General features: G+C 37.0%; 10 protein-coding genes across 10 annotated transcripts; all 10 read left to right on the forward strand.

The window, feature by feature from the left end:
• Nucleotides 1-1,641: 1,641 nt before the first annotated feature.
• On the forward strand, nt 1,642-5,793 carry LOC127526552 (extracellular calcium-sensing receptor-like). Its single transcript, XM_051922277.1, has 4 exons — nt 1,642-1,976; nt 2,509-2,736; nt 3,147-3,270; nt 4,871-5,793. Exons 1-4 carry the CDS (start codon nt 1,953-1,955, stop codon nt 5,779-5,781), a joined length of 1,287 nt encoding a protein of 428 aa, XP_051778237.1. The 5' UTR covers nt 1,642-1,952; the 3' UTR covers nt 5,782-5,793.
• A 15,044-nt stretch (nt 5,794-20,837) lies between these two features.
• Nucleotides 20,838-24,727, forward strand: LOC114645361 (extracellular calcium-sensing receptor-like). The gene is made up of 4 exons (XM_028793222.2): nt 20,838-20,924; nt 21,454-21,681; nt 22,091-22,214; nt 23,805-24,727. The coding sequence occupies exons 1-4, from the start codon at nt 20,901-20,903 to the stop codon at nt 24,713-24,715; spliced, it is 1,287 nt and encodes a 428-aa protein (XP_028649055.2). The 5' UTR covers nt 20,838-20,900; the 3' UTR covers nt 24,716-24,727.
• A 4,802-nt stretch (nt 24,728-29,529) lies between these two features.
• On the forward strand, nt 29,530-35,956 carry LOC114645362 (extracellular calcium-sensing receptor-like). Its single transcript, XM_051922520.1, has 6 exons — nt 29,530-29,747; nt 30,123-30,414; nt 31,219-32,043; nt 32,578-32,805; nt 33,207-33,330; nt 34,916-35,956. The coding sequence occupies exons 1-6, from the start codon at nt 29,533-29,535 to the stop codon at nt 35,824-35,826; spliced, it is 2,595 nt and encodes an 864-aa protein (XP_051778480.1). The 5' UTR covers nt 29,530-29,532; the 3' UTR covers nt 35,827-35,956.
• Nucleotides 35,957-45,195: 9,239 nt separating this feature from the next.
• LOC114645363 (extracellular calcium-sensing receptor-like) lies at nt 45,196-57,939 on the forward strand. The gene is given in 6 exon segments (XM_028793224.2): nt 45,196-45,410; nt 48,436-48,724; nt 48,906-49,736; nt 50,187-50,414; nt 54,612-54,735; nt 56,838-57,939. Coding segments are annotated over 6 exon segments (2,586 nt in total). The 3' UTR covers nt 57,737-57,939.
• A 5,721-nt stretch (nt 57,940-63,660) lies between these two features.
• On the forward strand, nt 63,661-77,876 carry LOC114645364 (extracellular calcium-sensing receptor-like). Its single transcript, XM_051922521.1, has 7 exons — nt 63,661-63,764; nt 67,162-67,450; nt 68,372-68,383; nt 70,555-71,382; nt 74,319-74,546; nt 75,415-75,538; nt 76,246-77,876. The coding sequence occupies exons 1-7, from the start codon at nt 63,661-63,663 to the stop codon at nt 77,157-77,159; spliced, it is 2,499 nt and encodes an 832-aa protein (XP_051778481.1). The 3' UTR covers nt 77,160-77,876.
• A 4,259-nt stretch (nt 77,877-82,135) lies between these two features.
• LOC114645365 (extracellular calcium-sensing receptor-like) lies at nt 82,136-85,502 on the forward strand. The gene is made up of 3 exons (XM_028793226.2): nt 82,136-82,224; nt 83,004-83,292; nt 84,681-85,502. Exons 1-3 carry the CDS (start codon nt 82,136-82,138, stop codon nt 85,500-85,502), a joined length of 1,200 nt encoding a protein of 399 aa, XP_028649059.2.
• A 4,368-nt stretch (nt 85,503-89,870) lies between these two features.
• On the forward strand, nt 89,871-90,807 carry LOC127526554 (vomeronasal type-2 receptor 26-like). The gene has a single exon (XM_051922284.1). It carries the CDS (start codon nt 89,968-89,970, stop codon nt 90,775-90,777), a length of 810 nt encoding a protein of 269 aa, XP_051778244.1. The 5' UTR covers nt 89,871-89,967; the 3' UTR covers nt 90,778-90,807.
• Nucleotides 90,808-91,696: 889 nt separating this feature from the next.
• Nucleotides 91,697-98,986, forward strand: LOC127526619 (extracellular calcium-sensing receptor-like). Its single transcript, XM_051922522.1, has 6 exons — nt 91,697-91,912; nt 92,403-92,694; nt 94,024-94,839; nt 96,737-96,964; nt 97,511-97,634; nt 97,840-98,986. Exons 1-6 carry the CDS (start codon nt 91,698-91,700, stop codon nt 98,775-98,777), a joined length of 2,613 nt encoding a protein of 870 aa, XP_051778482.1. The 5' UTR covers nt 91,697; the 3' UTR covers nt 98,778-98,986.
• Nucleotides 98,987-111,915: 12,929 nt separating this feature from the next.
• Nucleotides 111,916-121,902, forward strand: LOC114645366 (extracellular calcium-sensing receptor-like). Its single transcript, XM_028793227.2, has 6 exons — nt 111,916-112,130; nt 114,154-114,445; nt 114,665-115,477; nt 116,224-116,448; nt 118,894-119,017; nt 120,859-121,902. Exons 1-6 carry the CDS (start codon nt 111,916-111,918, stop codon nt 121,767-121,769), a joined length of 2,580 nt encoding a protein of 859 aa, XP_028649060.2. The 3' UTR covers nt 121,770-121,902.
• Nucleotides 121,903-130,305: 8,403 nt separating this feature from the next.
• Nucleotides 130,306-141,896, forward strand: LOC114645368 (extracellular calcium-sensing receptor-like). Its single transcript, XM_028793228.2, has 6 exons — nt 130,306-130,532; nt 131,685-131,976; nt 132,253-133,086; nt 135,811-136,038; nt 139,209-139,332; nt 140,957-141,896. Exons 1-6 carry the CDS (start codon nt 130,321-130,323, stop codon nt 141,862-141,864), a joined length of 2,598 nt encoding a protein of 865 aa, XP_028649061.2. The 5' UTR covers nt 130,306-130,320; the 3' UTR covers nt 141,865-141,896.
• The last annotated feature ends 2,283 nt before the right edge of the window (nt 141,897-144,179 follow it).

Genomic DNA, 144,179 nt, shown 5'->3' on the forward strand with positions numbered 1-144,179 from the left:
TCCTAGCAAAAGTTAGAGGTGTTGTATAATTCATTTTTAATTTAATCTATTTCATTTAACAGTTTTGACACTGCAGTTTTCCAAAGAGCTCAAGCAATGGTTTTTGCAATCGAAGAAATAAATCAGGATCAGACTCTTCTTCCTGACCTGACATTGGGGTACAAACTGTATGATAACTGTGTGAATCTCCAAGAGGCAATGAGAGGGGCAGCTTCATTAATTGGTGGAGAAGATGACATTTTTAACAATTATCAATGTCAAGGGGTCCCTCCTGTCATTGCTATTATTGGAGAGCCCCTTTCACTACATTCTATTTCTATATCAAGAATACTGGCTCTGTTTCGCATGCCTCTGGTAAAATATTTTAATATGAATTTAATATACTTTAGCCAGTTTCAAAATGTTCATGTTTGAATTCAAGTTACTGAAACAATGCTGTCAGAGTTTATGTTACCAAAAAATACAATCCACTATACTGTCTACTTATACATACTGTATGTACCTGTATTCATTTTATTTTATATGTTTTCAATTTTGTTTTGCAGATTCAGTCTTATTACTTAATACACCTTGCTTGTAATGTTGGGATGTAAGGGTGAAAGATACTGGCTCCATTTCTGTTAGGCAATTTCCAGTTAACTCATTGTATTTAAGGGTTTATATCTTCAAAAAAAAAAAGAAACATGGCTCCAGTAGTTACTAGGAATCTGATTGGATTCACTGGGCTGAGTTAAAAGCCACCACATAGGATAATGCACATGGTGAAATATTGAAGCGTATTGTCATTGGAAGCATTTTGATGAAAAAACGAACATTCAACTTTCCTTCTAGCAAATTAATGAGAATCTAAATTTAGTTTGTTCATTGAGCTAATGGAACTTGTTTTGTATCTTCTGTTATTTATATATGCATTGTATGAGCTTTCTACATTTCATATATTTTATTACAGATGCCTCTGACATATCCATCTTTTTATTGATTCCTTTCATTTTGTTCTACAGTTGCTCCAAAATGTCCAATTGAAATATTTTGATATACTTTTATTTTGAAGTAAACATTTATTTATTTACTTATTAAATGTCTTAATAAATTGTGTATTTTTGTTAGTCTGTGCCACATTGATTATGTTATTTTGGGGATGCCTTTTACAGATCAGCCATTGTGCAACCTGTTCCTGCTTAAGCAACAAGCAGGAATTTCCTACTTTTTTCAGAACTATTCCAAGTAACACTGTTCATGTGAGAGGAATGACAACCCTGATGAAACATTTTGGTTGGACTTGGGTAGGTGCAGTAGGAGCTGATGATGACTATGGGCTTAATGCTCTGTTGATTTTTAAAGAGGAAGTCGAAAAATTTGGATGTGTTGCTTTCTCAGAAACCATCAATATCAATGACAGAACAAAAATATTTCATATAATCAACATTATAAAACAATCAACAGCAAACGTCATTGTTTTGTTTCTAACAAAAATGGTTGTCACTGTGTTAATGAAAGAGATTGTTCACCAGAACATTACTGGCAGGCAGTGGATAGCAAGTGATCCATGGAGTTCTTATCCTGTTTTAGCCAGCAATGAGAACTTTGCCTCATTTGGTGGAACTATAGGCTTCCTCCCAACACGGGTAGAGATGCCAGGATTTGAACAATTCCTTCTCCAAACAAAACCTAGTTTAGACTCCAATAATAATCTTTTGGCCCAGTTCTGGGAAGCACTATTTCGATGCAAATTTCCAACAAATGATTCTAAAACAAATGCTTCTGTTGTAGAAGAACGAGTGTGTACTGGATCAGAGGACATTAAGAGTACAAAGACAGAATATACTGATGTATCACAGATTAGAGGTTCCTTTAATGTCTATGAAGCTGTGTATGCCATTGCACATGCCTTACATAAATTAGCTTCTTGTGAAAATGGAAAAGGGCCCTTCAGGAACAATACCTGTGCATATATGTCAAATGTACAACCATGGCAGGTAAGCAAAATATTCTAGAAATGTTCAGAAGTAAGTGAAAGAGGTCATGTATATTTAATATAAGAACTGTTATTATAAAGATCATTCTGTCCTGACACAAGCTACTGTTCACTTGACCTCCAAGTTTGCAGACTTCATATTACGGCTTTTCCATGGTAAAAAATTCATATTGTTTATAATTTGTATAGAACATCTTTTATTCTTTTAATTTTTGGTATTATTTAAAAATGTTATTAATTTAATGAAGTGGATTCTCAAAAAAAAGTCAAGCACTAACACACACAATGCGTGAAGGTTAGGGTTAGGGTTGCATATTATTGTTTATTATAGTGAATTTAACTTGTATTAGTTATAATTAATTCTTAAATCTTATTGATAAACTTGAATTAAATAATATTACTATTATTATTATTATTACTACAATTGCATAAACTGATGAGAAATTTTAACTGCAGCTCAGAATAGAAGAAAACTTTGATGAAATGAAGCTGCTGATGATTTTAAATATCTGTTTCTTTTTTTCTACCATAAGGTTTTCCATTATCTTAAAAACATGAGTTTTACAACTCGCTCAGGAGACAGAATGGCATTTGATGAAAATGGTGACACACTTCCAGTCCTTGATATAATAAACTGGCAGAAAGACAAAGATGGCACCATGATAATCAAAACTGTGGGTTTTTTTAATGATTCAGCTGTAGCTGGGCAGAAGCTTACGATTAATGAAAGCAGTATATTCTGGAATTTTGATTCAGGAAAGGTATATGAAATCACTAGTTACAGTCCTCGACTTTGAAGGACTATATATGACTATCACATGTATGTTTTTTTTTTTCCTTTGTCTTTAGGATATGCTGTCACTGCCAAAAATTTTGATTTATCTCATGTTTAAAATAACGGTACAGTCTTTGAAACTATATGTAGGTTGATGGTTTAGTTCCACAAAATGATAGAAGTTAAATTATTATCATTTATTATTAAAAAGTTAATCTTTAGCTTTTGATGTATCAATATACATCAATACAATTCCTTATGCATGTATTTTCTTTAAAAGAGAGAGATCAGAGATAAGTATTAAAATGTGACTTGCTACACATTTCTATAGTTAATTTGCTTATGTCATGGTTTCAAACAATTTTCTGTAAATTGTGTCAAATGACTTTATTTTAGACCCCTAAATCAATCTGCACTGAAAGCTGTCTTCCTGGTACAAGAATAGCAACAAGAAAAGGAGAGCCAGTCTGCTGTTTTGACTGTGTGCCATGTGCAGATGGGGAAATTAGCAGTGGAATAGGTAAGCAGGTTAAAATACATTCTTTGAACTTTATACTAAATAAACCATTTTAAATATATTACTGTTATTTTTATGATACTTACAAGACTGTTACACTTATGATACATACTTGCAATTTCAGGGTTATAGGTAGTATTAGACTGATATGATGATGCTCATAACATAATGCTAAACAAATAATTTAAGTTTTATGCATTTAATTCTATTAATTATATTAATATTAATAGTTATCAATTTTTGACTTGTACAATGTTTGAGAAATTGATGGAAGTGTGGATATTTTTCAGTCATTAATAAAGATCAAATGCATCTTATTCTGCATACTGAATGCATATCAGCACCTTAGAGTAAATAAACACCTACCAGGTAAGCTTAGAACTTGACTTACAACTGTCTAATGAGTGTCACAATGTAAACGGCCATTTATAGTCTGCCGCATTTAATCTGTAAGAGAATGTTGACAAATAGCTGCTCAAAACTCAAATCTCAGGAGGATCTACAGTAAGTGTAGTAGAGTATAAGTGGAGTAAGCCTGTGGTGGAAGACACCATAACTGTTAGAAGCTCAGTTATTCACTTCAGCCTAATAGCCAAGAACAGCTCATGACAATTGTCACTCATGTAAATAGTTAATAGTTACTTTGCTTCATCTTCAATCAAATTAAGAGGAATCACACAAAGTTATCTGAGATGTATTGATTGTTAAAATCTTTTCAAAAAACTGTTCAATGCAAACTTCAACTCAGTAATGGAATAGACAGAACTACTACATGAAGCTAGTTTTCTATTAAGTGGGCCATTATGAAAAATCTTTATTTTTGTAGTCAAGTTTCATGTTCGTAAGATGAACAAGTCAAAAGCAATTCAATAAAACCAGTTCACCACAGCAGTATTAAACTAAAGTGAGGATAAGTACAAAACATCTTCACTTTGTGCAGAGGAATGACAAATCCAAACAACATTAGGTTTATAGAATCATCATAAATCATTCAAAACTGTTTTTTGCAAGCAAGGTCTCAATAGGTTTTAAATTATTATTATAACATTTAATTGGATACAAATTTAATTCTTTCAGTACTCTCTCCATTTGTGTATTCATTTCCTCTACTCATCTTCTCCAATTATGGTACTGGAGGGGATTTAGCCTACCCTGGCACAACCAGAAACAAGACATAAACCAGCTCTGGACATTGACATATGTCCACTGCTGAGCACGCTCACATGCATGTTCACACTCAACTTGACAGTTTCAAGGGACCAATTAACCTAACAGACACATTATTAAGATATGAAAGAAGATCCAGAGCACCTGAAGTAAAAACTCAGAAAGATATTTAGATAACATACAAACTCCACACAGACAGTAATCATTCCAAAGGTTCAGATTTGCTCTTCTGAAGCTGTGAAGCAGCAGCAGTAACTATTGTGGTGCCCTGCTAGCCAGAAAAGAAGCATGAGATTGTACAAACAACTTCCCACACACCACTAATGAAACATTGATTCATTTTGTAAGTGGTAAGCAGGACAAAGTTAGTTTGCCATATATCAAATTTTCTTCAACAATGCATTTTTGGATGGATATTTCTCATTTTCTTTTTCAGGTGCCACTGAATGTCTGAAGTGTCCACAGGATTTCTGGTCAAATGATAAAAGAAGCCAATGTGTGTTAAAGGAAGTTGATTTTCTGTCATTTGGTGATGCTATGGGAATCACTTTAACTACAACTGCTTCCATTGGAGTCTTTCTATCACTTGGTGTGCTGGCCATATTTATCAATTACAGAAACACCCCAGTTGTGAAAGCTAACAACTCAGAACTCAGCTTTCTCTTGCTTGGCTCGCTAACACTGTGCTTCCTTTGCTCTTTGTGTTTCATTGGGCAACCATCAGACTTAACTTGCAGGGTGAGGCATGTTGCATTTGGAATTAGTTTTGTTCTCTGTATATCTTGCATTCTAGTGAAAACAATTGTTGTAATAATAGCTTTTAAAGCTACATTACCGGGTAATAACATAATGAAGTGGTTTGGGGTTACTCAGCAGCGAGGCACCATTCTGTTTTTCACCATTATTCAAATTATCATATGTATAATATGGCTGAACACTGCACCACCATTTTCATCCAGAAACACTAAAAATCAAAATGTGAAAATTATATTTGAATGCGATGTCGGGTCAGTAACTGGATTTAGCTGCCTTCTGGGATATATTGGTCTTCTGTCATGTGTCTGCTTCATTTTAGCTTTCCTGGCAAGAAACCTACCTGACACATTCAATGAAGCCAAGTTCATCACTTTCAGCATGCTGATCTTCTGTGCTGTGTGGATCACATTCATACCTGCTTATGTGAGCTCTCCAGGAAAATACACAGTGGCTGTAGAGGTGTTTGCTATATTGGCATCCAGCTTTGGACTTCTTGCTGCAATATTTGCTCCAAAATGTTATATAATTTTGCTCAGACCTGACTTAAACACAAAGAAAGCCTTATTGGGAAGAGAGCAGAAAAACAAATAATTTGCATCACCTGTTCAATTTAATTTAATTTCTGTGCTTTAAAAAAGGTTTCTATAGATATGAATCAATAATTAATATTACTTTTAAAAACAAGCCATGTGGTATTTAACAATTTTTGGAAATGATTATGTTAAGCTGAAGTATAAATGAAAGCAGGCCATTTAGTACAAATAAATATAAATTCAATAAAAACTGTCGATCAGAATTACTGTTTTAGTATGTCTACATCATCATACTGTTCATACCTGCCAAAGCTGTAATTTACACTTCAGGTGTATTTATTTAATCACTGATTTTGATTTCACATGATATAGTGTACCTCCGTTAGTGATAGTGACAATGTGCTCTGTGACAGATCACATCAAGGAATTGCTCCTGTCATGTGCCTTTAAATGCCAGAATAGGCTGTGAAGAAAAAAACATTTAAAGAAAATGGATGGGTGGATATATTGATCATTGAATTGTGAAAATAAATAACATATCCTTAAAATATCAAACATGAATGCACTAATTAGGTGCCACGAATATGTAGTGTCAAAGGACAGGTCTGTTTTTTAGGTCAGTAACTTTTTATGTCAAGGTTGCATTATTTATTTGGGTTTATTTTGGGTGTTCAAGTTTTTTCTAGAGATGTCAATAGGATGCTAAGGATGGAAACGTATGGGCGTGTGTCGGTGTGTCCTGTATGACATGAGAGCATGTACTTTGTGCTTACAAGCTTTCACAGTTAGTGTCAAAGTGAAGCTGAAACCACACGATGTACTGCATTCACTGTCACTATGTATCATCACCTCCTCAGCAGGTAAACATATTCCAACATTACTTAAGAGTGCTGGGCTATCATGAGAGGTTACTCTGTTGTCAGCATTACTTCAGAAGCAACACAGACAACAGCTGTTTGCTTAAGCTGAGTTTTGGCAATCTCTGACTTGGAGTTCTAGAAATTTAAATACTAATTTTTATTTTGTTCCCTGGCTTTTGTTTTTTCAATTGTTATACGGGTTGTTTGGAGTTCTCTGCTTTTCAGGTAAAAACATTCATGGTCATGGAGAGAATTAGGAAATAGATTAATGGAGAGAAATAACTTATGTAGAGCATTCTGGTATGTAGCAGGTTACCTGAATGTCTGTGTAACCCACAGGGGTCTGATTGATTGAAAAACATGGAGATGGAGATGTGGTAGTGAAAAACATGCAGAAGTTTGAATATGTGAACAGACCAAAGTATATGTAACATGTGGAAGTTCTGATGGTGCTGCACTTTGGTGATTTTGTACAATGTATCAAATCGAAACTGGGCTTGAGAAGCTATTACACAACTTTTTTGGAAGAAGAGAAGAAAAACTCTTTTCAAAGACTTGTTTGAACAAACAGGGAGGGGATGACTGTCAATTTAACTTTCTACCTGATCTGTCCCTCATTCAGAGTTCTGAGTTTCCTCACCGACAAAAACATTGATTGTATATTCTTGATTTCCTGGTTGCTCCTTTAATATACTATATATATATATATATATATATATATATATATTATAAAAAAAATCTTTGGGAGGTAGACTAGGGAGACGAGATGTGATCTTCTCGGAAGACAATTTGAAGTCCTGCGAGAGACACTTTAACTTGCTCCCAGCTCTTAAAACAACGACAAGCACCAAGCAAAATATGCAGCTCGCCAGCAGCAGAAATGCAGCAGATGATCCGACAGCTTCTCCTTGCGTGCGTTCAGCCACCCTAACCCCCCCTCCCCCCCTTCACAACGCGAGCGGCAGAGACGCGAAGTGGCAAAAGGACAGCTGCTGTACAGGCTTTAAAATGATCGCAACAGTAAATGCAACAGTAGCAGAAAGACAGCAGATGATCCGACGGCATCTCTTTAGCATATGTTCAACCCTACCCCCCTTGAAAATGTGAGCAACGTTATATGTCCTGCGAGAAAGAGATTTAACCATGCCCGGGGCCGGAAATAAAGGACAAGTATTGTTTTTACAACGTCATGCAAGAGAAGGCAGTGAGACATCATTTAAAACAAGACTACAGACATCTAGCCTAGTAGTTGTTGGATTGCTGTTGGCAGACACGCTTCATGTGCTCCCAGCTCTTAAAACAATGACAAGCGACAAGCAAAACCATGCGTGCGTTCAGCCACAACCCCCCCAACGTGAGCAGCGTTATACGTCCTGCGAGAAAGAGATGTAACCACACCTGGGGCCGGAAATAAAGGAAAAGTATTGTTTTTACAAAAGTTTTAAAGTAAAAGTGAAAATAATGCGCAAAAGTTTTAGGCAGGTATGAAAAAATGCTGTAAACAAAGAATGCTTTCAAAAATGGAAGTGTTAATCATTTATTTTCATCATTCAACAAAATGCAGTGAATGAACAAAAGAGAAATCTAAATCAAATCAATATTTGGTGTGACCACCCTTTGCCTTCAAAACAGCATCAATTCTTCTAGGTACACTTGCACACAGTTTTTGAAGGAACCCGGCTGGTAGGTTGTTCCAAACATCTTGGAGAACTAACCACAGATATTCTGTGGATGTAGGCTTCCTCACATCCTTCTGTCTCTTCATGTAATCCCAGACACACTCGATGATGTTGAAATCAGGGCTCTGTGGGGGCCATACCATCACTTCCAGGACTTATAGTTCTTCTTTACGCTGAAGATAGTTCTTAATGACTTTGGCTGTATGTTTGGGGTCGTTGTCCTGCTGCAGAATAAATTTGGGGCCAATCATACGCCTCCCTGATGGTATTGCATGATGGATAAGTATCTGCCTATATTTCTCAGCATTGAGAACACCATTAATCCTGACCAAATCTCCAACTCCATTTGCAGAAATGCAGCCCCAAACGTTCAAAGAACCTTCACCATGCTTCACTGTTGCCTGCAGACACTCATTATTGTACCGCTCTCCAGCCCTTCAACGAACAAACTGCCTTCTGCTACAGCTAAATATTTCAAATTTTGACTCATCAGTCCAGAGCAGCTGCTGCCATTTTTCTGCACCCCAGTTCCTATGTTTTCGTGCATACTTGAGTCGCTTGGCCTTGTTTCCACGTCGGAGGTATGGCTTTTTGGCTGCAACTCTTCCATGAAGACCACTTCTGGCCAGACTTCTCAGTAGATGGGTGTACCTGGGTCCCACTGGTTTCTGCCACTTTTGAGCTGATGGCACTGCTGGACATCTTCCGATTTCGAAGGGTAATAAGCTTGATGTGTCTTTCATCTGCTGCACTAAGTTTCCTTGGCCGACCACTGCGTCTACGATCCTCAATGTTGCCCGTTTCTTTGTGCTTCTTCAAAAGAGCTTGAACAGCACATCTTGAAACCCCAGTCTGCTTTGAAATCATTGTCTGGGAGAGACCTTGCTGATGCAGTATAACTACCTTGTGTCTTGTTGCTGTACTCAATCTTGCCATGACATGAAACTGTCTTCCACAACCTCACCTTGGTAGCAGAGTTTGGCTGTACCTAACCCAGTTTTAAGCCTCCTACACAGCTGTTTCTGTTTCAGTTAATGACTGTGTTTCAACCTACGTGTGACATTGATGATCATTAGCACCTGTTTGGTATAATTGGTTGATCATACACCTGACTATATATATATACAGTACTGTGCAAAAGTTTTAGGCAGGTGTGAAAAAATGCTGTAAACAAAGAATGTTTTCAGAAATATAAATAATGATTGTTTATTGTTATCAATTTACAAAATACAAAGATGAGTGAACAAAAGAAAAATCTAAATCAAATCAATATTTGGTGTTACTACATTTTGCCTTCAAACCAGCATCAATTCTTATAGGTACACTTGCACAAAGTCAGCGATTTTGTAGGATTATAGTCAGGTGTATGATCAACCAATGCGACATCTAGATTGTAATTCTGCTTCAAAATTTATAGATACTTTGAGCAAGTCAGTTTGTAGCGGGGCCACATAGTGTTTAAATGTCAGTACTGCGTGCGTCTCGTTTTATTGTCCCGTTTACTGTTTATGTGCATCAGTTAATGCCGTCCCCGAAAAAAGGTGACGGATGATGGAAGGACACCACAGCCGCAAACCTGGAAAACACCTGTTTTCAATCAATCAATCTCAGCCGTCTCAGAACTATATAAGCCAGCAGGAGGAGAAGGAGGGAGAGAGGAGAGAAGGAGATTTTGTTTCACCATTCACGACCACGATCCAACTGTTCCAGTCATTGACCACATCGTGCATATCCATCCAGTTTGTTTTTCCATCTGCCGGATTTATTTCAAGGACCTCACCACGAAAGACCCCGGGGTAGGACTTAATCATCCACCACACACACGAGGATTCACGGTGAGGCTGTTCCATTTTTTCCGGGGAGAATCAAACATCGCAATTTCACTAATTCAGTCATCCGCTTTCAGGACAGTTTCATTATTACCGGACTCACGTTTTCATTCATTTTCAGTTTATCATTCATTGTTGTCATTCGTGTTGTGTGTTTATTTGTTGCAGGGATAAGGGAGGGTTTTTGTTGTATATATATATATATATATATATATATTTGGTGGTGTCTTGTTATTGCTGGGGTGGAGGGATATTTATATATATTTGTTTCTGTTTTTTGCATGTCATTTTACCTAATACATATAACCTGTTTGAATTTTACATCCTGTTTTTGTGTGCTTATATTTTTCACCGTCGATTGTGGGGAAAAGTTCAATTGGTAAGAAGTACGGCTTGATAGTTAGATCATTTCTCAGTAAATTATCCAGGCCACTGGTCTTGGAGGTGTAGCTACCGGCTGGGTAAAAGGGGTCGGCCGTTACATAAAGTGGTGCCCTCTCTGAGGAATCTAAATAAATATCTATCGCTGTCTGCCTTTAAACATTTTCCCCAATTAATATGTCTATAGTGCGTGCCGAGCAGGACGACACCATTGTTTCGCCTCAGTGTGATGATGGAGTAGCCGGGGCGCGGCACGTCACAGTCAGAGCGTGTTCAGCGGTGCAGGAGGTGGTGGATTCATTGCAGTCACTGTACCTCGAAGATCACCATGGACCTGAGGAGGAATGCCTGGAGGATGTCTCGCCTCCGTGGGAAGATCTGGCGCAACAACTAACCCGGCTGGATGAGAAAGTCCGCGAGGTTGATGAAAGTGCGCTTGGGCGCGAAGATGCCTTGCGGGCTCGCATCAGCAGCTCCCAGGAGGAAGTAAAAGAATACATCAATGAACAAGTTCAACTCCTGGGGCGGGAAATCGTGTTGTGCCTCCAGAGGCGGGATCAACGCTGGCAAGAAACTCTTCAGGGGGAGGTCCGAAGGAGTCTCCAGACATTACGTCAGTCACCCCGTCATTCAACGCCATACGGGTCTCGTGGGGGGGGTGAATACATCAATCGGTCCTCTGTTCCTTGTGGAAGAAGGAGAGTCGTACCTGGCTGTTAACCCTTTAACCCCAGAAGAGCTTATGGGGGTGATAGGGGCATCCCTCTCGGGGGCCGGTGCGGAGGTGGTGGCTGACGGCCAAGAAGAACATTAAAGACTGGGGATCCTTTCGTCGATCTTTCCTCGCGGCTTTTCTTCCGGAAGACTATGAATCTGAACTGGAGGACAAGCTGCGATCCATGGTGCAACTGCCTTCGCAATCCATCCGGGACTTCGCCTATGAATATCGGGCTTTGTGTTTAAAGTGGCGGCCGGCTATGTCTGAAGAAGAGGTGGTCCGCCGCATCCTTAATGCCTGTAACCCGCGGTTAGCTGGGGGTCTCAGGGGGGTTGTGGGGTCGGTGGAAGACCTGGTGAAGGTGGGCTCACAAGTGGAACGGGACTGGGGAAACTCAAAAACGTACTGGAATAAAGTACAAGCCAGTACACGAGAAACCCAGCCCCTAAAACCCCAGCGAGCCAAACCTTGCCGGTCGAAAGCCGATCTCGCCATCATGCAAGCGAGTACGTCCCTCCTGATCATCCCAGTGAAGCTGCAGGGGTGGCAGGTGGATGCGGTGGTGGATACAGGGAGCCATCACACCTTAATCCGCTCAAGCATGTGGAAGAAGATTAGCCAACCGACAGACAACTTAACATCTGCCCCGTCTGTCCGATTTGTATTGGCAGATGGGAGTGAACACAGAGCCCTGGGCAAAGTCCCCTTGAGGTACAGTGTACTTTCCACCACCTGGGAGATGGATACGTATGTCCTGGATGACCGGCACCTGTCCGTCCCGTTACTCCTTGGGCTGGACTCTTTAACCACCATGAGGATGACCATCCATCTCAGTCCCAGGGGGTATACGGTGCCAGGGGAAGGGGTATGTGACTTCATTCATAAATCGAAAGAAGATCTGGGCTCGGAATTCATTGGCTTCTACGCGGCAGTGAGGAGTGACGTAAGCACCTCGGCGGCAGCCCCTGTGGAGGAACGGCCCGAAGAGGTAAGGCCGGTGCTGAAGAAGTGGGCCGAGGTGTGGACTGAGAAATTAGGAGTCGCCCATGGAGTTACCCACGTGATCCACACCTCGGACGAAGTTCCAATAAGGCACCGAGCCTACCGCGTTTCTCCACTAAAGTAGGGCATAATTAAAGAACACCTTGATCGAATGCTCGCAGAGGGAATAATCAAACCATCTTCCTCCTCCTGGGCGTCCCCTGTGGTCCTCGTGAAGAAGACGGATGACACCTATCGTTTCTGCGTGGACTACAGGGGGGTTAACAGGAAGACGAGCCTGGATGCATATCCCATGCCCCTGGTTCATGAGATTCTGGAGTCACTGCATGGAGCTGCAGTTTTCAGCACACTAGACCTCCGCAGTGGCTATTGGCAGGTGCCGATGGACGAGGGGAGTAAGAAGAAGACGGCAGTCATCACCCCTGAAGGCTTGTTCCAGTTCAGTCATGCCTTTTGGGCTTAAAAATGCTGGGGCTACCTTCCAGCGGCTCATGGAGCAAGTCCTGAGGGGGTTGATAGGCAAGATCTGCTTTGTATACATCGACGACGTCATTATTTACTCCCCTTCTATTAAACAACATCTCCAGGACCTGGACACCATCTTCCAATGATTACATCAAGCGCACCTTACGCTGAACACGAAGATGTGTACCTTCATTCAACCCCACATACGCTTCCTCGGGCACATTCTTTCATCTGAGGGGGTCGCTGTAGACCCCGAGAAGACCTTAGCCATCCGAGACTACGCAACGCCCACGGATTTGAAATCTTTGCAACGTTTCCTTGGGTTAGTGGGGTGGTATCACAAGTTCATTCCCTGGATGGCTGATATAGCGGCTCCCTTGAACAACCTAAGAAAAAAAGATGTCCCGTGGGAGTGGACAACAGAGTGCCAGGACGCGGTCGAGCAACTAAAGAGCCACCTTCAAGAGCCACCCGTTCTGGCCCAGCCAGATCCGCAGCTCACTTTCCAGGTACAAACCGATGCCAGCAACCTGGGGCTTGGCGCCGTGCTCACTCAGAAAATTCATCAGGCTGAACACGTCATCGCTTACGCCTCTCGAGCCTTGCACGGCGCTGAGCTCAATTATTCGACAGCTGAAAAAGAGTGTTTGGCTGTCGTGTGGGCTGTGGAAAAATGGAGACACTATCTGGAGGGGGTTGAATTTGAAGTGTACACCGACCATCACGCTCTGACCTGGGTATTTAATCACCCGAAGACCTCCTCCCGTCTAACCAGGTGGGTGTTACGCCTCCAGAACTTCACTTTCAAGGTGACCTATCAGAAGGGCTGTGGCAATATTGTGCCTGATGCTCTGTCCAGGGTGTCAGAGCCACCGGGGATGGTGTGTTTGGCAGAGGCAAAGAAGATGATCCTCCCTCTGCCAAGAAGCCTGGAAGACCTGGCTCAAGCACAAGCCAACAGTCCATTCTGCCAGAGCATCAGGGAGGGACTGGAACAGCAGCGTACCGACCGGGTACACTTCGTGGACCTCCAGGGGGTTCTGTACAGGACCACTCCATCCTCCCTTGGGGGTCTGCAACACCAACTAGTGGTCCCGGAAGCGCTCATCCCCGACTTCCTAACTTACTATCATGACAGTCCTTTAGGTGGTCACCTTGGAAGGGCAAAAACTTTATTAAAGATCCTGGGGGTTGCGTGGTGGCCGTCTGTCCAGAAAGACGTTTGCCACCACGTGAAGAAGTGCATCACCTGCCAGCAACTCAAAAACCCACCTGGTAAACCGGCAGGATTGCTACAATCGACAATCGCGGATGGACCGGGGGAGACTTTGGGAGTCGACCTGATGGGGCCTTTTCCTGTTACCAGCTCGAGGAAGACCGTCCTGATGGTGGTGATTGATTATTTTTCAAAGTGGGTGGAGCTGTTTGCCTTAACGGATGCCAAAACTAACAAGATCTGCTCCACCCTGAAGTACGAAATCTTCACCCGCTGGGGGGTGCCGAAGAACATCGTCTCAGACTGGGGTCCGCAGTTCACAAGCTCTCTATTAGATGAACTTTATATAGCCTGGGGAGTGAAGAAAAACCTGACAACAGCTTACCATCCCCAGGCTAACATGACAGAGCGAGTGAACCGGACCCTGAAGAACATGATCGCCTCCTATGTGGGTGAACGCCATCAGGATTGGGATAAATGGCTCCCCGAGCTCCGGTTTGCCCTGAACACCGCTGTGCACAAAGCCACAGGTGAGACGCCTGCTTTGGTTGCGCTGGGCAGACAGCTAAAGGGCCCGCTTGACCGACTCCTTCCCAGAGCCCCTAATCCAGAAACCACCACTTACAATAACTTATTTAAAATTGAGGAATTATGACGGAGAATCCAACAGAGGTTGGTGAGTTCGACATCCAGACATGCCAAGTTATATAATGCCCGGCGTAAGGAAGCGCACTTTCAGCCGGGTGATTTGGTCTGGATTAGAGCTCACCATCTCTCGGATGCCAGCAAAAGGTTCTCCGCCAAGCTAGCGCCTAAATGGTTAGGTCCAGCCAAAATCATATCTCAAACAGGTCCAGTCAACTTCCAGTTGCAAAGGGGTATCGGCACTGACTCCAAGATAGACACAATCCATGTGGCCAATCTCAAGCCGTACTTTGGCCCTCCCTTGTCCAAGGTTGGGGGGGTGGGGGGATGTAGCGGGGCCACATAGTGTTTAAATGTCAGTACTGCGTGCGTCTCGTTTTATTGTCCCGTTTACTGTTTATGTGCATCAGTTAATGCCGTCCCCGAAAAAAGGGGACGGATGATGGAAGGAGACCACAGCCGCAAACCTGGAAAACACCTGTTTTCAATCAATCAATCTCAGCCGTCACAGAACTATATAAGCCAGCAGGAGGAGAAGGAGGGAGAGAGGAGAGAAGGAGATTTTGTTTCACCATTCACGACCACGATCCAACTGTTCCAGTCATTGACCACATCGCGCATATCCATCCAGTTTGTTTTTCCATCTGCCGGATTTATTTCAAGGACCTCACCACGAAAGACCCCGGGGTAGGACTTAATCATCCACCACACACACGAGGATTCAGGGTTAGGCTGTTCCATTTTTTCCGGGGAGAATCAAACATCGCAATTTCACTAATTCAGTCATCCGCTTTCAGGACAGTTTCTTTATTACCGGACTCACGTTTTCATTCATTTTCAGTTTATCATTCATTGTTGTCATTCGTGTTGTGTGTTTATTTGTTACAGAGACAAGGGAGGGTTTTTGTTGTATATATATATATATATATATATTTGGTGGTGTCTTGTTATTGCTGGGGTGGAGGGATAATTATATATATTTGTTTCTGTTTTTTGCATGTCATTTTACCTAATACATATAACCCGTTTGAATTTTACATCCTGTTTTTGTGTGCTTATATTTTTCACCGTCGATTGTGGGGAAAAGTTCAATTGGTAAGAAGTACGGCTTGATAGTTAGATCATTTCTCAGTAAATTATCCAGGCCACTGGTCTTGGAGGTGTAGCTACCGGCTGGGTAAAAGGGGTCGGCCGTTACAAGTTAACATCAAATGTAAACGTGGAAAACAATTTAGATCAGCTAACATCACATTATAATGTGACCTTGAGAGATGCTCTGGACGCAGTGGCTCCCCTTAAAATAAAAATGATCAAAGCACATAGAAACTCTCAATGGTTTCATGAAAACACTCGAGCTCTTAAATTAGAGTGTCGAAAACTGGAGATGGAGAACAACAAAGCTACATGTCTTTCAAATTTCATGGACAGAGAGTGTTAAAAAATATAAAAATGCTCTCTATAAAGCTTGCTCAGAATACTATTCTACAATAATAGATAGCAATAATTAAAATCCTCGGGTACTGTTTAAACTGTTTAGGCTAAATTAACAAATGGGAATTCAGATCTACAGGGCAAAATACCAACAGATATTAGCAGTTCAGACTTTATGCAGGGCGGTACGGTGGCGCATTGGGTAGCACTGCTGCCTCGCAGTTAGGAGACCAGGGTTTGCTTCCCGGGTCCTCCCTGCGTGGAGTTTGCATGTTCTCCCCGTGTCTGCGTGGGTTTCCTCCGGGTGCTCTGGTTTCTTCCCACAGTCCAAAGACATGCAGGTTAGGTGGACTGGCAATTTTAAATTGGGCTTGGTGTGTGGGTGTGTTTATGTGTGTCCTGCGGTGGGTTGGCACCCTGCCCAAGATTGGTTCCTGCCTTGTGCCCTGTGTTGGCTGGGATTGGCTCCAGCAGATCCCCGTGACCCTGTGTTCGGATTCAGCGGGTTGGAAAATAGATGGATGGATGGATGGATCCTTTCCAGTGTAAATTGCAAATTTTTTAAATAAAAAAATATATATATTGTACTTGTTGTACTGGGTAATCTTTATTAGATGTTCTGGGTTTTCTAAGGCACTAGTAGTCAGATCTGCAAGTTTGAAAAAATAATCTGTTTTTCATTTTTCCTTCTAATGCCTTTCACAGACGTTCTATTTATTATGTAAGGATGTCACTGTTATTTATTTTCCAATCTATCCATAATATAAAAGAATAGCTGTTGTTAATGATACATGGGAATTATAGTTAAGGATTATATATGGTTGGAATGGTCTATAATCCCATTTTAGTCTGTCAGCCTAAAGTAAATGCAGACACAATAATTTAGACAACAAATCTTTAACAGAAGCCCTCTCCGCCTTCGCCCCATCATAATTCTGATATTGGACCAACATCGAGAAGGAAGTAGAGTTGGCCAAAGTGGTTTTGCATGTAAAGCAGTACTAGGGAACCAAAAACAAAAGCAGCCGACTGTCTTTTTCAACCATCCTTAGTCAGATGGTGAAACAAATCCCAGGTTATTTTTAGATGAAACAGTACTCTTGACAACATTCCAGTTCCAGTTCACCACTGTTTATGATTATGTCAGGAACAGGATTTTAAATTAGTCATAGAGATATTTGGGATATAGCAAAGCAATAGTTAAACATCCATCCATCCATCCATTTTCCAACCCGCTGAATCCGAACACAGGGTCACGGGGGTCTGCTGGAGCCAATCCCAGCCAACACAGGGCACAAGGCAGGAAACAATCCTGGGCAGGGTGCCAACCCACCGCAGATAGTTAAACATACCAGAGGAATTTCAAATGAGCAGTGTACTGTAAGTCTATGTAGAAGACTAAGTGTTGAATGGCAGATATGCATGCCTCTCTGTATAGGATTTTAATGTTGAAGCCTGGAAACAATTAATTGATCATTTAAAATACTTATTACTGTTTTGATTACTTTAAGAACTCATATTGTTCTTAGAATACATATTAGAAAAAAACATCAAGCATGAGAAAATTCTGCAAAAATAAGTCTAAATGCTTAAAGGATTATTAAAGTTTCTGTAAATGAGAAAATAAGCAAATCTGATATTTTATTTGTATGTTTCCTTCTTCGGAAGTATCTCTTATCCAGAGATCTTGACAATACATTGTTCTTTTCTCTCTTGCTAAATTAACCCTAGCCTGAATGAATCTATTAATTTTTTACATTCAAAATCTCTCATTTAAATATTTACCAATGTTGTTTCTTGTCCTAGAGTGTGCATATAAACATAGGAAACTTCAGTTTCTGTATTACATCTTGCCTGAAGAAGGGGCCTGAGTTGCCTCGAAAGCTTGCATATTCTAATCTTTCTAGTTAGCCAATAAAAGGTGTCATTTTGCTTGGCTTTTCTCTTCTTCGGAATAAATACAGCGATGAAAACCACACTTACTTAAAATTTGTGTTTAGAAATTCATTTGATTGCTTTGTTTAAGTTTAATAGAGATTTCAGCGTTGTACTGTGTCTACATTTATAACCTGTTTAATAATCTTTAATCAATGTCTAATTTCAACTATATAATTTGCCAGAATTTTCAAGCATAAGAACTATGATAGTGGATTATTCTTTCAAATTACTATATGAAATGGTATATTACTGTATGGAGCATACTGTATAAGAGAAACTAGAAGGAAAACAACTTTAAGGAGATTTTAAAAAGTAGACAAAGATTCAAGCTGCAACATAATTAAAATATAATGTGTGGCTGTCAAGCTGCTGTTTAACAGTACGTCCTGTCCCCCAGTGGCCCCAGCTTTACTCCAAATTATTTGTGAGACTGGCTTTTCAAACTGTGCTTCTCTGGAGAGGAAGCTATCTACAGTATATAAGACTCAAGACAATAACCAGATCTGTAATGGGCTACATCTTCTAGCAATGAAATGCATAGTGTGTGTATTTATATTTCTGGCTTTAGCATTTCCAGCACCTGCACCTGACAAATTCAAATGCAAGTCACAAGGACATTTTGCTTTTAATAGCTTGTATAAACCTGGCAATATCATGTTAGGTGCAATATTTGCTGTCAATTTTAGGGCAATACCACCGGAACTGTCTTACAGAAGTAAACCTGGACAGTGGAAATGTGACAGGTAGAGTACACTAAGTGCACAGTGTTGCTTGTACTTACTTTTTTATAGAAAGAAAAATATAAATGATGGATAAAATATAACACAGGGCATGCCATTTTATATTTACATGTAATAATAATTTCCCAATTGTTCTTTTAGCTGCATAAATGTATATAATTTAATAAGTATAATATATAGTATATTAAATATATAATTTAATAATAATAATTGCTATATGTCTACTGTATTGAAAATTTGTGTATTTTGTATAATAATGGTTAATTGAATACTATTGAATACTTAATTTAATACTATTATTACAGATGTGCAGCATTCCTAGCAAAAGTTAGAGGTGTTTTATAATTCATTTTTAATTTAATCTATTTCATTTAACAGTTTTGACACTGCAATTTTTCAAAGAGCTCAAGCAATGGTTTTCGCAATCGAAGAAATAAATCAGGATCAGACTCTTCTTCCTGACCTGACATTGGGGTACAAACTGTATGATAACTGTGTGAATCTCCAAGAGGCAATGAGAGGGACAGCTTCGTTAATTGGCGGAGAAGATGACATTTTTGACATTTTTAACAATTATCAATGTGAAGGGGTCCCTCCTGTCATTGCTATTATTGGAGATCCCCTTTCACTACATTCTATTTCTATATCAAGAATACTGGCTCTGTTTCGCATGCCTCTGGTAAAATATTTTAATATGAATTTAATATACTTTAGCCAGTTTCAAAATGTTCATGTTTGAATTCAAGTTACTGAAACAATGCTGTCAGAGTGTATGTTACCAAAAAATACAATCCATTATACTGTCTACTTATACATACTGTATGAACCTGTATTCATTTTATTTTATATGTTTTCAATGTTGTTTTGCAGATTCAGTCTTATTACTTAATACACCTTGCTTGTAATGTTGGGATGTAAGGGTGAAAGATACTGGCTCCATTTCTGTTAGGCAATTTCCAGTTAACTCATCGTATTTAAGGGTTTATATCTTCAAAAAAAAAAAAAGAAACATGGCTCCAGTAGTTACTAGGAATCTGATTGGATTCACTGGGCTGAGTTAAAAGCCACCACATAGGATAATGCACATGGTGAAATATTGAAGCATATTGTCATTGGAAGCATTTTGATGAAAAAACGAACATTCAACTTTCCTTCTAGCAAATTAATGAGAATCTAAATTTAGTTTGTTCATTGAGCTAATGGAACTTGCTTTGTATCTTCTGTTATTTATATATGCATTGTATGAGCTTTCTACATTTCATATATTTTATTACAGATGCCTCTGACATATCTATCTTTTTATTGATTCCTTTCATTTTGTTCTACAGTTGCTCCAAAATGTCCAATTGAAATATTTTGATATACTTTTATTTTGAAGTAAACATTTATTTATTTATTAAATGTCTTAATAAATTGTGTATTTTTGTTAGTCTGTGCCACATTGATTGTTATTTTGGGGATGCCTTTTACAGATCAGCTATTGTGCAACCTGCTCCTGCTTAAGCAACAAGCAGGAATTTCCTACTTTTTTCAGAACTATTCCAAGTAACACTGTTCATGTGAGAGGAATGACAACACTGATGAAACATTTTGGTTGGACTTGGGTAGGTGCAGTAGGAGCTGATGATGACTATGGGCTTAATGCTCTGTTGAGTTTTAAAGAGGAAGTCGAAAAATTTGGATGTGTTGCTTTCTCAGAAACCATCAATATCAATGACAGAACAAAAATATTTCATATAATCAACATTATAAAACAATCAACAGCAAACGTCATTGTTTTGTTTCTAACAAAAATGGTTGTCACTGTGTTAATGAAAGAGATTGTTCACCAGAACATTACTGGCAGGCAGTGGATAGCAAGTGATCCATGGAGTGCTCATCCTGTTTTAGCCAGCAATGAGAACTTTGCCTCATTTGGTGGAACTATAGGCTTCCTCCCAACACGGGTAGAGATGCCAGGATTTGAACAATTCCTTCTCCAAACAAAACCTAGTTTAGACTCCAATAATAATCTTTTGGCCCAGTTCTGGGAAGCACTATTTCGATGCAAATTTCCAACAAATGATTCTAAAACAAATGCTTCTGTTGTAGAAGAACGAGTGTGTACTGGATCAGAGGACATTAAGAGTACAAAAACAGAATACACTGATGTATCACAGATTAGATCTTCCTTTAATGTCTATAAAGCTGTGTATACCATTGCACATGCCTTACATAAATTAGCTTCTTGTGAAAATGGAAAAGGGCCCTTCAGGAACAATACCTGTGCATATATGTCAAATGTACAACCATGGCAGGTAAGCAAAATATTCTAGAAATGTTCAGAAGTAAGTGAAAGAGGTCATGTATATTTAATATAAGAGCTGTCATTATAAAGATCATTCTGTCCTGAAACAAGCTACTGTTCACTTGACCTCCAAATTTGCAGACTTCAAATTAAAAGGGCTTTCCCATGGTAAAAAATTCATATTGTTTATAATTTGTAGAGAACATCTTTTATTCTTTTAATTTTTGGTATTATTTAAAAATGTAATTAATTTAATGAAGTGGATTCTCAAAAAAAAGGCAAGCACTAACACACACAATGCGTGAAGGTTAGGGTTAGGGTTTATTGTTTATTATAGTGAATTTAACTTGTATTAGTTATAATTAATTCTTAAATCTTATTGATAAACTTGAATTAAATAATATTACTATTATTATTATTATTACTACAATTGCATAAACTGATGAGAAATTTTAACTGCAGCTCAGAATAGAAGAAAACTTTGATGAAATGAAGCTGCTGATGATTTTAAATATCTGTTTCTTATTTTCTACCATAAGGTTTTCCATTATCTTAAAAACATGAGTTTTACAACTCGCTCAGGAGACAGAATGGCATTTGATGAAAATGGTGACACACTTCCAGTCCTTGATATAATAAACTGGCAGAAAGACAAAGATGGCACCATGATAATCAAAACTGTGGGTTTTTTTAATGATTCAGCTGTAGCTGGGCAGAAGCTTACGATTAATGAAAGCAGTATATTCTGGAATTTTGATTCAGGAAAGGTATATGAAATCACTAGTTACAGTCCTCGACTTTGAAGGACTATATATGACTATCACATGTATGTTTTTTTTTTCCTTTGTCTTTAGGATATGCTGTCACTGCCAAAAATTTTGATTTATCTCATGTTAAAAATAACGGTACAGTCTTTGAAACTACATGTAGGTTGATGGTTTAGTTCCACAAAATGATAGAAGTTAAATTATTATCATTTATTATTAAAAAGTTCATCTTTAGCTTTTGATGTATCAATATACATCAATACAATTCCTTATGCATGTGTTTTCTATAAAAGAGAGAGATCAGAGATAAGTATTAAAATGTGACTTGCTACACATTTCTATAGTTAATTTGCTTATGTCATGGTTTCAAACAATTTTCTGTAAATTGTGTCGATTGACTTTATTTTAGACCCCTAAATCAATCTGCACTGAAAGCTGTCAGCCTGGTACAAGAATAGCAACAAGAAAAGGAGAGCCAGTCTGCTGTTTTGACTGTGTGCCATGTGCAGATGGGGAAATTAGCAGTGGAATAGGTAAACAGGTTAAAATACATTCTTTGAACTATGTACTAAATAAACCATTTTAAATATATTACTGTTATTTTTATGATACTTACAAGACTGTTAAACTTATGATACATACTTGCAATTTCAGGGTTATAGGTAGTATTAGACTGATATAATGATGCTCATAACATAATGCTAAACAAATAATTTAAGTTTTATGCATTTAATTACTCATTAAAATAGTTATCAATTTTTGAGTTGTACAATGTTTGAGAAATTGATGTAAGTGTGGATATTTTTCAGCCACTAATAAAGATCAAATGCATCTTATTCTGCATACTGAATGCATATCAGCACCTTAGAGTAAATAAACATCTACCAGGTAAGCTTAGAACTTGACTTACAACTGTCTAATGAGTGTCACAATGTAAACGGCCATTTATATTCTGCCACATTCAATCTGTAAGAGAATGTTGACAAATAGCTGCTCAAAACTCAAATCTCAGGAGGATCTAAGTGTAGTAGAGTATAAGTGGAGTAAGCCTGTGGTGGAAGACACCATAACTGTTAGAAGCTCAGTTATTCACTTCAGCCTAATAGCCAAGAACAGCTCATGACAATTGTCACTCATGTAAATAGTTAATAGTTACTTTGCTTCATCTTCAATCAAATTAAGAGGAATCACACAAAGTTATCTGAGATGTATTGATTGTTAAAATCTTTTCAAAAAACTGTTCAATGCAAACTTCAACTTCAACTCAGTAATGGAATAGACAGAACTACTACATGAAGCTAGTTTTCTATTAAGTGGGCCATTATGAAAAATCTTTATTTTTGTAGTCAAGTTTCATGTTCCTAAGATGAATAAGTCAAAAGCAATTCAATAAAACCAGTTCACCACAGCAATATTAAACTGAAGTGAGGATAAGTACAAAACATCTTCACTTTGTGCAGAGGAATGACAAATCCAAACAACATTAGGTTTATAGAATCATCATAAATCATTCAAAACTGTTTTTTGCAAGCAAGGTCTCAATAGGTTTTAAATTATTGTTATAACATTTAATTGGATATAAATTTAATTCTTTCAGTACTCTCTCCATTTGTGTATTCATTTCCTCTACTCATCTTCTCCAGTTATGGTACTGGAGGGGATTTAGCCTACCCTGGCACAACCAGAAACAAGACATAAACCAGCTCTGGACATTGACATATGTCCACTGCTGAGCACGCTCACATGCATGTTCACACTCAACTTGACAGTTTCAAGGGACCAATTAACCTAACAGACACATTATTAAGATATGAAAGAAGATCCAGAGCACCTGAAGTAAAAACTCAGAAAGATATTTAGATAACATACAAACTCCACACAGACAGTAATCATGCCAAAAGTTCAGATTTGCTCTTCTGAAGCTCTGAAGCAGCAGCAGTAACTATTGTGGTGCCCTGCTAGCCAGAAAAGAAGCATGAGATTGTACAAACAACTTCCCATACACCACTAATGAAACATTGATTCATTTTGTAAGTGGTAAGCAGGACAAAGTTAGTTTGCCATATATCAAATTTTCTTCAACAATGCATTTTTGGATGGATATTTCTCATTTTCTTTTTCAGGTGCCACTGAATGTCTGAAGTGTCCACAGGATTTCTGGTCAAATGATAAAAGAAGCCAATGTGTGTTAAAGGAAGTTGATTTTCTGTCATTTGGTGATGCTATGGGAATCACTTTAACTACAACTGCTTCCATTGGAGTCTTTCTATCACTTGGTGTGCTGGCCATATTTATCAATTACAGAAACACCCCAGTTGTGAAAGCTAACAACTCAGAACTCAGCTTTCTCTTGCTTGGCTCGCTAACACTGTGCTTCCTTTGCTCTTTGTGTTTCATTGGGCAACCATCAGACTTAACTTGCAGGGTGAGGCATGTTGCATTTGGAATTAGTTTTGTTCTCTGTATATCTTGCATTCTAGTGAAAACAATTGTTGTAATAATAGCTTTTAAAGCTACATTACCGGGTAATAACATAATGAAGTGGTTTGGGGTTACTCAGCAGCGAGGCACCATTCTGTTTTTCACCATTATTCAAATTATCATATGTATAATATGGCTGAACACTGCACCACCATTTTCATCCAGAAACACTAAAAATCAAAATGTGAAAATTATATTTGAATGCGATGTCGGGTCAGTAACTGGATTTAGCTGCCTTCTGGGATATATTGGTCTTCTGTCATGTGTCTGCTTCATTTTAGCTTTCCTGGCAAGAAACCTACCTGACACATTCAATGAAGCCAAGTTCATCACTTTCAGCATGCTGATCTTCTGTGCTGTGTGGATCACATTCATACCTGCTTATGTCAGCTCTCCAGGAAAATACACAGTGGCTGTAGAGGTGTTTGCTATATTGGCATCCAGCTTTGGACTTCTTGCTGCAATATTTGCTCCAAAATGTTATATAATTTTGCTCAAACCCGACTTAAACACAAAGAAAGCCTTATTGGGAAGAGAGCAGAAAAACAAATAATTTGCATCACCTGTTCAATTTAATTTAACGTCTGTGCTTTAAAAAAGGTTTCTATAGATATGAATCAATAATTAATATTACTTTTAAAAACAAGCCATTTCCAATTTTTGGAAATGATTATGTTAAGCTGAAGTATAAATGAAAGCAGGCCATTTAGTACAAATAAATATAAATTCAATAAAAACTGTCGATCAGAATTACTGTTTTAGTATGTCTACATCATCATACTGTTCATACCTGCCAAAGCTGTAATTTACACTTCAGGTGTATTTATTTAATCACTGATTTTGATTTCACATGATATAGTGTACCTCCGTTAGTGATAGTGACAATGTGCTCTGTGACAGATCACATCAAGGAATTGCTCCTGTCATGTGCCTTTAAATGCCAGAATAGGCTGTGAAGAAAAAAACATTTAAAGAAAATGGATGGGTGGATATATTGATCATTGAATTGTGAGAATAAATAACATATCCTTAAAATATCAAACATGAATGCACTAATTAGGTGCCACGAATATGTAGTGTCAAAGGACAGGTCTGTTTTTTAGGTCAGTAACTTTTTATGTCGAGGTTGCATTATTTATTTGGGTTTATTTTGGATGTTCAAGTTTTTTCTAGAGATGTCCATAGGATGCTAAGGATGGAAATGTTTGGGTGTGTGTCGGTGTGTCCTGTATGACATGAGAGCATGTACTTTGTGCTTACAAGCTTTCACAGTTAGTGCCAAAGTGAAGCTGAAACCACACGATGTACTGCATTCACTGTCACTATGTATCATCACCTCCTCAGCAGGTAAACATATTCCAACATTACTTAAGAGTGCTGGGCTATCATGAGAGGTTACTCTGTTGTCAGCATTACTTGGGAAGCAACACAGACGACAGCTGCTTGCTTAAGCTGAGTTTTGGCAATCTCTGACTTGGAGTTCTAGAAATTTAAATACTAATTTTTATTTTGTTCCCTGGCTTTTGTTTTTTCAATTGTTATAAGGGTTGTTTGGAGTTCTCTGCTTTTCAGGTAAAAACATTTATGGACATGGAGAGAATTAGGAAATAGATTAATGGAGAGAAATAACTTATGTAGAGCATTCTGGTATGTAGCAGGTTACCTGAATGTCTGTGTAACCCACAGGGGTCTGATTGATTGAAAAACATGGAGATGGAGATGTGGTAGTGAAAAACATGCAGAAGTTTGAATATGTGAACAGACCAAAGTATATGTAACATGTGGAAGTTCTGATGGTGCTGCACTTTGGTAATGTTGTACAATGTATCAAATCGAAACTGGGCTTGAGAAGCTATTACACAACTTTTCAAAGACTTGTTTGAACAAACAGGGAGGGGATGACTGTCAATTTAACTTTCTACCTGATCTGTCCCTCATTCAGAGTTTTGAGTTTCCTCACCCACAAAAACATTGATTGTATATTATTGATTTCCTGGTTGCTCCTTTAATATACTGTATATATGTGCAGATGGAGAACAACAAAGCTACATGTCTTTCAAATTGCATGGACAGAGAGTGTTAAAAAATATAAAAATGCTCTCTATAAAGCTTGCTCAGAATACTATTCTACAATAATAGATAGCAATAATTAAAATCCTCGGGTACTGTTTAAACTGTTTAGGCTAAATTAACAAATGGGAATTCAGATCTACAGGGCAAAATACCAACAGATATTAGCAGTACAGACATTATGCAGGGCGGCACGGTGGCGCATTGGGTAGCACTGCTGCCTCGCAGTTAGGAGACCCGGGTTTGCTTCCCGGGTCCTCCCTGGGTGGAGTTTGCATGTTCTCCCTGTGTCTGCGTGGGTTTCCTCCGGGCGCTCTGGTTTCTTCCCACAGTCCAAAGACATGCAGGTTAGGTGGACTGGCAATTTTAAATTGGGCTTGGTGTGTGGGTGTGTTTGTGTGTGTCCTGCGGTGGGTTGGCACCCTGCCTGAGATTGGTTCCTGCCTTGTGCCCTGTGTTGGCTGGGATTGGCTCCAGCAGACCCCCGTGACCATGTGTTCGGATTCAGCGGGTTGGAAAATGGATGGATAGATGGATCCTTTCCATTGTAAATTGCAAATTTTTTAAATAAAAAAATATATATATTGTACTTGTTGTACTGGGTAATCTTTATTAGATGTTCTGGGTTTTCTAATGCACTAGTAGTCAGATCTGCAAGTTTGAAAAAATAATCTGTTTTTCATTTTTCCTTCTAATGCCTTTTACAGACGTTCTATTTATTATGTAAGGATGTCACTGTTATTTATTTTCCAATCTATCCATAATATAAAAGAATAGCTGTTGTTAATGATACATGAGAGTTACAGTTAGGGATTATATGTGGTTGGAATGGTCTATAATCCCATTTTAGTCTGTTAGCCTAAAGTAAATGCAATCACAACAATTTAGACAACAAATCTTTAACAGAAGCCCTCTCCACCTTCACTCCATCATAATTCTGATATTGGACCAACATCGAGAAGGAAGCAGAGTTGGCCAAAGTGGTTTTGCATGTAAAGCAGTACTAGGGAACCAAAAATAAAAGCAGCCGACTGTCTTTTTCAACCATCCTTAGTCAGATGGTGAAACAAATCCCAGGTTATCTTTAGATGAAACAGTACTTTTGACAACATTCCAGTTCCAGTTCACCACTGTTTATGATTATGTCAGGAACAGGATTTTAAATTAGTCATAGAGATATTTGGGATATAGCAAAGCAATAGTTAAACATACCAGAGGAATTTCAAATGAGCAGTGTAAGTCTATGTAGAAGACTAAGGGTTGAATGGCAGATATGCATGCCTCTCTGTATAGGATTTTGATGTTGAAGCCTGGAAACAATTAATTGATCATTTAAAATACCCTAAGTTCTTGTCTATAAGCCGCGGCTTATCTAAGGAAAAAAGTTGTGAAAATGAAAAAATAGAATATCGGCTTATACATAAATCCGGCTTATACAGTAATCCCTCCTCCATCGCGGGGGTTGCGTTCCAGAGCCACCCGCGAAATAAGAAAATCCGCGAAGTAGAAACCATATGTTTATATGGTTATTTTTATATTGTCATGCTTGGGTCACAGATTTGCGCAGAAACACAGGAGGTTGTAGAGAGACAGGAACGTTATTCAAACACTGCAAACAAACATTTGTCTCTTTTTCAAAAGTTTAAACTGTGCTCCATGACAAGACAGAGATGACAGTTCAGTCTCACAATTAAAAGAATGCAAACATATCTTCCTCTTCAAAGGTGTGTGTGTCAGGACCACAGAATGTCACATAGATAGAGAAAACAATCTCTAGCAAACAAATCAATGGTGCTGTTTGGCTTTTAGGTATGCGAAGCACCGCGGCACAAAGCTGTTGAAGGCGGCAGCTCACACCCCCTCCGTCAGGAGCAGGAAGAGAGACAGAGACAGAGTTTGTTTTTCAGTCAAAAATCAATACGTGCCCTTCGAGCTTTTAAGTATGCGAAGCACTGTGCAGCATGTCTTTTCAGGAATCCGCTTTACAAAAGATAGCAACGTGAAGATAATCTTTCAGCATTTTTAGACGAGCGTCCGTATCGTCTAGGTGTGCGAACAGCCCCCCTGCTCAATCCCCATACGTCAGGATCACAGATAGTCAGCGCAAGAGTGAGAGAAAAGTAAGCAATCTAGCTTCTCAGCCATCTGCCAATAGCGTCCCTTGTATGAAATCAACTGGGCAAACCAACTGAGGAAGCATGTACCAGAAATTAAAAGACCCATTGTCCGCAGAAATCCGCGAACCAGCAAAAAATCCGCGATATATATTTAAATATGCTTACATATAAAATCACAATTTAAATGACCGCTACGCGCACGTGTTGACTCGGCGACGCCCAGAGCAGAAAGAACGCGCTCCGGCCACTCCAACCGCGCCATGCGGGGAGTGAGAGAGACGCCAATATCTCACACTCTCTCCCCCCTTAAAGAAATTAAATGGGTGCGAGTGAGACCACTGACTTCCCTCCCTTCTATTAGTTATAGGTTATAGTACGTTTGGCTTATCCATGAGTCCGGCTTATCTATGATACGATTTTATTTTAAAACTTCGTATGATTTTTGGTCTCTGGCTTATACATGAGTCCGGCTTATAGACAAGAACCTAGGGTACTTATTACTGTTTTGATTACTTTAAGAACTCATATTGTTCTTAGAATACAAACTAGAAAAAAACACCAAGCATGAGAAAATTCTGCAAAAATAAGTCTAAATGCTTAAAGGATTATTAAAGTTTCTGTAAATGAGAAAATAAGCAAATCTGATATTTTATTTGTATGTTTCCTTCTGAATAAATAGAGCGATGAAAACCACACTGACTTAAAATTTGTGTCTAGAAATTCATTTGATTGCTTTGTTTAAGTTTAATAGAGATTTCAGTGTTGTACTGTGTCTACATTTATAACCTGTTTAATAATCTTTAATCAATGTGTAATTTCAACTATATAATTTGCCAGAATTTTCAAGCATAAGAACTATGATAGTGGATTATTCTTTCAAATTACTATATGAAACTGTATATTACTGTATGGAGCATATAAGAGAAACTAGAAGGAAAACACCTTTAAGGAGATTTTAAAAAGTAGACAAAGATTCAAGCTACAACATACTGTAAATAAAATATAATGTGTGGCTGCCAAGCTGCTGTTTAACAGTACGTCCTGTCCCCCAGTGGCCCCAGCTGTACTCCAAATTATTTGTGAGACTGGCTTTTCAAACTGTGCTTCTCTGGAGAGGAAGCTATCTACAGTATATAAGACTCAAGACAATAACCAGATCTGTAATGGGCTACATCTTCTAGCAATGAAATGCATAGTGTGTGTATTTATATTTCTGGCTTTAGCATTTCCAGCACCTGCACCTGACAAATTCAAATGCAAGTCACAAGGAAATTTTGCTTTTAATAGCTTGTATAAACCTGGCAATATCATGTTAGGTGCAATATTTGCTGTCAATTTTAGGGCAATACCACCGGAACTGTCTTACAGAAGTAAACCTGGACAATGGAAATGTGACAGGTAGAGTACACTAAGTGCACAGTGTTGCTTGTACTTACTTTTTTATAGAAAGAAAAATATAAATGATGGATAAAATATAACACAGGACATGCCATTTTATATTTACATGTAATAATAATTTCCCAATTGTTCTTTTAGCTGCATAAATGTATATAATTTAATAATTATAATATATAGTATATTAAATATATAATTTAATAATAATAATTGCTATATGTCTACTGTATTGAAAATTTGTGTATTTTGTTTAATAATGGTTAATTGAATACTATTGAATACTTAATTTAATACTATTATTACAGATGTGCAGCATTCCTAGCAAAAGTTAGAGGTGTTTTATAATTCATTTTTAATTTAATCTATTTCATTTAACAGTTTTGACATTGCAATTTTCCAAAGAGCTCAAGCAATGGTTTTTGCAATCGAAGAAATAAATCAGGATCAGACTCTTCTTCCTGACCTGACATTGGGGTACAAACTGTATGATAACTGTGTGAATCTCCAAGAGGCAATGAGAGGGACAGCTTCGTTAATTGGTGGAGAAGATGACATTTTTAACAATTATCAATGTGAAGGGGTCCCTCCTGTCATTGCTATTATTGGAGATCCCCTTTCACTACATTCTATTTCTATATCAAGAATACTGGCTCTGTTTCGCATGCCTCTGGTAAAATATTTTAATATGAATTTAATATACTTTAGCCAGTTTCAAAATGTTCATGTTTGAATTCAAGTTACTGAAACAATGCTGTCAGAGTGTATGTTACCAAAAAATACAATCCACTATACTGTCTACTTATACATACTGTATGTACCTGTATTCATTTTATTTTATATGTTTTCAATTTTGTTTTACAGATTCAGTTTTATTACTTAATACACCTTGCTTGTAATGTTGGGATGTAAGAGTGAAAGATACTGGCTCCATTTCTGTTAGGCAATTTTCAGTTAACTCATTCTATATAAAGGTTTATATTTTCAAAAAAAAAAGAAACATGGCCCCAGTAGTTACTAGGAATCTGATTGGATTCACTGGGCTGAGTTAAAAGCCACCTCATAGGATAATGCACATGGTGAAATATTGAAGCATATTGTCATTGGAAGCATTTTGATGAAAAAACGAACATTCAACTTTCCTTCTAGCAAATTAATGAGAATCTAAATTTAGTTTGTTCATTGAGCTAATGGAACTTGTTTTGTATCTTCTGTTATTTATATATGCATTGTATGAGCTTTCTACATTTCATATATTTTATTACAGATGCCTCTGACATATCCATCATTTTATTGATTCCTTTCATTTTGTTCTACAGTTGCTCCAAAATGTCCAATTGAAATATTTTGATATATTTTTATTTTGAAATAAACATTTATTTATTTATTTATTTATTTATTAAATGTCTTAATAAATTGTGTATTTCTGTTAGTCTGTGCCACATTGATTATGTTATTTTGGGGATGCCTTTTACAGATCAGCTATTGTGCAACCTGCTCCTGCTTAAGCAACAAGCAGGAATTTCCTACTTTTTTCAGAACTATTCCAAGTGACACTGTTCAGGTGAGAGGAATGACAACACTGATGAAACATTTTGGTTGGACTTGGGTAGGTGCAGTAGGAGCTGATGATGACTATGGGCTTAATGCTCTGTTGAGTTTTAAAGAGGAAGTCGAAAAATTTGGCTGTGTTGCTTTCTCAGAAACCATCAATATCAATGACAGAACAAAAATATTTCATATAATCAACATTATAAAACAATCAACAGCAAACATCATTGTTTTGTTTCTAACAAAAATGGTTGTCACTGTGTTAATGAAAGAGATTGTTCACCAGAACATTACTGGCAGGCAGTGGATAGCAAGTGATCCATGGAGTGCTTATCCTGTTTTAGCCAGCAATGAGAACTTTGCCTCATTTGGTGGAACTATAGGCTTCCTCACAAGACGGGCAGAGATGCCAGGATTTGAACAATTCCTTCTCCAAACAAAGCCTAGTTTAGACTCCAATAATAATCTTTTGGCCCAGTTCTGGGAAGCTCTATTTCGATGCAAATTTCCAACAAATGATTCTAAAACAAATGCTTCTGTTGTAGAAGAACGAGTGTGTACTGGATCAGAGGACATTAAGAGTACAAAGACAGAATATACTGATGTATCACAGATTAGAGCTTCCTTTAATGTCTATAAAGCTGTGTATGCCATTGCACATGCCTTACATAAATTAGCTTCTTGTGAAAATGGAAAAGGGCCCTTCAGGAACAATACCTGTGCATATATGTCAAATGTACAACCATGGCAGGTAAGCAAAATATTCTAGAAATGTTCAGAAGTAAGTGAAAGAGGTCATGTATATTTAATATAAGAACTGTCATTATAAAGATCATTCTGTCCTGACACAAGCTACTGTTCACTTGACCTCCAAGTTTGCAGACTTCATATTAAAAGGGCTTTTCCATGGTAAAAAATTCATATTGTTTATAATTTATAGAGAACATCTTTTATTCTTTTAATTTTTGGTACAGATTATTTAAAAATGTAATTAATTTAATGAAGTGGATTCTCAAAAAAAAGTCAAGCGCTAACACACACAATGCGTGAAGGTTAGGGTTAGGGTTGCATTTTATTGTTTATTATAGTGAATTTAACTTGTATTAGTTATAATTCTTAAATCTTATTGATATACTTGAATTAAATAATATTACTATTATTATTATTATTACTACAATTGTATAAACTGATGAGAAATTTTAACTGCAGCTCAGAACAGAAGAAAACTTTGATGAAATGAAGCTGATGATGATTTTAAATATCTGTTTCTTTTTTCCACCATAAGGTTTTCCATTATCTAAAAAACATGAGTTTTACAACTCGCTCCGGAGACAGAATGGCATTTGATGAAAATGGTGACACACTTCCAGTCCTTGATATAATAAACTGGCAGAAAGACAAAGATGGCACCATGATAAGCAAAACTGTGGGTTTTTTTAATGATTCAGCTGTAGCTGGGCAGAAGCTTACGATTAATGAAAGCAGTATATTCTGGAATTTTGATTCAGGAAAGGTATATGAAATCACTAGTTACAGTTCTCGACTTTGAAGGACTATATATGACTATCACATGTATGTTTTTTTTCCTTTGTCTTTAGGATATGCTGTCACTGCCAAAAATTTTGATTTATCTCATGTTAAAAATAACGGTACAGTCTTTGAAACTACATGTAGGTTGATGGTTTAGTTCCACAAAATGATAGAAGTTTAATTATAATCATTTATTATTAAAAAATTAATCTGTAGTTTTTGATGTATCAATATACATCAATACAATTCCTTATGCATGTATTTTAAGAGAGAGATCAGAGATAAGTATTAAAATGTGGCTTGCTACACATTTCTATAGTTAATTTGCTTATGTCATGGTTTCAAACAATTTTCTGTAAATTGTGTCGATTGACTTTATTTTAGACCCCTAAATCAATCTGCACTGAAAGCTGTCAGCCTGGTACAAGAATAGCAACAAGAAAAGGTGAGCCAGTCTGCTGTTTTGACTGTGTGCCATGTGCAGATGGGGAAATTAGCAGTGGAATAGGTAAGCAGGTTAAAATACATTCTTTGAACTCTATACTAAATAAACCATTTTAAATATATTACTGTTATTTTTATGATACTTACAAGACTGTTAAACTTATGATACATACTTGCAATTTCAGGGTTATAGGTAGTATCAGACTGATATGATGATGCTCATAACATAATGCTAAACAAATAATTTATTTTTTATGCATTTAATTACTCATTAAAATAGTTATCAATTTTTGACTTGTACAATGTCTGAGAAATTGATGGAAGTGTGGATATTTTTCAGCCACTAATAAAGATCAAATGCATCTTTTTCTGCATACTGAATGCATATCAGCACCTTAGAGTAAATAAACACCTACCAGGTAAGCTTAGAACTTGACTTACAACTGTCTAATGAGTGTCACAATGTAAACGGCCATTTATATTCTGCCGCATTCAATCTGTAAGAGAATGTTGACAAATAGCTGCTCAAAACTCAAATCTCAGGAGGATCTACAGTAAGTGTAGTAGAGTATAAGTGGAGTAAGCCTGTGGTGGAAGACACCATAACTGTTAGAAGCTCAGTTATTCACTTCAGCCTAATATCCAAGAACAGCTCATGACAATTGTCACTCATGTAAATAGTTAATAGTTACTTTGATTCATCTTCAATCAAATTAAGAGGAATCACACAAAGATATCTGAGATGTATTGATTGTTAAAATCTTTTCAGACAACTGTTCAATGCAAACTTCAACTCAGTAATGGAATAGACAGAACTACTACATGAAGCTAGTTTTCTATTAAGTGGGCCATTATGAAACATCTTTATTTTTGTAGTCAAGTTTCATGTTCCTAAGATGAATAAGTCAAAAGAAATTCAATAAAACCAGTTCACAACAGCAGTATTAAACTGAAGTGAGGATAAGTACAAAATGTTTTCACTTTGTGCAGAGGAATGACAAATCCAAACAACATTAGTTTTATAGAATCATCATAAATCATTCAAAATTGTTTTTTGCAAGCAAAGTCTCAATAGGTTTTAAATTATTATTATAACATTTAATTGGATATAAATGTAATTCTTTCAGTACTCCATTTGTGTACTCATTTCCTCTACTCATTTTCTCCAATTATGGTACTGGAGGGGATTTAGCCTACCCTGGCACAACCAGAAACAAGACATAAACCAGCTCTGGACATTGACATCTGTCCACTGCTGAGCACGCTCACATGCATGTTCACACTCAACTTGACAGTTTCAAGGGACCAATTAACCTAACAGACATATTATTAAGATATGACAGAAGATCCAGAGCAACTGAAGTAAAAACTCAGAAAAATATTTAGATAACATACAAACTCCACACAGACAGTAATCATGCCAAAAGTTCAGATTTGCTCTTCTGAAGCTCTGAAGCAGCAGCAGTAACTATTGTGGTGCCCTGCTAGCCAGAAAAGAAGCATGAGATTGTACAAACAACTTCCCACACACCACTAATGAAACATTGATTCATTTTGTAAGTGGTAAGCAGGACAAAGTTAGTTTGCCATATATCAAATTTTCTTCAACAATGCATTTTTGGATGGATATTTCTCATTTTCTTTTTCAGGTGCCACTGAATGTCTGAAGTGTCCACAGGATTTCTGGTCAAATGATAAAAGAAGCCAATGTGTGTTAAAGGAAGTTGATTTTCTGTCATTTGGTGATGCTATGGGAATCACTTTAACTACAACTGCTTCCATTGGAGTCTTTCTATCACTTGGTGTGCTGGCCATATTTATCAATTACAGAAACACCCCAGTTGTGAAAGCTAACAACTCAGAACTCAGCTTTCTCTTGCTTGGCTCGCTAACACTGTGCTTCCTTTGCTCTTTGTGTTTCATTGGGCAACCATCAGACTTAACTTGCAGGGTGAGGCATGTTGCATTTGGAATTAGTTTTGTTCTCTGTATATCTTGCATTCTAGTGAAAACAATTGTTGTAATAATAGCTTTTAAAGCTACATTACCGGGTAATAACATAATGAAGTGGTTTGGGGTTACTCAGCAGCGAGGCACCATTCTGTTTTTCACCATTATTCAAATTATCATATGTATAATATGGCTGAACACTGCACCACCATTTTCATCCAGAAACACTAAAAATCAAAATGTGAAAATTATATTTGAATGCGATGTCGGGTCAGTAACTGGATTTAGCTGCCTTCTGGGATATATTGGTCTTCTGTCATGTGTCTGCTTCATTTTAGCTTTCCTGGCAAGAAACCTACCCGACACATTCAATGAAGCCAAGTTCATCACTTTCAGCATGCTGATCTTCTGTGCTGTGTGGATCACATTCATACCTGCTTATGTGAGCTCTCCAGGAAAATACACAGTGGCTGTAGAGGTGTTTGCTATATTGGCATCCAGCTTTGGACTTCTTGTTGCAATATTTGCTCCAAAATGTTATATAATTTTGCTCAGACCTGACTTAAACACAAAGAAAGCCTTATTGGGAAGAGAGCAGAAAAACAAATAATTTGCATCACCTGTTCAATTTAATTTAATGTCTGTGCTTTAAAAAAGGTTTCTATAGATATGAATCAATAATTAATATTACTTTTAAAAACAAGCCATGTGGTATTTAACAATTTTTGGAAATGATTATGTTAAGCTGAAGTATAAATGAAAGCAGGCCATTTAGTACAAATAAATATAAATTCAATAAAAACTGTCGATCAGAATTACTGTTTTAGTATGTCTACATCATCATACTGTTCATACCTGCCAAAGCTGTAATTTACACTTCAGGTGTATTTATTTAATCACTGATTTTGATTTCACATATAGTGTACCTCCGTTAGTGATAGTGACAATGTGCTCTGTGACAGATCACATCAAGGAATTGCTCCTGTCATGTGCCTTTAAATGCCAGAATAGGCTGTGAAGAAAAAAACATTTAAAGAAAATGGATGGGTGGATATATTGATCATTGAATTGTGAAAATGAATAACATATCCTTAAAATATCAAACAAGAATGCGCTAATTAGGTGCCACGAATATGTAGTGTCAAAGGACAGGTCTGTTTTTTAGGCCAATAACTTTTTATGTCGAGGTTGCATTATTTATTTGGGCTTATTTTGGGTGTTCAAGTTTTTCTAGAGATGTCCATAGGATGCTAAGGATGGAAACATTTAGGTGTGTGTTGGTGTGTCCTGTATGACATGAGAGCATGTACTTTGTGCTTACAAGCTTTCACAGTTAGTGTCAAAGTGAAGCTGAAAGCACACAATGTACTGCATTCACTGTCACTATGTATTATCACCTCCTCAGCAGGTAAACATATTCCAGCATTACTTAAGAGTGCTGGGCTATCATGAGAGGTTACTCTGTTGTCAGCATTACTTCAGAAGCAACACAGACAACAGCTGTTTGCTTAAGCTGAGTTTTGGCAATCTCTGACTTGGAGTTCTAGAAATTTAAATACTAATTTTTATTTTGTTCCCTGGCTTTTGTTTTCTCAATTGTTATAAGGGTTGTTTGGAGTTCTCTGCTTTTCAGGTAAAAACATTCATGGACAGGGAGAGAATTAGGAAATAGATTAATGGAGAGAAATATCTTATTGTATATTTTTGATTTCCTGGTTGCTCCTTTAATTTACTGTATATTTATATATATATATATATATATATTAATGAGAGACGCTATCTCTTCCACCTTTTCACCTCAAACGGATACTCAAAAACATTCATTAATTGGAGCTTACACAGAAGACGCCACATAACTCAGCAAACAATCGACTTAAATCAGAACCCCCACCCCACCTGGCACTCACTCCCTTATCACCACAAGGTGTCAGAAGGTACAGCACGCATCCTGACCAAGTGGGGCGTCAGAATAGCACACAAACTCACGAACAATCTGCGCACAGTCCTCTTTAATGCCAAAAACAAGAAATCGACAGCAGAAACACGAAACGCAGTTTATAGTATCCCATGCAATTCTTGCTCAGCGGTATACATAGGACAAACTTCAAAAAGAATCTCAACACGTGTGCAGGAACATCGCATTGATCTATGCACATACTAAATCGACAGGACACACATTCAACTGGGACAATGTAAAAGTAAAATTTAAGGCCAGTACTAAAAGTGCCAGAGAGTTGGCCGAGTCTTGGCTATCAAATGAAAACGCCATCAACAGACACTTGGACATAAATCCAGCATATGCTAACTTAAGAAGAACATGTACTTAATAAACTATACAAACCCCTACCCCCACCCCCCCCCCCCCACACCTCTTGATCATACTGACTTAGTCACCTCCTCCAACTTAATGTGTTGCTATATACTGCCTTTGATTCTTGTAAGTCTAAGCATTATCCTCTGATGAAGACCCCTGGTAGGGGTTGAAAGCTCAGGAATAAAAACTACTTTATGATACGTGATTCATTTTTTCTCCCTTTGTGGATCTCCAGCTTCAAATATATATATATATATATATATATATATATATATATATATATATATATATTCACGGCATTCGTAGTCTGTGTCACAATCTGATTGTATGGGTGGTTACCTACCAGGTAACGCTTGTGGTTGGCCAGCAATCTGCTAACATCCGCCACGGTGCCCTCAGTTTGTGAGGAGCAGATCATAGAATGGTTGAAATAGTTTACTGTCAAATAAATGCAAAGAGTACGCGACACGTGTTTCGCCCTCATTCTGGGCTCATCAGGCGTACACACTCCACTGCACTCCCTCTCGGGAATCGAAATAAATAAACGAACCACACGCTGTGGCGCAATGTTAGGGGCATCGCCTCTGGCGCTGACGTCTGAGGTTCGATTCCCGAGAGGGAGTGCAGTGGAGTGTGTACGCCTGATGAGCCCAAAATGAGGGCGAAACACGTGTCGCGTACTCTTGGCATTTATTTGACAGTAAACTATTTCAACCATTCTATGATCTGCTCCTCACAAACTGAGGGCACCGTGGCAGATGTTAGCAGATTGCTGGCCAACCACAAGCGTTACCTGGTAGGTAACCACCCATACAATCAGATTGTGACACAGACTACGAATGCCGTGAATGTAATTACCCCGATCTACATGCTGTCAAATAAACGAACCACACGCCGTGGCGCAACATTAGGGGCATCGCCTCTGGTGCTGACGTCCGAGGTTCAATTCCCGGGAGGGAGTGCAGTGGAGTGTGTACGCCTGATGAGCCCAGAATGAGGGCGAAACACGTGTCGCGTACTCTTTGCATTTATTTGACAGTAAACTATTTCAACCATATATATATATATATATATATATATCTATTATAAAAAAATCTTTGGGAGGGAGACTAGGGAGACGAGACGTGATCTTCTCAGAAGACAATTTGAAATCCCGCGAGAGACACTTTAACTTGCTCCCAGCTCTTAAAACAACGACAAGTGCCAAGCAAAATATGTAGCTCGCCAGCAGCAGAAACCCAGCAGATGATCCGACAGCTTCTCCTTGCATGCGTTCAGCCACCCTAACCCACCCTCCCCCCCTTCACAACGCGAGCGGCAGAGACGCGAAGTGGCAAAAGGACAGCTGCTGTACAGGCTTTAAAATGATCACAACAGTAAATGCAGCAGTAGCAGAAAGACAGCAGATGATCCAACGGCATCTCCTTAGCATATGTTCAACCCTTCCCCCCTTGAAAACGTGAGCAACGTTATATGTCCTGCGAGAAAGAGATTTAACCATGCCCGGGGCCGGAAATAAAGGACAAGTATTGTTTTTACAACGTCATGCAAGAGAAGGCAGTGGGACATCATTTAAAACAAGTCCACAGACATCTAACCTAGTTGTTGTTGGATTGCTGTTGGCAGACACGCTTCATGTGCTCCCAGCTCTTAAAACAATGACAAGCGACAAGCAAAACCATGCGTGCATTCAGCCACACCCCCCAACGTGAGCAGCGTTATACGTCCTGTGATAAAGAGATGTAACCACACCTGGGGCCGGAAATAAAGGAAAAGTTTTGTTTTAAAGTTTTAAAGTAAAAATGAAAATAATGCGCAAAAGTTTTAGGCAGGTGTGAAAAAATGCTATAAACAAAGAATGCTTTCAAAAATGTAAGTTTTAATCATTTATTTTCATCAATCAACAAAATGCAGTGAATGAACAAAAGAGACATCTAAATCAAATCAATATTTGGTGTGACCACCCTTTGCCTTCAAAACAGCATCAATTCTTCTAGGTACACTTGCACACAGTTTTTGAAGGAACTTGGCTGGTAGGTTGCTCCAAACATCTTGGAGAACTAACCACAGATATTCTGTGGATGCAGGCTTCCTCACATCCTTCTGTCTCTTCATGTAATCCCAGACACACTCGATGATGTTGAAATCAGGGCTCTGTGGGGGCCATACCATCACTTCCAGGACTTCTTGTTCCTCTTTACGCTGAAGATAGTTCTTACTGACTTTGGCTGTATGTTTGGGGTCGTTGTTCTGCTGCAGAATAAATTTGGGGCCAATCATACGCCTCCCTGATGGTATTGCATGATGGATAAGTATCTGCCTGTATTTCTCAGCATTGAGAATACCATTAATCCTGACCAAATCTCCAACTCCATTTGCAGAAATGCAGCCCCAAACGTTCAAGGAACCTCCACCATGCTTCACTGTTGCCTGCAGACACTCATTATTGTACCGCTCTCCAGCCCTTCGACAAACAAACTGCCTTCTGCTACAGCCAAATATTTCAAATTTTGACTCATCAGTCAAACCCCAGTTCCTATGTTTTCATTAACACTTGAGTCGCTTTGCCTTTTGGCTGCAACTCTTCCATGAAGACCACTTCTGGCCAGACTTCACCGGACAGTAGATGGGTGTACCTGGGTCCCACTGGTTTCTGCCACTTCTGAGCTGATGGCACTGCTGGACATCTTCCGATTTCGAAGGGTAACAAGCTTGATGTGTCTTTCATCTGCTGCACTAAGTTTCCTTGGCCGACCACTGCGTCTACGATCCTCAGCGTTGCCCGTTTCTTTGTGCTTCTTCAAAAGAGCTTGAACAGCACATCTTGAAACCACAGTCTGCTTTGAAATCTTTGTCTGGGAGAGACCTTGCTGATGCAGTATAACTACCTTGTGTCTTGTTGCTGTGCTCAATCTTGCCATGACATGAAACTGTCTTCCACAACCTCACCTTAGTAGCAGAGTCTGGCTGTTCCTCACCCAGTTTTAAGCCTCCTACACAGCCGTTTCTGTTTCAGTTAATGACTGTGTTTCAACCTACGTGTGACATTGATGATCATTAGCACCTGTTTGGTGTAATTGGTTGATCATACACCTGACTATATATATATACAGTTCTGTGCAAAAGTTTTAGGCAGGTGTGAAAAAATGCTGTAAACAAAGAATGCTTTCAGAAATATAAATAATGATTGTTTATTGTTATCAATTTACAAAATGCAAAGTGAGCGAACAAAAGAAAAATCTAAATCAAATCAATATTTGGTGTTACTACCTTTTGCCTTCAAACCAGCATTAATTCTTATAGGTACACTTGCACAAAGTCAGGGATTTTGTAGGATTATAGTCAGGTGTATGATCAACCAATGCGACATCTAGATTGTAATTCTGCTTCAAAATTTATAGATACTTTGAGCAAGTCAAGGGTAATTGTGGAAAACCATTTAAATCAGTTAACATCAAATGTAAACGTGGAAAACAATTTAGATTAGCTAACATCACATTATAATGTGACCTTGCCGCAGTGGCTCCCCTTAAAACAAAAGTGATCAAAGCACATAGAAACTCTCCCTGGTTTCATGAAAACATTCGAGCTCTTAAATTAGAGTGTCGAAAACTGGAGTGCAGATGGAGAACAACAAAGCTACATGTCTTTCAAATTGCATGGACAGAGAGTGTTAAAAAATATAAAAATGCTCTCTATAAAGCTTGCTCAGAATACTATTCTACAATAATAGATAGCAATAATTAAAATCCTCGGGTACTGTTTAAACTGTTTAGGCTAAATTAACAAATGGGAATTCAGATCTACAAGGCAAAATACCAACAGATATTAGCAGTACAGACTTTATGCAGGGCAGCATGGTGGCGCATTGGGTAGTGCTGCTGCCTCGCAGTTAGGAGACCTGGGTTCACTTCCCAGGTTCTCACCGTGTCTGCGTGGGTTTCCTCCGGGTTCTCCGGTTTCCTCCCACAGTCCAAAGACATGCAGGTTAGGTGCATTGGCGATTCTAAATTGTCCCTAGTGTGTGCTTGGTGTGTGTGTGTGTGCATGCCCTGTGGTGGGCTGGCGCCCTGCCCGGGGTTTGTTTCTTGCCTTGCGCCCTGTGTTGGCTGGGATTGGCTCCAGCAGACCCCCGTGACCCTGTAGTTAGGATATAGCGGGTTGGATAATGGATGGATGGATGGACTTTATGAACTTCTTCAATGAGAAAATTACAAATATAAGATCCCAGATCTCAGCATCACAGTACAAACCAAATACTAGCTTAGCTGACCATGCCTCACAATGCATTTAGCACTTTAGTAATTTTAATCCTGTAACTGAGCAGGAAGTCTTAACTTTAATTTCTAAAATGAAACCCACTACTTGTTCCCTAGATCCAGTGCCAACATAACTAGTAAAAAGTGCAATGGATGTTCTTGTAGAGCCAATTCTAAACATTATCAATAGTTCATTATTGCATGGCACAGTCCCTGGTGCACTAAAAGTGTCAGTCATTAAACCATTACTTAAAAAGTCAGACTTAAACCCACACATACTTAATAATTAGAGACCTATTTCAAATTTACCCTTTCTCTCTAAAATACTAGAAAAAGTAGTTGCCAGTCAGTTTCAGTCACACCTTACGCATTACAATTTATTTGAGAAATTCCAGTCTGGTTTCCACACTGGTCATAGTACAGAAACGGCACTAACGCATGTTGTAAATGACATTCTGATATCCTCTGATGAAGTAAACTCCATTGTAATTATGTTGTTGGACTTAAGTGCAGCATTTGACACCATTGACCATTCTATTTTACTGCACAGGCTAGAAAATGATGTTGGACTTACTATACAGACACTGTGCTCGCTTGGTTTAGTTCTTATTTATCAAATCAATTCCAATATGTACAGAAGTGTCCTGACAGTACTCCATCATTATACACTGAAGTGAGATATGGTATCCCGCAGAGATCAGTACTGGGACCTTTATTATTTTCAGTTTACATGCTTCCACTTAGATCTATCATTAGGAAACATAATGTTAATTTTCACTCATATGCAGATGACACCCAGTTATACCTTTCATTTAGATCAAATGAAGTTTCTCCAATGTTGTCTTTAATTAGTTGGGTCAGTGGATTAAAGGAGTGGATGAATGAGAACTACTTGTCTTTAAACACAGATAAAACAGAGATGTTAATTGTTGGAGGGAATGACGCTGATCATAACAATATTTTGTCATCATTTAACTCAGTTGGAATCACCATTAATTTTACTGAATCAGCCCGCAATCTAGGAGTTATCTTTGACTCTGGCATGTCATTTAAAGCACACATTACAAAGTTGTCCAAATCATGTTTCTTCCATCTTAAAAATGTTGGGAAATTAAGGCCCTTTCTAAATAAACAGGATTCTGAGAAATTAATTCATGCATTTATTTCTAGTAGGATTGATTACTGCAATGTGGTGTTCACAGGATGTTCAAACTATTCTTTATATAGCCTCCAGTTAATCCAAAATGCTACTGTAAGAATTATTACAAGAACAAGAAAATACGAACACATACTGTAACTCCAGTTCTTAAATCCTTACACTGGCTCCCTGTTAAGTTTAGGGCAGATTTCAAAATCCTCCCCAGGTCCAACTTACTTGTCTGAACTTATTATGACTTACAAACCACACATTAAAATTGCAAGATGCCGGTCTGCTTATGATTCCAAGAATTAATAACATAACAGTGGGAGGTCGAGTTTTAGTTACAGGGCCCCTAAACTGTGGAATGGTCTGCCTGCTACTATAAGAGATGCCTCTTCGGTCTCAGCTTTTAAATCCCAGCTGAAGACTCACTACTTCAGTTTAGCATATCCTGACTAGAGCTGCTGATCAACTGTACAGACTGCATCTCTGTTGTTAGTCATTAGCACTAAAACATAAGTAACATGATAGTTATAATTTGTTACTAACCCTCACCTATTCTGTTTCTCTTCTCGGTACTCAAATGTGGCACCTGGTGCCATGGCCAACCTGCCAAGTTGTTTTGCTTGCCTAAGGTAAAGTCATCCCTAATGGAGGATCGCAGGAATCATGGGAAAGAGGGGTCCTTTCATCAGATTGGCTGGCCCAGCGCTGTTTCAGCTGTGGAATGGCCAAATGGGGGAGGCAACTTGATGGCTGAGGTCTCCAGGACTCTAAACAAATCCAAATCATATTATGTGATATCATCTACCGTTAAATTCTGCTCCATACTTGTAATTTTTTTATTTTTATACTGTAATGAGGATTTGTTCTGTTCTGTGTATTGTATTGTATTGACCCCCTTCTTTTTGACACCCACTGCATGCCCAACCTACCTGGAAAAGGGTCTCTTTTTGAACTGCCTTTTCCAAGGTTTCTTCCATTTTTTTCCTTCAAGGGTTTTTTTGGGAGTTTTTCCTTGTCTTCTTAGAGAGTCAAGGCTTGGGGGCTGTCATGAGGCAGGGCCTGTTAAAGCCCATTGCGGCACTTTTTGTGTGATTTTGGGCTATACAAAAATAAATTGCATTGTATTGTATTGTATTTTACCAATTTTAAATATTACATGAAAATTAAGTCCACTCCACACAATTTCTTTCCACATGTAGATTTATACATGCTGCCTAGGCATTTTTCTAAGACCACTGTGACTTACATTTGAACATTAGAACAGTCTTGACAAGAACAGTCCATTCAGCCCAACAAAGCTCATTAATCCTTTCCACTTAATTCCTCTCAAATAACATCATCCTGAGTTTTGAAAGTCCCCTAAAGTCTTACTGTCTGCCACACTACTTGGTAGCTTATTCCATATGTTTATGGTTCTCTTTGTGAACAAAAACTTCCTAACATTCATGCAAAATTTACCTTTAACAAGTTTCCAACTGTGTCCCCATGTTCTTGATGAATTTATTTTAAAGTAACTGTCTCGGTCCACTGTACTCATCATTGTATCCCATCATAATTTAAAACTCCTCAATCATGCCTCCTTTTAATCTTCTTTTCTTTAAACTGAAAAGGCTCAGCTCTTTTAATCTTTCCTCATAACTCATCCCCTGCAGCCCTGGAATCAGCCTAGTTGCTCTTCTCTGGACTAGACTTCCATACCATGATGGCTCAGTGGCTATTTTGTTGCATATTTTATATTTCCATGTTCTTCTGACAGGTTAACCAATGTTCTCAGGGTGACACCAGTCAGTTGTAAGGTTTAGTGTTTACAGCAGGATATCTTAGCCTCTGGACTACACTGCCATCCAGCAAAATTCAGACAACCATCTGTTGTTGTTAAGGGTGCCATATAATAAGTGACCTTTTTATTTCACACAGTAATTAATAAATAAGTGGATACCTTCTTTTGAGGATTCATTAATGCCTCATAGTGCCTAAAACCATGGTAAGGTCCTCAGCAGTGTGCACACACACAGTATAGTATAGTGAAGATAACAATAAACCATATGATGATAAATTTACAGTAAACTCTAAGTAATTGTATCAAAATGGCAAGGAACATGTTTGTATAGACAGTGAGGAGATGTAGCGACTGTCACATGGAGTGTGGGGCGACTTCTATTTTTACTTCTTTGTTTTGCAAACATCTCTCTAGAGAATTAGGTGGATGGAATATAAAAAGTATTGAAAACAGCATTTACACAGTTGGTATTTTGTATGATGCGGTGTTTATTGCATTCCTTAGTTCCATTGTCCTTATTTATTAAAGTAATTTCCTCTACAGATGGAGCATGTAAGCTTCAAAGAAAATTTAGCTTTAATGATTTATATCAGAAAGGAGATATTATGTTAGGAGGGATATTTGCTGTACATTTCAGGTCAGTGGCACCAGATTTGTCTTACAGATTACAGCCTGAACAATGGAAATGTGAGAGGTATGTGTTTGTTTGTGTAGGAGATTTTAATGTGAACATCTTTGAATCTGCAGGAGAAAGCAAACGATCAATGGAGAAAAATAAACGTGTGCTGCTTTATGTCCTTGTAAAAATGTTTAATTTTGTTTCATAACACATTGACATTCTTCTCAGTGTCTGATATGTTTGTTGTAAAAAAAAAGGCTCATTTCAAATAGCTGGAGGTGATTATCAGTTATACTATTGAATGCAGCAGTGTGGCACATTTAAAAAATGTCATAAATAATAGTTTGTAATGGTTTGTTTATAAACATGGTATAACTGATTGCTAATGCTTCACTGTAATTCAACAGTGTTTTAAAATTATTACAATGAAAAAAATCATTTACAGTCTAGGGTCCTGGATTGAAATCTTAGCCTCTCAGTGTCTATGCAAGATTTGAATGTTTTTTCCACAGGTATTCCAGTTTTACTCCCACATCCCAAAGGTGGGCATGCTAGGATAGTTGGCAACTCTAATTAGCTCTGCCTGAGTGAGTGCTGTGGTGTGAATGAGTGTCCCCTTCGGTGGTCTAACACTTGAACCTGATGCTATTGCGAGAGGCTTTAGTCCACACAGGCTAAAACTGCATTCAACAGATAAATAGTAAATGGGTGGAAGATTCATTCAGATAGTTTAGGTGTACTAATTCATGTTAAAGCTTAAAAATAAAGATGGGGTAATAAAATACATTTTTACAGTCTATTAAAATGACTTCTGCTGTACACTGCATGCTATATGTTAACCTGTGATTTTAAAAGCAGTACTTTTTGTGTTTAATGCTATACGCGTTTACAAAAACTAGTGATATATATTCTCAGTAATAACACTAATGAGTTATATTTCCAACAACTGAGTTTTGAATTGATTTTTTGCATGCAATGTTTAAGGTTACATTGTATATTTTCAAAACTGTCTATTTGGATTAGCATATTTCATGTAAACTTCTTCAGTAAAAAACAATGAATGCCAATATATTGTCTTATGCTACCATTAGCTTTTCATCTGCACATCATTTTTTTCCACTGATTGAAAAATAAAGACAGAAATGCTTTTTGTATTGAGTTCAGTTTTAGACACACTCGCACACATGCACACACACACACACACACACACACATATATACTTATTATACATATAATGTAAGTGTATAATGTGTGTAATGCATATTGTGGCAGAATTCTTATCTGCTTCAGGTATCTTATTTCAATTCCTGGTCTGGTCACTACTGTGTTAAATCTGCTTGCTATCTTTATGCTTGTGTGAGTTTTCTTCAGGTAACCTTTTTACTTCCTACACCCAAAAACATGGCACTGTGTGTATGAGAGTTCACTGTAAAAGGCTGTCATTTCATCTAGGGTTAGTAAAATAAAAATAGTTTCTCTGTGATGCAAGAACTGTTCTGCATGGTAGATCAGAGCTAGTCAATCCATTATGCAAAATAGGTGGCACCATTTATGAAAGTTATGCGGCACGTGTGCTGGACACTGGGGGCTAATGATCGTCAAACTCTTATGATACTGGGTGGGCCCAGTTACCTGCTGGGTGTTGTTTATGAGAGTAAAATTGCATTGCCTTGTACACCAAGGGGTATGCACTTATTAAAGTAAGTGGTATACACACCTGTGCTAATGCAGGGGTGCACAAACTGGACACTGAGGGGGACAAACACACAGGTCTTGAAAGTCTAATAATACTGACTACTGTCTATGGACAGCCACGCCAATGACTCCAAATGGGCTTCGACCGGCACTATGGTAGATTCAAAGACTTACTAGTACTGAAGAGTCTTAGTGAAAGTACATTAGAATGAATACAATGGTTTAAGTGAGATTTAAATGGAAAAAAATGTACTAATAAATAATAAGAGGGGGGACAAACACACAGGTCTTGAAAGTCTAATAATACTGACTACTGTCTATGGACAGCCACGCCAATGACTCCAAATGGGCTTCGACTGGCACTATGGTAGATTCAAAGACTTACTAGTACTGAAGAGTCTTAGTGAAAGTACATTAGAATGAATACAATGGTTTAAGTGAGATTTAAATGGAAAAAAATGTACTAATAAATAGTAAGAGTTAATATAAGTGTGTTACTGTAATGAATGATCAAAATGAATGTTATTTTTAAAAAGACAGAAATCTCCTTTACATAATTCCAAAAATAAATATATAAGAAAATGGCCATAGTTCAATAATTAATAAATGAACGGATGTTGTGGTTTTTCATTTATGTTAATCAGTTTCTATTTTTTTTTTCTGTGTGTTTTAAAAAAGGTGCACTAATTCTGTATTTAGTAATATGTAGACTCCATACATGCCTATTATTTCAGGACTTGTCACAACACCCTGCACTTAGTGAAGGGCACTATACAAAAATAAACTAAATTGAATAAAATAATCTAAAAAATATTTAAGGAATGCAAAATCCAAAGTTTGTTTCACATGATAAATGATTGCAGGTAACCTTCTTTTATGTCTAACACTGTTGAACTCAATGAGTAAGTTACTGTTGAATAACCAATAAGGGACCTGCTGCAGTTTCTGTGGTTTCCAGGACTGTTTGCAGTTTAATCTCAGCCAGTGCCATCAAGTTCGTGTCACATCATGGGTATTGTAATAATAACATTTTTAACCAGAACAAGAAACCTGCTAACAAACAGGATAGGACCTATGGCACTTGCACCAGTAGGATTCAGGAACAGTTTTTTTACCCACAAGTCATAAAGTTGTTAAATAAAGTGTTCATAGTATGGAAGGCAGAAACTAATTCACTGTAGCCTAATTTAAAGCTGACCTAATCTGCATGCCTTAGAAAAGGAGAAGGAAAACTGGAATACCTGGTGAAAACTCACAAAAACATGGCGAGAACAAGTAATCTCCACATAGGCATTGACTGGTGCTAGTATTCAATTCCAGTCTATTGGAATATTGAGACTGTAGTACTAATATGAAACATACAAAAAGATAGTAATTATATGTGTTTTTGTTTTTTTGGCTATAGTTTTGACATTGCAGTGTTTCAAAGATCACAAATAATGGTGTTTGCAATAGAGGAAATAAATAATGATGAAACTCTCCTTCCTAACGTAACACTGGGTTACAGATTGTATGACAACTGCATCAATGTACAAGTGGCTATGAGAGCTGCAGTCACTCTGATTGGTGGGTTTGATGAAGTCACCAATTACAGCTGTGAAGGAGCCCCTCATGTTGTTGCCATAGTGGGAGATCCTGTCTCAACACACTCAATTGCCATATCAAGACTGCTGGGTCTCTTTGGAATGCCTTTGGTAATTATGTTTCTAAAATATAAAAGTAAATCTCAAATACTGCTTTTTAGAAGCATATTTTTATGCAGGACTTTGATAAAGTCTACTTTTAAAATAATAATAATAATTATTAATAATTACCTTAATGAATTTAAGTTTGAATTTGGATAAATATTACTTTTCCATTTTCATTCATCTGCAGGTCAGTTTTTGCTCAACTTGTGCCTGTTTGAGCAATAAACTGGAGTTTCCTACATTTTTCAGGACAATTCCAAGTGATGCATTTCTTGTTAAAGTGATGGCAGAAATCATCAAGCATTATGGGTGGACCTGGGTCGGGATAATTGCAAGTGATGATGAATATGGGCTGTTTAGTCTGAAAAGTTTGGGAGAGGAAGTCAAGAAGTTTGGGTGCATCGCTTTCTCTGAAGCTCTCAATGTTAACAATAAGGAAAAAATGTCTCATCTAATTCACATTATCAGGCATTCAACCGCCAAAGTGATTGTGGCGTTTTTGCAAAAAATGGATGCTGCGGTGCTGGTAGATGAGGTTGCCCATCAAAACATTACTGGAAGGCAATGGATTGCAAGTGATTCATGGAGTCCCTTTCCTATATTTGCCAACAATGAAAAGTTTGCCTCGTTTGGTGGGACCATAGGTGTTGCAGCAAGAAGAGGGGTGATCCCCGGTCTTGAAAAGTTTCTTTTACAGATTCAACCTAATAGTGATCCAGAAAATAATTTGAAGAAACTATTCTGGGAGACCATGTTTGAATGCAAATATGTTCAAGTGAATACTTCTGCTATAAATATTTCTACACTGGAGAACAAAAAAGTCTGTAAAGGGACAGAGGACATGAGGAACACAAAAACATCCTACAGCGATGACTCGGATTTAAGAGCCTCCTACAATGTTTATAAAGCAGTCTATTCGTTAGCACATGCCCTTCATAATCTGATGTCCTGTGAAATTGGGAAAGGGCCATTTGAAAATCACACTTGTGCAGATATCCGAAGTGTGCAACCCTGGCAAGTAAGAAAGATTGCATAATTTCTTTTGATTTGTGTAATTTATTAATATTTTTTTTTATTTATTTGCTCTTAACAAAATTGCCCTTACTTAATGTATCATCAATATTTGCTTTTTCTTTACCTGTGTCACTAGAGGCCTAGAGCCATAGCCTGTCCTCAGTGTAAAAGGTGTAATGCATAACAATGATCTGAATGAAATACCAGTCTTTCTAAGGGTCTCCCACTGTACTATTGCTTTGAAATGTAATTCAAAGGATTCTTTATTGATGGAGTAAATGTAAAATTACAGGATTTCCATTTGTACAAAAGCTATACATTGTACAAATAAATGTGTACATTTTAGTAATTTAGATTTTTGACTTTTTCTTTCATTATAACTGAAAGCAATACACCTTATGATCTGCATTAATGCTTCCAGATATTGTATACCAAATTCTAATTTTCATTACAGCTCCTGTATTACTTAAAGAAAGTTAATTTTACAACTCGTCATGGAGAAAGAGTCTCTTTCGATAAAAATGGGGATGCTCTTGCAGTCTTTGACATTGTAAACTGGCAACGAGCAGCAGACGGCACCATGTTCAGTAAAACTGTTGGTGTGTTTGATGAATCAGCACCTGCTACAAAAGAACTTTCACTTAAAGAGGAAGACATATTCTGGAACTTTGAATCTGGAAAGGTAATTTTTACTCTCTCTGCATCCTCTGAATGCATATCTTTTATAATTTGTCCTGATACTGAGTCAGGCGTAGCTCATTGTAATGCAAAGTTGAACCTCCGGCTGTCTTTAGTCTGCTGCAGTGAACAGATCTGCTGCCTCACAGATGAAGAGAGTTGGATTTTAAAATGTACCAGCTACTGCTTGTGTAGACTTTCTAAATTCTGACTGTGTCTTTTCAGGGTACTCAAGATTTTCTCACACATCACTAAGACATGTACAGTATATTAGGTTAAGTGGTGACTGTAAGCAGAGCTTGATGTTAGTGTATGAGATTATGTGTTTGAAAGTGTCCTGCAATTTACTGGTGAACCTTTAACAGCTCGGTTTTGCCTTGCTCTAAATGTTACCATGATAGGCAACAGCTTTGGAGATCCCAAATTGGATTAAGGAGCTGCTATAACATTAGTGTGGATGATTTATAGTACCTTTCCGCTTTACCAATTTGTGAAGAAAGAGAGCATGAGTTTCTGGTTATTTTTATCTGCAAATGTACCTTGTTGCTTTTCATTGACAGGAGAACTCAGAAGATGTTATAGTTTTCATACCATATTATTGCTAATATAGAATAAATTGTATGTTCTGAATTTTTGCTTTTAGGGGAAGGGAAAGTGTGACGTCAGGAGTGGGGAGCCGGGCAGGCCCCCCTCACTTTTTCACTAATATGTGGGCAGAGCTGTGGGGAACGGCTAGTAGTAAATAAAAATGTCTGGAGCCATCGTCAAAAACTAAATCCAAAGACATCTTTTATTTATGCCAACTGGTGGAGGCTCACTACAGCATGTGAGCAGCAAGGATCTCCATAGCAAGTCTGCTTAGGCCGGAGTTATACTTCACACAAGCGTTGAGGTGTTTATATTTGTGCGCGTACTTTGCGTAAATCTGGAGGAATCCACCAGGTGGCAGTGCGAGATATTATCACGGTGAGAACATGTTCGGCTTCTCTGTGTTGTGAATTGCCTAGAAAACCCATTAAATTCCGATGACACCTTATCGCAATATCTCTGAAAAGGATGTTTATTGATTAAATCCAGGGATGCGTCCATTCCAGCAAGCATTGGGCACGAGTGAGAAACAATCCCTGGACGATGCCTCGGCTCATCACAAGGTGAATACAAGCACACACATACACTAGCGTCATTTTAGCGGCACCAAATCCCCAAATCTGCATATCTTTGGAAGGAAACTGGAGCACACTGAGGAAACCCAGCAGGAAAATGTGTAAACTCCGGGCAGGGAATATCAGTGACATGACTTCCTGCAAGACAGTAGCGCTAACGCTCCGCCACTGTGTCACCCCATATGTGTAATAATAATAATTATTTGCATTTATATAGTGCTTTTCTCACTACTCAAAGTGCACAGCAATTGCAGGTTAAGGGCTTTGCTGAAGGGCCCAACAGAGCAGAGTCCCTTTTGGCATTTACAGGATTCAAACCGGCAACCTTCCAATTGCCAGTGCATTTCCCTAGTCTCAGAGCCACCACTCCATCCTATTAATAGTATTCATTATTTAAATGAAATTACCGATTTATCTGTAAAATGTAATATACATACTTTAATGCCTGCGGTGGGTTGGCACCCTGCCCGGGAATGGTTCCTGCCTTGTGCCCTGTGTTGGCTGGGATTGGCTACAGCAGACCCCCATGACCCTGTGTTCGGATTCAGCAGGTTGGAAAATGGATGGATGGATGGATACTTTAATGCTTTTCATCATGAAAGTGATATCAAGTATAAATCTAAGGATTCTAAATGTGCAGGGAGTTGGAATATCATACATTTAATGTGCTCAGTGTGGCGATCTATTGCTGGTGATTCGCTGCTGTCAGGAGCAGAGGAAGCCCTAGAAAAAAAGATGGCACAGTATGTGAGAATTTTAAAACGTATCGTGTCATTACGATCGGGAATATGCGATGCTTGAATATAAAAGCACCATGAATACATCTGTAATGTCGGCATTTTACTTCACCACATCGAACCATTTATCAAATATCGAAGCGCGCACACCGATCTCGTAGGATCCGCAAAGCGGCTTTCTGTCACATGTAGATAGTAAACAGAGACTCTGACGTCACATTCCAACTTTTAGCACACTGCGCCCCCGACTTTTTGCTGGTACTGCATGCGTCGCGTTAATTTCGGAGGACCTGCTCAGAGGACGCATCAAATGAACACTCAGAACGCGTGGCAGCCATGATGCGGCGCGTACGTGTTCTGAGCGTGAAGTATAAATGAGCCCTTAGTCTTAACAGAACAGCTCCTGTTATCACTTCATTTACATATAGCTGCTAGTAAACATTTCAATCCCACCAATGAGCACTCAGATAAAAGGTACATTCTGGTGATAACTCCTCTGGTATTAAATAACATACAAGGGTCCCCAAACAGTTAATCATTAAAAGTCTTAATAGACTTCTTAAATGTTAACTGTTATCACTGAACAAAGCACAAAGTTAAATATTATATATGATCTCATTTCTTAATATAAAGTATGGTGGTAAAAGTTAAGTCATGATGTTCAAGCATAACATGCAAGCAGTTTCAGGAACTTTTTTCTTTTTATTTACACTGTTACACTCTCACCAGTTTGTTTGGCACACACTACTGTATCTTGCTGCATTCAAAATCACTCATATTTTTGCTGAGCTTTCTTCTTACACATTCACATGTCCCAATTGTATTGGCTGCACATTTGACATCATCATACAGTTTGCAGTTACAGGAGAACATTAAATGTAATTAATGATTTTACCTCTCAGGATGCTCGTACCTTGAGCTACTCGTCTTACCCTCCATTCACTCATTTTCTAGCCCTCACTTCATTGGGCAGGAACCCATACCGAATACAACAGTAAAGCTTGCTTGGAAGGCCCTCAAAGATATCGATGCAGTTAAGAAACATAAATGGACTTTAAAAGCTGTGCTAAGAAACTGGGATTTCTAAATGTTATCTGATTGAATGTAAAACAAATATGAAATGTTGTACTGTTGCTCTGCCCTCTATAATCTGTATGTGTTAGTATAGGTACTGTGATTTCAGGAACTCTTTATGGCAGCCCTTCAGATCCAGACTAAAAGTGAAGATGCCAAATATATGCAAAAAATATTTGCTTATTAGAGAAAACTCACAAGGGAGGAATACAAAAGACAAAGATTGCACACTACATATTAAAACAAAGGAAGTCAAAGCTTATAGTTATAGTAGTGAGCAAAACCAGCAAGTAAATTTAACCATTTATCTTCTAGGCCATGCTACTATTTTTTCTGGTTTTCATCTATATAGTCTCTCAAGGTTTTACCAGATGGATGAATGGTGCCGATGTTCCAAGGTAAAAGTAACCAAGAAAATATTGAGTTAAAGGTGAGAATCACTCTGCATGTTAGTGTGGAAAAATAAGGGATTCTAGGGTATGGTAGTCCCTCAAAAATAGTGTATTAAAGTGGATCCACACAGGGGTCTTTGAGTGAGAGAGAGAAACTGGGGCTTCCACGAAGTGGAAACAAGCCTCTAAGTATGCCAAATGATTTGCAAGACAGGACGATCTAAGTCTTCCTAATCCTTAATCCAGGCAGAGAAAGAAACTGACACAGACAGAGAAACATAGAAGATGTTAATGGAAGATGCAAGAGATCCTCCAAGCTTCAAAGTGGCAGCTTGCTGAAAAAAACACCTGTCATCCTAAGGCAAAGGATAGTAACCACGGATATCTGACAGAAGACTTTTAGGCTGCTAGGTTGTAAGAAAGGAGGAGGAGCCAAGCTAACAGAATGTTTGAGAGACACAGAGCTCAGGATTGCTGGGACATTGGAAGCCACTAATGAGGGCTTCAACTTGATGTTCCTATAGTTAATGAGTAACACCTTTAAAATGACTTTAGGACATAGCCGAAAAATGATTCCAGGGAGGGGTTTCAGTCAAACTATAAAAAAGAGTCTTGACATAGACATAATGGTATTGAAGTGTATTTAATTGTTGAACATTGTTGTACATGGATGTTGAATCCATACATACTGACAAACAAAAGCATTGATCTTTTTTAGCCAGGTCCAAGTATACAACTAGGAATTTATTCTTGTTATTGTTTCCTCTGTTATTCTGATATGTTTCAGATTTATCCCTGTGTTGTACTATTTATAACAATGCAATACATTTCTTAGGTTCCTGAGTCTGTATGCAGCAAAAGTTGTCCACCTGGCACACGAAAAGCCACCAGGAAAGGGGAACCAATATGCTGTTTTGATTGTATTCCATGTGCAGATGGCGAAATTAGTCATCAAGTTGGTAAGTAGTATCTATAGTTATAAATTTACAGTGAATTACCAGAACTAAACAAAAAGAGTTTAATTTTCTGTCTCTCTCATTAATATCTGGCTGACACAATAGATGAAATGAATACTTTTAATATTCAATGATTTGTGTACGTACACAGAAGAGGGAAGCCAGGATTATATTATAACACTTTCAGATTCACTTGATCTGTATCAGGAACACAGAGCTAGAGTCTTTCCCAGCAGAACTGGAGACCTCTCAGGGCCCATTCATGCTTACACTCTTAATAGGCCATCAATGACCCCAGTATGCACTTCTCTGGGGATGTGGGAAGAAAATCAGAGTACCCAGAGGAAAACCTTTCCAGACCTGGGGAGAAGGTGTATACTGCAACCAGACAAAGATCAGGCGTGGATAGCTGAACCCAAGACACTGAACTAATGAAGCAGTATCACTAACCAATGCTTCACTATGCTGCCCATGGAGCCAGAATTGTATTAGCAATAAATCCTTTTCTGCCAAAATTAAATCTGACTAAAACTGCTTGTTAAAAATGAACCATATCCATCAAAATTTTATGCCAAAATATCACTCCTTCTGTGTAAAGAAATGTCACTACCATGTATTATTTGATGATGGTGCAATTCCGCAGCAGAGCATCCATGTTAATTTGACCTTGGTTTTAACTAGACCAATGGCAGAGTGCTGCGCTGTATGAGTTCGAACTACCTATAAGCCATTACAAATGTGTTGTTTTGTGTCAGTTTCTATTTATTGTAATTACAATGTAATATTCAAATTACCTTTAGTTTTTTATTTATCTTTGTACAATATAATACAAGATATAGTACACTGGTCTCGTGGCCAAGTGCAGGAATGACAGTCCAGGACTGCGGAAAGAAATTCTGGGACACCAACTGGGTTGTCCCTTTTATTCATTTGAAGACAAACAAACTGTAAAAGAACAGAAATACCTCTCACTGATGCATGTCCCTTCAATGGGAAATAAGTAAAATGATGAGGTTTTTGTCATTATTAGAGGAGCTTATGGGTTGCTTTGGGCAAAAGTGACGCCTTCTTCCGGGATGCCCTGGGTATTATGGCAGTTAGACTGGACGGGGAAGAGCTAAATGCCTTCTTTGGGCGGCTTCTCAGAGCTGTGGGGAAAGAAGGAGATGAGAGCGAGTTATTACATAACTTGACTGAGTCTGTGAGGAGGTCCTCCAACTCGGCATGTGTGACAGGCTACAGAAGTCATTGACAATATACACAGTGCAGCAGAAGACGTGATTCTGATAATTTGTCTAATGTGTATAATCTGTTTAAGAGCCTAATTATGAGAAATACATTTTCTTAAGAGAATAGTGCTCCAATAACATTTGATAAAAGACTGGAGTGTGAAACTGGTATAAGCTGGGTGGCTGCGATCCACCTTCCTTTGGGATACAGGTGGAATAGATGGTTTAGAGCTGTGGAAAGTTAGTGCCAATAATTATTGATGCACTTTTGGCATTTCTTTGCAGAAATCCTGGGCATTCAGATTGTCAAACCACACATCCTGTCAGGATACTCTTGATAGTGCAATGATAAAAATTATTTAGCCATCTCAGAAGGAATTTAAAAATGTGCAAGACAGGGTATATGGGTGACTCCAATTTGGCCCATCTAATTATTTGGTAATTTGTCCAAAGTTGAGTTCTGCTTTGTACAAGAGTATTCCTTGGATAGTCTCCAGCTTACTGTCACCCTGCATTGGACTATGCAAGTTGGTAAAATTCATGAATGATTGAACAAACACCCTTGAGCAAGGCCCTTAACATGAAAATTGCTTCAGGGGTGCTGTATAATGGCTGACCCTGCAAAAAGACTATTTCCTCTCAGGGATTAATAAAGTATATATATATATATATACTAATATATATATATATATATATATAAATATATATATATATATATATATATATACCAAATACTGTCTCATATGATAATTACAATGGGGGTTTTATCCAATAGAAGAAATTAATTAGACATATGTCAAATATAGCATCCCTGCACTGAATTTTGAACAGTCTATGCTTAATCTGTGATTGATTTGGTTTTTTTCTCTCTCATAGACTCAACTGAGTGTGTGAAGTGCTCACCGGAGTTTTGGTCAAATGATAAACGAGACCAATGTGAGCCAAAAGAGGTTGAGTTTCTCTCCTATGAAGATGCAATGGGAATTACTTTAAGCACAACTGCTATATCAGGAGTTTGTTTATCTGTCGGGGTTTTGGCGATTTTCTTCCGCTATAGGCACACTCCAGTTGTGAGGGCCAACAACTCAGAGCTGAGCTTCCTTTTGCTGGTATCGCTCACCCTATGTTTCCTTTGTTCACTTTGCTTCATTGGACAGCCATCCAACTTGACATGCATGCTAAGACATGTGGTATTTGGCATCAGCTTTGTTTTATGTATTTCTTGCATTCTTGTAAAAACTATCGTTGTGATTGCCGCCTTCAAAGCTACGTTACCAGGTAATAACATGATGAAGTGGTTTGGTGTTTCCCAGCAGAGGGGTACTGTCTTTTTCTTTACTTTAATACAATCTCTAATATGTATAATTTGGTTGACCACATCCCCTCCAGTCCCAATTAAAAACACCAAATATCAAACCATAAAAATTATTTTTGAGTGCGATATCGGGTCACAAACAGGGTTCAGCTGCTTGCTGGCGTATGTTGGGCTTTTGGCTTGTGTCTCCTTCTTATTAGCATTCCTGGCAAGAAACCTTGCCAGACACATTTAATGAAGCCAAATTCATTCACTTGTCAGCATGCTGATCTTCTGTGCTGTGTGGATCACTTTCATACCTGCTTATATCAGCTCTCCTGGAAAGTACACAGTAGCTGTGGAAATTTTTGCCATTTTAGCTTCCAGTTTTGGCCTCCTCTTTGCAATATTTGCCCCAAAATGTTATATTATTCTTCTCAAGCCAGATCAAAATACGAAAAAAGCTCTAATGGGAAGATAAGACAGGAAAACATGACTGATAAAAAAGCCTACTATATTGGAAAATAAAGAAAGAAAAGTCCCTTTTACTGCCACATGAGGTCAATTGCTTACACCAGGGGGCTAAAACATTTCATGTGGTAATAAAAAATTAGTGCAGAATTAACTAAACAGATCAGATAATCCTCCTCTTAAGACATCCCCACTGACAGAGGGGCTACTTTTGCTATATAGCAGAGATGGGGACAGAGGATACAGAAAAAAAAGGACCTGACATGGATTTCTTCTCCTTCTTGACAAGAATCCTTTTGAAGATCTAAAAAATTTTTTTTTTTGCAAATAAGTCAACTGAAATAGCAAAATACTTGCATATCACACATATAAGGAATTGCTGAAAAGATTGTTCACTTCCTAATTAGATATTTTTAGATTATAATTAGATGTTTCTTAGGGTGGTAATGTGCCAAAGCTGTCAGGATCACCAATATTTTGGTTTTACTGTTAGTCTTGGCTCATTATGCAGCATTAAACAAGCGACAGAGCCCTCTCATACCAACCTGCAGTTTGTGTTAGAATATTTATATAACGCTTTCTGTGATAGCGATGGCTTAAAAAAAGAGGAATCAACTACAAAAATAAGGCAGACATTTATATAAGCACAAAACAAAAATGTTAGGTGGTGAAACCAGGAATTAAATGCATCCTTATTGGCATTCGTTTTGAAGTTATTTACCAAGTAGACCCCAGATATCATTTGAAACATTTCATAGAAATGAAGAATTTTAAGCTTTTTAGCTGCAAGGACATGGATTTATAAAATAATAAACACACACTGAGGATGTGGGTATTGACTTCTGGGGTTTTCTGGGAATTTTGTTTTGTTTTGTTTTTTTTACATTTTATATGACATGACAAATAAAATACTAAAAGCTATTTTACAGAAGTACTCATTTAAACATGGATTCATCACTCTATGGTTCCATCTGTCATGACACTCTTGACACACTATTGACAAGGCCTGTATAAAGAAAGTAACAAATGCACATTAGTTTTATTCTTCTTTTTTTTTTAATTAAAAAAGCATCATCATATTAGGGTGTGGTCATGATGGGATTGTAAACCAGGAAAGATACCATGCAGTGGATTCAAAAAGTATTCAGACCCCTCAGTGGCCCTTGAACTGAAGCTTTAACTGTTATGTGGCCTCTTTACAACCACCAGTGAGATCTGGGTATCTACTGTTGTTTTCTTCAATGGGGTTATTCCAGGATGGATCACCATAATTTTTTTTTTAAATATAACCACTACATCTCAGATTTTGATTAAAATTTCTGTTCTGCATTATTTCACATGTCAAAGTCACTGGTGTGAATAGAAATTTCCTATGCCTTACAGTTTTCAAGTTATGAGGAGATAAAAATTAGGGAAATCTTATATATATGCATGATGCATCCTAGAATGATGAAATAAAACACGGAAAAGACCACAGTCAGCATATTCTATTTTAGACACTTATGAGAATAAATACTACGCAAAGCACATTTTGCAAAAAAAAAATAAAAAACACGTTTTTTTCTGGCAACATATTCACATACAGTTTTGATATACAAGAGCTTCTTGCAATGTAAGTTTCTAGAAACAATATGTATAAAGAATTTAAGCACTCTTCAGTCATGATATATCAACATTTTTTATAAAGAATAGCTTTGAAAAATTCCTTTCTAGATCAGAGCTCATGATAGACATACACATTTTAATAAAAAATGTACTCTCTGTCATAAATGTTAATAGTGCCTAAAATTATTCATGATTATTTCATATTAAATATGTTTAGAATGCAACATCCTTAATCTGAATGTGTTTTTTCATTTATGGCTAGTCTACACAATACTTTAATAACCTTTACATTTTTATTTTAACTATTATTTGGTACAGAATTACATTATATTATTAGTATTATTTTTTAAACTCTTCTCATACAGTAGACACTAAAAATTTTAAAGCAATGAGGACTAAAGTCATTTCTGGGGCCCATTCGGGATTAGTGATTCTGAAGCTTAAGCTTCATTAGCTTCATAGCAGATCTGCTTTTAAGACCTCTTCACTTTTTCACATTTTGCTATGTTGCAGCCTTTGGCTAAAATCATTTGAATTAATTTTATCCTCACATCAAGGAACACTCAATTCCCCAGAATGAAAAAGCAAAAACATGATTTTAGAAGCTTTTGCTTCTAAATATCTCTCTGCAGCAGACTGTTGTACCTACACTGCCATCATCATTCCTGTGTCCAAGAAAACAACTGTAACCTGCCTCACTGACTACCATCCTGTAGCACCGACCTCTGTTATAATGCTTTGAATGACTAGTCATGAGTCACAATAAAGCTAGCCTCTCACCTTCACTAGACCCCTTACAGTTCGTGTATAGTGCCAGTCAGTCAATGGATGACGTGGTCACACCTGTCCTACACACCATCCTATCCGAGCTATGCTAGAATTTTTTATTGACTTCAGCCTTTAATACAATCAGCCCACACAAGCTAATGGTGAAACTTTCTCTACTTGGATTGGATATCTCACTTTGCAACTAGATATTGGAATTCTTGTCAGAAAGACAACAGACAGTATGTGTTGCACTAAGACATTGTGCACTGTCAAACTGAGCACAGGGGCCCCTCGGGTGTGGTGAGGATGGCTGAGAGGGTTATTGGGGTCTCTCTCCCTTCCAGTGAGGACATTTTTAAGGACAGATGGAAGAAGAAAGCCCTCTACATTGTGAGAGGTTTCTTACACCCCTCTCATTGACATTTCGATCTTTTGCCAAATGGTAGAAGATATCACTCCATAAAATCAAGGACAGCCAGTATGTGCAATAACTTCTTTCCACAGGCAATAAGACTGATAAACTCTCCATAACATGCACATAACAAGCTTGTTTTTGTACACTTATTTATTTAATTTTAACTGTAGTATTTAATTGACTGTTTTACATTTTTAACTCATTTTTTTAACTTAAACAATAAAGCATAAATACTATAATGACACAGACAAGTTGCACCAACCAGGACTGAGTCATACATTTTATGAGCTGAAATTCCATCATGCAAAAGTTCAGAGGCAAAGACGAGAACTCCTTTTAAGGATAGCAGGCCACCTAAAAGAGAAATTTAAAAAGCAAAAGAATCCATTCTGGCACTCACACTGGCATTACATTGGTATCAGAAGCAGGACAAAGAAAAGGTCTACGTTCTGACTCAGCAAAGCGATTAATGCTGCAGTGTCCCAAAATGGATTTGCTGGGCTCTTCAAAATTGTTGATGGAGAGAGTTGAGCCTGAGATCCAAGATCTGGAGTGACATCTGCAGTATCAGACCAGGAAAGAAGACTGAGAGACTGCTTCTCCATTTGTTGATGGTACATTGGCCTTAGTGTGTGGATGCCAGCAGAGCTTCAGGCTCATAGATCTGGCAAAAAGTGAGGCTGATCAAGTTCCCACTGACCCCAGGTAAGCCATGATGTCAAGTAGGGCTGTAAAACTGTTCAGAGGAAGGACGGGGCAAACTACAGAGGTTTTAAAGAGCAGCTGTGGAGGTAGAGACTTATAACTGAGATATGTACCTTGATCACCATTTGCACAGTCAGTTTAGGGGAGAAAGACAAAGCGGAAACTAGTACAACTGCAGCTCTAAATATGGAGGTTCATCTAATCAATTACAATCGACAGATTACTGCACAGAAGTGCAGCATTTAACACCTCTGCTGCACTGCGTGACAGCATAGCACTCAATATCCATGCTGCTGCATCTGATAACACAGTACACAACATCCCTGCTGCGCTACCTGAGAATGAAGCACTGAAGACCTCTGCTGATGAGCTTTTGTCACTGGCAGCACAACCTCAATGAAAATAATGACCACCCTGCTGTTTAGAAGAGTTGTGCACCATTTCAAGGAATTGGAAATGTTCAGCGCGGACAATGACTTCGAAGGGAAGGCTATGTAATGGCACCAACAAGCTGCATCAGCCAGGAATGTATTATCAAAAGTAGCTGGAATTGTATCATGAAAATGAACAGCTTCAGCGAGTGGCATTGAAACTATAAAAATGGCAAACCTACAATATCGCAGAGTTCCAACTAGTGTGGCAAAGGAGAGCAATCCATTTGAGAATAATGAGCCATCTAAAATAGTAATGTGAACAGAACAATAATTCATTCTGCCATTTGACACCAGCACTAAAGTATATTAATCTTCTTCTTCTTTCGGCTGCTCCCGTTAGGGGTTGCCACAGCGGATCATCTACTTCCATATCGTCCTGTCCTCTGCATCATGCTCTGTTACACCCACCACCTGCATGTCTTCTCTCAGCACATCCATAAACCTCCTCTTAGGCCTTCCTCTTTTCCTCTTGCCTGGCAGCTCTATCTCTAACATCCTTTTCCCAATATACCCAGCATTTCTCCTCTGCACATGTCCAAACCAACACAATCTTGGCTCTCTGACTTTGTCTCCCAATCGTCCAACTTGAGCTGACCCTCTAATGTACTCATTTCTAATCCTGTCCATCCTCGTCACACCCAATGCAATTCTTAACAACTTTAACTCTGCCACCTCCAGTTCTGTCTCCTGCTGTCTGGTCAGCGTCACCATCTCCAACCCATATAACATAGCTGGTCTCACTACTGTCCTGTAGACCTTCCCTTTCACTCTTGCTTACACCCATCTGTCACAAATCGCTTTTTTTTTCTTTTCCACCCATTCCACCCTGCCTGCACTCTCTTTTTCACCTCTCTTTGACAATACCTGTTACTCTGAATTGTTGATCCCAGGTATTTAAACTCATCTACCTTCACCAACTCTACTCCCTGCATCCTCACCATTCCTCTGACCTCCCTCTCATTCACACACATGTATTCTGTCTTGTTCCTACTGACCTTCATTCCTCTCCTCTCCAGAGCATATCTCCACCTCCCCAGGGTCTCCTCAACCTGCTCTCTACTCTCGCTACATTTCACAATGTCATCAGCAAACATCATAGTCCACGGGGACTCTTGTCTAATCTCGTCTGTCAACTTGTCCATCACCACTGCAAATAAGAAAGGGCTAAGAGACGATCCCTGATGTAATCCCTCCTCCAAGTTGAATGCATCCGTCACTCCTAATGCAGTTTTCACCACTATCAAACTTCCCTCGTACATATCCTGTACCACACTTACTTCTCTGCCACTCCCGACTTCCTCATACAATACCACAACTTCTCTCGAGGCACCCTGTCATATGCTTTCTCCAGGTCCACAAAGATGCAATTCAACTCCTTCTGGGCTTCTCTATACTTCTCCATCAACACACTCAGAGCAAACATTGCATCTGTGGTGCTCTTTCTTGGCATGAAACCATACTGCTGCTCACTAATCATCACCTCCCTTCTTAACCTAGCTTCCACTGCTCTTTCCCATAACTTCATGCTATGGCTCATCAATTTTATCCTCCTGTAGTTACTACAGCTTTGCACAACCCCTAATTTTTAAAAATCGGTACCAGTACATTTCTTCTCCACTTCTCAGGCATCCTCTCACTTTCCAAGATTCCATTAAATAATCTGGTTAGAAACTCCACTGCCATCTCTCCTAAACACCTTCATGCTTCCAAAGGCATATCATCTGGACCAACAGCTTTTCCATTCTTCATCCTTTTCATAGCTGTCCTTACTTCCTTCCTTGCTAATCCGTTGCACTTCCAGATTCACTATCTCCACATCATCCAACCTTCTCTCTCTCTCATTCTCTTCATTCATCAGCCTCTCAAAGTACTCTTTCGATCTGCTCAACACATCTTCCTCACTTGTGAGTATGTTTCCATCTTTATCCTTTATCATCCTAAGCTGCTTCACATCTTTCTCAGCTTGGTCCCTCTGTCTAGTCTAGTTCCTCGAGACTTCACCCAGGTATGGCTATCATTGAAGCCTTCCTATTAGGAGTGTGCTCTCTCCCTCACCCGAATGACCTAGCTGAGAAAAGAACTTGGTTCCCAGCCTCCTTTGGAACAGTTGAGTAAATATGAAGTCAGGAAGCAGGCATCAATAAATTGTATCCTTTAAGTATTATTTGAATAGATGCCATATACAATAGCAAAATAATATGTGACCACCATACAACCTGGTAGTGCCAAATACTTAATCTTTCCAAAACAGCCTGTTTCATTTCCTCCTCCTGTCTCTTTCTGATCCTCTCTTTTACTGATCTTGGAAAGCTCATGTTTTACTAACATACTGGAATTCAATGAGGAGGCAACAAAAGGATATGGTCAAAGTGGAGCATATGATATTATTTATCTTGACTTTCAGAAAGCATTTGATAAGGTGCCACATGAGAGGTTGGGCATCAAATTAAAAGAAGTGGGAGTTCAGGGTTTTAGATGGGTGCAGAATTGGCTCAGACACAGGATGCAGAGAGTGATGGTGTGAGGAACCTCTTCAGAATTGGCCAGTGTTAAGAGTGGTGTTCCACAGGGGTCAGTGCTAGGGCCGCTGCTATTTTTAATATATACTGTATAAATAATTTAGATAGGAATATAAGTAACAAGCTGGTTAAGTTTGCGGATGATACTAAGATAGGTGGATTAGCAGATAATTTGGAATCCATTACATCATTACAGAAGGACTTGGATAGCATACAGGCTTGGGCATACTTGTGGCAGATGAAATTTAATGTCAGTAAGTGTAAAGTATTACACAAAGGAAGTAAAAATGTACACAATGGACAGTCGGAAAATCGAGAGTACACCATATGAGAAGGATTTAGGAGTCATAGTGGACTCTAAGCTATCAACTTCCTGACAATGGTCAGAAACCATTAAGAAGGCAAACAGAATGTTAGGTTATATAGCACGGTGTGTGGAGTACAAGTCCAAGGAGGCCTCATCTTGAGTACTGTGTGCAGTTTTGGTCTCCAGGATACAAAAAGGACATAGCAGCGCTAGAAAAGGTCCAGAGAAGAGTGACTAGGCTGATTCCAGGGCTACAGGGGTTGAATTATGAGGAAAGATTAAAAGAGCTGAGCCTATACAGTTTAAGCAAAAGAAGATTAAGAGATGACATGATTGAAGTGTTTAAAATTATGAAGAGAATTAGTACAGTGGATCGAGACTGTTATTTTAAAATTAGTTCATCAAGAAGACGAGGACACAGTTGGAAACTTGTTAAGGGTAAATTTCACACAAACATTAGAAAGTTTTTCTTTACACAAAGAACGACAGACACTTGGAATAAGCTACCAAGCAGTGTGGTAGACAGTACTTTCAAAACTCGACTTGATGTTTTTTTGGAAGAAATAAGTGGATGGATTGGCGAGCTTTGTTGGGCTGAATGGCCTGTTCTCATCTAGAGTGTTCTAATGTTCTAATTTAGGTATGATGTAGTCATCCTGTCTCCAAAACAAATATACCTTTTTTTTTAAATTGAATTTCTTGCCTCTTAAAAGTGCTTTTAGAGCTCATATGCTATTGCCATTAGAGTCAGGAGGCTAGAGCATGGCATGCTCGTGTAATTTAGAAAAGGTGGTAATACGAAATGCTCTTGTGCAATCTTTAATGATGCTTTGTGGTAGAAGAATTTGCTTATCTCTTACAACCAAACAAAACCCACAGCAGAATTCCTAAAATTCTAGACAGTGCTTTTACACTTTCCTTAAACTAATTATCAAAACATTCAGGTAATTCTTCACAAAATACAAAAGCATTAACAGACAATGTACATTTTCTGTAGCCAAGTTACATGACCAGCTGTCTTAACGTAACAGGCTATTTTATGAAAAATCTTTGTAAAGGTCAACTTTTTGAACAATACAAAAATAAGGGTCTTCTCCTTCCAGAAACGCTTTGCTCCTTTATCCAACAGCAACATCTGATCAACTTTGAAAAGGATGGTGCATTTAAGGTGAAAATGTGAATTTGTAAAAGAAAAAGAAAAATTACTGACAAATTCTAGCAACTGACACAGACAACATATTATAAAATGTGCAGATGTCAAAAAAAAATTGAAAAAATCTTAAGTCAGCTGTCCATATGCCATATGCTATTCTACTCTGAAAAGTTTTTTGTTAGTATTTGGTTTAAAGTTTTTGTTATTAATATAAATGCATGTGCTTATCACAGGAGTTTGGCTTTTTATCTCCCATAATACTGTACTCGACTTATCCATCCACCTGATCATTTTCTAACCTGCTTATTCAATTCAGGCAGCATTAGGCACAAAATTGGATCCATCCATGGATGGAATGAGGCCCTACCACTGGGACAGGAATACACCTGTAACACAGCAACATGTAAAGTCACAATTATTGCCCCAGCAAAAAAAAAAACACATTGATAGTTATATTTAACAATACAAAACAGGGCATAATAACATTCACATGATGTGCCAGTATTATAGAATGCACAGATTAGCTGGGGGACTGCATGATACCAAGGCATTCAACATTGTTTTCCACCCAGACTGCATCTCTAGGGAAGGGAATAGTAAAAGTATAAAAAGCTTTCCAAATCCCAGCACTTGCTGGGCTTTGTTTTTCTATTACAATGAAACACGTATTTCACGTGTCAGTACTGTTGGCATTCACCTGGGCACCTATAGCTTCTAAAAATGAGTGCAAAATTTTAAGAAAGTTTCGATTCAATGGGTTGTATAAAAAAGGAGATGTCATGCTGGGAGGCATATTTACTGTACATTTCAGGACAATCGCACCAGATCTCTCTTACAGATCTGAGCCTGAACAATGGAAGTGTGAGAGGTGAGTGAAGTGTCTTTGTTAGTCAGTGTGAACACAGACCAGCAGCAGGATATAAAAAAGGAAACTTGCAAACATAAATATGTATGTATAATATAATTATCATGATTTGATACAAAAAATAAACAAATTACGGAGAATGCTCAACCAGACTTCAAAGGACCAGAAGAAATTGCATATTTGAACACTGCTTTGACTGTTTTATTTACTTTTCTGTTCATTTAAGAATGCAACTTGTATCTCTATATTTATTCCAACTTCTCTCTTTTGCAGGTGATAACACACTCATATTTTTGGTATTTTTACATTCATTGCCTTTTTTCTATTCTTTCATGTATTTATGGTGTTTAATTATTTTAACATGGACGATATGTTGTATCTCAAGCATTTAACACATAATTTACTGCATATAATGAAAACATTTACCTTTATGCCTGCTTTCACAACTGGTCCTTTTTCACCATTCTAAGATCATCATTCTAACGATGGATTTAGTTCTGTAGAAGAAAAAAAAAGATTATATTTGTTGCCAAAAAACATTTAGAACCAAAATTAGCATATCTACTAAAAGTAGCAAAAATAGAAATATGTTTTATGACCTATACACTCCATTTTCAATTTGTGGGTTTTTATGTTTTTTGTATGTTTATTTTTTTTCATGCAGCTTTGATACTGTGGTATTTCAAAGATCACAGATAATGTTGTATGCAATTGAAGAAATAAATAAAGACCAAGGCCTTCTTCCTAATGTGACCCTTGGTTACCGGGTGTATGACAACTGCATCAATCTGCAGGTCGCTATGAGGGCTGCAGCAACACTAATAGGAGGAATGGATGAGGTCTCGGATTATGACTGTGAAGGACTCCCTCATGTTGTTGCTGTTGTTGGAGACCCCATTTCAACACATTCAATCGCCATCTCAAGAACCCTTGGTCTCTTTGGAATGCCTCTGGTAATGTGCTCTCTGTACCTCACATTTTTAAAAATCAAAAGTAAAGTGAAATGTCAATTAACAAGTTACCTTTGACAGCCTTTTTTTAATGTTCTACATTGTTGCATACTTAATTTTGAATGTCTAAATATATTCCAAACAGATACACAAGCTTGGAGCAGTACCCCTTCTAAATGACTGCAAAATTCTGCTTTTTTCTTGTATCAGCTGATCATATTACATTTTAATCACCAGTAAATGTATTTTGATACCACTTTCATTTAACATTTTCCTTAAAATTCCTGCAGCCAGCCAACAGTAATATTAACATCCAATATATTTTTCATCCATCCATCCATTTTCTAACCCGCTGAATCCGAACACAGGGTCACGGGGGGTCTGCTGGAGCCAATCCCAGCCAACACAGGGCACAAAGCAGGAAACAATCCTGGGCAGGGTGCCAACCCACCGCAGGACATCCAATATATTTTTTCTATATGTAAATATTAAATTAAATATTCAACATATATGAAGTATTGCATAATGTTAACTTGATATACTGAACTGTCAAAGACTATTACTTTCATATTAATACCCCAACAACTAATTGTGGACTATATTTTTGCACTGCATTTATTGCTTTGATTCAAACAAATTTGAGGAAAATAAACTTTAGGTAAAATTACGATAGACTTATAAAGTTTCCTGTTGCTGTACGTTCTTGTATAATGGTACCACGTGAACTGATGTCTCACTCAGAGCTTGATTATGCCTCAATAACACTGATGTGGATTAAACACGGTCAACAATGAATGGATGGGCAAATTGATATTTTACTTGATTTCAGAGTGATGCATTCATTATAAAAGCAAGTAGTTAATTAAATTTCAGGCTTTTCATTTTTTATGTTTATGAATGTTTTTGTCACTTTTTATACTGTAGCTTATTCAGCAGGTATGTGAAGCACTACAGACATTTAAAGATACATATTTTTGAAAAAATATAATGGACATATAATTTAAGTAATAAAAAAAACTTCAGTTTGAAAAATGCCTGGATTTTCTAGTAATGCATGCTTCTTTGCATAAATTTTGAAGGTGAATACATTACGTCATAATGGTCCATTTGGTTGCTATGTGTCTGTAATAAGCTATTTGGTATGTGATTCATGAAAGCAGTGCTAATGTTCATGATCGTCTGTTACAATGAAAAATGCAAATTCATTTTAATATTACATGCATTACAAAATATATTCTAATAGGGGGTGCACTACCAGTGTTTACATTGAATAAAATGAGGTCTGTGTTGGTTACTTACAGTGCATTCGGAAAGTATTCACAGCGCACCACTTTTTCCACAATTTGTTATTTTACAGCCTTACTCCAAAATGGATTAAATTCATTTTTTTCCTCAGAATTCTACACACAACACCCGATAATGACAACATGAAAAAAGTTTACTTGAGGTTTTTGCAAATTTATTAAAAATAAAAAAACTGATAAATCACATATACATAAGTATTCACAGCCTTTATTCTATACTTTGTCGATGCACCTTTGGCAGCAATTACAGCCTCAAGTCTTTTTGAATATGATGCCACAAGCTTGGCACACCCATCCTTGGCCAGTTTCACCCATTCCTCTTTGCAGCACCTCTCAAGCTACATCAGATTGGATAGGAAGCGTCGGAGCAAAGCCATTTTAAGATCTCTCCAGAGATGTTCAATCGGATTCAAGTCTCGGCTCTGGTTTGGCCACTCAAGGGCATTCACAGAGTTGTACTGAAGCCACTCCTTTGATATCTTGGCTGGGTGCTTAGGGTTGTTGTCCTACTGAAAGATGAACCATCGCCCCAGTCTGAGGTCAAGAGCGCGCTGGAACAGGTTTTCATCCAGGATGTCTCTGTACATTGCTGCAGTCATCTTTCCCTTTATCCTGACTAGTCTCCCATCCCCACAGCATGATGCTGCCACCACCATGCTTCACTGTAGGGATGGTATTGGCCTGGTGATGAGTGGTGCCTGGTTTCCTCCAAACGTGACACCTGGCATTCACACCAAAGAGTTCAATCTTTGTCTCATCAGACCAGAGAATTTTCTTTCTCATGGTCTGAGAGTCTTTCAGGTGCCTTTTGGCAAACTCCAGGTGGGCTGCCATGTGCCTTTTACTAAGGAGTGGCTTCCGTCTGGCCGCTCTACCATACAGGCCTGATTGGTGTATTGCTGCAGAGATGGTTGTCCTTCTGGAAGGTTCTCCTCTCTCCACAGAGGACCTCTGGAGCTCTGACAGAGTGACCATCGGGTTCTTGGTCACCTCCCTGACTAAGGCCCTTCTCCCCCGATCGCTCAGTTTAGATGGCCGGCCAGCTCTAGGAAGAGTCCTGGTGGTTTCGAACTTCTTCCACTTACAGATGATGGAGGCCACTGTGCTCGTTGGGACCTTCAAAGCAGCAGAAATTTTTCTGTAACCTTCCCCAGATTTGTGCCTCGAGACAATCCTGTCTCGGAGGTCTGCAGACAATTCCTTTGACTTCATGCTTGGTTTGTGCTCTAACAGGAACTGTCAACTGTGGGACCTTATATAGACAGGTGTGTGCCTTTCCAAATCATGTCCAATCAACTGAATTTACCACAGGTGGACTCCAATTAAGCTGCAGAAACATCTCAAGGATGATCAGGGGAAACAGGATGCTCAATTTTGAGCTTCATGGCAAAGGCTGTGAATACTTATGTACATGTGCTTTCTCAATTTTTTTATTTTTAATAAATTTGCAAAAATCTCAAGTAAATTTTTTTCACGTTGTCATTATGGGGTGTTGTGTGTAGAATTCTGAGGAAAAAAATGAATTTAATCCATTTTGGAATAAGGCTAACATAACAAAATATGCAAAAAGTGATGCGCTGTGAATACTTTCCAGATGCACTGTAGATTTCAACCTGTCTTAGACGGGTAGTACAGCTATTGAGTAGTACAGGTTTGTGCTAGAATTTTGTTTCAAAATTTAATTAACTATATAATAATTATTATTTTAATATACTTTTACAGAAGCAAGGTTTTTCTTCACTGATTTGTTGATAGAAGCATTAACAAAAAGCAAATGCTGTGTTTGTTTACTGTTTTCTACAGGTTAGTTACTGTTCGACATGTGCTTGTTTAAGCAATAAATTGGAGTTTCCAACATTTTTCAGAACTGTTCCAAGTGATGCTTTCCTTGTTAAAGTAATGGCTGAAATTATTAAACATTATAAGTGGACTTGGGTGGGAATAATATCAAGTGATGATGAGTATGGGCTCTTTACTTTGAGAACCTTAGAAGAAGAAGTCAAGAAATTTGGATGCATTGCTTTTTCAAAAGCTCTCAATGTCAATGATAAAGAAAAGATGTCTTATTTGATCAACATTATTAGACAGTCAACTGCAACTGTCATAGTGGTATTTTTACAAAAAATGGATGCTGCTGTATTTGTGGACGAAGTTTCCCATCATAACATCACTGGAAAGCAATGGATTGCAAGCGACTCATGGAGTCCCTTTCCTGTATTTGCCAGCAATGAAAAGTTCGGTTCATTTGGTGGAACCATAGGTGTCGCTGCAAGAAGAGGAATGATTCCAGGGCTTGAAACATTTCTTTTTCAAATTCACCCACATTTTGACCCAGAAAATAATTTAAAAAGACTGTTTTGGGAAGCAATGTTTGATTGCAAATTTCTGGAGAATGATGTACTATCAAATGTGTCTGCTATGGAAGGCAGACCAATTTGCAGTGGGTCTGAGAATATCAGTAAGACTAAGACTGCCTACAGTGACGTCTCTGATTTAAGGGCTTCCTATAACGTTTATAAAGCGGTGTATGCAGTAGCACATGCCCTTCATAACCTAATGTCCTGTGAGACTGGAAAAGGACCATTTGAGAATCAAACATGTGCAAACATTAAAACTGTTCAACCCTGGCAAGTAAGAAGTTATTATTATTATTGACTATTTTTCCCCTATGCGATTTAGGTAAATGCCATTGACATATCTGATCCAATTTATTCTCCTTTTAATGTTATATTTGTGTTTTTCTATTTTTTACCTATATATTACAAAATGTCAAAGTAACTGTCTGTTAATATACTGTATAATTCATGTACTAAGTATGATAAGGATTCTCTCAAAATGTAAGGCTAGAATAAAGTTAAGACCAACAACTGATTATCTAATCTTTCTTAATAGATACCCGAAATACCATGCTTGACGTAGTACACCTAACGTATAATAAATTGAATACATGTCTGTCTTCCAGTCTAACTATGTAGAAGTATTTACTGTATTTACTGAATAGTGACCTGCTGTAGCCATTGATGTTACTGCTAAAAACAGCTGGGGTATTAGGGTGGTTTACTTTAGCTGCCTTACAGGCCCAGGACATGGGAATTGGATGCAGATCCTGATACTGCGTCTGAGGAAGCTGGTACATTGTCCTCAAATCTCTTTGGATTTACTCTACGTATTCTAGTTTTCCTCATAACCACCTGCTATTGAATTGTTAACCCAAATGGTTCTGGTATAATTGAATATAATAATAATAATACATTTGATTTATATAGCACCTTTCCCATATTTGAAAATGTTCTGCGATCGACTGGCACTGTATTCAAGGTTGGTCTCTGGCTTGTGCTCAATGCTGTCAGAATCAGCTTTGGCTTCCTGTAATCTTGTGAATGGATTATTAATGTTCTGTAAATAGATAGAAGGGAGAAAGGGGTAATTTGCATAATACGACTCTATTATAATTTAGTATGACTGTAAATCTTAGTAGCGCTGCTGTTCACGTCTTGAATGGCCTCCTTGTGTCTACATGGGTTTCCTCTGGCTACTCTGGTCTCCCCCCAAAGTCCAAAGACATGCAGGTGAGGTGGAGTGGCAATGCTAAATTGGCCCTAGTGTGTGTGTGCCTGTGTGTTCACCCCGCAATGGACTGCCATCCTCCTGTCCAGGGTTTGTTCTTGCCTTGCACTTTATGCTTGCTAGAATGGGCTCTGGTTCCCTGTGACCCTGCTCAGGATGAAATTAGATTTAGAAAATAGATGTAAATGTTAGGTACTGCATTTACAGTGCCAAAATAGTGGCTTAGATGTCAACTTTTAGTCACATTTTTCCTGTAGTGCTTGATACTTTATTTAACACCTGTTTAGCATGCCATTACACTATGGACATTACCAAAAACTCAGAGGCTGAGGGAATCTGCCTGAAATAAGTACATAAAAATGCAAAAAAAATTCTTCACAATAGTATCCACGCTGGGCAGCATATTTTCATCAAACAACTTGTCATATCATTTTCTAGCCCGCTTAATCCAGACCAAGGTGAACTGCAGCCGTTTTCCAGCTAACATAGGGCACAAGGCAGGAACAAACTCATGATAAGGTGCCAGTCCATTGCAGGGCGAACACACACACACACCCACACACCAACCACACACTACGCACACTAGGGCCAATTTACCATCACCAATCCACCTAACCTTCATGTCTTTGTAATGTGGGAGGAAACTGGAGCACCCAGAGGGAACCCATGAAGACACAGGGTGAACAAAATCTGGTCTCCTTACAGTGAGGCAGCAGCACTACCACTGTTCCTCTGTGCCTCCCTGTTTTCATAAATATGTGATTTTGAGAAATGAAATGAAGGAACCAAATACATTTTCAAAAATAGCTTTCAAACATGATATTTCAATTATTTAAAGACCTCACCCAGTCTAAGAAAACAAATAAAAAATAGCCACGTATCATATTTAAAATAATGGAAACTTAAATTACTTTGAAATATTAATTATTTTAGACCCTGTGTGTTGCCATCACCCATCTCAGGTACTTATTTATGCAATTTGCTCTTTACATTACAGGATCCCAGGGAGCTGCTGTCTATCCTGGCATCATTGGGTGTTAAGCAGAAACCAACCAACCACACTCAATCACTCATCTATTCATCTGGTTTGTGAAACCAGTGTCACGGGGGGAGAAGAAGTGTATCCAAGCTAGCGCAGTATGCAAAGCAGGAATAAACCCTGGACTGGCCGCCAGTCCATCACAAGCAGAGCACACCCACACACAGCAAACATACACTAGGGCCAAATTAGCACTGCCAATTCACCTAACCTGCATGTCTCAGGGCAATAGCAGGAAACCCACGCAGGGCATCCAAATTCCAAGCAAGGGGGGCCTGGGACACAAACCCCAGTCTCCATACTTCAAGACAGCAGTTCTACCACTGCGCCACTGTGCCAACATCAAACAACTTCAAAAGTATAATTCAAAGAAAACAATTATTTAATATAACTACATTTCTACTCATTTTCTGTATGACAGTCTTCCATTAGAGATAGGCTGGGCACCTGAGCTTATCCTGGAAAAACAGACACCATGGATATAAATAAGCTTGGAAGGGAAACACAAATCCATGACAGAATATACACACACTCAGTCATATTGGAATAATTTAGGGTCATTATTTTCGAGACCTGGAGTACCTGGGGAAAGCTAAATTGGATATAGTGTGAAAGTATTGAATACACTCCAGAGAGTCCAAAACCATTTCTGGAATTGTTAAGGAGTGTAACTACTCACACAGCATGTTGCTCCAATTTAAATATAGTATTGGGATATTCTAATGCCATTATTATTAGTTGTGTCTAGCAATGTATAGGGTGCCTTTTTATTTGCTTTTTGATGGAAACAAACTTCCTTTGCTGCACAGCTGTACATTTGCAAAAATTTCCAGTATGTAGGATATATTCTACAGATGTGTATGTAAGAAGCAGATGTGAAGTCTTTAACAGTAATGTACATGAATAATGCTTGGTTATAGTGTTTACAAGTTTAACAAATCAATCTTTTCTACATGATAAGCTTCTACACTATCTAAAGAAAGTCAATTTCACAAATAAGCAAGGAGAAAGAGTTGCATTTGATGTAAATGGAGATGCTCTTGCCATATTTGATATTGTAAACTGGCAGCAATCAGCTGATGGGATTGTGTTCAGTAAAACCATTGGCATTTTTGATGAATCTGCTTTGCCTGGCCAGGAACTGTCACTTAATGAAGAGAATATATTTTGGAACTTCAAACCTCAAAAAGTAAGATTCTTCTAGTGACTTTATGTTGATACCATTATTTTACTGTGCATTGCATTTTTTTTTTTTTTTTATAAATCTCACTTCCCAGGCATATTATAATTAAAAAATATGAATAATACATTGAACTCAACAATAAATATTGTAAACAAATAACTATTTTATTTAAGTTTTATATATTATTTACCAGTTTAAAGAATAGTGTTTACTGACAATCATTGTAACCAGTAGGGGGCGCCACCTAGCCTCAAACTCAATAATGAATAACAGAGTAATGGGTTAAAATAATGGATTTTTAATCCACCAAACACTTCTTACAAAGGACACAACCAATAACCATACAAACAATGAACCTTTTTCCTTTTCACCCGCTGCCTCCCCACTTTCATTCCTCAAAGTAAGGAAGCAGGCTCCTTTTATACTGGACTTAGAACAGATTTTGGTGACCCAGCATGACTTGTGGTGAGCACTTCCAGGTTCTTTGAGAATCAAGGCAGTCCTCCCCTGAGATTGCCCTCTTGTGGCACCCTGGGATCCTGACAGTGTTGCCCTTCTGGACTCCACTTCCCACGAACCCCTGTTGGTGTCCAGGAAGGCATCCCAGTCCCAATCCCACAACCACCTAAAGCATGTGAGATGGAACTGCACCTGGTCCCTGGCTTCTGCTTGCCCAACCTCTGGCACCTTTCCTTTTGGTAGGAGGTCATTCAGTTGTGTCCAGCCAGAATGCCTGTCTGTCCTCCTTGGCACTCACATGACAGAGTGAATTATGAATACTGCAACTACGTTGCTGACAAATAATGAAAAGCCACAGTAATGCACAAATAATAAACATCAACTTTTGACTTTTATTTTGAATGTGATCTTTTAGGTTCCTACATCTGTCTGCAGTCAGAGCTGCCAACCAGGGACAAGAAAAGCCAGCCGGAAAGGGGAGCCTCTCTGCTGCTTTGATTGTGTACCTTGTGCAGATGGAGAGATTAGCAGTGAAAACGGTGAGTGACATGTGAAGTTCCACATGCAAAAAAAGAAAAACAGATAGATAGATAGATAGATAGATAGATAGATAGATAGATAGATAGATAGATAGATAGATAGATAGATAGATAGATAGATAGATAGATAGATAGATAGATAGATAGATAGATAGATAAACAGTGACACAGAGCTCAAAGTAGAAGATACAAGTACTGGTTAAAGGTTAAGTTCTTTCCTGAAAAGAAAAATAGGTTAATAACTTTATTATGCATGTTACAAAAAATAATAATAAAATTAAATTATAAAAATATAGATCTGAATTTGCATCAATGCTATTTTATTAAAAAATTATGCTTTTTGTGCCAAATTGTTTCTCAATTAACCATTTGTAAAATGGGGTGGCATGGTGGGACAGTGGTCCGTGCTACTCCTTGACTATCCCAGCACCTTATGTTTGGTCGTTGCCTGTGTTCTCTCCTTGTCTGTGTGGGTTTTTCTCATGATACCCCAGTTTTTCTCACACAAAGACATTAACTGCTTTTTCTAAATTGGCCCCCATGTTTAAGTGTGTGGCATCCCGTCCAGACTCCTGCACAACGTGACCTTGAATGAGAATAAACAAGTTTGAGAATATTATGGTATATCACATATAAAATGTGTGTCACAAATAAAATTACTTACAACTGAATGTGCTAATTACAAATTTACACTTTTTGCTTTATAGATTCTCTTGTATGTATCAAATGTCCTCCCGATTTTTGGTCAAACCAAAGGAGAAATCAATGTGTGCCAAAAGAAGTTGAGTTTCTGTCCTATGAAGATGCAATGGGAATCACTTTAGCAGCAACAGCTTTATCTGGAGTTGGTTTATCTTTAGGTGTTTTGGCAATTTTTATCCGTGCCAGGAACACCCCTGTTGTGAAAGCCAACAACTCGGAACTGAGCTTCCTCTTGCTGGTGTCTCTCACCCTGTGTTTCCTATGTGCTCTGTGTTTCATTGGACTGCCTTCACCTTTAACCTGTTCTCTGCGACATGTGATGTTTGGCATCAGCTTTGTTCTGTGCATCTCTTGTATCCTTGTAAAAACGATTGTTGTAATGATGGCATTTAAAACCAAGCTTCCTGGAGATAATATGATGAAGTGGTTTGGCACTTCACAGCAAAGAGGCACTGTATTTTTCTTCACTTTAGTTCAGTCTCTTATCTGTCTGGTTTGGCTGATCACATCTCCTCCAGGTCCAGTAAAAAACTTAAAATACCAAAATATAAAAATTATTTATGAGTGTGATGTTGGAACAGTCATTGGGTTTAGCTGTTTGTTGGGATACATTGGACTGCTGGCTTGCGTCTCTTTTCTTTTGGCATTTCTTGTCCGGAACCTGCCAGACACTTTCAATGAGGCTAAATTTATTACATTTAGCATGTTGATTTTCTGTGCAGTCTGGATCACTTTCATCCCTGCTTATATTAGTTCACCAGGAAAGTACACAGTAGCTGTCGAAATTTTTGCAATTTTAGCTTCAAGCTTTGGACTGCTTTTTGCGATTTTTGCCCCAAAATGTTATATTATTCTTTTTAAACCAGAACAAAACACAAAGAAAGCCTTAATGGGGAGAAACACCAAAAAGAAATTTTAAATATTGCATCCCTGAGCAAAAAAATATACACATTATGTATGTACTGTATAATATATAATAAATGCAACATGATATCTAAGAGGGTTAAAGAAGGGTTGTGCAAGTGTTGCAAAAGGACAAAATTAGTAAAGGTTATTACCCCTGAGAAAAATAAAAGACAACAAAACACAATGTTGGCCTATTACTATAAATGCTGTGCTTCTAAATTCTAAATGATTTTACAGCATAAAATAACCTTTACCTGTTTTTCCTCTACTGCAATGTCTATGCCAGGAAATAAAAGAAAGACCTTTATTTGAGCATTACAGCTCTAAAGCCTTCTTCATGTATGTGTCTGATCTTTTTAGTATCTACTGCACCAGGCACTTTGACAAGGTGTAATCTTTCATATTCTGTACCATCATTTATATGGAAATATCAGAGCAACTAGCCAAGACTAAAATAATATATTAAGGTGTAAGACTAAGACATCAAATCCTTAGATCATAATCAGTGTTAATCACTGAAGACAGTGAAATAGAAGACAGTACCTCACGCTACTTGGGCTTTGATTTCAATAGTGTTTGAATCAGGTCAGTTGCCAATTCTAAGTAACAATGAATCACCCAGGACAGACTCCTGCCTTAGGAGTGTTGACTCCACCCCTGCATCTGTCCTGAATCTGACTTAATAGTTTAAGCATGGATTAACTGACAAATGAACAAACAAGCATATCAGTTACTAAAGATTCTGTTCATGAGATGGTAAACATAAAATAAGAAATAAAACCATTATTTGCATTTTGAAAATATTCATTAGTAAGGTAAATATACATTATGTATAATACACAGTATACTGTGGCTTCAAAAAGTATTTAGTCCCCTTCACTTTCTGCACACTTTACTGTGTCATAGATTTCATTTTAAATGGATAAATTTGCCATTACTATCCATCAATCCACACTCAATAAACCATAATGACAAACTGAAAACATGTTTCCAGAAAGTCTTGCAAATTCATTAAAACTCAAAAACTGAAATCTCTTATTCATAGAAGTATCCAGATGCTTAATGTACTACTTTGTAGAAGCCCCATAGTCAGCAATTACAGTGTCAGATGTTCTTGGGGACAGTTTCTGCAAGCTTTACACACCTGGATTGGAGTAGTAGATTAATCTCTTAAGCTCTGTTAGACTGGATGGGAAGTGTCTATAAATTGCCATTTTCAGGTTTCTTGAACCATATTCAATGGGGTTTAAGTCTGGGTTTTGGCTGGACCACAAAAAGATAGTAAGGGACTTGTCCTGAAGCCATTCCAGCATTGCTTTTGCTGTTAGATTCTAGTCATTGTCATGCTGAAAGGTGAACTGTCATCCCAGTTTCAGGCTTTGTGCACTCTAAAGCAGGTTTTATTTTTATTTGACTCTTTTCATCCTTCCCTCACTTCTGAACAGTATCTATGTCCATGCTATTGATAAGCACCCCCAAAGCATGTTGCTCCATCGCAATGCTTCACCATAAGGATGGAATTAGGTAGGTATTGAGTGGTGCCTGGTGTTTGTCAAACTTATAGTGCCCTCAGAAATTAGGTTAGATTAGATAAACTTTATTAATCCCATTGAGGGGGGTATTCAAATGCATACAGCAGCAGAAACATAAAAAAACAAGTAGACAGATTCACAGGATAAATAACACAGCCAATCAATCATTCAACTGATAAATAAACAAACAAAAAACAAACAAACAAATAAATAAACTTGAGGAGTACATCGGGTGGAAGCACTGAATAACCGGATAGCAGTGGGCAGAAAAGACCCCCAGGGGTGCTTCTTAGCACATACTGTAGTGGTGGAATGAGCCTGTGGCTAAAAGTGTTTCAAGAGAACACCTCCTGGAGGGGATGAAGGAGACTTTTCATGATGGCATCCAATTTTTCCATCATCATCTTTTCCACAACAGTTTCCACTGTTCATCACCCTGTGAAGGTGCAGGATTTCTTGATAGGTTTGTCCAGGCATGGTGCATCTTTTGAGCTCCAATTGCTTCCCCAGGAGACTGCAGTGTAGAACACCATACTGGCTACTATGGATTGATAGAACATTTCCAGCAGCTTACTGTACACATCAAAAGACCTGAGCATCCTTAGGAAGTACAGTCTGCTCTGGCCCTCCTTGTATCATGCCACTTGGTTATGTTACCTTATGCTAATATCATTTGTTACGCTGATGATAAGCAGTGTCTGGTTTACTTCAGACGAGATGCTTAGAATTGAGGCCAAACAGTCGGTTTCATCAAACCAGATAATCTTGTTTGTCAAAATCTGAGAGTCCTTTATATACCTTTTTGCAGGCTTTCATGGGTCATCTGTCACTCCCAGATTAGTGGAGTGTTGCAGTGGAGGTTGTACTTCTGTACCTTTTCTCGTCTGACAGGCTCTCTAGAGCTCAGCCAGTGTGACTATCAGATTTTTGGTCTCTTCTCTTACCAAGGCCCTTCTCCCTCAATTCTTTAGTTTGGCTGGGCAGTCAATACTAGAAAGAGTCATGGTTGTCTAAAATGCCTTCTATTTAATAATTATTGAGGCCACTGTATCCCTGGAAACCATCAAAGCTGCAGAAAGTTTTTGTGGTCTTCTCCAGATCTGTGCCTCAACACAATCCTATGTCGAAGCTCTGCAAGCAGTTTCTTCAACCTCATGGCATTTTTTCTTTTTTGCTGTGATATACATAGTCAACTGTTGGACCTTCTTTAAACACATATGTGTCCTTCCTAATCATGTTCAGTCAGTAGAATTTCCAACAGGTGGACTCCAAACAAGCTATCGAGATACCTCAACAATTATCGATAGAATGGGATGTACCGGACCCAGATATCAAATGTCACAGCAAAAGATCTGAATACTTGTGTCATTGTGATATTTTTATTAAATTTGCAAACTATCCTAAATTCCTGTTTTCATTTTGTCATTCTGGGGTATTGACTATTATTTAATGAGGAAAAAATGAATTGTAGCATAAGGCAGCAGCATAATAAAATGTAAGAAAGTGAAGAGGTCTGAATACTTTCTGAAGGCACTTTAGTGTTTGGAGGTCAATCTTTTGTCTCATCAAACCAGACATTAGTTTTCATCATACTCTCAGAATCCTTACAATGGCATTTGGAAACTCCAAGCAGGTGTAATATTTCTTTTACTCAAGAGTATCTTCCATCTATCTGATTGATAAAGTGCTGCTGAAATTATTGTCCTTCCAGCAGAGGACTTCTGGGGGCCTATTAGAGTGACCGTTGCATTCTTAGTCACTCTAACTCTGACCAAGTCCCTTCTTGCCTGATTACTCAGTTTAGCCAAATGGCCAACTCTAGGAAAAGCCCTGGTGGTTCCAAACGTCTTCCATTTCACAATTATTGAGCCCACAGTGCTCCTGGGAGTACTGAAAGCTTTAAAAATGTTTTTATACCCTTTGCCTGATCTATGTCTCAGCACAATTGTATTGTGGATGTCTACAGAGGGTTCCTTGGACTTGATGGCTTGATTTTTGTCCCAAATTGTCGTACTTTACATACACAGGTGTGTGCCTTTCCAAACAATGTCCAACCAATTTGCCACAAGTGGACTCCTATACACATCTCAAGGATTATTAAAATAAACAGGATGAACCTGACCACAATTTCAAGTGCTATAGCAAAGAATCTGAATACTTCCAGTATATCAAAGAGAGATTTCATTTTTTTTTATTTTTAATACACTTGCAAACCTTTCTGAAAACCCATTTTCTCTTTGTCATTATTGACTGTTGAGCATAAATTGGTGGACAAAAATGCCAAATGTATGTGTTTAAAATTAAACCTACAACAGAATAATATGTACAGAACAGAAAGTACAAGGAACTGAATACTTTCTGAATTCACTGTGTGAACCTTTCGTTCTAGCCAACATTGGCTACATGTGGACCTCATCCAGGCCTATGAGAATTTCCAAGGCACTGATAAATGTTATCCAGTAGAACACCACTGGAAATTAAGAGGCATTGCATTCAAGAGAAAAGTAATAATAATAATTCACTACATTTACTGTATATAGCGCTTTTCTCAGTACTCAAAGCACTATCCACACAGGGAGGAACCGGGAAGCGAACCCACAATCTTAAATAAGAAATTCTTTACAAAATGGCTAATGTAAATCTTAAACAACAAGAAGAAGTATCTAAATGAAAAACAAAGATATAGAAATACATATTGGGGTAACATGTATTAATCAGAAGAGCTTGATGAGATCATTTGTAAATATCATTGAGTTGTTATGTTCTCACATTAGCATGACATGAAATAATTGATCTGACATCTTTTTGGGGTCAGTTTTTGTATAATTGCTATGACCACATAGCTATTCACATGCTAGCACTGCAGTAAGTGTTTTGCTTACCTGCTATGATTTGCTGACTTAATCTGCCACTCAGTAAATACCTATGTGGATGGTTGGAGGAATTGCTCATTTCTAGATATAACTGTAATATTGTCACAGAAGTATAATAATTAATATAAAAAATACATATTTTTCATTATTCATGGCTGAGTGTAATAAAATAATTATTTTTTGGGAAAAATTGAAATGATAATATAATGCACTTTATCAACTAGACATTATAATGGAATGATTCAAATAAATACATTTCTCCACACTACCTCTCTCTAAGTTCCCGAATGAACACAAATGCGATCACCAAGAGAATTGCACAAACAACTAATTAAAAATAAAACAGCTAGACACATACTTGCCTCTAGAGAGCAAGAAAGCTATTCATTATTACACAGTATATAAAAGTTTCTTAATATCTGTATGTGTGTCACATATGTTGTTTCAATAATCTAAGAATGAAATGCATTTTGTATGTTTGCATAATAATAGACTTCTTTATTTCAGCACATGCTCCAACAGACCAGAAATGCTCAGTTCAAGGTGACTTTAATTTGAATGGTTTATATAAAGAGGGAGATATAATGCTTGGTGGAATTTTTGCTGTACATCTTGGAGCTATTCCACCAGATCTGTCATTCACATCAAAACCTGAGCAGTGGAAATGTGAGGGGTAAGCTGACTTGTGCTATACTGTGTGGATCTTACTTTGCAAATATATTTAAATGTCTTTAAAGTTATATGTTTTTTGTTCTTTAATATAATTCTTAAAAATCAACATATATTTTATTTTAGGTTATTATTAAAATTAAACAATTGGGCTTTACATAGACTATAATAAGGTGGTTATACTGTACTACATGTTAAGACGCTGTTCATGACAATAAAAGCACATTTTCTGTCAATGGTATAAGATTAAAGGTCTCTGCATTTCTGTCTTATTCTTATTGTTGTATTATTGTTTTCTACCTGGGTGTTTCTAAGTAGACTGATAAAGAGTTCAGCTCTCATACATTGAGATTAAGTTGCCTGAAGTTTTTATCTTGCTAAGTACAACATTTTTGTACTTTTTTAGCTTTCTTATATTTTTGATTTCTGTGATAAATCTATGAAAAATATTTTAGGTGTCTTGTTGAAAATATTACATTTAGAAAGTTGTAAATGCTAGCAGTATTATTATAAACTGTGTCTTTCAGGGTTCATATGGCTACGGTTCTCTTTTAAAAAGATACTTCTATACTACACAATAAAAATTATAATGAACATCCTTTTCTGGTTTCAGCTACTTTCTCTTACTTACTGTATTTATTTAGTATATTTACTTATACCAAATTGACTAATATAGAATGATCAACATATTTTTAAGTTTGACCTGTTAGATAATTCCTGGGTTTTAGATAACAAAAAATACGTAAAAATTTGTATTTCATCATAATTGTTATTTTTTTCCAGTTTTGATTTGTCTGTGTTTCAAAGGCTACAGACAATGGTCTTTGCAATAGAAGAAATAAATAAAGATGACATTCTCCTGCCAAATATAACACTGGGTTACAGATTATATGACAACTGCATGAATTTGCAAGTGGCTATGAGAGCTGCCTCTACTCTGATCGGTGGAGTTGATGACATTACAGATTATCATTGTGAAGGACTCCCTTCTGTCATTGCCATTGTTGGTGATCCCTTGTCATCACACTCTATTGCAATATCACGGACAGTGAGCGCGTTTGGATTGCCTTTGGTAATGTATTACATCTTACTATAATAATGCAAACAGGTTAGTTGCATTTATATTGAACTGTTTAGTTCACCAGGGAAAATTTGACTGTGTTATGTAACATCATCAGTGTGAGCCTCTCCCAGTGTTTATTGTGTTTGTTAACTGTGGGAGAGGGAATTGTATCTGCAGAGTTTCACTCATATGTTTCTGCTTTAACATTTCAGCTTATTAATAAAAACATTAACAGATAAAGGGGTTCAATGTGATTTCAGTACCCTTTCATGGAGGTTCACACAAAGTGGCACATTGTGGGTTACAATGCAGAAGCTTCAGGTGTTAACTGGATTCAAAGCCAGAGCGCAACAGTACAGCACGTGCCTTGAACACCAGTTACAATGGGATGACTTTAAATCACATGCGGTTGCATTCACTTTCTTTCCTCCCTCATTCTGCTTGATCACATTCATTTCTGTATTGAGATTGATTGCTCTTTTTCCGGTAACTCTAAGACAAACCTAACTGAATGTAGTCGAAACCATTGCAGGTAATAAAGTGAGATTGAGATAAATGAGTCACGCTATATGGAGCTGGCTTGGTGAAAACTGTCATTTGCCCTTGAGACGCGGTACTGGTCGTAAGTCGAATGGTCGTAAGACGCATAGGTCATAAGTTGATGACTACCTGTAGTTCATTTTTCAGGTAGATAAGTACATATAAATACTAATATAATTATGTTACTCTTTTGTTGCAATAATAATGTAACATTTCTCTTTCAATAAAATAACCACAGCATAAGTAATCCAGATCTTCTGTTGCGAAACTGCTGATCTATATAATTAAATTTTAATAAACCTTTTGACATCCAGATATAGCGAATAGCCTATGATCACTGAACATCATAAAACTCTGAAGTCCAATTTACCGTCATGAAAAATTAATTTACATACTGTAGAAAATGTACCATCATTATATCAAAATGTTCAACATACATACATAATTAGGTCCTTTCTTCTGAAAAAAAAAATTCTGAGTTATCATGTCATAGTTTCCTTTAGCTTACAGGTCTGTACATTGCATTGCAATCTGCCTATATAAAGTAATTACATTACATTTCTTTCATGAGTAATAAATCATAAGGCAGAAACTTCACAGGAATTGCATCTGCAATGATATGACAAAAACATTTATTTATAGGAATAAGGTAAGCTGGTCACTGAAATACGTTCCCTCCATCAACATAATCTGAATGTGTCCTTAAACAGAGTGATTACACATTACTGAGAAATCTCCCTATAACCTAATTTACTTATTAAAATGAAGGACTGTATCAAATAAATCACTTGCATGTCACAAGAATCTTCATATTTACTACTTTTATTTATTTATTCATTTTTTGCTTTTTCATTCAGGTCAGCTACTGTGCTACATGTTCCTGTTTGAGCAATAAAATGGAGTTCCCAACATTTTTTAGGACAGTTCCGAGTGATGCTTTTCAGGTTAAAGTAATTGTGGAAATTATTAAACATTACGGATGGACATGGGTGGGTGTTGTAGCCACTGATGATGATTATGGACTCAATGCTGTGTGGAACCTTAATGAGGAAATCAGTAAATTTGGCTGCATTTCATACACAGAAACTCTTGAAATTGATGAGAAGGCACGAATTCCACCAATAGTTAGAACTATTAAACATTCATCTGCTAAAGTGGTTATTGCATTTCTACCTGTCGATGATATGGCAGCTTTGGTAAAAGCTGTGGTTTATGAAAATCTCACTGATTTACAGTGGATTGCAAGTGAATCATGGAGTATTTCTTCATTGGCCAGCAAAGAAAATTTCAATTCTTTCGGTGGAACAATAGGTATAGCTACAAAAAGAGGGCAAATTCCAGGACTGGAAGATTTTCTTTTAGAAATTAAAACAGACTATAATTCAAATAATAACTTGTATAATTTGTTCTGGGAAACAATGTTTGAGTGCAAATTCTATCAAAATTCACCTTATCTACCAAATGTCAAACCATGCACAGGATTGGAGGATATTAAGGGCAAGAGGTCTGAGTATACTGATGTGTCACAATTAAGGATAGCTTATAATGTCTATCAAGCTGTATATGCCTTGGCCCATGCCTTAAATGATTTGCTTTTTTGTCAAAATAAAACCAGATTTGAAGATAAATGCATGAATATAAGAGATATTCAGCCACACCAGGTAAGGAAAATTCACTGAAGTCTTGTCAAGTGGTTAGTATTTGGATCTTATTAAGACAGAAAGCAAATCATAAAACATAGTAATGGTCTTGAAGTATTGTTTTGGAGATTCTTTTTCAAATATACTCAGGGCATATAACATCCTTTCCTATTAGGTATGAGAAACAGAGGAATGTTTATTTTATAAAAATGTAAGAAATACTAAGAAACCCATAGTTTTACTTTTGTTAACTGCAACTTTACTTTATGTTAAACATAAGCCTTCTAATTTGCTGTTAGGTAAATTGACCCATAAATTGCTTAGGATGTGGTTAAAGGTACTCATTAAAATAATGCACATGTATTATATTCAAGTTCACTTGTGAACAGACTGCTGGATCTCTTAAACTTTTACTTAAACTCTCTTTTGCATTACTGAGATGAAGTTGCTGCCATCTGGTGTTAAATCAGTGAAACAGACACAAGCACATTTAAGCATTACTTTATTCTGGGATACTTTCTGATAGAAAACAATACAAAAACACTATATTATATCTTCATTTTCAAGACTGCTTTACACGTAATGTAAATGAACCAATTTTTTTAAGAAACATGGCTGAGCTTGTAATCTACTATAAACCTCTCTATTCATATTAACCATGTCACATCTTTACACAAATTGATGGCAGTATAATTAAAAGAAAATAATACATGTGGCAAGAATATATTATTGGCTTATGACTTACACTTTTGCATTAAGAAAAACTGCTCATGTGAAATTCCACACATTTTATTATGAAATTAACTGTAAAACAGTGTGAACATTTGAATAAATATATATGGCATTTATCATTTTTAGATTTTTGATCTGCTGTAAAGCTACTTTAACATTAATGCATTAAAACAGATACAAGAAAACCAAATAATAAAGTAAAATAAAAAAAGTACATTTTTTGAATTATGTTCTAACTACCAATTATCAACATGCAGTAAAAAAAAGATATTTTCTTTAGGAGTATGGGAAATTTTCGCTGGTAGTATGTTTCTGGATTGCCTGGGTAGGCCCTTGGACCCTGCAGTGTTCCAAGCATGACTCTGCTAATTGTGCACATTTGCAATCGGAATTTTACTGTTCCGTCGTATAGCGTTTTTTTTTTTTTTTCAACAACCCATTAATTGAATTTTTGTGATGCAATTTAAGGTGTGGAGTACTTGCTCATCTCGCCATTTTGGAGTAGTCATCATCAATATCAATAATTATATCAATTACTTATGTACAATAATGGTTTAGTACTTTGCCACATTGAGTAAAAATTGAAAATTTACAAATATTCATTTGTGTCTCTTCTTTAGATGATGAGTGTTTGATGTCGAGATATCTTTTAAAACTGTCCTCTGGTGGTTGTACTGCATGATAGCATGTTGATAGGCCTTCAGTTTGTCTGTTTTAATGGCATTATTTGATTGACATTTTATTATCATTGGTGCTGGCTGCTAATGCATTACATTGTGAAATGCTGCGTCTCTTCCTTGCTCTCAAGGCAGGTTTGCCAGAGGCTGTCTCCTTCTTTGACCTCGCACAGATGTTGCTGCTGCTCTAATCTTCCATGGTTTCTCCCATGCAATTCCAATTATCATTTTTCTGATGTGTCCCCTGCCAGCACAGTCACACTGCAAGCTCATCCTAACACTGCTCTCTTGCGGTCAAATACAACATCATCTGCTCTAACCTTCCCCAGCACTGTCAGCCAATCTAAACCAGAACCCATCCTCAGGTCATTGGCTGCCACATACTAAACCCAATGGATTTAGTAGATGTGTGGGTCTCATGAGTTTTGTTCTTTAAGTGCTCAATCTTCTCTCTCTCTGTGTCACCCAAACACACCCTCTGCACAGCTCCTCAGGTTGGCTCTGCCCCTTCTAACAGCAGCTGTCCCAGGTTCACATCAGGAAATGATGGAACAAAAGTAAAATGCAAGAGATGTAACCACACAGACATAATTAACCAAATTATATATGTTAATTAAAATAAATAAATACAGTATTATTTATTAAGGTAGGCTGACTATTAATAAGAAAAAAGCAAAACTCTACACAGACTATAGGGATAATTAACCAGAGTGTGTCTGGGAAGTATCTGTCTGGCCAGCCCTTCTGTAGGCAGTATAAAATTCAAAGTACTGTGGTGCAGGATAAAGTCCAGTCATTCTGTTCAACAAGATAAAAATCTGATTGTGCGTTTGTCGCTTATGATGCAGTTATATTTAAACTAAGGCTCTGTTTGAAAGTCAAAAAGTGTTTGGTTTGTACAAAGAGGCATTCATGGCAATAGCCACAGCAATAAAGCAACAAATAAAGATAAAAAAGATTCTGCTAAAAAAAAAATGGGGTTTCCCCTTTGCTTTAAATATTGAAAACCAATGACGCATCCTATCAAACCATTATTTTCATGAGCATCTATGAGTGAAATAACATTAAACTTTTACACAATGTGCAACAGCACATCTGAATATGAAGTGCTATTGCTATTATTGATAATCCAGTGATTAAAATGTAATGAGACTGATTTAATAGGCTTACTTTACTGGAAAGCAAATTACATTGATTACAAATTAAATTGATTACATCTTGCCTGAAGAAGGGGCCTGAGTTGCCTCGAAAGCTTGCATATTGTAATCTTTTTAGTTAGCCAATAAAAGGTGTCATTTTGCTTGTCTTTTCTCTGGAAAGCAAAGTAATCCATCCATCCATTTTCCAACCCGCTGAATCCAAACAGGGTCACGGGGGTCTGCTGGAGCCAATCAAGAAAAGTAATTTTCTCCTTAATTAATATAAAGATGAATTAATGAACAGACACTAATATTCTTAGGCACAGCTTGATTTTACAGTATTAAAAGATTTTTATAAGATACACTCAGAGTAAAACTGTAGCTACATGGGATGATTTCAGATTTAATTAAAATATTATGGGAAACTTAAAGTAATTAAATGTTACTTCTAATTAACATCATTTATTTCTTATGTGTCTTGTACCAGAGTGGTACCGTTTTCTGGGTTGGTTCTGTCCTTGTGTCCATTAAACCTTCTCATGACCTTTATTTGTTCTTAATGAGGAAATTTGGCTTTTTACAGAAGCTCAATATATATAGTATATATTATATATATATATATATATATATATATATATATATATATATATATATATATATATATATATATATATATATATATATACACACACATACTGTGGTCTGAATACATTCCAGAATGATGAAAAAGGAAGAAAATTTAAAAAGAAACAAAACCTCTGATTTGCCTGTGACAGCCCCAGTGAGGCATTATGCAGGCATATTGCTGTTAGTATAAAGGAGCCCCAAGTAGCATGTCTTGACACACATCTGCTGAATAAATAAATATGTTGTGTTGCCATATTATATATTTTGCATTTCGTGAATTTTGAAAGATTCAAAAACCATCAAGGGCTGTTCCCTGCAGTTTTCTTATTGTCAACAAAATTCTGAAGTCAAATAAGCAGCATTGATAAATATTGAATATAACTGTTTAAAAATGTGAAAACAGGTTGGGATAAACACAACTTTTCTAAAATGATTTTTTTTTTTCGTTTTCCTTCTTCACAAGCTTCTCTACTACCTCGGTCAAGTTAATTTCACAAATGCTTTAGGAGAGGGGGTTGCTTTTGATGGCAATGGTGATGAACTTGCAGCCTTTGATATTGTAAATTGGCAGCTTGCAGATGATGGGACAGTACAAATTGTACCCATTGGCATGTTTGATGTAACAGCTCCTGCTGGTCAAGAACTTTCTCTTAATGAAGACCAGGCCTTCTGGAACACTCCTTTCGGAACAGTATGTTTAATCTCTCTGTTTTATTGTAGCTATTAAATCTTAGGCAAACTATTGCTGCTATTATTCTCATACTTTACTATAGAATATTTAATTAAAATTCAGTAATGTACATTAGATTGATTATTACTTGTGGTTATCTAATTTACTCCTCTATTCTCAGATCCCCAAATCTGTGTGCAGTAAAAGTTGTCAACCTGGTACTAGGAAATCAGTCAGAATAGGGGAGCCAATTTGCTGTTTTGACTGTGTACAATGTGAAGATGGAGAATTCAACAATAAATCAGGTAGGTGCTACTGTATGTGGCAGATTTATTATCAGGTGCTTAAAAGAAAAAACTTACAACGTATGACATTGGTCCATAAAGCTACTAAATAATATGCAAATAAAGGCAGTTGATACCTTATTTAGAAAAATGCACTTTGTTTACAACATTAATTGCAGACAATCTAGAAAAAAAGTCTAAATAAAGTAGCGTATTTTTCCATATTAATCAAGATGACCAAAGATAATAATCTTAATTTTTCTGTCCTTTTTAGATTCCTTCAGTTGTCTCCAGTGTCCACCCGATTTCTGGTCCAACCCAGACAAAACTGATTGTGTTCCAAAGGAAATTGAGTATTTGTCATATCGAGATGAGATGGGAATTGTTCTAACAATAATCTCGCTCTCTGGGGCATTCTTATCACTGGCTGCGCTAGCTGTATTCTTATATTATCGAAACACTCCAGTTGTTAAAGCCAACAATTCAGGACTGAGCTTCCTCCTGCTTGTGTCATTGACGTTGTGCTTCCTTTGTGCTTTGTGTTTTATTGGGCAGCCCTCTGAGCTCACCTGCATGATGAGGCATGCTGTGTTTGGACTCAGCTTTGTTTTGTCTGTTTCCTGTATTCTCGTAAAAACCATTGTGGTGGTAATGGCTTTTAAAGCCACAATGCCTGGTGGGAATGTAGTGAAATGGTTTGGTGTTACTCAGCAGAAGGGTACAGTGTTCTTTTTCACATCCATTCAGTGTGTGATTTGTGTAGCATGGTTGACCACAGCCCCCCCTTTTCCAAATAAGAACACCAAGTATCAGACTTTGAAAATCATATTTGAATGTGATGTGGGGTCACTGACTGGGTTTAGTTGTCTTCTAGGGTACATAGGCCTACTAGCGGGTGCCTGTTGTCTTTTAGCCTCTCTGGCAAGAAATCTGCCAGATAATTTTAATGAGGCTAAATACATCACCTTCAGTATGTTAATATTTTGTGTTGTCTGGATCACATTCATCCCTGCGTACATCAGCTCTCCAGGAAAGTTCACAGTGGCAGTGGAGGTTTTTGCAATCTTGGCATCCAGTTTTGGTATCCTTTTTGCAATATTTGCTCCAAAATGTTATATCATCTTATTGAAGCCAGAATTAAATAGCAAAAAGGCTCTAATACGAAGACAATTTCCTGACAACTGAACACCTTATTATCTAGCATAAGCACGTCTATTAGACTTTTTGTACAAATTAAAGTTGATTTACAATTTCTTTCACCAGAAATGGCTGATCTATCTGTCAACAGCAAATTTTGATTCCTTGTATCTGAATTGTTCTTGAATATATATTACAAAAATAAAGGACATATTTTATGGTCTGCTGTTTTCTTTATTGAATTGAAATGCCATTAAATATTTGCAAATAGGAACTGTATGTAGTATAAACTATATTAATTAAACACACAACTAAACACACTTTCAAATAATCAATGTCATCCATATGATTCTCATTGTCTTTGCATTTACCATGCAAGACAGATGTAAGCTTATTTATTATGGGCTCTCCATGAGCAACAGTTGTGCTATGAAACAAAAGGTAATTTTAAAAGACATGTCCAAAATTTATCAAAAAAAAAAACAAAAAAACAAACACAAATACATAAACATGTATAGTTTTACACTAACGTGACTCTATGGATTAAAACAGGGTTCACGGGTCAATGGGTTTCTAATTTAAGATAAAAAACAAATTATAACTTTAAGCTTTTCTGATTTTTTCATTCGATTACACTACAGGAACAGAAAAACCCTTTGAGAAAACAAAATTCAAAAGGGAGACATCTGAATACTCCAAAATTAACATGCACATTTAACACCTCAACAGATCTTTTCCTATTGCTTATTCACTGCAATGATGCTGATTTTCTGGACCACTGCATCAACTTATGCAGTGATTCTGGGCCCTGAGCAACTCAAACATTCGCTCAGGGACATCTGCCTAGAAGACGTCAGTCTTCATATGTGGCTTCAGTTTACCCTTCACCGCCTGAGATTGCATTGTTAAAGATATATAAATAAAGCTGTATGCACGAAAAAATAAGCTTCAATTTAAGTGGTGCAAATATGAGAGCCATTCTCTATGCTTTCTTGATGCTAGAGGTTGTTTTTATAGCATTGTCTTCTCAAAAGAATTCTTGTGAAATGCTAGAACGTTTTGCACTAAATGGTCTGTATGAAAAAGGAGACATAATGCTAGGCGGAATTTTTGCCATACATTTTGGATCAGTTGCACCACAATTATCCTTTCAAAGTAAGCCTGAGCAATGGAAGTGTTACAGGTGAGCTCTTGAAAATGTTTTATCGACCTCACATTAATTAACACACTACAACTTACAGGTGAATGTACAGTAACACTTCATGGCATTGACATTAATGCTTTTATACACATAAATGTTTTTGTTATGTCATAATAATATGTTAAGAATGGGCTAGATATATTTAAGAAAATGCCTGAACAAATTGGATTTGAAGCCTAGATAGTTATCTTTTCTTTATAGTACACATATTTTCATTTCATTATAAATCTGCTGAATGCAACAATGCTGTTAATTTAGTTACATGAACTAGTAGAGACATTTCCTTAGCATTAGCAGGTAAGAAATTATTCAGTGTCAATAAAATATTTGAGTCAAAACAGAAATAATATTTATGTTAAGTTAAAAATGCATCTCTTGTATACATCTGCATGTTTTTGAACAGTGCACACTTAGCACTCTGAAGAAGTGTATATAACAAGTTTATGACTTTGCATTTCCTTCTTCTCAACAGTTTAGACAGTGCCGTATTTCGAAGAATGCAGACAATGATCTTTGCCATCAGAGAAATAAACAGAAACCCAAACATTCTTCCAAATATAACACTGGGTTACAGAGTGTATGACAACTGCCTGAATCTGCAATTATCTCTGAGAGCAGCAATTACTCTTACTGGAGGTCAGGATGACATAAACCCTGATGACACCTGTAAGGGACTGCCGCCTGTGGTTGCCATTGTTGGAGATCCACTTTCAACCCATTCGATTGCAATATCAAGAGTCCTGGCCACTTTCAGAATGCCTTTGGTAAAGTAATAGAAAGTAGAAATAGATTTGAATTTTAGAAAAAATTAGCTGTCTTTATTTGAATACAAAAATAAACATTTCTGTAGACATAATAATGACGTAAACCTGTTGCTGTTTAAAATAATAAGCAACATTCTTTTGTGAAAAATTACAAGAATAGAATAACTGAAGAAAATTTAAGATTTAAATTAAATTTGGAAAAGCCGTTTTAGATCCTTAGTTTTATGATTTAGCACACATTCATTCAAAGACAGTTTTTTATTTGTTTAATTACATTAGTGTTTAATTTATCAATATCTGTTATGGGAACCTTGATTAAACAAATTGTTTCCTGCACATTTTAAAGTTGTAGCTTTGAATCCTTGATGTCAGCATTTTGCTTATATAAACTTGTTAAACAGATATTCTGATGTGATTTGCTATCCCAAAACTTGATGCACGATTACATCCAATAGTCTTTATGGCTCCTGTTCTGTGGTTGTTTTTTATGCAGTAAGTCTGTCATTTAAGTTTCATTAGTTGTACCATTTGAATCATGCCTGAAAGTGTACCTTTTCAGATATGAAATTTAGATTTTTGTATTTATTTTTTTTTTAACTAACTTGGTTAAACCTATTGTACTGATATTGACCTTTCTCTGCTAGCAGTCCATACTGTCATTCAACTCTTGCATGGATTCACTTTATTATTTTCTGTTTATACCACATGAGGCTCTTCCCAAAAACTCAATACTGATGTGATTTTGCTTGTCTTATTTTTGTTTACCTTGTTTCTTATCATTTGCACTGTTTTCTAATTCTGTAGTTTGTACAGTACATTAAAACTGTGCTTGTTGTGAAAGATGTTATGCAAAATGTAGTTTGATTCTGTAATTAAATCAGTAGTTACAGAAGAAATTATGTACCAAGGGCATCATTTGGCTTGGTCATCTAAAACAACATTCAAGAGGAAACACCTTCCGCATTGAGACTGATCCTTTGGGTCAGCACAAGTTTAGATCTAAACTAAAATATGAGAAACTCAGAACTCACCAAAAATATTTATTAAGAGTTAAAGTGACAACACATATGAAATCTAGTTTATATGGATTTATGTGTAAATATGCATTAGGGGGTGAATTATTATTTATGTTAGTTTGAAACGCTGAAGCAAAATTGCTCACACTTGTTAAACTTTTCTAAACTAGACCGATATCATCCCCAGTATAATAAAGAATAGTAAATGATGATTTGTTTAGTTATATGTGCTGATTTCAGTCAGATTTATGTACATTAACTCTTTGCTTAATTATATAATTGTTTGCATCTCGTTTTCTTATTTTTCTCCTAGGTTAGCTACTGTGCCACATGTTCCTGCTTGAGCAATAAATTAGAGTTTCCAAGTTTCTTCAGGACAATCCCAAGTGATGCCTTCCTAATAAAAGCAATAATGGAGGTTATTAAATATTTTGGATGGACCTGGATTGGTATTATAATCACAGATGATGATTATGGCGAGAATACCCTTAAGAACTTTAATGAAGAATTACAAGATTTTGGCTGTTTGTCATTTACAGAAATTCTTAAAATCAATGAGTTGTCAAGGATTCCTGAAACAGTAAAAATTGTTAAAAAATCAACAGCAAGAGTAATTGCTGCATTTTTGCCAAAATTCCACATAACTGCTTTGATTGAGGAAGTAGTTAAACAAAATGTAAGAGGAAAGCAGTGGCTTGCAAGTGAAGCATGGAGTGTATTTCCTAATTTAGCCAGTGGCAAAAATTTTGCTTTTTTTGGTGGTACAATTGGCATTGCAACACGTAAAAGAGAGATTCCTGGGCTGCAGGATTTTCTTCTACAGGTGCATCCTGTTGTTGATCCAAATAACAACTTATATAATAAATTATGGGAAACAATATTTAATTGCAGTTTTGCTTATGATTCTTCATCTGATATCACCTCCAATAAAACTTGCACAGGACTTGAGGACATCAGGAGCACAAAAACACCATATCATGATGTTTCAGACTTGCGTATTTCCTATAATGTTTATAAAGCAGTGTATGCCTTAGCACATGCACTTCATAATTTAAAAATTTGCAGAGATGGAAAAGGACCTTTTGAAAATAATTCTTGTGCAGACAGCACTAAAGTGCAACCTTGGCAGGTAAGACTTTCTCTTAACAATCTTCAATATGACGTTTACAAGTGCTGTTGTCTATCATGCTTGCGGACTTTCTTAATACATGGGTGTCTGAATGTCAACATTTCTACTTTATGATCAATTGAGGCTGAAAAAATAATTGTTGGTTTGAAAATGTAAGATATGTTAATTTTTCTCTTAGGTTATTATAGTATTATTTATTAAAAACCAATGGCAGTGGCATTTATATATATATATATATATATATATATATATATATATATATATATATATATATATATATATATATATATATATACGCATGCTATAATTAAAATAACTAGGAAACATCTTATAGGTGACAAGTAATGAAACCTTTTCATTTGCTTATTTATAGGTGTAACTATAAATCTTAAATTTAATAATAATATGAAGTCATAGAGGTAATTGAGTCCTTAACCTATATTACCATATTATCTTTGGTGAATCAACTTAAATAACTGACCATTGTTAAGAAACAATTCTCTTAACGGAACAAGATGCAGAGGACAGAAAGATATGGAAGAGGATGATCCACTGTGGCAGCCCCTAACGGGAGTAGCCGAAAGAAGAAGAAGAAGTTGAGAGACAATTCTCGGGAAAAACGTCTTAGTTAGCATTCTGTGTGTATGTCTGATTTAATGAGACAAATAGAAGAGCAAATAAACAGTATAATACTATAGCGTTCACTAAAGTTTGCGTTGTACGTCGCCATTTTGATTTGAAGTCAGCCAAACTCAGACTTGACAGACAGGCTTTGAGTTTCCTAGTTCGAAATCTGACTTAAGGGGCCGTTCCAGATGAATATTCCAACTAGGAACTTGGAAATTCCAACTTCCCTCTTCAAATGGAACACAGACTAAACTGAATCAGTGGCAGGAGCCCAGCAACAAATTCCCGCCAGCTTCTAAAAAGGTTCTGCATAGTCCCAAGCAAAAAAAGATGTAATTTTCCTTGTTTACTTTTCCATTTACCAAGGGCCACAAACAGAATTTCTGACATCCAGCTCCATGGTGTACAATTTATTTACGAGATCAGTTATATGCTGATACACTGCAATGGACTAGTTCACTTTTCAGGATCAGTTTCTGGCCAGCACCTTATGGGATGGGCTCTGGCTACCTGTGTCCCTACGTTGTAATCAAAATGTTAGGGAATAAATGAAAGGATTAGGCAAAGTTTATTATCACGAAGCTTTACACCAAGTATGTTTTAAAACTACCCTTCAGCTTCTTATTCCTGATTTAATCATTGACACTGGGTGGGTTAGCCAACTTGTTGGAAATGTCAAATTATGAAATTTGGTTTGCTTGGTGATTGGTTCAGTTGCCGACTAAAAATTCAGGAAATGCATCAATATATCTGTCATTCTTTTGTTTATGCCTCACTGGAAGTTTGTAGGCAATTTGATTTCTAGCGCCTCACCTTTGCTAAAGACCTCCTTCTCTTATCTACTTCAATTAGCAGCAAATTATCCATTTATTATATTAACATATGGCTGCTTAAACACTGCCCACACTCCAGCTAAACATTCTTTTTCTATTTGTGTCTAACTGATCACAGTGCATGAATGTTGTACTGAACTGAATATCAAGTTTCCAGCTATTTATGAGACATTGCAGTAACATTTCTCCTAACAGATTACGTCAGCTGACACCGTGGTCTCTGTGGTTAAAATTATCTTCAGTTTTTATTCCTTTGAATAGTCTTTTTACTCTCAGCAAAGCATTATAGCTCAAATATGAGAGTGATACACAGATGAGCTAAAGAACTCTTTGTTCATTTATAATTGCCTACCTTCAGATTTGTCCTAACCTTAATCTCTGATTCAAAATGGTGTCAATAACTTTAATGACAAGGCATTTCTGTTTTGTTGTAAAAGGTATTGCATTACCTGAAGGAAGTCAATTTCACAACAGTTACTGGAGAAAGAGTGTTTTTTGATGAATATGGAGATGACATTGCTGTTTTCGATATTGTTAACTGGCAGCTTGATAGTAATGGAGTTGTCAAGTGTGCAGTGATAGGAGAGTATGATGGAACAGATGCTGCCACACAAGAACTTTCTATTAATGAAAGCACTATCTTTTGGAATTTTCCTTTTCAAACCGTAAGTCTAGCTTTTTTTTCTGTGATCCATTTCTATCTTGAAAAGTGTATCTACATGTAAAGATTCTCTTTCATTTTGTCCCTTGTTGTCTGAGAAGAAAATTAAGAAATAAGGAAAATTCATCTATCCATCCATTTTCCAACCTGCTGAATCCGAACACAGGGTCACGGGAGTCTGCTGGAGCCAATCTCATTCAACACAGGGCACAAGGCAGGAACCAAACCCTGGGCAGGGCACCAACCCACTGCAGGACACACACACCAAGCACACACTAGGGCCAATTTAGAATTGCCAATCCACCTAACCAGTATCTCTTTGGACTGTGGGAGGAAACCGGTGCACCCAGAGGAAACCCACGCAGACATGGGGAGAACATGCAAATGCCACACAGGGAGGATGCAGTAAGGGGACCTGGGTTCACTTCCCGGGAGGCAGCAGCGCTACCACTGCGCCACCCATTAAGGAAAATGGATGGGTAAATACACACACAAATTCATATTTATTACTCTGTGTTACTCCTTCTGGGTTATCTCCTTCTTTTTATAGATTCCTAAGTCAGCCTGCAGTAAAAGTTGCTCCTCTGGGTCAAGAAAATCATTCAGAAGGGGGGAGCCCCTTTGTTGTTTTGAATGTGTACCTTGTGGTGAAGGAGAAATTAGTAATGAAACTGGTAGGTGTCAAAGCAAAGTCATTTCTTCTATATAATACTGAGCAGACTGAAATAAAATTGCCAGCATTATACAAGGGGCAATGGGGAATTACCCTAAAATATAAACATTGAAAAAAATACACTTAATAATTACTAATTTCACCAGGTTAATGGGCTTTTTACCTGACTCATTCTTGGATTAAACTAGTTTTTTGTTTTCTTTTAGATTCCAGTAATTGTATCAAATGTCCATCAGACTTTTGGTCAAACTTCAACAAAACAAAATGTGTGCTGAAGGAGGTGGATTTTCTTTCATTTACTGAAGTCATTGGAATTATCCTGACCGTAAGTTCAGGATGTGGAGTCTGCTTATGTCTAAGCACCATAGCAGTTTTCATTCATTACAGGACATCACCTCTTGTAAAAGCCAACAATCTGGAGCTGAGCTTCATTTTGCTGATTTCATTAACTCTGTGTTTCCTTTGTGCACTGGGCTTCATAGGGCAACCTACACAATTGACTTGCATAGTAAGACATGTGGTGTTTGGGATCAGTTTTGCGCTCTGTGTGTCTTGCATTCTGGTGAAAACTATTGTCGTGATTATGGCTTTTAAAGCAGTAGTACCTAGTAATAAGATCCTGAAATGGTTTGGTGCTGCCCAGCAAAGAGGAGCTGTGCTCATGCTAACTCTGTTTCAGACTCTAATATGTATTGTCTGGTTCACAACAGCTCCTCCATTTCCATATAAAAATACTAAATATGAAAAGTTTAAGGTTATATTGGAATGTGATGTTGGATCAGTAGTAGGATTTAGCTGCCTGCTAGGATACATTGGCTTGCTTGCTGGAGTTTGTTTTGCTTTAGCATTCCTTGCAAGAAATCTCCCCGACAACTTCAATGAGGCCAGATTAATCACATTTAGCATGCTCATATTCTGTGCAGTCTGGATAACATTCATTCCAACATACATTGGTTCTCCAGGAAAATATGCTGTCATTGTGGAAGTTTTTGCAATATTGACATCAAGCTTTGGTCTGCTTATTATAAAATTCTCACCAAGATGTTATGTTATCTTGTTTCGGGCAGACTTAAACACCAAGAAAGCCATCATGGGCAGAGGAAGGCCCCAAACAATTAAACAAAGACATGTGTGCTTGGAATAAATGAAAACATTTTGTGGAAATAAACAATGAATAATTAATAAAATGAAAAATGATTAAAAGGTCTTTACTGCTTTTATAATTAATTCAAGCATTCTGTTTCTAATAAACAGCTACAGAACAGCCAGTGGTTTGCGTTGTTTCCACACATTTATCTAATGACTGGTCTGGTCACAATAAAATTTGCACAGTCACCCTGCATTTGTGTGTTGTGTATTTTTAAATACCTGCAATTACAGTTTGCACTTTGTGTTCTGTGTGAGTAAATGAGTGTGTGTGACTGACCACACCTAGCCATGAATTGGAATGGTTCCTGCCTTATGTCCGGTGCTATCTGTGTAAGCTCCATTTCTTGACCTGAACTGAACTAAGCAGGACTGACAATGTTACATTGCATCAAGATGTGTATTGGCCACACCTGACCCTGAACTGAATTGAGTCATTTCACAAAACAGATGAGTGAGTGAGGGAGGGAGGGAGGGAGGGAGGGAGGAAGTGAATGAGTGAGTATGATTGATTGGTTTCTGCATTATACCTAATGATGCCAGGATAGGCAGGAACTCCCTGGGACCCTGCAATGTAAAGAGCAAATTGCATGAATAAGTGCCTAAGATGTGAGATGGTAACACACAGGGTCTAAAAATAATAAGTACTTTAAATTTTTCCACTTTTTAAAAATGGTATGCAGTTGGTTTTTATTTGTTTTCTTAGGTTAGCCTGGACCTTTAAACAACTTTAAATATCATGTTTGAAGACTAGTTTAGTTTCTTCATTTGATTTCTCAGAATCTTATATCTATGAAAACAGTGTGACACGGAGGAACCAGGGTTTATTCTCCCCGAGTCTTTGTGAATTTCCTCCGGGTACTCCTCTTTCCTCCCACAGTCCAAAGACATGCAGGTTAGATGAACTAACAATGCTAATTCGGACCTTGTGTGTGTTTTGTGTGTGTGTGTGTGGGGGGGGGGGGTGTGTGTGTTTGTCCTGTAATGGACTGGCATCCTATTCAGGGTTTGTTCCTGCCTTGTGCCACATGCTACTTGAGATAGGCTCCAGCTCCCCCTGTGACCCTGGAAAATGCCATAACATATTTATGAAAACATGTTGCTAGTGTAAAAACTTTTTAAAAATTCAATTATATATGTAAACTAAAGAAATATCCCCAGGATCTTTTAAAATCATTTAAATTAGATGTGGCCAATTTATTTATATTGTACTGAAAGACTCCCATGTACAATATATTTATTATGGTATTCATTTTGTAATTCTAGTTTTAGAGTCAAGTAAATAATTTAATTAAAAATGCGTAACAATTATAAAATATTATGAACATCACATTGGTCTTTCATACTGTTTCTGTTACGGGGTTTTTAAAATACGGATAATAAAAACAAATTTAAGATCTTCTAGTAAAATGATCAAATTTCATCCTATCTATTCATTTACAGTTCATGTAACATTCTTTTACTTTAACTAAATTACAGAAACCTTTTTATTAAATGATACTTGCTCAAAGACCCTAATTTTGAACAATTCATTTTTACAAACAGCCAAAGGAAAATAATAATTTAACATGCTTGTGACTGAACTATATGAAAATGCTATTCAGCTTTTCATGTTTAAAGTTTACCTTAAATTTGTAATCATTAAAAGCATGACATTAAAATTAAAACTTCAAATTAATATTTCATATACATGTTTTAAACTCCATTCTGTCCAGAGATTTTTCTACCTTATTTCTTACATGTATTTGAGCAATACATGTCTGATGTAATAATTAGCTAACTATGTCTTAGATCTACCAACACCTACTTCATATTTTCTGTTCCAGGATTTGCAGTATAAACTATACTATCTTTAATCAAATTTGTTTTCCTATTGTTTAAGAAAAGCTTGCCTAGAGGCAGAAAGCAGCTGTACAAGACATGCTGGTAACTGCTTTGTTCTCTCTGAGGCCAAACAACACCTGAGACTGTGCTGTTCAACACCCACAAGATTTGATAATGAAGAGGAAACAGTGAAACCTGAGAGAGCAGGAGCCTTCTAAAAGAATTCTAAATATATACATATGTGTGTTATATACCAAATATATATATATATATATATATATATATATATATATATATATATATATATATATATATATATATATATATATACATACAGTATATATTAGTGTACATGTGCATATATAAAAACTCAGTATAATATAAATAATGTTTAAAACATTTAAAAAATTGTGTCATTTTCACACAATAATCAAATAAATACAAACACACATGAAAGATTTAAATGTATTTAACTTTAGCCACTCTAATATCTTAATTTTACAGAAAATGCAGTAATGGTGATTATAATAATGATGCAGCATCCTTCATCGGATATGCAGCAAATTGTCCAACTCTGCATTAGTCTCTGGGTATTCAACATCAGTTTATCTCTTGATATTTACAATCCTTTTTACTGTCATGTATTTTTGACATATAAACATAGATACTTCCCAAAACAGCACAAACATTTGCAACAACAACAATGCCTACAGGTAATTTCACAGTAAACAACTTTCAGTACTTTATAAAGAGTTATTTTTGAAATTAAATGTAACTCTACAAAACATATCCATCCGTCTATCAATTTACTGAACTCACTTAATCCACAAGGGCCTGAACCCCATCTGATGTTTAAACATGTATATTGTCACAAAGAGGGGCTGCTATGGTAGCAGCACTCTACCCACAGTAACACCAAGGAGACTAAGATACACACAAATAAAAAATAAATAAATATCTGAGTGGGAATAACATAGTGACAAACATATCAGAAAACAGGATCTTTGAGCTTAACAAAACACATTGATTCCCATCTACCAAGTAGGGTGAATCAGTTATTTTGCCACAAACCTCATCTTAAACTGGCATCTTGCCTCCAGACTTCAAGCTAAGCATCTTTTTGGGTTTAAAGTGGCTTTACATCTAGGGGCTTTGTTCGTGTCTAGTCAAGCACTAAAATTATTTCTGTGGTCAAGTCCACCATACTTTACCAATAGAGACACCAGAACAGAGGTCCCTCAAGTGACCCCTGGCCTCCCAGTGCCCCTGAGCCTTTACTCTCTTTAGGAAGGTGATGTATCCAGAGGACTCCTCTAGTTTAGAGACCACCGGGCCACATACATTTCAATCTGAGGCAGAATGTTCTCTGCCAACCAGAAGGTAGTTGCACCCTAGCCTAATTCTCTCATTATTAAAAGGACTAGGCATCCTTTGTCTTCAGAAAAAATGCTCAGGAATGAAATATGAAGAAACATGAAAATCCATGATTAGCCAAAAAAGTGAAAGTAATGAGAAAATATCAACAAACCAAAAATCACAAAGCCAAATTCACTGTTGACCAAAAAAGTTTGTAACTAAAGAATCCTAATGCTATTATACCTCTCAAGTTTCTTACTTTTTGCTTTAGATTCAAAGCCAGGATTCCTGGATGCGTGTGCAACAATCTTTTATAGAAGGGACAAAATGTCTCGATGGAAGGCATGGTAACAGTAAACAATAACCAAGAGAATCAATACAAAATTAGGGTGGCCAATAAAGCTTTCCAACACAAAATGACACGGAGGTGACATCACCAACATAGCAGTAAAATTTAATACCCAATATAATAACAAACGTTTCCATAAAGTCAGAACCCTGACGTCACTCAGGCAAACTTACAATGCTTGGCACTGAGTGTTCTGCAGTCTACTTCCTTGGATAGGTATTGCCCATTTCCTCCATGGTTGTCCTGCTCACCTCCTGTGCCTCTAGACTTTTGCTTGCCTTCTAGTATACCAATATAACAAAAATCGCTCTGGCATTGCTCTTCCTTCCATAGAATAAATATATCTTATTTAAATGCAGGGAAAAACGTAATTCAATGACTCTTATTGCAAAAGCAATACCTTTATAAAAAAGTTTTGACTTCTCTCTTGTCATATCTCAGGAGCAGCTTTTGCTATTTTTTAAAATGATATTCTAATATTCTTTGAGGTAAGAAAAGCTACAATCACTGTGCTCTTAAATTTAACCACCAGTTTTAAAACTATTGACCATGGCTTTAGAATACTATATAATACTTTTTTGAGTATAATAATAATAATAATAATAATAATAATAATAATAATAATAATAATAATACATTTTATTCAATGCTGGAATAATTTTCTATTTTTTCTTTATATTTAGCCATTAGGATATGTAATTTAAACATATATTATTAATTTTCATTCATATGGTGATGGCATTCAGCTTGTGAAATATCAGTGGAGTGGTTGCATATTTTGTATTGTATACAGTGATCCCTCGCTATATCGCGCTTCGCCTTTCGCGGCTTCACTCCATCGCGGATTTTATATGTAAGCATATTTAAATATATATCGCGGATTTTTCGCTGCTTCGCGGGTTTCTGAGGACAATGGGTCTTTTAATTTCTGGTACATGCTTCCTCAGTTGGTTTGCCCAGTTGATTTCATACAAGGGACGCTATTGGCAGATGGCTGAGAAGCTACCCAGCTTACTTTTCTCTGTCTCTTGCGCTGACTTTCTCTGATCCTGACATAGGGGGATTGAGCAGGGGGGCTGTTCGCACACCTAGACGATACGGACGCTTGTCTAAAAATGCTGAAAGATTATCTTCACGTTGATTTTTTTGTGTAGCTGCTTCCTGAAATGACATGCTGCACAGTGCTTCGCATACTTAAAAGCACGAAGGGCACGTATTGATTTTTTTATCTGTCTCTCTCTATCTCTCTCTCTCTCTGCTCCTGACGGAGGGGGTGTGAGCTGTCGCCTTCAACAGCTTTGTGCCGCGGTGCTTCGCATACTTAAAAGCAAACAGCCCTATGGATTTGTTTTCTCCTTTGAAGAGGAAGATATGTTTGCATTCTTTTAATTGTGAGACTGAACTGTCATCTCTGTCTTGTCATGGAGCACAGTTTAAACTTTTGAAAAAGAGACAAATGTTTGTTTGCAGTGTTTGAATAACGTTCCTGTCTCTCTACAACCTCCTGTGTTTCTGCGCAAATCTGTGACCCAAGCATGACAATATAAAAATAACCATATAAACATATGGTTTCTACTTCGCGGATTTTCTTATTTCGCGGGTGGCTCTGGAACGCAACCCCCGCGATGGAGGAGGGATTACTGTAAATGCAATACTGACAGTTCATGGTCAATCTCAAAAATGATTATGGGAAAATCTTTTGATCACTATATTGGTTGATAAAAAAAGCCCTTAGGAAAACCTTTGTGCTCCAATGAAATAAAACAAAGGACAATTTGAAATGTTTGGATGGTAAATAAATAATAGATGAAAACAACTGAATATGTGAAAACTGGAAATCAGCAAGACAAGCAGTGATAGAGGAACTTAAGGGTTTTGTAGGAAAATTACCAATGGAGAGCTTATTTTCTTTCTGTCTCCTTTCAAAAATCTCTAAATATATAAATGCACAGCAAGTAGTAAAACAAACTTAGGTAGTGCCATGCCTGCCTCTGCTTTAGATCCTTGGGGATCTGATTTTATTTTATTTTTTTTAACTACATCCTCTTATCAGTCCCAGTGATTTATTTAAAACAAACCAAGGTAACCCATTGAAGACAGGTAAAAGAATAATTTAAAAATATTCGTTCTCTTGCCCCATGTGTACTTTCAGTGTCTTTCTTCTGTATTTGCAAGTGTGAACGTCTCTTAACCAGTGCTCCCTCTCTCGAGTGTGTTTCCGTAAATCCTGCGTTTCAGTCTATATCGTTATTCTCTAGGCACCTTTCTCACCTCCTCTCCAGTTTTATACTTGCCATGTTTGAAGGCGACTCCCTCAGACTGCCTTATAACCTTTACTTCTCCTTGTGCACTCACAAAAACCAAACTGACCAATTACACCAAAGCTTGACTGATTAATTAGATAGTTTAGATCAGTGTTTTCCAAATTTGGTTCTGGGGACCTCCTGTGGCTGCAGGTTTTTGTTCCAACCAGCTTCTGTTTTTAATTGAACTCCTGGGCTAATTAAGCGAACTGATATTTTGCAAGTTCTGTGTTTAGGGAACAATATAGAAATTAGAAAACTAAGTTTGGTAAAAAAAATATTAAAATGTACCAAGCAGTTATTTAGGAATAATGTATTTTTTTAACAGTATTTTCATCTTGATTTTCATTCTACTTTTCTAGGTCTTCTAATTTTTTAATTAATCCATTATTTACTAATTAGTGGGTCTGATGCTAAATTAGTTGCTGCCTTTGATTATTCAGTGTTGTTTGCCTGGGTGTCTGATCTGCTTGTTTTAAATTGTCATTATTAAGACACAACGAAGGGAAAAAACTGCACAGAGAAAGGGCAAAGTATAATGAAATCAACAAAAGAGAGTTTAGCACTTAAATCTATAGCAAAAGCAGAAATATTTCTAAATGTCTTATAAATGTAAAAATCATGCTGCTGTGCTTTTCTGAATGTTGAAAAAAAGAAAAAAAATATCAGCTAATTAAATGAGCTCAGTGTTATCAGGAGTTGTCACTGATTAGGAATGTGGTTCAAACAAAAACCTGTAGCCACATAGGGGGTCCCCAGGACCGAGTTTGGGAAACACTGGTTTTGAGGGACTGGTCACACAGACTTTAGTGTTTTATTATGTAGTAGATACATATACTGTATATACAGATATATGAATATAATGAAAAAGATGTAGAAACTTTAGAAGAAGGATCATTTTTACAACATTATATGTAATTTTCCCTGCTAAAGAAATGTGACAGATGACCATCTAGTAACATCTTATTTAACATGTTCCAACAAGATGCTAAAATTAAATTTTAACAGGTCTTTTTTTGTAATTGGGATTACTAAAAATTTGAATTATTGTGGCACATTTAAAGAAATACATGCTAAATGCAGGGCTATTCATTTAGAATAATACAGTAATAATAATACATATAGCACCATATCATCTGCATAGATACCTTTTTTGTTCAAGTCCATCTCTTTTGAGTCCCCAAGAGGCTGCTTGGCAAAATGTTTTACTAGCAATGGTAAATAGCATTGTCAGCAAGCAGCAACACTTTAGTAGAGTGCCTCCTCTAAACACCTAACTATATGGGAAGGAAGCAGTGTCAGTTGCTCCACAAATCTATTCCTCCTGATGTTTTGTACTTTTGTATAATATATGAAAACATACCATATACCCTGCGGTGGGTTGGCACCCTGCCCGGGATTGGTTCCTGCCTTGTGCCCTGTGTTGGCTGGGATTGGCTCCAGCAGACCCTCGTGACCCTGTGTTCGGATTCAGCGGGTTGGAAAATGGATGGATGGATACCATATACCAGTGCACTTCCCTGCACCTTTATCGCTGTATTTCAACACTAATGTGCACTGCAATCCACATGTGAACAACTGCCTGCTTCGCAACTTTAAGAGAGACAAACAGGAGCCACTGAGAGTAGGTCACATCTTAGGCTTGCTCAGTCAGTCAGAGGTGACCTACTCTTAGTGGCTCCTGTCTGTCTCTCTTAAAGTTGCGAAGCAGGCAGTTGTTCACATGTGGATTCCAGTGCAAATTATTTTGAAACAGCAAAATAAAGCAATAAATGGTGTTACATACCACTTTTTGTTTGTGCACAAACACACACTTTTTTATATTTTTAAGCAATAGAATTATTTTTCTTTTTACAAAAATAACAAATATGTATTTTTGCCACTCTCTGTTGTTCATGAAGTCTACTGTTTCTGGTGTCCTTTGCTGTGTGAGTGCACTGCACTGAAATGGGTCAATGTTTTTCTTCTCTGTGGCCGTAATACACTTCCGTAGAAAAGGGATCACTTACCATTCTAGAAAGTGTTTTTTTGTAATCAATAAAATTCAATTGCTAAAGAATTATTTATTGCTTTATTTTGACAGCAAAATAAAAACTCACTAAAGCACATTGTTAACCACTTCAAAAACAAAGTTTTGTTTAGGTAAAGTCAAAAGTAATGACCTTAAATAGGTTTTTATCTGAAAATTATGAAATATGCTTTTCCTTTGTTTCTTTACTTTTGGTGGATTTGCCACATTAGGCACTTCAGAATTTAAGTACGAGGGACAATCAAAAAGTAAAGGCAGCTTACCCTTTAATAACATTAACTATGACCAGAGTCATAGATGTTAGATCACTTCTCCACATATCCTTCCTGCTGGTCAATACACTTCTTGTATCATTCCAATAACTTCTTCATTCCTTGGGAGAAGAAGCTATTTGGCTGCTCCTGAATCCAGGTCTGCACCTGGATGTCATCATCAGAGGTGCACCTGAGAAGAAAAAGAGCCTCTTTAAATAGACCAAAGAAGTGATAGTCACATGGTTCTACATGTAAGCTGTAAGGGGGATGTGGAAAATGTTCAAACTGGAGCTGTTGAGATGCCTCCACCGTTGCGGCCGCTGCGTGGGGACATGTCTCCGCATGGACCATCAACACTATTTTTGACAGCATTCATCTTCATTTGCTGTGAATTGCAGGTTTCAGTTTTAGGATTCACTCCCTCTTCCCAAAGAAATTTCACTACAATGTGTTGTTCGATAATGGTGCTATCTCACAACAGAACAACCATGTTTATTTGACTTTGTCTTCAACTAGACCCCTTGGCAGAGTGCTGTGCTATGAGTGTTCCAACTACCCATAAGTCAGAACGAATGACTTGTATTGTGTCAGCTTCTATCCATTGCGGTTACCACATAATTTTCAAACTACCTTTACTTTTTCATTTACCCTGGTATAAATGTATTGTTTAGCCGTACCTAGAAAGTCTGATCAAAGTTAAATGATAAAAAGCAAAATTGTATATAATTATATTTTAAAAATCTGCATAATAATGTGGCCTCATGCATTGTCAATATTACTTTAAATGTTACATTTGAGAGTGTCACCAGGGGCCTCATATATATATATATATATATAAACGGTGTGTACGCTCAAAAATGTTGCATACACCCATTTCCACGTTGACATCGCAACGTATAAAAACTAAACTTGGTGTAAAGTCACATACATTCTCACGGCAGCTCCCCCCCCCTTATGTATGCATGTTTCCGCTTTTTTGCAAACTGGTGGCATCCATCGTCAAAGCAGTGCTACTGTTCCTGTGTGGTTTCTTTCTTTTTTACTTTCTCGCATACAAGGTATAGTAATCGTCCAAAGATCTGAGGTCGAGATTTTGATGAATCTCAACGTTTTATACCTCCCTGATTCTGAAAATACCATTTTTTGAATTATATCTGTGTGTGTGTGTGTGTGTATGCATTTAAACATGATCATTTGAGTACACTTTCACTTAGGTCAACCAAATTTTGCATACAAGTATTAGGTACAAAATGTAGATTTCTATCAACATTTGGGCTATTTCTATTAACCAGAAGTGGTACTTTACCTTTTATTCATGCAACTGCAGAGTAAGAATTATTCAACTTATTTTTATAATAATTGTTCAATATATTATTAATTTTATTTGTTGTTGATGGTTCTTTAATGTATATAATAGGGAAAATATAATCATTGTCTTGTGGTTTACTCCTCAAATATCCAACTCTATATCTGAGTATACAAGAAAGTCTAGGGGAGACCACTCCCAATTTTTAGATTCACATTCATGGCATTCATAACTGCATATCGTTTATAAATTTAAGGAATCTAATTGTAATTAACCTGTAACAATATAATGGTGCACGTAATGACCAAGTTATTCCAAATACCATAGCTGCAATTTTACAATTTTAATACATAGTATCTGAGTGTGGAATCACAGCTGTACAGCAGCTGATCAGAAAACTCTATGGTGGGTTGTGTCGATAGTGCAGTGGATTATCGGGATACAGCTTCCAGCCCTAGAGGACATTTTTAGCAGGAAAGCCACCAGCGTATGCATGGATTCCATTCAGCCATGCGCACAGACTAATTGAACTCCTCCCATCTGACAAACACAACAGAGCCTTTCCTGCACGAAACTCGAGTCTCAGAAACAGTTTCATCCCAAGAGCTATAAACGCACTCAATCAGTCCTTCAAGTGTTCCTGGTAGAACTGTTTGTAAATATAATTACAGTTACCTCACTACAGCTGTAATATAGCACAACCTGAGCCACTTCATGAACCATTTGCACTATCTGCACTATATGTACATGTATATTGTACTTTTGCTTTCATATTGCATATTTTTCATTGTTTTGTTATCATATTATTATTATTATTGTTATTATTATTGTTATTTTATCGGAAAATAAGTTTAAGGAAGATTTGCATATTTAATCTCTTGTACCATATAATGACAATAAAGGAATTCAATTCAACAGAAGACGGTATGTATTTACAGATGATGATGACTGGCTTCTAAGTCGATTTAGATTTCCAGGAGCTAATCTCTTGGAGTTGTGACCTGTTAGAATACTAGGATGTATACTTGATATAATTGTAAGATGAAATTCATTAAAGTATGTATGTTACATTATACAGATAAATTGTTAATTTAAATAATGTAAACTGTTATTAATTAAACATGTGAGTACATGGTGACGCGGCTGTAGCAATGAGCCATCCAAGGATTGTTCCTGCCTCTCGCTGTATGCTTGCTGGGACTGGCATGACCCTGGAAGGATAGATGGATGGAATAATTAAACATGTCTTACGAAAAATTTTCAATGTTCCTTAAAAGTTTTGAAGAATCTGGTGGTTTGACATTTATTACAGAGCTTATTGCGTGGTGATTGGTTACATGAAGAAAGAAAACGGAAGGACAGGAATTGGGAGTTGGTGTGTTTGACAGATACAGTACTGCTGCAATAAATTATTTCATCGAGGGTTGTGCACGTCCCAGCAAGCATCTTGCGGGAGGCAGGAACAATCCCTAGACAGCGGAGGCAAGAACAATTCCTGGATGGGGCACCAGCTCATCGCTACCACTGCTCCACCATGTCCCCAAGTTTAATACTTGCTTTAATGCATTTCATCATTATATGAAGTATACATCTTAGTATTCTAAAATGTTCAGAAAGCTGTAATATCATGAATGTAATGTATTCTGTGTGGAGATCAGTACCTGCACTCTCCTGTCTACCAAAGAGAAAGTCCATTTAAGAAGCACGTAGTGATTCACACACATAGAACACATAGCCTTTAACGTGCTACTTTAGTTACTATGGGGTTTGAGAAACTAGTAAATCAAACATTGATTTTAAGATGAAGTTTCCGACATTCTACTTTAATGACAAAATAAACTAGATTAAACTGGAAATTTCATGATTAAAGTCAACATTTCAACTTATTTTTTCACTGTGTCCCTAGTTTTTTTTTTCTCTGTGCCCTAAAACGCTTCTTTATGACACTCAGACAACGAGATACGACATGCCTTTTCACAGCAACTCTGATATCTGACCAATTCCTTTTTATTTCATGCTCTGTGCGACTTTCTGAACTTGAACTTTTCAGTGTCTCTGCAACACTATCACTCAATCACCTTCATTTAGTTGTTCATAACACTGCTTAAGCCAACAAATAGTACGTTTTTCCTTGCCTCCATTTTACTTTACATTCCCTGAAATTCTTCTTTTTTCCCCTTGCTTTTTCCTTTGTCTTTCCACAAAATGATATTTATATTGATTTGCATATTCAAAGGGGTATAATTCTGGGAGGAGTCAGGGTGGGGCAGCAGGCACGTACATGTGCGTTACATTTCACGCTGACCTGGGATTTGTGGAATGGAAGTGCGTGGAAGTTGGCTTATGCATGGTTTTGTACATATGAATTTCTTTATGCATTTCCACTTTTGTCCATACGCCATGTTTTAGTGTGAATTCTACACACAGTGTAATACATGAGGCTTTTTATGATTTCATTAACCAAGCAGAAAAATTACTAAAAATAGGATGAAACAATCAAATGTAACTATGTTTCTAATTAAAGAACAAACAGAAGAAAAAAAAATCATTATACATATTGTAATGTCTTAATGCCTATATACGGTAGAGCTAGGTAAACAGGTTACTAGTTTACTAGTTAGTCACTCCTGCTCCCTGAGCACTCAGCAGGCGCAACTTCATTCTATTAAGACAGTCTGCTTGCTCTTGTTGGGGCCACGTCCCGACTCTTTGCCTCTATAATATTGCACCAGCTCAGTTATGATCCTGACCCTTCTGCTTTTCATTCATTCACTTTAACTTCAGTTTCTGTCTTTTTCTTTTCTTTCTTTCTTGTTCCTGTTCTTTTTCTCTTTTTCCTACTCAGGCTTCTTTATACTGAAATGGGCATAGGTGCCTTAATTACAATCCCTAGAGCGCCAGGAAGGAAACCTACTAGGCTGACTGCATCCTCACGTGAATGTGCGACCAGCCAGTGGCTGCTTGGCCATGCTAATGCACGCACACTGTCACAGACCCCTAATATCTCTACACATCCCATTCAGTAACAACAGGGCTTTCCACTATCCACAAAACACATGGTGGAGCCCCTCTTGGGCCTTTTCTCTATTCTGAAGCATAATAATTAATCTTCTCTTCCCCCACCCACGTTTAACATGCCTAGGAGTTTTACATTATTTTCAATACTTATTTATTATAGCATCTGTTTTCAACAGAGGACTTTATTTTTGTATTAGTTTAACATGGTTAGGTAAGTTACTTCTTGATTTAACAACACACAATACAAGTAAGAAACATTTGTGCTCTGTCCTACCCTCAAGGTGTACAAAGAAACTATTTTGACTAAAATATGTTTCAGTTTATGTTTTGGTGCCCACTGCACAATCTTGACATACCCAACTTTTATTTCTCTGGCAGCAGGGAGATTTAATCAGAGTGACTAGATGCCCATTAACATAAGTAAGAAAAAAAGAAGGTGTGCCAAGGCATTCCTGAATGGCCAGCTATTATAATTAGTTAAAATGCTTAAGAATATTCTATATACACTGTAGTAGGTCATACTATGCATGCCTTGTTTTATTACCCCATCAAAATCTTGTTAGTGACTACATTTTCAGAATTTGCTACTTACTTGTTTATTTATAATTTAGACCTCTTGGGAGAGGCATATTTATTTAATATAAAATGAGTTTCAACATCTGAGAATACTGTGCACTGCCCTTTGTGTATAGTGGCAATGGTTAATCTATGGCTGTTTTCTACATTTCTTTATTTAATTTTCTCAGCCTTTGCTCTTAAAGATCCCAGCTGCACAATTCAAGAAAAATTTGACCTCAATGGACTGTATAAAAAAGGAGATATAATGTTAGGAGGAATATTTGAAATAAGTTATAAAGCAGTACCTCCTGAAGTGACATTTACATCAAAGCCTGAACCATGGAAATGTGACAGGTAAAATGTTCTTTGTCTTTTCATGCCTTCTTATGTGTTTACATATTGAAAATGTATTTATTGTTTTTCCTGTTTTGAATGTGGGATATAGATGGTGCTGGGTTCAGTTTTATGGAGATTCTGTTAAAGGTTTGATATAGAACAGACAGTTAAAAAAAGAATATGATTTTAAACTAATTAATAGTTTCATTACAAAATAATATTTTTAAGCATTATGCAATGGATTACCTCCCGTAACTAAAACTGGAATAAGCAGGTTCAGAAAAGAATGAACACATTTTTGAAAAATTTTATATTTTAAGATAAAAGTATAAACCAAATGATTCATACAGTGATTTTTTTTCAAATAGCCTATTCCACAGTATTATTGATATGGGTTAATGGATGGATATTTATTTTTTCAGATATATTTATATACAAATGACATTTCACAGCATGAGTGGTAACTTAAACATAAAATGTGCATCTATAAATATGTACAATATATACAGTATGCATATATGTGTGTATTACTTGTGAGTAGCAGATAATTTAGCAATTAATTTATGCATCCTTCAAAATATTTCCATTATCTAACTTAAGAGTTAGTCAAACAAAAATCAACTACATGTAAAATTTAAAAATAAAAATGTAATAATAGCCATAGTTTTAGCAAATTATCCATATAAAATATTTCAATATTTATTGTCTATGTTTATATTTTATCAGTGGCACCTCTGCAAGGGAACCACCTCTTTCAACCTTCGCAAGTATATCCAGTTTTTAATACCTGGAAAAGTTTTGGGATTAAAATGCTCAGAGATCTTTATATAGACAACATATTTACATCTTTTGAACAATTACGTTCAAAATTTAACCTCCCAGCTACACATTTCTTTTACTATCTTCAAATTAGAAATTTTGTTAAACAGAAATTGCCCGATTTCCCCCACCTTGCACCCTCCACAATGCTGGAAAAAATACTGCTCAATTCCGAGGAAACAAACACTATTTCCGCAATATATAAAATCTTATTAGAGTCCCTACCTTTCAAAGATCCAAGAAGACATTGGGAAGAAGATCTCTTAATCAATATATCAGAAAAGGAGTGGAAGGTAGCAAAGCAGAGAATTCACTCGAGTTCTATATGCGCAAAGCATAGAATTATTCAACTAAAAATTATATATCGAGCTCATCTGTCTCGCTTAAAACTGTCCAAAATGTTTCCAGGCCAGGATCCAACCTGCGAGCGCTGCAACCAAGCTCCTGCCTCACTGGGTCACATGTTCTGGGCCTGCACCAAACTAACATCATTTTGGACAAAAATTTTTAAGTGCCTCTCAGACAGCCTTAGTATCACAATCCCTCCTAACCCACTAACAGCTGTGTTTGGTGTCCTTCCAGATGGACTGGAATTGGAGAAGGACAAGCAAACGGTGATTGCATTCACTACACTCTTGGCACGCAGACTTATTTTGTTAAATTGGAAGAATCCTAATTCTCCTCTTATAAGTCAGTGGGAAACCGATGTTTTATATTATTTGAAATTGGAAAAAATCAAATTTTCAGTTAGAGGATCTGTACAAAATTTTTTCAAAACATGGCAGGATTTAATCAATATTATTTCAGAATAAGAGAAATAACTATTATTGCATTTAACTCCCTTCTCCATCTCTTATTTATATAGATATTTACTTCTCCCCTTCTTTTGTCTAATGTTGCCTTATTAAAAAGCTTAAAGAAATTTTCCTTTAGCTAAGCTCTCCTTCTCAGGGGTGGGGTTTGATTTGTTTTCAAATTTGTTGGGTTATAAATTATTTTACTTAATTGTTTGTTGTGTTTACTTTTTACTTAAATATTTAGTTAATACTAAGTATCATAAAGTGAAACTAACAGTGTGAAATCATATTTTTATAATTTTCATAACAACACAAAATCCATTATTACAGTGTTTTATTTCTATTGTAAATGGCATTTTATGCATTGCACGACACAGTCATTTTTCATTTTTTGTTTTTGTTTTGTTCATTTTGTCTTTTTGTAGCTTGGATTTTTCGGTATTTCAGTGGGTACAGACTATGGTTTTTGCTATTGAACAAATAAACCATGACCCATCTCTTCTTCCAAACGTCACTCTTGGTTACAGAATATATGATAATTGTGTAAAGCTGCCAGTGGCCCTGAAAGCAGCATCTGCCCTTATTGGCGGTTTGGATGACACTATCACTGATAACACATGTAAAGGAACTCCTCCAGTTTTAGCAATTGTGGGAGACCCCGTGTCAACACATGCAATAGCCATTTCAAGAATTTTGAGTCTTTTTCGAATTCCTCTGGTAATGTAAAAATGTAGGGAGTATTATAGAAAATTCAAGAAACTATTGACTTTGCTATATTTTATGAGAAAAAGTTTAATAAATGCTTTTAATGTATTTTTAAAACATTACTTCTGACAATATGTTATTGCTTTTTGAAGATCAGCATAGTTCAGATTATGATTGACTTTAACATGGAATTGAAATCATGTTATTAATAAAGTTTCCTTCTCCTCATAGGTCAGCTATTATGCCTCATGTTCATGTTTAAGCAATAAACGTGAATTCCCTTCATTCTTCAGGACCATCCCAAGTGATGCCTTCCAGGTCAAAGCCATGATTAGAATTATTAGACATTATGGATGGACATGGGTTGGCGGTATTGCTACGGACGATGATTATGGTCAATATGCTATTAGGAACTTTATTGAAGACTTTAAAAACTTTGGATGCATTTCTTTCATTGAGACAATCCCTACAGTAAACCAAAAGGCACAAATAATTCAGATTGTTAATACTATAAAACAATCAACAGCAAAAGTTATTGTCATATTTTCATCGATCGCTGATGTGACAGCTTTAGTAAAAGAAACAGTAAGGCAAAATATAACTGGAAGGCAATGGATTGCCAGTGAAGGATGGAGTACATCCAGTGTATTAGCTAGCAAAGAAAACTTTGGTCAGTTTGATGGTACAATAGGGATTGCAATTAGGAAAGGCAACATTCTAGGGTTGAAAGATTTTCTTTTGGAAATTCGTCCGAAATATGATGCCAGCAATAATTTAGTTATTCAGTTTTGGGAACGGCTCTTTGGATGCAAATTTGAAAACTCTTCCATTTTAATCAATAATGTACTCTGTAATGAGACAGAACTGATCTCTGGTACATTTACAGGATATACTGATGTCTCAGAACTCAGAGCTGCATACAATGTGTATAAAGCAGTTTATGCTATAGCACATGCACTCCATAGCCTGGCTTTATGTAAAAATGGACAGGGGCCATTTGGAAACAGTACCTGTGCAGACATCGCAAATGTACAACCTTGGCAAGTAAGAATTATTCCTAATGTATTCTTACATTTTCAAAGCTGTGACTTGAAGTGAGTAAAAAACAGACAATATATTTGGTATTTTATCTTGAACAGCATTCTTTATAAAATACAAAGAGTAATATCACAGTGTACAGATGAACATGTTTCAGTTAAAATTGCCACTTCCTTCTCATTTGCAAATGAATTAACAGACAGGTACATATTAGAAGACTTGGGCATTTATTATCAACATTCATGTACATTAAAGTTCAATGATTATACTCTATATGCACATTTTGAAAAGTTTTTCATTTAGTACACAAGAGTCCGTGAATGAAATAATTGCAAAAAATCAAACAAAAACAATAGATTTCTGTTTACTAAGGAGCATGCTACTTTTCAGCATGCTGCATTTTCAAAGGCTTAGCATTAGTCTAGGATTCGGTAATGTTAATAACAATAATGATAATTACTTTGCTCTGATTAAATCACATAACAGGATAGGTTTAGCTCCTTTTTGTAGATAATATCATCCAAAAACTCTTTGAAAGTTTAGATTATATAATGATGTAACAACTAGAGCACAAACAGTTTTGCTGAGGCCCACAGAAGTTGAACTAGTAACCTTTAATTAAAAAAAAAAATCAGACATACAGTGTTGTCTTTTAGTTTTCTGTAAATTATTTGCATTGTCGCAGGATTTGTATTTTTACAACTGTAAAATTTTCTAAAATATAACCATTAACTGTTTATGTTTTCATTCAGCTCCTTCATTACTTGAAAAAAGTGAATTTTACAAATAATTTAGGAGAAAGAGTGGCTTTTGATGAGAACGGTGATGCACTTGCAATTTATGACATTGTAAACTGGCAAAGAAAAGAAGATGGAATAGTTCATATTAAAACTATAGGACTATTTGATGCAGCAAATGTGGGGAATGAACTTTCTCTCAATGAAGCAGATATGTTTTGGAACCCTGTGTTTGGAACGGTTAGTTTTTATGAATTTGCCTATGTTCATTTTTAACTGGCTTTCTTATTCAGACATTCACCCTAACCCTACCCCTAACCCTAACCCCACTTTAAAAGACATATTTTTAAAAACTGATTATCTAAAACATTTAAAAATATGTTTCATAATTAAAGAACTTTAACTTATTTTACATTTAATAAGTGTTGTGTTGACATTTTGCCCTGTGGAAATATTTGCTCATTGTTGATATAATAAAATTGCCACCTTTTGCCCTGACAATGTACAAGTGAAAGCCATTTTAAAAAGTGGTGAGACAAATGGCCCCATGGCACCATGATTTGGAATAAGGGGTTTTGAAAATTGATCGACTGGTTGATGGATGGACTACAAATCAGTTCCCAAACCTTAGAAGTATATGTGTACACAGAAAACAAAATCAGAACTTTTCTGAGTGTAACACTAGCATTTATAATAAACAAATGTTGTAAACATTATGTAAAAAATAACTGTTTTCACTTCTGAAATCAATAATGTTATTTCTGATAGCAATTCAAGGAGGTATCATCATACTTGGTCACCAATATGGTGGTGCGGTGGTTCCAGCGACTGTTTTTCAGGTTTAAAAATCCCATGCTGTGTAAATTGGCCATTGGAGTGAGTGTTCTCTACCATAAACAGATGTTCTGCCTTTCTTTGGTTCAATTGCTGTTGGAGTTCTCTTCTGATCCTTTAATAGAATGAATGGATCCGAAGAAGAATGAATTGGTCTAAGTGTATAGAATGTCCTCTACTATAACATGTTTTATTAAAGCAAATAGTACATTTGAAGAATGACCCCTTACTAAAAAACATCACATCCAGACCTGGCGTGAGGAATGTGTTCTGGACAAAATTTATTGAAGAAGTTTAATTAGACCCAGAAATAATATGTTACATGGAGTATTACTTTGCTGATACCAAGCAGAGCTGTTTATGGATACACAAGTCTACATAAGAATATGTGGATATGTACAGTACCACATTATATTAAATTAATCCTCAAAGAGATAAAGGAAGTGAAAAAATGTTCTTGGATTTTATCTGAATGTCAATGGCTCTGGAAAATTATAAAGCACAATCTCACAACAACAAGACATTAAGAATGAGACATGAAAAATAAAAACAGTTGAGGTTCCAGATTTATTAAAGGAATGGTTAAAAGGTGCATACATGTAGGCCAGCAGTGACTACAGTAAAGGTACAGGTATCTGAAGTAAGGTATCTTGTTCCTATTCGGGCCTTCACACAACTGGGCCGTTACAAAGGCTATATCGATTGGTAGTGCCAAGATGGGGTAAAAGTCCTTGTTCTAGGTCGGTGGCTTATAGATTGAGGGGCAAGCAGAAAGACATTGATTCTTTCACTTCTAGCCACATCCTCTTCATGTGACCCACTTAAGTCAGGCCCCGTAAAGTATGTATATATGTCATATTCTTGACAAAGAGTTAATGCAAATAGGATTTTTTAAAAAAATCAAAAGAATCATTGGTTCAGCACTAAAATTTCAGTAAATCTGAGCTTCAGACCTCTGCTGTGTTCAGAAAGTAATCATGCCTTTGTACCAATAGCTGTTTAAAAGAAATTTGCAGCAATCTACATAAAACAAAAAATCAGTACAAAGAGAGGAAACTGTAGCTTAATTAAATGTTTATGTTTAATATAGAAGAGAAAAAAATGTAACTCAATGGCAAAGGTGTGGTTAGAAGTCCTGAATGTTCCGGTGTAGACAAGCAAGAGTAGAATGATGCAGATGTGGCCTGTATCATAATATTCTCGGAGAATACTAAAGGGCTAGTGACATAGCAAATTTCTCCTAGATGACAGCATGTATTCCTTAGACAGAAAGCTGGGATCATCTTACAGGAAGGCTAATAGGAATCCAGTAACTCACCACACAAATAATGGGTGACTCAATGATGAGTTATCTCATAGACCTGTTCCTTTTAGGATTATACAGAGTTTTCAGGGAATTCCTTGAGAATCTAGCTGTCAGTTTCTGCAGCCAGTAAAGGTTTCCCCAAACCCTTAAACTGCTTTCAAAGCTCCAAAACTGTCAAAAAAGGCCTAAAACTGTCTCACATCAGAAGAAGAATAGTTCTTGAGTGAAAAGGACAGCTTGGAGAAAATTAAAGTAATGGAAGGACAAGAGACCAGAATGAAGAGGATAAGGCATCCAACCACATAGAAGACTGCAGGCAAAATAAGGATATGTTTTGTTTTGTTTTTTTTTTTAATTTTAAAAATCTTGAGTAGGGTTGGCACCTCAAACCAGATTGCTTTCTGTCTTGTACCTGATGCTATCATGATAGACTGTGACCTACTAATGGAAAACATATTTCATACAAAATTGATAACATTTCATATGTAGTTAATTACATATTCCAGTCCAAAAAAACTAACGTATATTGTATGTTGTTTCTATAGGTCCCTGAATCAGTATGCAGCAAAAGCTGTCAGCCTGGAAGCAGAAAGGCCAACAGAAAAGGAGAGCCAATCTGTTGTTTTGACTGTATACCCTGTGCAGAAGGAGAAATAAGTAATCAAACAGGTGATAAAAAATAAATAAATTAGTAATTATAAGCATATACATGGTACATTTCAGAAATTATAACAGGATTTATGAAAATGAAATACTCATTAAGTTGCCATTTTTTGAAGCAGTAAGTGCAGACATCCATTGTTCATGTTATTTCCCAATAGGGACTAAATGATTGAAATAAACTGTAAAATCAGTCCTCCAGGGAAACTTTTACCTACAATAATATTAATCGCTTCAGTGTTTGGAAAGAATTGGCAATAAAGGGAGTTATGGCAGGTGAAACACTTTTCACTAGAGCTTCAGTGTCGCTCCTCATTAAGTAATGAATTGGTACAACACATTAATTTCTGCATGAATATCATAAAAAGATAAGCAATGCACTTGAAAATGAAGAATGCTGAAAAAATCCTTAATTTAATTTAATAATAATGATGAAATATATACCATTTTCATAGTATATCAGTCAAAAAATATTTTTGAATAATATTTTGGTTTTGGCATTTGAAAATTACACATCAGAATATCACAGTGCAGATTGATGGGTTTTTTTTTTTTATTCATTTGAATGTTTTTTCTTTGATCTGTTTCTTTCTCTTATAAGTAAGCTTCTCCGTGTTGTGCTTTCAGTTAGCTTTTAATTTTTTTCTTTAGATATTTTTTTTTCAATTTATCAGGTATTAATATTTTGAAAAGTGTATTGTTGAGCTTAACAATCATGTATGTGTTTCATTTTTTTTGTTTTTGTGTGACGAAGATGAGTGGAAGAGATGAGCTCATTTTCAGGTTACAGATAATTTGACTTTTGAGACAGCTAATCACATAAGCACAGGAGTTCCTTTAAATGTTTTTATGGTAACCGTTTCTCTTATAATTGTAGTGCATTGTGAAGTTTTTTGCTTTGTGGCAGTTTGCCTTTAGTTCCTTATATGGACTCAGTCAGTTAACATGTCTCGTTTTCATTGTTCTAGTTTTGACCCTTTCTCTTTCATCTCAATTCATTTTATCTTAGTGTTATGGCTTTGGTTTTTAATAACATTTTGATGAAAAAAATTGTTGCAAGTTTAACATGACAGCAATTGCGGTTTAGCCCTTTGTTTAGAAAAACACATTTTAGTATTCAGAAAAGCTTATGTTATGTTTTTTGATTTTATTTTTAGTTCTCAAGAAAAATATCCCTTGGTTATTTCTGAGTAACACATGCATCTCTTAGTTTACTGCTTGCTGTTAAGATCAGAGCAGTGCTGTCTAACACATAGTGCCAGTAGTCAACCTGGTGCGGTCAGGTTTGGGAAAAAGAACAGTTAATAGGCATCTGAACTCCTGATCTTTGGGGTGGTTTTATGTTTTCACAAGTGACATATTGCTTAAATGTAATATATGTTAGAAATTTCATGCAGACAAATATACTTGCTGATGTAACAATCATAGTGTATGTCATATTGTTTATTTTTTCAGAAAAAAACAGTTACTTTCATAAAGCATAATAGAATGCTTAGCAATTCAAGTTTGCATGTGTGCATTATTTTAAAATATACTTCTTTGTGCCTTATAAGTAATTGTTTCCATAAAAGATGAACGTGTAAATATGATGTTAAGGATATCCTATGAACAGAGGAAAAGTCAACTCACAGTCCTTCACAGTGACTGTACCTCTCAACTCGATTAAAACTAAAACTTCAGTATTTTTAAAATAGCTGTCAGAGCAAAGCTTGTAGCTTTTCCGACCATATTGACACACTGTTAAATATTAAATAACCTTTATCACAGAGCAGACTTTCCTATTTTGGTTTTATACATGAAATTTTTATTTTGATTGTGTCTTATTTTATTATTCTTTTTCTTTTTGACAGATTCCATCGAATGTCTGAAGTGCCTGGGTGATTTCTGGTCAAACCGTGGAAGAAGTCAGTGTGTTTTGAAAGAAATTGAGTATTTGTCTTATGATGACGCAATGGGTATCACATTGTCAACTGTTTCAGCATTTGGAGCCTGCCTGTCACTCGGCGTACTGGCAGTTTTCATATATTACAGAAACACTCCAGTTGTAAAAGCCAACAACTCAGAGCTGAGCTTTCTTTTGCTGGTGTCACTCACTTTCTGTTTTCTTTGTGCTTTGTGTTTCATTGGCCAGCCTTCACACTTGACCTGCATGCTAAGGCATGTGGTATTTGGGATAAGCTTTGTTTTGTGTATTTCCTGCATCCTTGTAAAAACAATTGTCGTGATAATGGCTTTTAAATCGACACTTCCTGGAACAAACCTTATGAAATGGTTCGGTGTGGCACAGCAAAGAGGAACTGTTGTTTTTTTTACTTTAATTCAGTCTATAATATGCATAATATGGCTGAGTACGAATCCTCCAGGTCCACTAAAAAACACAAAATATCAAAATGGCAAAATAATATTCGAGTGTAATATTGGATCTGTGACAGGCTTTAGCTCTGTTTTGGGGTACATCGGTTTATTAGCATGCATTTGCTTCCTTTCAGCTTTTCTTGCAAGGAAGCTCCCTGATAACTTTAATGAGGCTAAATTCATCACATTCAGCATGCTGATCTTCTGCGCTGTCTGGATTACTTTCATCCCTGCCTATGTTAGCTCACCAGGAAAATATACAGTAGCTGTAGAGGTATTTGCTATTTTGGCATCAAGTTATGGTATTCTTTTTGCAATATTTGCACCTAAATGTTATATCATTCTTTTTAAACCTGAGAAAAACACAAAGAAAGCACTGATGGGTAGAGCAGACCCAAGCAAATAAACACAATCCTGTACTTGTGTTTAAAATAGAAATGTGAAGAGTGTAATTTAAATGTAAAAAAAAAACTAATTAGGGATAATTCTTATTTTGCAAAATGTTTAGAATTATTGGATAACTTTAACTATAAAACATTCAGCTGAGTAATGATCAAAGGATACTTCTCACTCATTCCTGTTGAAGCATTGTAACAGGCTAAATATGACAAAAATGTATATATATATTTTTTCTCATTGTGTTAACATAATTCTTTTGTGACTTTTGGTCTATGTTTATATATATATACACATAATCAAAGAGAAAATACTTAGTAATATACCAAAAACACATAACATATTCAATTTTACTCAAAATATTCATTGGCTAGCTTTTTGTGTAAAATGTAGCATATTGCCAATTAAGTTTTTTTTTCTTTGTCCAGTGTATTTGTTATTTTAAGTTAAGAGTTTCAAACTCCACATACAAAGTGTTTTACAGGGTTTTGTTGCAATTTAAATACAGTATATGTTTATTTCACAGCTTGTAACTTTATCATTTCAATGCAAAGCTCCTGTCGCACCCTATGCAACTGTGTTTGATCTTATTCAGGTGAAGATTCCAGTCGCCCCACGGGAGAAAGACTTTCCGAGACTAAGATCATAAAGCTTATGAAACCGTTTCAGGGCAAAGGCAGAACCATAACAACAGGTGTGTGGAGCTTCCACCTGCAGTTAAAGTCACTTCAGTACATATGTACTTTGTGAGCAAGCCTGTGTCGATCAAACACAGGAAGCTCTGCAGTTTACTTGTGACTTTACACTGTGGGAAGACACATAAATAAATCAAAGTAAATAACATTCGATCTGGCTTTTATATAAGTAACATATAAATGTTTTTATATAAAGATCATCACAAAACATAATCACAAATTGGGCTTTGCATGATACCTTTGGCGAGCTCTGTAAGCCATGCTTTTTCTTTGAAGGACAGGTGTGTGGCAGATATACTGGCAGGATGACGCTGGACCTAGTCCTGCAACCAAACGGTGCCAACTTTCACCTTTATGCCTGGTGTAGCTGCTTTGTTCTTATATGTGGGTGGACATTTCTTGCAGGGAGGCTTCTGTTCTCTTTCTCCGATGTAGAACCCTCATCCTCATCTGAGTTACTCCTCTGTCATAGCATGTATTTATTTGAAAACTAACAGTGTCTGAGAGAATAAAACTGAAAAAAAAATGCTAACCTTTACAAGTACCATACATTTACACCTGCTGTTATAGACTTTTTTTATTGTATAATAGTAACAATAACAGCAGCTCATTACTCAAAACATTTATTTTGTGACACGGCAAGGTTCAAACCTGCGGCCTCTTGATTATAAGTCAGTAGTTCTTTATGCTGTACTACCAAAGCAGTCATAACAGCAAAGTACACTAACCCGATTTCTTTTTCTTCATTTATAGTCTTGAATAAAAGTGCACTTGTTTTGTTATACTTGTAACTTTTGTGAAAGTGCTTATTTGATATTTGGACTTCAGTCTTCACACATTATACACTTCATGTCAAAATTTTGTCGTTAGTACTAAAACATGAAAAAAGTTGTCTTTTAGGTAACATTTCTGTCATGCTACACATACATACATCTTTGTAGACACAGAACACACATGAAATGCATGTGTCCCAAATAAAGATATATTAATTACACTATACAGCTCCTGGTACCACACTCCCAGATAAACAAGGCTTGTGCTTGGAGCACTTTTTGACGTTTCTGTGGCGGTGGGAGGATGGGATAGCAAGCTGCTTGCGCTTATTGACACATTTACAACACAAAAGAAGATGACGGAGAGGTGCGTACGGATTTAAGGTGGGTCAGGTTTACGAATTTTTTCGTAGGCTTTGGTAATTCTGGTGTTAAGGAGGACATTAGGGAGGCTAAAAGAGAGTTAGAGGGGAATATAGCACATAAGTCGAAAGATGATCTAAAGAGATTCTTTAAGTACTTTAGTAGTAAAAGAACAGTCAAGGATGTGGTGAAGTAAGGGGATATTTCACAGAAACATTAGGAAGTTTTTCTTCACACAGAGAACCATAGACACATGAAATATGCTACCAAGTAATGTGATAGACAGTAGGACTTTAGACACCTTCAAAACTAGACTTGTTGTTACTTTAGAGGTGTTAAGTGGATAGACTTATTGGGTTGAATGGCCTGTTATATTTCAGTTTTTTCTGTTTCTAATGTTGCTTATGTCATATTTGTTAAATTACTCTAACAATTTTATTTTTATTATTTATGGATTGATGCATTAAAAGTATAAACTGTGATATAAAAGAAAGTTTAATTATGAAAGAAGTCTAGTTAAATAGCCAACACCTTGAATGAAAACTCTCACTTTCTGTAGCCCTAGACCGGGTTTAGACCCTAGATCTAAACCAAACCAGTTTGGTTATAAAATACAAGATCTTGGTTGGCAGCATATAAAACAAAATGAAAGACCAAGGGTTCTTATGGACTGAAAGGCTTAAAGCTTAGTAAGGAGGCAGTGTGGTCAGGCCTATGTGAAAGAGCAAAGCAATGGCGCTTCAAGGGGTATTCCTGCTAAGCAATAGTGTTGAAGCTGGGATTGGTGAATGAGGGATCCAAAAAATGCTGGGTGAGCGTGAGGTATGATGGAGGTCTGCCTCCATGTGTCAAAGCAAATACTGGTAGTGGCAGATGGGAAAGAGTCAGGAGAAAAGGACCGCAGCTGGAAAGACCCGCTGTTGGTGAACTGGGGGAGTGACAGCTGCAATAAATGGGTTGGTAATCACTATAGGAGATCTGGTACCCCAAGTATATTTTAATAATTTATTGTTGATTTTTAACCTGTACTTGAGCACTGGATTTTATTATAAAGTATTTATTTATCTGTATATCTGAAGAAGATTTCACTATTAGCACTTTGCATTTTGAACCCAGAATGCAATAAAAGCACTATGCACCATTTGTGCTTGTGTAAGTGTCTTTATTGCACTGGCTAATTTCAGTTTATGACGATTGACAGTGTAGGTTCCAGATTGATTTGTCCCCTGTAGCCAAACCGGGCCTTCAGAAAGTGTACAGAAAAATAAATAATTACTTGGTACACAGCAACTTGTTTGTATATAATTTCAATTAAAATATAGCATGTACAGTATATTCAATTTAAATAAGTCTCCAGAGTCACACCGATGCTTGGTATAAAACTACTGTCAGGATTTTATCTTGAAAAAACAAACACTTTTCCTTCTCATGGGCACATAAAATAAAAAAAGAAATAGAAACTACTATTTTTGAATGTACATATTTTACAATTTTCAGCCATACACACATTTCACAGTATGTTTATGTAAATGGCAAAAAGCTATTTGGCTAATCACAAAGTACCCAACATTAGCAGTTGCACTTCATGCATCTCTTTTTTGTTTTGTTACATGTGTGTCTTCTAACCATGCATTACAAAATGACCTACTGAGAAGGCTTGTCTTTTTGGAAAAGTAACTTTTTATCATGTCAATGGTGACAATTCTTACTTTTCATAAAATGCCAAAAGAAAGAAGCATATAACTCAATTCTGAGACAGTCTTTCTTCTGCATTTGAGTGGGATCTTTCTCAGACAGGAAATGATGTTTAATATATATTTATTTTTTATATCAGTAGCTATCCAAAATTTGATGCCAGACTTGTCAAGTTTCCTTTATATGTACTGAATGAAATGACATTTCACATTACATCAGGTAACACCTCTTTATCAATGGTTGTATTTGATAGATAGATAGATAGATAGATAGATAGATAGATAGATAGATAGATAGATAGATAGATAGATAGATAGATAGATAGATAGATAGATAGATAGATAGATAGATAGATGGGGGAGGAACAATCTCCTCAGTCTGTCAGTGGTTCTGGCTTATAATAAATGATAAATTTCTATAACAAATATGTGCAGAGTGGCAAATATAGTGGCAACGGCATCAGTATGAGGCACCACTTACAGAAAAAATAAAATTATGTGATTTGAGTAGATATCTGTTATCCATTAGAACTGTACTGTACTGTGTTCGGAAAATGGATGGATGGATGGATGTACTGTGACTGTACATTAGAACACTAGAACAATCTAAACAAGAACAGGTCATGCAGCCCAACAAAGCTCGTCTGCACTATTCAGTTAATTCTTCTAAAATAACATCAAAACTAGTTTTGAAAGTCCCTATGGTCTTACTGTCTACCACACTTATTGATAGCATATTCCATATGTTCATGGTTCTCTGTGTAACAAACAGCTTCCTATGTTTGTGCGTAAATTTTGTATGTAAATTTAACCTTAACAAGTTTCCAAATGTGCACTTGTGTTCTTGATGAACTCATTTCAAAATAACTGTCTCAATCCACTGCCCTAATTCCCCTCCCAATTTGAAACACTTCAATTCACTTTTGCTTAAATTGAAAAGGCTCAGCTCTTTTAATCTTGCTTTGTAATTCATCACCTTTAGCACTGGAATCAGCCTAGTCGCTCTTCTCTGGACTTTTTCCGGCGCTTTTATGTCCTTTTTGTAGCTTAGAGACCAAAACTGCACACAGCACTTCAGATGAGGCCTCACCAGTGTATTATAAAGCTTGAGCAAAACCTCTTTGACATCGTGCGATATAACCTAACATTCTGTTAGCCTTATTAATGGCTTCTGAACATTATCTGGAAGTTAATAGTGTCAGATCCACTACACCTCCTAAATCCTTTTCATAAGGTATACTTTTGATTTTCAGACCTCTCATTGTGTATTCAAACTTAACATTTTAATTCCTGCACGTAATACTTCACATTTACTGACATTAAATTTCAACTACACATTGATTCAGTACCTGAACCAGTGCTGATGGAAGAAATATCCTGAAATTATATTTGTTCCTATGAAGTGCTGCCACAAATGCTAACACAATGGTCTGATGACAAATAATTCTCAAATCATATGCTTTTTTTCCTAAATACATAGCAGGTTATATATGGTCATAATCTATGTTGCATTTGCCCATCACTCTTTAACACAGTACAATTTTAGTTGTGTGTCAGCATCAATTAAAGGAAACTGACTTTTATTGTCACATTTTCATACTTTGTTTGAAAGGTATGCTGTTACACAGATTCATGCCACTGCAGAGTGTATTTTGATCAAGCATGCAAGTAAGAGTTCCATTGAATGTTGCAAAAATGACAATAAATCTGAATTGAACTGATTGCAGAACATTACATACTTCCTCAAAAGTTTGTACTCCTGTATATTGTTTTTAGGTTTACAATACCAATCAACACTCAGCTCGCTGTGGTATGCATGTTGTGCACAATAAAAAATACAAAAGTAATGAAATAGGCAGATAATGTGACAGAGCTAAGTCACAATGAAACACAATAAAGTGTTGCAAGCCAATTTTAAATCTTTTATAGGTCATGCTATAAGTTGTTATTCCTGAGAATATGGTAGCATTTTTATAGTATTACTGAATACTGCTGCTGGTGTTGTCTACTGTAATATGGAGTGCAATCACAATTTTTGTGCATCCACAATTGCCCCATGACTGCAAATCCTTTCTGTGGTACTGACAGTTTTTCCAATTTGTCTATAGTCCTCATTACATGTAGAGAAACAAGGTGAGTGATTACTTTTTTGGTGATTATCGCCTATTTGTCAGGATAGGCTTAATATATCATAAATAAATGTAACCCAGGAAGTCAGCGAGCCCCAAACCACACCACAAACACACTTGTACAGTCTCGGGTTCAAATAATGAAAGGTTTTTATTATACATACTTCCAAATGTGATACAAACATAAACACACCTCTCCACAATACTTTCTTCCTTCCTACCGCACTACCCCCCACCACTCAAGCATTGTTCCACTACCTCCCAGCTCTGACTTGCTTGAATAAGGGAGTACTTCTGGTGCTGGGGCGACTGCCCGATGAAAGCACTTCCGGGTCACATGGAAGTTCATTACAATAGGGAGATTGTCCCCCTACAGCGCCCTCTCATGGCACCCAGTGACTCCAGCAGGGTTGCTCTGATGGACTATATCTCCTGGCATGCCCTGCTGGTTTCCTACTGTGCACTGACCTCCGGGGCTGCTGCCATTTTACGTGCTGGGGGGAATAAAAAACCTCCAGCAACGTCTTTCTTTTCCAGTGGGCTTTCCATCCATCCCTTTTGGTTCTTCCTTCTGGGTCTGATCCCTCCTTCCTCCCCTGCCGGGATGCCTATATGCCTGCTGGGATCCTCCCATCTGGGTTAGGCACCATCCCCTCTTCTGGCCGGGATGCCCGTCCAGCCCATATGGCTTCTACAAACCATTATTAGAAAAAATGTTCTTGTAAGGTTACAGTGTAAACCAGGATTCAGTATGGAAAGTATACCTTAATCAGTCTCCTCCCTTAATGTTTTGCTCTCACTCCAACTACAGCCAATTTACTAGCAATCCAATGGTGCATCTGTTGTTGAAAACATTACCAGTCCTTTAACAGCATTATTTGGAGTAACAACAGATATGATATGGTTATTCAATGAAAATTGATATCCTACTACACTGTTCACGTGTCAATTTATCCTAATCTACCCCGTATATCTTAGTGTAAAAGCAATGGTTTATATCAACTAAAACTGAAACATCTATTTTCTTTACAAGTAATGATCTAGAGCTTCTTCATATTTTAGCAATAATTACTTAATATTGTTCTAAAATAAACTTCTGTTTAGCCCTTTTTTGTATCTTATTCTTATGTTTGAGTATACTTGAAGAAATTTGTGATAACAGGTGTTTTATTCACATACAGTATTTTCCTAAATTACTTTAGGTAGAGGATGGATGGTGAGTTGAACATGACTTAATGTAATATAATTTCATCCAAATATCAATATTTGGATTGCTATACTAATTCTTGACTACAACATGTTGTGGCGGGTGGCCGGGTCCCATGCCCGTCCAGGACGCCCCTTCCACATATGTTCCGGGGGAGCAACCATGGGTGTCTCACTACCTCCCCCGGGACACTTGCTGGCAGCCTCCCAGGGTGACGATGGTGCCTCAGTTTCCCGCAGAGTTTCATGGGAGATGGAGTTCTCCACGACCCTGTGGCGATCTGGGATAGCCGCCAGGGGGTGCTGCATGGATCCCGGAGCCCACCTGGACACCTCTACAGTCCTGCCCGGAGGTGCAATTAGCAACAGGTGATCAACCACCTGGAGCACTTCCGGGTGGGTTATAAAAAGGGCCAGCATTCACCACACAGGAGCCAGAATCGGGAGGAAGAGGATGAGGTTGCCTGGGAGGAGTGGTGGTGCCAAGGTGGAGAGAAAAGTGTTTGTGTGTTGACTAAGTGCTTGGTTTGGGACTGTGTTGTGGCTGGAGGGATTACGGGGAAGACGTGCTCTCCAGCTGAAGAAAAATAAAAAGTCTTGTTATTTTACACATGCCTCTGCGTCAGTCTGTGCCGGGTTGGGCGCAATATAGCGCCTTTTTCACAATGTTTTACTTAGTGTACTGTGACTGACAATTTCAATGAAACCTATTATAAGGAAATAATTTAAAAAAAAAAAAAACATACTGTATGCAAACATCATGGCCTATTGAACCCTGGTTTACACTGTAGTCTCACAAGAAGTACAGATGTTTGCTAATAATAGCTGAAAAAAATAAAAATCAGACACAGTTTGAAGTTCTTTAGGTTAGACTTGCAGATATTAGATATTTTAAGACTATCCTGACAAATAGATGATAATCACCAAAAACGTAAACACTCACATTGCTTCAGCGATGAAAACTACAGACAAATCTAAAAAACTGATATTAGATATTTTAAGTTTATCATGACAAGAGTTGCATTTGAGAATATACTGTATGTATGAACTGACTTTTTAGAGTTCAGGTTTGTGGAAAACAGGGCTGTTCTTGCAACCAAGCCGAATAAGAAATTCTAGTTGGTTGAAAGCCTCACTGAAAAGCACTCCTAGACTTTGTGAACCATTTGGCAAACTCTGTAATCATGAGGAAACAAAGTAGCAGCATGTCTTTGAGCTGGAAGAGGAAGGCAGATTCAGTGGAAAAACAGCAGATGAACACTGCCAGAGCAGTACAGGGTAAATTTGTCAGGAATCACAAACAGAGTTTAAGTATTCCTAGAAGGCAACAATGCTACCACCACTATGCCTTCCTCTTTGCAAAACATAGAGCTAAGGGGAAATACTTTTTAAATAAAGAAACAGCCTTGATGATTTTACCGAAAAAAAAATTCCACTAAGACAAAATAAGGACTCATTAGCTAGCAATATAGTTTCAATTTGTGTGCAGATATACTTTTAATAATTATGCTATGTTAGGAAAATGGATTAAATCACTCCCCGAGGTGATATTCTGTGCAGCTCAGGGATATCTGCAAGCTGCTTTAGGTATTTGCTTCACACACAAGTGTCTGGAGCTTCAGCTCTTTGGCATATAAAAGATGTTTTGTAGGTTTTTGCTACCTAAGCAAAGAGAACATTATATCCCCTGTGTTGTGCAATATGAAATGCATGGTGTACACTTATGTGTTTCTGAATCTCTTTTTTAAGGCACTATCTGGAGAACTGACATGTCAAATTCAAGATACTTTTCAACTACAAGGTCTTTATAAGAAAGGAGATATAATGCTGGGTGGGATATTTGAAGTAAGTTTTAAAACCAAAGTTCCAGACCTGTCTTTTAGAGCGAAGCCTGAAGAATGGACATGTGAAAGGTGAGACAAACAGTCAGATAAAAAAATAGTTACTTCTTAACATTGCACTATGCACTATATTCATATGACAAAATAAATGTATTGCAAAATGGAAATATAAATGTAATAATTGAAACATAACCCTTGAGATTATTTAGGAAAATAGTAAAAACTTAAGAAATAAGACATTAATGATAAACTTGGGTGGCACGGTGGGCAGTGGGTAGCACTGCTGCCTTGCAGTTAGGAGACCTGGGTTCACTTCCCGGGTCCTCCCTGCATGGAGTTTGCATGTTCTCCCTGTGTCTGTGTGGGTTTCCTCCGGGTGCTCCAGTTTCCTCCCACAGGCCAAAGACATGCAGGTTAGGTCCATTGACAATTCTAAATTGTCCCTAGTGTGTGCTTGGTGTGTATGTGTGTGCGTGTGCCCTGCCCGGGGTTTGTTTCCTGCCTTGCGCCCTGTGTTGGCAGGGATTGGCTCCAGCAGACCCCCGTGACCCTGTAGTTAGGATATAGCGGGTTGGATAATGGATGGATGGATGGTAAACTTTATGTGTGTTAAAATAACAGGGTTATATAATATGAAATCAAGTAGGGTAAATATTAAAAGTTATGCTTAGACCTTTGTAAGGTGTTGACAAATGCATGCCATATGTATTTTATTCTGTTACTCATGTTTTTTCAGTACAACAGTAACAATAACAATTCGCATATTTCCATAAGTGCCATGACCATTACAGGGTTTTGTGGCATCTGACCCTGTTCCAATAGCATTGGTTACAAGGCAAAAATCAACCCCAGACAGGTTTTCATTCATTGCCAGTTTGGTGACACTCATCAATCAACCTGATGAAGAGGTAAACTAAAGTACCAAGAGAAAATGCAAAGGGAAATCAGAAGAGCGTTAATATTTGTTACAAACTGCGGATATGATAGGAGTCAAATCTGGGCAACTGGATCAACGAGACAGAAGAAGTAATTGTTTTGCCACTTTCTGACAACAATGATAATAATCTAGTGATTTGCAAAGTAAATCCTGAAAGAAAGAAAATCAAGATAAATTCCTTGTGTTTATTGTTGCTCTTTATTTAAAACATATAAAATTATTCAGCTATAGTTTTAATGAATTTTGCATGCCAAATTAAAATGAACATACAATTTGCTTCCTTACAGCCTTGATTTTTCAGTTTTTCAGTGGGCTCAGACTATGGCCTTTACCATAGAAGAAATTAACCGTGATCAGAGCCTTCTTCCTAATATAACATTGGGATACAGACTTTACGATAATTGCATGAGACTGCAAGTTGCTCTCAGGGCAGCAACTGCTCTAGTTAGTGATGCTGGACTGAATATTGCTAAGAATCACTGCGATGGACTTCCTCCTGTTGTTGCTATTGTGGGGGATCCACTTTCAACACATTCAATTGCAATATCAAGAATGTTGGGGCTTTTCCGAATGCCTATGGTAATGCAAGTTCACATCTAGAATACTACTGTGACTTTTAAAAATCTATGGTAAAAATGTATGCTTTACTGGACTCGTCGGGAATTTTTCAACATTTCTACTATAAAACTTCTAAAACAATATTTTATATTTCATGTATATGTATGTTTTAAAGATTTTATGAGATGTTTAAAACTTATGTTAATTGTACTGCTTATACCCAACATGTCATCTATAACCTTTGACTGTTGTGATTTAAGATCTTAATGTACACTGACTTCTTTAATGTTTTTTCAGGTAAGCTTTTACGCTACATGCTCTTGTTTAAGCAATAAGCAAGATCACCCATCCTTCTTCAGAACAGTTCCCAGCGATGCCTTTCAGGTGAAAGCTATGGTACAGATTATCAAACATTATGGCTGGTCATGGGTAGGTGTAGTAGTGAGTGATGATGAGTATGGGCAATATGCTCTGAAAAACTTTAATGAGGAAATGAAATATATTGGTTGCATTTCATTTGCTGAAACAATTCCCAAAAGCAACATCAAGTTGACTGTGTCTCAGATTGTCAACAGGATAAAGCAGTCAACCTCTACAGTTATTGTTGTATTTTCTTCAAGAGCTGATGCAACATCTTTAGTGAAAGAGGCTGTTCAACAGAATGTTACTGGAAAGCAGTGGATTGCTAGTGAAGCATGGAGCACTGCGACTGCCTTAGCTACTGTAGAAAACTTTGCTTCCTTTGGAGGCACAATCGGTATTGCCATTAGAAAAGGTGTAATACCTGGCCTGGAAAAATTTCTCTTTAAGATTCAACCTGATTTATTGCCAGATAATAATTTAGGCCTCCGTTTCTGGGAAACGATGTTTGGCTGTACTTTCCAAGATAGTTCAAGGACAAAAAATGCATCTGCTGTATTTCAAAGTGGCAAAGCATGCACTGGACTAGAAAACATCACTGAAACCAAAACAGCATACAGTGATGTTTCAGAATCAAGAGCATCTTATAATGTCTATAAAGCAGTTTATGCCTTGGCACATGCCTTACATAATCTAATGCACTGTGAACGTGGAAAAGGGCCATTTGAAAACAACACTTGTGCTGACATCAAAAGCGTGCAACCGTGGCAGGTAAGGAAGTAACACAATGGATTCTTAAATTAATATATTTTTCTTAATTTATATTAATATTGTGGGGAAAGTGATTAAACACGTGGAAAGACATCCTGATCATGTTGGTTCATGGAAGTAATTTTTGGTTATCTGGCCACACATTGCAAAAGATCACATAAGCTAATGAGTGAAAAATTAAATTCCACTTAAATTAAGTTTCTCCAAGATTAACACATTAGCATTCTTCAATACTGATATAAATTATGTATCAGTTTTATTAATTTGCATTTAAAAAGTTCATTATTTCAGTATGATGGATTGTTTTGGTGTAACTCTGTTGAAGTTTCCAGTTTTTTCACAAACAACCAAAAATCCAGCTAAACAGAGAAAGATAGCCTAGTATAAAAAATCTAATTTTACAGTTTTCTGAAACCTTGTAATTGAAGTTTGTAGCCATGGGGATATCAGGCATAACATAAAAACCAACTCCAAATGAGATTCAAGTACTTTTCAGGGTACACTAGCATCTACTCCCACTTTCACTGCGGAAATCTAATGGTGCTGTTTATTTTAGCAAGCATCTCTTTAAAAAATAATGGGAATTACCAGATGAGAAAGACACACAAATGCAGGAAAGTGGACTAATTGCAGGGGCCAGTTTCAAACAAAGAAACATATATGTGGAGAAAACTGCAATCCACAGTTTCGTACTGGAACAGACTGAGAGCATGATCAGTTTATGTCCACAGTCAGAAAGAATTTCTATATGCAAGGTACATTTTGTGATATTGTATTCCAGAATTGTAAAATTAAACAGAATTATACTGTAAAATTTGATTTAGACAAGTATTACAAGATAAGTAAATTTTTGAAGTTAAAGTTAATTAATAAAGTCAAGCTATCATTTACACTTGCCATTGTGTTAATCTATATATATATATAATGAATAATTATAAATTTGTGCTTTCCAGAACAAAATACAGTGTAGATCAAATGGAACACCAGTTTTAACAATAATTAAGGAATATTGACTTTTTATTTAAACAACAAAAGTGACACAATAGAAAATGTATATTGATATTTAATGTGAAATATATGCAAACAAAAAGTCTGTGTGGCAAGAAATTATTTATTGTGATGTTCACTGATGCTGTTTTAGGTTATCTGTAATTTTTGGCCATAAGTCAGTAAGGATACACTATCAGGTTGCTGAGCTGATGAGCCATTAGTGACAACAAAATTCTTCATACGCCTCCTGGCGTAGCCTTGGTAGTTTTAGTACTGTAAAAACGCGTAGTGGCTCTAGTGTTGAGGTAGCCTTTTGTAGGAACTCTTGAACTACAGTGTCTAGAATTAAAATGTGTATTTGTAGCTATTTAGTGTAATTAAGCTAAATATCAAAAATGGTGCATAAAAGGGAAGAGTGTCAGCTCTGCGGCTAAGGATCTTCTCTGGTATCTAAAAGGTTGCCAGTTTAAGAGAGTAGGGATCCTACTCTGTTGGGCCCTTGAGCAAAGCCCACAACCTGAAAATTATTCAAGAGGTGTTGTATAAAAAGACAGTTTGTTCTCAGGAAATAACAAAGTAAATCCACATGGGTATAAAAACAAACCTAAAAAATGTATGAGATTAAACTTTCCCTCACATGGTTTTCAATAATTTTAATACAACAACAACATTTATTTATATAGCACATTTTCATACAAATAATGCAGCTCAAAGTGCTTTAAATGATGAAGAAAGAGAAAAAAGACAAAATAAATAAAAATTAGAATAAGGGAACACTAATTAACATATAAAAAAAAGTAAGGTCCGATAGCCAGGGAGGACAGAAAAAAATAAAATCTGCAGGGGTTCCAGGACATGAGACTGCCCAGCCCCCTCTAGGCATTCTGCCTAACATAAATGACCTCAATCAGTCGTCATGGTATTCAGGGTTCACATGGAAGAACTTGATGATGAATACAATGAAAGCTGCATGTTTTATTCTCAGTTGTGGCACTGTGAACATGATGGATGTGCGCTTACACTGCCCTGACATGTAACTTTTGATGTGAATTAATATTGTGGTTTTATTTCCTGGCCCAGCTAGCATAAGGCACAGTGCAGGAACAAACCCTGGACAGGGTGACAGTCCATTATAGAGCAAACATACACAGCAAACACACACTAAGGCTAGATTAGAGACTCCAATTCACCTAATCTGCATTTCTTTGGATGTTGCAAGGAAACTAGAGCACCCAAGATGAACATGCAAACTCCATGCAGAGAGGACATGGGAAGTGAACCCTGGTATACTTACTGCAAGGCAACAGTTCTACCACTGCACCACCATGTACAAATAGTATATATATATATACATATATATATATATATAGTATAGGTATTAATATTGGTAATTTGACTATAAAAGTAGACATAGTATGCTAGTTTTAAAAGCTTCATTTGAAACAGCAAGGCATAAAAATACGACTACTATACACAGAGCACTAACAAATACATTTGCATAATATTTTAAATGTATATGTTTACAACAAAACTGGAAAAAATATGTTTGAGTTAAAGTAATATATAAAAATATGTATTATGCTAATATCTTGTATAGGTACCATGGCTTTATAACAATATAAACATAATTTGTCGCTGTTTTTAATAATATTCACTATTCTCAATTTTATTTAACTTATTAAGCATCTCTGTTCTTACACAAGTAACATTTGTGTTTATATTTATTGTAACAAGCTTCTACATTATTTGAAAAAAGTAAGCTTTACAAATCGACTTAATGAAACAGTGGCTTTTGATGACAACGGAGATGCACTTGCTATTTATGACATTGTAAACTGGCAAAGAGAAGTTGATGGAAGTGTTACAACTAAAACCATTGGCATTTTTGATGCGGCAAAGAAAAGTGGAAAAGAGATTGAACTCAAGGAAGAGAACATTTTTTGGAACTTCCATTCTGGAAAGGTAAGTCTGATTACTTTTTTCTATTATGGATCAAACTAATAGTTACAAATATTATCATTTTAACATTTTAAGACAGATAATTAACTTGCCACTTCTTTATTATTCCATTATAATAATTAGTCAATGACCTTAACCTGTGGACTGAAGAACATCTTTTTCTTAGAGGAAAGATGAGATTTTTTATTAATAAAATAGAGTACCTGTTGTTATTTCATAATGATTCACAAATAAATTAACATATGTGAAGGGATAACAATCAGCACTGAATTGAAAATGCCTTGGAAGTTCCAAACATAACTTAAAAAAACATATGGAGTATGTAACATTTGTGTGCATGATTTGTCATTGCTCAAGTATCATAATATGTTTTATTATATTTGGGTTTTTTTTGGAAGATTATTATTTGTAGAATTCATAAAAAGTAATAGAACTTCCTAGGTATAGCCAAATTGTCAAACTTTAAAATCAGTCAAAGAAAACTCTTCAGTAATGTTGCAAAGATCAAACCTATCTCTTTCTAATCCTTCAGTAAATAACATCCATTCATTCATCCACTTGTTTTATTCCATTGCAGGCATCCATCCATTATCCAACTATATCCTAACTACAGGGTCACAGGGGTCTGCTGGAGCCAATCCCAGCCAACACAGGGCAGGAAACAAACCCCGGGCAGGGCGCCAGCCAACTGCAGGGCACACACTGACACACCAAGCACACACTAGGGACAATTTAGGATCGCCAATGCACCTAACCTGTATGTCTTTGGACTGTGGGAGGAAACCCACGCAGACACGGGGAGAACATGCAAACTCCACGCAGGGAGGACCCGGGAAGCAAACCTGAGTCTCCTAACTGTGAGGCAGCAGCGCTACCCACTGCACCATTGTGCCACCAAGCCATTGCAGGCATTCTCAAAAAATAGCCTTGAATCAAACACATGCACAAACACATCTACACTCATTTATGCCAAAATCGACCCCACGTGCAAGTGTTTGGGATGTGTAAAGAATCTGGATTAACCACAGAAAACCTAGAGGGAGCAAAGTTTAAACCCCATATAATATATGATTAGGCCTTGATTCATAAATGAGGTCTCAGGAGCTCTAAAGCAATTGCAGTACCCACCAGTTCCAGATGACATAAAAATCACATAAAATAAACAGATGCATCTAAATATGACTGTTCACTTTTCAGTTGCTCATCTTGAATGTCTTTTTTAAGTAATTGTCAATGAATTATACTTTAGTATTTAACTGCACGTGTTTCACCTCCTGAAATTTTCCACACAACTTTTTATAAGCCATTTTTATTACTATTGATATCATTTATTTGTAGGTTACCAACAATAATGTGAAATATTATAAAGATTTTTACACACCGTATTCATCTTGAGGCTGCATGGTGGTTTAGTGGTTAATGCTTTTGCCTTGCATTTTCACTGTGCAGTGCAGGTCTTTGTGGTGACTCCAGATTGGCCCTGTGTAGGTGTATATGTGAGTATGGCTTTAGAGTACAGTGTCCATTTTAGGACATCCTCCTCCCTCCGAAAAAACTCCATCCTTCCTACTACCTTCGACAAAATATTCCTCCTCCCTGCGAGGAATCCCCAGTCATCCCTCCTCCCTCCTCCCTCCTCTCTCCTCCCTCCTCCCTCCTCTCTCCTCCATCCGCTCTCAGTTCTCCGCTGTCCGTTTTCCGCCATCCACCCTCCTATCTCCGTCATCCGCCTTCAGCTCTCCATCAAACCCCACACTCCCCCCGCCCCCTCATCGACATTTTCGTTAATGAAGTGACGTAATACTTCAGCTCCACCATCTTCACAAGTTCATTAACCAAATTATTTGTCAATTATATTTCACAGTAAGAATTTACAGCACGACTCAAACGTGGGAACGAAAGTAAATGACGTTAATTGTTGAGTGTCTTTTAATATTGTTTAAGCATACATATTAACACATGTGCAATTAAACGTGTGCATTTACGGTGTGATTTTTCAGGCTTAAAAGCTCGCCTTTTATTAAAAAGGTAAATGCAAACTTTTTTCATTCTGAAGGGCACAAACCACGCAAAAATGTCGGTACACCAGATAAATAAGCGCAACATATTATCAGTTGTATGCTTACAATACATATAGAAATGTGTTAATCGTTAACTAATAGTATGGGATGGTGTTTTTCAACTCAGCTACAGATGCAGATGGAAACCAGAACTGCTTTGAAAAATACGAACGCCTTAGGACCGATCTGGAATAAGGTAGCACAGCGCCTTGATTTAAACGATTCCATGTCTTGGTGGGTTTGCGTTGCTTGTTGTCAATATCTTTACACCTGTTTTTAAGGCTTATTGACTGAAAGGGGCTTTCGTGAAAAAAGTTAGGGCTTTGCTACAGGATACACCCTCCACAAGTTAAGGAAGTTAAAAATAAAGGTATATATTTCTGTTTTATTTAAACCTTTTAAGTTTGTATGTGGGCGGCATGGTTAATGAACTTGTGAAGAAGGTGGAGCTGAAGTATTACGTCACTTCATTAATGAAAATGTCGATGAGGGGGCGGGGGGAGTGTGGGGTTTGATGGAGAGCTGAAGGCGGATGACGGAGATAGGAGGGTGGATGGCGTAAAACGGACAGCGGAGAACTGAGAGCGGATGGAGGAGGGAGGAGAGAGGAGGGAGGAGAGAGGAGGGAGGAGGGAGGAGGGGTGACTGGGGATTCCTCGCAGGGAGGAGGAATATTTTGTCGAAGGTAGTAGGAAGGATGGAGTTTTTTCGGAGGGAGGAGGATGTCCTAAAATGGACACTGTATTAGAGGGCCTGGTAACCTCCCCTGGGTTGCATCCTGCCTGGCACCCGATGTCAGGTTAGGTTGTAGTCTTTTCTAACCCTGAAGTGAATTACTGTAAGTGTGACTGAGAATGATGTTGTTCTAGTTTAGTTTAATACTTTTTTCTTTATACTCATTAGGCCTGTTCACAAGAAATTGATCTGCATGAACATATGTTTATGTCAATGTTTTTAACATCACATTCATTACCCATTTTCTTAATAAACAGGGCTGTTTTCCTTCAGATCAAATCTGATACTAGGACAACCATAATTGCTTTTACCAAAATTCTAATATTTACAGAAATTCCTTTTCAATGAATTATGCACTTAGTAATTTCAGTCTTTTAGGTCCCCGACTCTGTTTGCAGTAGAAGTTGTCCACCAGGCACAAGAAAAGCAAATAGAAAAGGAGAACCTGCCTGTTGTTTTGATTGCATACCATGTGCAGATGGGGAAATCAGCGATCAAGTGGGTATGTAACTCATTTTGGGGTCATGCAGAAAATCAAAATTTCCTATTATATTTTTAAAAAGTTAATTTCTTTTTTGTTCCACATTCCTTAAACATATAGGTTCATACAAATCTAATAGTTAATTATAGCCAGAGGCAGGCTATTAAGATCATACAAACCATTTTACATAGTTCTTATATACACTTTATATTCCTAAATAAAGTTAAATGTTAATCTTTTGCTGATTAAATTTTGGTTGTATTCTATACTCTTGTTAGCACCACTTTGTAATGATACAATTTTAAACTACCATGGTAGAGATAGTCTTTGATAATGAGAGGTACGTTTTTATTGGCCTGCACTCTACGATATCAGGCATTGGTTTCTCTCTGGGTGTATTCACATTTGTGCAGTAGCTTTTGTCCCATGTGTGCAGCACACAGCTTCAAATGCACTGATAAACTAATTATCTACAGCAGGGATATTCATATAGTTCTAATGTTACTGCGTCTCTTCTACAATTCATACCTGTATCTTTTAGGGTAGGAACTTCAACAGAAACTTGATTCGATAAAACACTGACTACATATGTTATTATTTATACTTTTTCAATAATTTAATTCATTTGAAACTATTCAATATAAAACTTAATGACTTCAAAAGAAAAGTCTTGACGACCTTAAGCTAAGTAAGGAAAGATGAAGTAGGGTGTTTCTTCGCATGATTTGCAAGTCAATAGAAAGCCAATTTGATTCTTTATGAAAAGAAGTCTGCTAAGTGGAAAATAATAAATTATCTGTTTGTGTGCAACATAGTAAGAGAACATCTCACGTTCATTTGTTATTAGCCTTTTTGGGTTATACTTTAGCTTAGAAACCAATTATAACCAACTATTAAAAGTCTAACAATCCTAAAATATAGGTCTTTCAAGCATGATATGAATATAAAACTGAAAAATGACAGTACCATATTTCAAGAACCTTTTTATTTTTAATGATAAGCGATTATTAATAATTGCATACTTAATAAAATGTTTATAAACTTTTAACTGCTGGTTTATAATGGATACCCAAGGTGTAAATGTCTTTTGTTATGATAATAAAAATGAAATACTGCAACTGTTAATCATTAAGCAGTTTGTTAAAGATGCTTTAATCTACCCAACAGAAGTTATCCTTTATGTGGTTTCTGAATATTTGAATTATAATAAAGGACATTTTCTTGATGAAACTGCATGAACCATTTATCAAAGAAGGACTGGGTCATTGTGGGTGACCTTTTTAATGACACTATGCAGAAGACTTTAAAATACATAATAAATCATACAAATACAGTCACCATAATTTAATAAACATTCTGGCAATCCAGTCCCAGAAAAAAGCATATTAAAAGTGTTTAGACAAATTGAATAAAAAGAAGCAAAGTAAGCTTTGTGATATATAAAATAATACTTTTTTTGTGATATATAAAATAACACTATTTTCATATACTACAGTTATTATCAAAAAAAAAAATCATTGTATGGAAATTTTTTTTTTTCCTTAGATAATTCTCGTAAATCTGTTACCAACAATTGAAGATCATAAGCTGTACATTTCTTGTCTTATTGCATAAGTACAATGATTTCTATTTTTTCCTGTTGTAGACTCCATTTCCTGTGTTTCATGCCCAATGGAGTATTGGTCAAATTATGAAAGAAATAAGTGCGTTATAAGGGAAGTTGAATTTCTTTCTTATGAAGATGCAATGGGAATTACTTTAACAAGTACAGCTTTATTTGGAGCCTGTTTGTCAGTTGGAGTGCTTGCTGTTTTTATTCACCATCGCAACACTCCGGTCGTGAAGGCCAACAACTCTGAACTCAGTTTTCTTTTATTGGTGTCCCTGACTTTGTGCTTTCTCTGTTCTTTGTGTTTTATTGGGAAGCCCTCAGACCTGACGTGTAGACTGAGGCATGTGATGTTTGGAATTAGTTTTGTTTTGTGTATTTCTTGCATTCTTGTCAAAACAATTGTTGTATTAATGGCTTTTAAAGCCACTCTCCCCGGAAATAACATGATGAAATGGTTTGGAGTTGCACAACAGAGAAGCACCGTCTTCTTCTGTACCTTTATTCAGTCATTAGTATGTACAGTATGGCTGATGACAGCTCCTCCTGTTCCAGCTAAAATCCCCACGTTTCAAACAGCAAAACTAATCTTTGAATGCAATGTTGGTTCTCTGACAGGATTTAGCTGTTTGTTAGGATACATTGGCTTGTTAGCTTCAATCTGCTTTGTATTGGCTTTCTTTGCAAGGAACTTACCAGACAATTTTAATGAGGCCAGGTTTATTACATTCAGCATGCTGATCTTCTGTGCAGTTTGGATTACTTTCATACCTGCTTATATTAGCTCTCCTGGAAAATATACAGTAGCTGTTGAAATATTTGCAATTTTAGCTTCAAGTTTTGGTCTCCTTGTTGCAATATTTAGTCCAAAGTGTTACATTATTTTGTTTAAGCCTGAAAGAAACACAAAAAAAGCTATGATGAGTCGAACTTTAAGTGACTAATGATTTTATTTGCAGCAGATTGATGCCTAAAGTCATTAAGCAGCACAATTAGTATATTATTTTAATAGTATCTACAGTATTTACAATCTGTCAATATACATACCGTATATTAAACTGAGCATAACAATAAATTAGATTATTCGTTCATTTTAAACTCTTTTGCTTCATTTTTGTCAAGTTTTTTATTTGCTCTTTCATCCTCTTTAATAAAACCCCTGTGTGCGTCCAGTGTTCGTGTGTGTGTGTCTTCTGGTGAAGTGCGCATGCGCGGGGCACGGTGCAATGCTTCAAAGGCCGCCTGACGCGTCATACAAGACAGAGAGGGCGGGACCTATAAAATATCGCGCGGCACATCCAATCAGATTTCGGTAAATGAGGTAAGACCTAAAACATAAAACACAAAAAATCCAATTGGGTACTGAGAGGTGGAGACCAGCTTCCCCATTGTTGTGCAAATGTTCACTCTGAGGATGTCAGATTTGCGATTAAGAAGCTTGACCCGGTAAAGTGTAAAGTGTCCGTCGTTGAAGGGGTATTCCTAAATATATGAATTTTCATGATATTACAATACGATGACTTTTAAAACTAGATTTATTTTTGCGCACATTACATCAGTTGCTGGGGAGAATCTGCTGATTGCCCACCATTGTGACAGAAAATTAAACGCATATTACGGACAGCAAAGCCAGTATTACTGTCAGAGAAAATTACAGGCATTTTACGAGAAAAATTTAATGAGGTAAAAGGTCCCTTGCCATTTAATATAGACTGTTCCTACTAAGGGCGGCACGGTGGCGCAGTGGGTAGCGCTGCTGCCTCGCAGTTGGGAGACCTGGGGACCCGGGTTCGCTTCCCGGGTCCTCCCTGTGTGGAGTTTGCATGTTCTCCCTGTGTCTGCGTGGGTTTCCTCCGGGCGCTCCGGTTTCCTCCCACAGTCCAAAGACATGCAGGTTAGGTGGATTGGAGTTTCTAACTTGGCCCTAGTGTGTGCTTGGTGTGTGGGTGTGTTTGTGTGTGTCCTGCGGTGGGTTGGCACCCTGCCCGGGATTGGTTCCTGCCTTGTGTGCCCTGTGTTGGCTGGGATTGGCTCCAGCAGACCCCCGTGACCCTGTGTTTGGATTCAGCGGGTTGGAAAATGGATGGATGGATGGATGTTCCTACTAATGTTTATGGACTACTGATCTCATTGACAATCAAACCACGGCTCATAACTATGGACGGTTCACCTATTCGTAATGGTGTATTGGAAGTCGTAACACCACCAGTAACTGTTTGTACTGGCACATGAAATAAGGAAAAAAAATACTTATTTATAATCCATTTCTAATATAATTTCAGTGTTTCATGGTTGCAATTGCACAACCCTGCCAAGCCCGATGAGCATATACAGAGGCCACACCATGATATGACATTTACTTTTTAATTATTTATGTATAGTCATTCCTTATCCTTTAACAATCACCACAGCATTCTTTTAAGAGCCTGAGTAAACTAATATAGGGAGAATGTTTAGAAGACATCATTCAAGTGTGGTAACTGAACCCATGATGTTTGAAGTGTAAAACTGCACACCACAAAGCTTCAAAGTTATACTAAAGCACTACTTACAAATCAGGCATAGCATCAAGACCATCATTAAACACTGTTCTCAATAGAGTCAAAACTGTGATCAGAATCTGACTCAAGCTTTGTGTGTAATGATGCTTTAAGATATCACAGAAACCATTTATTTTCTGTCTTTTATGCACAGCTATGACATGTAATATGAATGGCCAATCTGAGGCAACCACACATCATCAGAATGGGCTGAAACTCAGCTATCCAATGGTAATGAACTTTTCACTGCATGGGGATTGAAGTAGGTAAAATCTTTGCTAAAAGCAGGTTCACACTGCTTGCTCGCGGTATAACCATGCAAATCACGTTTTAATAATGAATGAGAGCAGGCAATACGGAAACAGACACCTGTAGGTGTGTACAACTGCAAATATTGGTTTTGATTAACATATGGGTTTACTGCAGCGTACACAAATAGTTTTGACATATGGCTATGTACCATTAATGGAACATCTCATGTATAAGTGGTTAATTACTATATCAGACCTCACTGGTAAATCAAAAAAATTTCCTAAAATCTTTGATTAAAAATGTCAAATGAGTGACATAGTTTTGAGCTGTACAGTGTGATGCAATGGCTTTTGTCATAACTAGTTTACTGCCATTTCAAGGCTTTTCATCCAACAATGAAATAATATAGGCTACTTTTCCCTATCAGAAATATAAGGTGTATTGCTAAAGGGAATGTATAGGAGTCA

The sequence above is a fragment of the Erpetoichthys calabaricus genome, chromosome 2 (assembly GCF_900747795.2).
Source record: "Erpetoichthys calabaricus chromosome 2, fErpCal1.3, whole genome shotgun sequence".
Classification (NCBI taxonomy): Eukaryota; Metazoa; Chordata; class Cladistia; order Polypteriformes; family Polypteridae; genus Erpetoichthys; species Erpetoichthys calabaricus.

Bases quoted from the DNA above. Each gene is read 5' to 3' on its own strand.
- LOC127526552 (XM_051922277.1), top strand. From the start codon at position 1,953: ATGTCAAATGTACAACCATGGCAG. The intron at 2,737-3,146 runs GTATATGAAATC...ACTTTATTTTAG, and splicing joins GGAATTTTGATTCAGGAAAG to ACCCCTAAATCAATCTGCAC. The intron at 3,271-4,870 runs GTAAGCAGGTTA...TTTCTTTTTCAG, and splicing joins GGAAATTAGCAGTGGAATAG to GTGCCACTGAATGTCTGAAG.
- LOC114645361 (XM_028793222.2), top strand. From the start codon at position 20,901: ATGTCAAATGTACAACCATGGCAG. The intron at 20,925-21,453 runs GTAAGCAAAATA...TTCTACCATAAG, and splicing joins CAAATGTACAACCATGGCAG to GTTTTCCATTATCTTAAAAA. The intron at 22,215-23,804 runs GTAAACAGGTTA...TTTCTTTTTCAG, and splicing joins GGAAATTAGCAGTGGAATAG to GTGCCACTGAATGTCTGAAG.
- LOC114645362 (XM_051922520.1), top strand. From the start codon at position 29,533: ATGAAATGCATAGTGTGTGTATTTATATTTCTGGCTTTAGCATTTCCA. The intron at 32,806-33,206 runs GTATATGAAATC...ACTTTATTTTAG, and splicing joins GGAATTTTGATTCAGGAAAG to ACCCCTAAATCAATCTGCAC. The intron at 33,331-34,915 runs GTAAGCAGGTTA...TTTCTTTTTCAG, and splicing joins GGAAATTAGCAGTGGAATAG to GTGCCACTGAATGTCTGAAG.
- LOC114645364 (XM_051922521.1), top strand. From the start codon at position 63,661: ATGGCTATCATTGAAGCCTTCCTATTAGGAGTGTGCTCTCTCCCTCAC. The intron at 74,547-75,414 runs GTAAGATTCTTC...GTGATCTTTTAG, and splicing joins GGAACTTCAAACCTCAAAAA to GTTCCTACATCTGTCTGCAG. The intron at 75,539-76,245 runs GTGAGTGACATG...TTTGCTTTATAG, and splicing joins AGAGATTAGCAGTGAAAACG to ATTCTCTTGTATGTATCAAA.
- LOC114645365 (XM_028793226.2), top strand. From the start codon at position 82,136: ATGCTTGGTGGAATTTTTGCTGTACATCTTGGAGCTATTCCACCAGAT. The intron at 82,225-83,003 runs GTAAGCTGACTT...ATTTTTTTCCAG, and splicing joins GAGCAGTGGAAATGTGAGGG to TTTTGATTTGTCTGTGTTTC. The intron at 83,293-84,680 runs GTAATGTATTAC...TTTTTCATTCAG, and splicing joins GCGCGTTTGGATTGCCTTTG to GTCAGCTACTGTGCTACATG.
- LOC127526554 (XM_051922284.1), top strand. From the start codon at position 89,968: ATGGGAATTGTTCTAACAATAATCTCGCTCTCTGGGGCATTCTTATCA.
- LOC127526619 (XM_051922522.1), top strand. From the start codon at position 91,698: ATGAGAGCCATTCTCTATGCTTTCTTGATGCTAGAGGTTGTTTTTATA. The intron at 96,965-97,510 runs GTAAGTCTAGCT...TTCTTTTTATAG, and splicing joins GGAATTTTCCTTTTCAAACC to ATTCCTAAGTCAGCCTGCAG. The intron at 97,635-97,839 runs GTAGGTGTCAAA...GTTTTCTTTTAG, and splicing joins AGAAATTAGTAATGAAACTG to ATTCCAGTAATTGTATCAAA.
- LOC114645366 (XM_028793227.2), top strand. From the start codon at position 111,916: ATGGTTAATCTATGGCTGTTTTCTACATTTCTTTATTTAATTTTCTCA. The intron at 112,131-114,153 runs GTAAAATGTTCT...GTCTTTTTGTAG, and splicing joins GAACCATGGAAATGTGACAG to CTTGGATTTTTCGGTATTTC. The intron at 114,446-114,664 runs GTAATGTAAAAA...TTCTCCTCATAG, and splicing joins GTCTTTTTCGAATTCCTCTG to GTCAGCTATTATGCCTCATG.
- LOC114645368 (XM_028793228.2), top strand. From the start codon at position 130,321: ATGAAATGCATGGTGTACACTTATGTGTTTCTGAATCTCTTTTTTAAG. The intron at 133,087-135,810 runs GTAAGGAAGTAA...TATTGTAACAAG, and splicing joins AAAGCGTGCAACCGTGGCAG to CTTCTACATTATTTGAAAAA. The intron at 139,333-140,956 runs GTATGTAACTCA...TTCCTGTTGTAG, and splicing joins GGAAATCAGCGATCAAGTGG to ACTCCATTTCCTGTGTTTCA.